Source organism: Lucilia sericata, unplaced genomic scaffold (assembly GCF_015586225.1).
Source record: "Lucilia sericata isolate MDLA Ls3-8-SP2 unplaced genomic scaffold, ASM1558622v1 Contig000461F_arrow, whole genome shotgun sequence".
NCBI classification, from domain to species: Eukaryota; Metazoa; Arthropoda; class Insecta; order Diptera; family Calliphoridae; genus Lucilia; species Lucilia sericata.
The window spans coordinates 200001-328735 of NW_023994476.1; the positions used below are offsets into that span (position 1 = coordinate 200001).

At 31.4% G+C, this 128735-nt stretch overlaps 7 protein-coding genes, 1 long non-coding RNA gene and 21 other non-coding genes across 32 annotated transcripts in view; 19 read left to right on the forward strand and 10 right to left on the reverse strand.

The window, feature by feature from the left end:
- The window catches only part of LOC119605148 (lambda-crystallin homolog), an 8234-nt gene extending 7126 nt beyond the window's left edge, over positions 1 to 1108 (reverse strand). Inside the window, exons 1-2 of the mRNA XM_037958123.1 lie at positions 885 to 1108; positions 333 to 711 (exon numbers count right to left, since the gene is read on the reverse strand). Of these exons, the coding sequence (XP_037814051.1) occupies positions 333 to 711; positions 885 to 931 (426 nt within the window). The 5' untranslated portion in view covers positions 932 to 1108. The remainder of the gene's footprint in view (positions 1 to 332; positions 712 to 884) is intronic.
- An 8556-nt stretch (positions 1109 to 9664) lies between these two features.
- Positions 9665 to 22918, reverse strand: LOC119605158 (synaptic vesicle glycoprotein 2A-like). 2 transcript variants are annotated; one of them, XM_037958131.1, is made up of 8 exons: positions 22614 to 22918; positions 11798 to 11899; positions 11337 to 11661; positions 10913 to 11273; positions 10540 to 10848; positions 10345 to 10474; positions 10119 to 10275; positions 9665 to 10045 (listed from the first exon to the last, which is right to left on the reverse strand). In XM_037958131.1, the coding sequence occupies exons 1-8, from the start codon at positions 22669 to 22671 to the stop codon at positions 9838 to 9840; spliced, it is 1650 nt and encodes a 549-aa protein (XP_037814059.1). In that variant the 5' UTR covers positions 22672 to 22918; the 3' UTR covers positions 9665 to 9837. The 2 variants fall into 2 exon arrangements, with proteins under 2 accessions (XP_037814059.1, XP_037814060.1); XM_037958132.1 differs by lacking the exon at positions 22614 to 22918 and adding an exon at positions 17220 to 17479.
- A 3186-nt stretch (positions 22919 to 26104) lies between these two features.
- Positions 26105 to 36253, reverse strand: LOC119605159 (synaptic vesicle glycoprotein 2A-like). Its single transcript, XM_037958133.1, has 7 exons — positions 35857 to 36253; positions 29692 to 29802; positions 29300 to 29624; positions 28870 to 29236; positions 26931 to 27408; positions 26700 to 26856; positions 26105 to 26631 (listed from the first exon to the last, which is right to left on the reverse strand). The coding sequence occupies exons 1-7, from the start codon at positions 35891 to 35893 to the stop codon at positions 26406 to 26408; spliced, it is 1701 nt and encodes a 566-aa protein (XP_037814061.1). The 5' UTR covers positions 35894 to 36253; the 3' UTR covers positions 26105 to 26405.
- Positions 36254 to 50560: 14307 nt separating this feature from the next.
- Positions 50561 to 51736, reverse strand: LOC119605161 (transmembrane protein 256 homolog). Of its 2 annotated transcripts, XM_037958137.1 has the most exons (4): positions 51613 to 51736; positions 51345 to 51513; positions 51018 to 51287; positions 50561 to 50959 (listed from the first exon to the last, which is right to left on the reverse strand). In XM_037958137.1, the coding sequence occupies exons 2-4, from the start codon at positions 51444 to 51446 to the stop codon at positions 50813 to 50815; spliced, it is 519 nt and encodes a 172-aa protein (XP_037814065.1). In that variant the 5' UTR covers positions 51447 to 51513; positions 51613 to 51736; the 3' UTR covers positions 50561 to 50812. The 2 variants fall into 2 exon arrangements, with proteins under 2 accessions (XP_037814065.1, XP_037814063.1); XM_037958135.1 differs by lacking the exon at positions 51613 to 51736 and having other exon boundaries at positions 51345 to 51588.
- Positions 51737 to 53222: 1486 nt separating this feature from the next.
- On the forward strand, positions 53223 to 54534 carry LOC119605154. The gene is made up of 5 exons (XR_005231564.1): positions 53223 to 53311; positions 53572 to 53679; positions 53843 to 53899; positions 54095 to 54179; positions 54413 to 54534. It is a non-coding gene; the product is annotated as an uncharacterized LOC119605154 (long non-coding RNA).
- An 880-nt stretch (positions 54535 to 55414) lies between these two features.
- On the reverse strand, positions 55415 to 56870 carry LOC119605149 (40S ribosomal protein S2). The gene is made up of 2 exons (XM_037958124.1): positions 56739 to 56870; positions 55415 to 56318 (listed from the first exon to the last, which is right to left on the reverse strand). The coding sequence occupies exon 2, from the start codon at positions 56315 to 56317 to the stop codon at positions 55505 to 55507; it is 813 nt and encodes a 270-aa protein (XP_037814052.1). The 5' UTR covers position 56318; positions 56739 to 56870; the 3' UTR covers positions 55415 to 55504.
- A 564-nt stretch (positions 56871 to 57434) lies between these two features.
- Positions 57435 to 62188, forward strand: LOC119605157 (TBC domain-containing protein kinase-like protein). Its single transcript, XM_037958130.1, has 7 exons — positions 57435 to 57802; positions 57891 to 58906; positions 58970 to 59125; positions 60794 to 61178; positions 61237 to 61508; positions 61581 to 61874; positions 61939 to 62188. The coding sequence occupies exons 1-7, from the start codon at positions 57610 to 57612 to the stop codon at positions 62041 to 62043; spliced, it is 2421 nt and encodes an 806-aa protein (XP_037814058.1). The 5' UTR covers positions 57435 to 57609; the 3' UTR covers positions 62044 to 62188.
- Positions 62189 to 62229: 41 nt separating this feature from the next.
- On the forward strand, positions 62230 to 62300 carry Trnag-gcc. The gene has a single exon. It is a non-coding gene; the product is annotated as a tRNA-Gly (tRNA).
- Positions 62301 to 62358: 58 nt separating this feature from the next.
- Positions 62359 to 62429, reverse strand: Trnag-gcc. Its single transcript has one exon. It is a non-coding gene; the product is annotated as a tRNA-Gly (tRNA).
- A 1109-nt stretch (positions 62430 to 63538) lies between these two features.
- Trnag-gcc lies at positions 63539 to 63609 on the forward strand. Its single transcript has one exon. It is a non-coding gene; the product is annotated as a tRNA-Gly (tRNA).
- A 165-nt stretch (positions 63610 to 63774) lies between these two features.
- Positions 63775 to 63846, reverse strand: Trnag-ucc. The gene has a single exon. It is a non-coding gene; the product is annotated as a tRNA-Gly (tRNA).
- Positions 63847 to 63986: 140 nt separating this feature from the next.
- On the forward strand, positions 63987 to 64057 carry Trnag-gcc. The gene has a single exon. It is a non-coding gene; the product is annotated as a tRNA-Gly (tRNA).
- Positions 64058 to 65496: 1439 nt separating this feature from the next.
- Trnag-gcc lies at positions 65497 to 65567 on the forward strand. The gene has a single exon. It is a non-coding gene; the product is annotated as a tRNA-Gly (tRNA).
- A 4934-nt stretch (positions 65568 to 70501) lies between these two features.
- Positions 70502 to 101800, reverse strand: LOC119605144 (tyrosine-protein phosphatase 10D). 2 transcript variants are annotated; one of them, XM_037958113.1, is made up of 10 exons: positions 101555 to 101800; positions 87222 to 87503; positions 81717 to 82814; positions 81222 to 81653; positions 79079 to 80169; positions 78707 to 79013; positions 77679 to 78361; positions 77354 to 77612; positions 77162 to 77290; positions 70502 to 70695 (listed from the first exon to the last, which is right to left on the reverse strand). In XM_037958113.1, exons 1-10 carry the CDS (start codon positions 101751 to 101753, stop codon positions 70664 to 70666), a joined length of 4512 nt encoding a protein of 1503 aa, XP_037814041.1. In that variant the 5' UTR covers positions 101754 to 101800; the 3' UTR covers positions 70502 to 70663. The 2 variants fall into 2 exon arrangements, with proteins under 2 accessions (XP_037814041.1, XP_037814042.1); XM_037958114.1 differs by lacking the exon at positions 70502 to 70695 and adding an exon at positions 73231 to 73472.
- LOC119605164 lies at positions 73825 to 74039 on the reverse strand. The gene has a single exon (XR_005231565.1). It is a non-coding gene; the product is annotated as a small nucleolar RNA U3 (small nucleolar RNA).
- Positions 84220 to 84290, forward strand: Trnag-gcc. Its single transcript has one exon. It is a non-coding gene; the product is annotated as a tRNA-Gly (tRNA).
- On the forward strand, positions 84528 to 84598 carry Trnag-gcc. The gene has a single exon. It is a non-coding gene; the product is annotated as a tRNA-Gly (tRNA).
- Trnag-gcc lies at positions 85026 to 85096 on the forward strand. The gene has a single exon. It is a non-coding gene; the product is annotated as a tRNA-Gly (tRNA).
- Positions 85288 to 85358, forward strand: Trnag-gcc. Its single transcript has one exon. It is a non-coding gene; the product is annotated as a tRNA-Gly (tRNA).
- Positions 85629 to 85699, forward strand: Trnag-gcc. Its single transcript has one exon. It is a non-coding gene; the product is annotated as a tRNA-Gly (tRNA).
- On the forward strand, positions 86080 to 86150 carry Trnag-gcc. The gene has a single exon. It is a non-coding gene; the product is annotated as a tRNA-Gly (tRNA).
- Trnag-gcc lies at positions 86422 to 86492 on the forward strand. The gene has a single exon. It is a non-coding gene; the product is annotated as a tRNA-Gly (tRNA).
- Trnag-gcc lies at positions 87589 to 87659 on the forward strand. Its single transcript has one exon. It is a non-coding gene; the product is annotated as a tRNA-Gly (tRNA).
- Positions 87884 to 87954, forward strand: Trnag-gcc. The gene has a single exon. It is a non-coding gene; the product is annotated as a tRNA-Gly (tRNA).
- Positions 90312 to 90382, forward strand: Trnag-gcc. The gene has a single exon. It is a non-coding gene; the product is annotated as a tRNA-Gly (tRNA).
- Trnag-gcc lies at positions 90655 to 90725 on the forward strand. The gene has a single exon. It is a non-coding gene; the product is annotated as a tRNA-Gly (tRNA).
- Trnag-gcc lies at positions 90937 to 91007 on the reverse strand. The gene has a single exon. It is a non-coding gene; the product is annotated as a tRNA-Gly (tRNA).
- Positions 91230 to 91300, forward strand: Trnag-gcc. The gene has a single exon. It is a non-coding gene; the product is annotated as a tRNA-Gly (tRNA).
- Positions 91720 to 91790, forward strand: Trnag-gcc. Its single transcript has one exon. It is a non-coding gene; the product is annotated as a tRNA-Gly (tRNA).
- Positions 101801 to 128735: the final 26935 nt, after the last annotated feature.

Below are 128735 nucleotides of genomic sequence, written 5' to 3' on the forward strand. Positions count from 1 at the left end.
ATTATCTTGAAAATTGCGACCTGTAGCTTGCGCACAAGGTTTACATGGACAGCTAGCCAGCCAGCCAGACGGACGGACTGACATAGCTTAATCGACTCAGAAAACGATTCTAAGCCGATTGGTCGAATAGGACGAATATTTTTATATGTTACAAACATCAGCACAAATCCAATATACCCTCCCCACTAAAGTGGTGTAGGGTATAAAAATCACGGGCAGATTTATTGAACCTATCGGAATTATCAACAGTTTTATTCGATCACACTATACTTCAACTAAAACAAATGTTCTAAAATTCTCCATAAAAACTTAATTTTTTTTGTAATACTCACATTTGCTTGATGTTTCATATCCTTACTAAACAACGAAGGTAAAAAGGTACTAGTCGAACTGGACATAATCGTATGAGGTTCAACTACTTGATCCAATTGTTTATACAAATTCTGTTTCATATCCAAACGTTCGGGTATACATTCCTGTATGAAAATAGCACCCTTAACTAATTCCTTTAAATCGGTGGTACCCGAGAGGCAAGCAAACTGTTGGGCAGCATTTAATTTACCACGTAAGAGACCTTTAGATTCCAAACTTTTCAATTCCTTTTCGGTTTCTTTTAAAGCAGTTTCAACTTGGGCGGGTAGAATATCAAAAAGGGTGACTTGATAGCCCACCGAGGCAAATAACATAGACCAGGAACGTCCAATAAGACCACTTAGGGAAATAAATAAAACAAATATTGATAAAATATTTATATTATATCACATAAACAAGTAATTGCAGCTGTAAACAAGTTAAACAGATGTTTTTTCTGTTATTAGTTTTAGCTTTAAGTAGGTCGCCTTTAGCTTTTTTATACAATTCTCAAGCACCTTCTTTACACTTACCTGCCCACTATACCAATTTTTTCTCTTTTACCGGTTACTGGTGCCATTGTTTTGCGTCTTTTTTGCTTGGGTGAACTAATGTTGTTTGTGTTACTTAATAAGGTTTTTGATTTAATTAATTTTAAATAAATTTATTATTTTTTCCGAACACTTTACTAGCCGGTGTTTTACCTCCAACTGCCAATAAACTTTTAAATAAAAATTTGTCATTCATCGAGTTAAGTAATTTTTACTCCGTCCACTTAACTAAAATTCTGCAAAGAAAGCTTTCGTTCGCTCTTTCTCAATTGAATTTTAAGTGGAGCGTTAAAGAGATTTAAAAACCCAGAGATAAGAAGAGCAGCAATTATTTAATTTTATTATTTTGTTTTGAAAATGTTTTATTTGTTATTGTTCTTGTATTTAAACAAGTTTATTTGTTGGGACAGTGATAAGAAAGAATTAAATCTTTGGAAATTTTTTAAAATATTATATCAGTTAAAATCTTGTAGGGTAATGCTAACGGAAGGTGAAGTATCCTTAATTCTTTTTACACAGAGGAATAGGGTTATAACTGCACCAATGAGGATAAGAAAAATCCAACGAATGAGGGGCATGTGATTAAAATGACAAGTATCGAAAATTTTGGGCGTGAAGCTATATAACAGGCATGGAAAATTCAGCAATTTGGTACTTTTTTCAGAACTTTTTGATATCGAGTACTTTCTAATTTATAAACTTTTGATAAGTAGTGCAATAGACCAATTTAGTCTAGTTTATAGTCCATTCTATTGACTTGTCTCTAGTCTAGTCTATAGAGCAGTCTATAGTCTAGTCTATAGAGCAGTCTATAGTCTAGTCTATAGAGCAGTCTAGTCTATAGAACAGTCTAGTCTATAGAACAGTCTAGTCTATAGAGCAGTCTAGTCTATAGAGCAGTCTATAGTCTAGTCTATAGAGCAGTCTATAATCTAGTCTTTAGAGCAGTCTGTAGTCTAGTCTATAGAGTAGTCTATAGTCTAGTCTATAGTCTAGTCTATAGTCTAGTCTATAGTCTAGTCTATAGTCTAGTCTATAGTCTAGTCTATAGTCTAGTCTATAGTCTAGTCTATAGTCTAGTCTATAGTCTAGTCTATAGTCTAGTCTATAGTCTAGTCTATAGTCTAGTCTAGTCTAAGAGTAGTCTATAGTCTAGTCATAGTCTAGTCTATAGTCTAGTCTATAGTCTAGTCTATAGTCTAGTCTATAGTCTAGTCTATAGTCTAGTCTATAGTCTAGTCTATAGTCTAGTCTATAGTCTAGTCTATAGTCTAGTCTATAGTCTAGTCTATAGTCTAGTCTATAGCTAGTCTATAGTCTAGTCTATAGTCTAGTCTATAGTCTAGTCTATAGTCTAGTCTATAGTCTAGTCTATAGTCTAGTCTATAGTCTAGTCTATAGTCTAGTCTATAGGTCTAGTCTATAGTCAGTCTATAGTCTAGTCTATAGTCTAGTCTATAGTCTAGTCTATAGTCAGTCTATAGTCTAGTCTATAGTCTAGTCTATAGTCTAGTCTATAGTCTAGTCTATAGTCTAGTCTATAGTCTAGTCTATAGTCTAGTCTATAGTCTAGTCTATAGTCTAGTCTATAGTCTAGTCTATAGTCTAGTCTATAGTCTAGTCTATAGTCTAGTCTAAGTTAGTCTATAGTCTAGTCTATAGTCTAGTCTATAGTCTAGTCTATAGTCTAGTCTATAGTCTAGTCTATAGTCTATAGTCTAGTCTATAGTCTAGTCTATAGTCTAGTCTATAGTCTAGTCTATAGTCTAGTCTATAGTCTAGTCTATAGTCTAGTCTATAGTCTAGTCTATAGTCTAGTCTATAGTCTAGTCTATAGTCTAGTCTATAGTCTAGTCTATAGTCTAGTCTATAGTCTAGTCTATAGTCTAGTCTATAGTCTAGTCTATAGTCTAGTCTATAGTCTAGTCTATAGTCTAGTCTATAGTCTAGTCCAACGGTTCCCAAATGGGGGTCCGCGGACCCCTAGTGGTCCGTAGTAAAATCCTAGGGGGTCCGCGAAGACGAACGAAAAAAAATGAATAAACAATATTCTTTTATATGTATGTACAAATATCTCCAATTTTTGTGCAATAATCCCAAATTTTTTGGTGACTTTTTGAATTTTATTTTTTCGGTTGTTTATCAGGAAGAAGCTAGGCCTACAAATTTATTGTATAACTTTTATAAAGTAAAGTATTGCGTGATTTGTAATTTTTATTTCCTGTATATGTACTGAAATAATGGTTTTTATTTCAGACAAATAATACTCTGCCTTACAATTAAATTAGGGATACTGGTATTCCGGAGTATGAAGTTCAATTCAAAGACAAGCTTATTACAGATTTAAGTTTATCAAATTGTAAGCAAAGGTGTTCTTGTTTGAAAGGACTAAAATTATATATTTTCAAAACAGAGGTGACTCTTTATGCATCTTTTTATAAATATTCCGATCCGACGTGATACACAGATTTTAACTTGATTTTGTCGACCAATACATATTATTAAATTAACATCAGAAAATCCATAGCGTTTCGCGTAAATATGTAGCCAAAAACCATGAAGTAAAATAATTCGTTGGTATTTTAAAATTCAAATTTAAGTTCCAAATTCACAGTACTTTAACAAAGAGTTCAAATCATATATTATGCGGATAACGCATTCCGCAACAACATAGAAGAAGTCCAACTTTCCTATATTATTTTCCCGAAAACTTAGCTCACTTACTTAGTTCACCCTTTGCAATCGCAACAAATTTTTGAAACGTGACTCCTTAAGCATATGTGACAATATTTGATAAAGAAACCTTTTCGCTACCTTGAAGAAAAATGAATATGAAAGATCTCACGATCATAAAATTAAACATCATATTAACATATCAACAATGAAGTCATTCTATCTTCAAAACATGCAATTGAAAACCTATCTGAAATATTATATATTCTCAATGTACGGGAATGTTTTATAGATATGACATCTCTACATTTATTAGACCTAGGGATTAATGAACTAGATCAATTTTCGGATGGACAATTATTTAGAACAATAAGATATCAAAATATGTATGGTGGTCCGGAAATAAAATAAGTTCTTCAAGGGGTCCGCGAAGTAAAAATCTGTGGGAACCGCTGGTCTAGTCTATAGTCTAGTCTATAGTCTAGTCTATAGTCTAGTCTATAGTCTAGTCTATAGTCTAGTCTATAGTCTAGTCTATAGTCTAGTCTATAGTCTAGTCTATAGTCTAGTCTATAGTCTAGTCTATAGTCTAGTCTATAGTCTAGTCTATAGTCTAGTCTATAGTCTAGTCTATAGTCTAGTCTAGTCTAGTCTAGTCTATAGTCTAGTCTATAGTCTAGTCTATAGTCTAGTCTATAGTCTAGTCTATAGTCTAGTCTATAGTCTAGTCTATAGTCTAGTCTATAGTCTAGTCTATAGTCTAGTCTATAGTCTAGTCTATAGTCTAGTCTATAGTCTAGTCTATAGTCTAGTCTATAGTCTAGTCTATAGTCTAGTCTATAGTCTAGTCTATAGTCTAGTCTATAGTCTAGTCTATAGTCTAGTCTATAGTCTAGTCTATAGTCTAGTCTATAGTCTAGTCTATAGTCTAGTCTATAGTCTAGTCTATAGTCTAGTCTATAGTCTAGTCTATAGTCTAGTCTATAGTCTAGTCTATAGTCTAGTCTATAGTCTAGTCTATAGTCTAGTCTATAGTCTAGTCTATAGTCTAGTCTATAGTCTAGTCTATAGTCTAGTCTATAGTCTAGTCTATAGTCTAGTCTATAGTCTAGTCTATAGTCTAGTCTATAGTCTAGTCTATAGTCTAGTCTATAGTCCTAGTCTATAGTCTAGTCTATAGTCTAGTCTATAGTCTAGTCTATAGTCTGTCTATAGTCTAGTCTAAGTTAGTCTATAGTCTAGCCTAAGTCTAGTCTATAGTCTAGTCTAAGTCTAGTCTATAGTCTAGTCTATAGTCTAGTCTATAGTCTAGTCTTAGTCTAGTCTTAGTAGTCTATCGTAGTCTATAGTCTAGGTCTATAGTCTAGTCTATAGTCTAGTCCTATAGTCTAGTCTATAGTCTAGTCTATAGTCTAGTCTATAGTCTAGTCTATAGTCTAGTCTATAGTCTAGTCTATAGTCTAGTCTATAGTCTAGTCTATAGTCTAGTCTGTAGTCTAGTCTATAGTTAGTCTATAGTCTAGTCTATAGTCTAGTCTATAGTCTAGTCTATAGTCTAGTCTATAGTCTAGTCTATAGTCTAGTCTATAGTCTAGTCTATAGTCTAGTCTATAGTCTAGTCTATAGTCTAGTCTATAGTCTAGTCTATAGTCTAGTCTATAGTCTAGTCTATAGTCTAGTCTATAGTCTATCTAGTCTATAGTCTAGTCTATAGTCTAGTCTATAGTCTAGTCTATAGTCTAGTCTATAGTCTAGTCTATAGTCTAGTCTATAGTCTAGTCTATAGTCTAGTCTATAGTCTAGTCTATAGTCTAGTCTATCTAGTCTATAGTCTAGTCTATAGTCTAGTCTATAGTCTAGTCTATAGTCTATAGTCTAGTCTATAGTCTAGTCTATAGTCTATTCTATAGTCTAGTCTATAGTCTAGTCTATAGTCTAGTCTATAGTCTAGTGTATAGTGTAGTCTATAGTCTAGTCTATAGTCTAGTCTATAGTCTAGTGTATAGTCTAGTCTATAGTCTAGTCTATAGTCTAGTCTATAGTCTAGTCTATAGTCTAGTCTATAGTCTAGTCTATAGTCTAGTCTATAGTCTAGTCTATAGTCTAGTCTATAGTCTAGTCTATAGTCTAGTCTATAGTCCTGTCTATAGTCTAGTCTAAAGTCTAGTCTATAGTCTAGTCTATAATCTAGTTTATAGTCCTGTCTATAGTCTAGTCTAAAGTCTAGTCTATAGTCTAGTCTAAAGTCTAGTCTATAGTCTAGTCTATAATCTAGTCTATAGTCCTGTCTATAGTCTAGTCTATAGTCTAGTCTATAGTCTAGTCTATAGTCTAGTCTATAGTCTAGTCTATAGTCTAGTCTATAGTCTAGTCTATAGTCTAGTCTATAGTCTAGTCTATAGTCTAGTCTTTAGTCTAGTCTTTAGTCTAGTCTATAGTCTAGTCTATAGTCTGGTCTATAGTCTAGTCTATAGTCTAGTCTATAGTCTAGTCTATAGTCTAGTCTATAGTCTATTCTATAGTCTAGTCTATAGTCTAGTCTATAGTCTAGTCTAGTCTATTCTATAGTCTAGTCTATAGTCTAGTCTATAGTCTAGTCTATAGTCTAGTCTATAGTCTAGTCTATAGTCTACACCATTTCAAGTTTAATTTGAGAAAATCCAAAGTTATATTGTGAAACACCAAAATGAATTTTAGAAATCCAATTTAATATTGAGACATACCAAATTAAATTTAGGAATCAAAATTGATATGAAGAAAAAACAAATTGAAATTTGAATTTTCAACTTAATATAAAGAAAAAACCAATTGATATTGAGAAGTCGAAATTAATATTGAGATAATACGAATTGAAATTGACAAAATACAAAATGATATTAAGAAAACCTAATTTTGTATTGAAATTTATATTATTTTAAATCCATATCCTATTTAAACATTTTATAAGAAAAATATTTTCATACAAATTTTAAATTTCTCATTTTCATTTATTAATTTCTCAATTTCAATTTGTAATTTCTTAATATAATGTTGGGATTCCGAATTTCAATTTGTTTTTTCTCGATATGAATTTGCATTTCTTAATTTAATTTTATTATTTCTCAATATTAGTTTGGATTTCTCAATTTCAAATGGGGTTTTCTCAATATTAATTTATATTTCTGAACTTTAATTTGAATTTTCTAAATTTTAAATTGAAATTCTCAATATGAGTTTGTATTTTCTCAATTTAAACTTGAAATGGTGTAGTCTATAGTCTAGTCTATAGTCTAGTCTATAGTCTAGTCTATAGTCTAGTCTATAGTCTAGTCTATAGTCTAGTCTATAGTCTAGTCTATAGTCTAGTCTATAGTCTAGTCTATAGTCTAGTCTATAGTCTAGTCTATAGTCTAGTCTATAGTCTAGTCTATAGTCTAGTCTATAGTCTAGTCTATAGTCTAGTCTATAGTCTAGTCTATAGTCTAGTCTATAGTCTAGTCTATAGTCTAGTCTATAGTCTAGTCTATAGTATATTCTATAGTCTAGTCTATAGTCTAGTCTATAGTCTAGTCTATAGTCTAGTCTATAGTCTAGTCTATAGTCTAGTCTATAGTCTAGTCTATAGTCTAGTCTATAGTCTAGTCTATAGTCTAGTCTATAGTCTAGTCTATAGTCTAGTCTATAGTCTAGTCTATAGTCTAGTCTATAGTCTAGTCTATAGTCTAGTCTATAGTCTAGTCTATAGTCTAGTCTATAGTCTAGTCTATAGTCTAGTCTATAGTCTAGTCTATAGTCTAGTCTATAGTCTAGTCTATAGTCTAGTCTATAGTCTAGTCTATAGTCTAGTCTATAGTCTAGTCTATAGTCTAGTCTATAGTCTAGTCTATAGTCTAGTCTATAGTCTAGTCTATAGTCTAGTCTATAGTCTAGTGTATAGTCTAGTCTATAGTCTAGTCTATAGTCTAGTCTATAGTCTAGTCTATAGTCTAGTCTATAGTCTAGTCTATAGTCTAGTCTATAGTCTAGTCTATAGTCTAGTCTATAGTCTAGTCTATAGTCTAGTCTATAGTCTAGTCTATAGTCTAGTCTATATAGTCTAGTCTATAGTCTAGTTTATAGTCTATTCTATAGTCTAGTGTATAGTCTAGTCTATAGTCTAGTCTATAGTCTAGTGTATAGTCTAGTCTATAGTCTAGTCTATAGTCTAGTCTATAGTCTAGTCTATAGTCTAGTCTATAGTCTAGTCTATAGTCTAGTCTATAGTCTAGTCTATAGTCTAGTCTATAGTCTAGTCTATAGTCCTGTCTATAGTCTAGTCTAAAGTCTAGTCTATAGTCTAGTCTAAAGTCTAGTCTATAGTCTAGTCTATAGTCTAGTCTATAATCTAGTCTATAGTCCTGTCTATAGTCTAGTCTAAAGTCTAGTCTATAGTCTAGTCTAAAGTCTAGTCTACAGTCTAGTCTATACTCTAGTCTATAGTCTAGTCTATAGTCTAGTCTATAGTCTAGTCTATAGTCTAGTCTATAGTCTAGTCTAGTCTAGTCTTAGTCTAGTCTTTAGTCTAGTCTATAGTCTAGTCTAGTCTGGTCTATAGTCTAGTCTATAGTCTAGTCTATAGTCTAGTCTATAGTCTAGTCTATAGTCTAGTCTATAGTCTAGTCTATAGTCTAGTCTATAGTCTAGTCTATAGTCTATTCTATAGTCTAGTCTATAGTCTAGTCTATAGTCTAGTCTATAGTCTAGTCTATAGTCTAGTCTATAGTCTAGTCTATAGTCTAGTCTATAGTCTAGTCTATAGTCTATTCTATAGTCTAGTCTATAGTCTAGTGTATAGTCTAGTCTATAGTCTAGTCTATAGTCTAGTGTATAGTCTAGTCTATAATCTAGTCTATAGTCTAGTATATAGTCTAGTCTATAGTCTAGTCTATAGTCCAGTCTATAGTCTAGTCTATAGTCTAGTTTATAGTCTAGTCTATAGTCTGGTCTATTGTCTAGTCTATAGTCTAGTCTACAGTCTAGTCTATAGTCTAGTCTATAGTCTAGTCTATAGTCTAGTCTATAGTCTATTGTTTTTTTCCTGCTTATAACTATGTTATTAGTGCTGCCAAGTTTATAAAAGGAAATAAAACAACTCTGCAATACAGTGTTTTCTCTAATAATTTAGTTTTTTGTTCAATACATATTAGCTCTTATTGCGTACCCGTTAGTATATTTAAATTTTAAAGGCAAATGTTGGTTAATAACTCTCACTAGATGAAAGCTTTTATTGTTAAAACATTGTGTAAGCAACTTTAATAACGATTAAAAGCTATTTAAATTATAATAAAATACTGAATAATTCTACAATTTAATAAAATTTACATCTTTTCACACAATTTATATACTTAAATATAATATGGATCAAATGACCCACTGTCCTCACTGAATGTAGATGATGTTCTATTGATGTTGAGAGACTCCTTTGTGTTTGATCCAAACCGATTGGAATTTTTACGTTCCTAGCAGTATATCTAAAGATTTACACAAATTTACTTCGCTAAAAGTGAGGAGGTTTTTGAAACCTTTTGGGGTCTCAAAATTATTTGGGAGGGTTTTATATCAGTCTGTTACACCTACATTGAAAAGGTCCGTTTGTACGACTTCTCCGGTTCTTAAATCAGGGAAACACACCGTTCATACAGACAGTATACATATATTTTGTATAATTCATCCATTAATGGAAATGCAGTTTTATTGTTCTAAATTGATTATTTCTAAAACTGCAGATTACGTTTCGAAACCAGTTGCGGGGCTTCTTAATCTTTGACCTTGTTATGTTAGGTGGGGACTTCTGGAGCAATCTTCCATCAAACCTCGTTCTGGTTTTTTTCAATGTCTGACATTCTCTCTAAATATGTGTAAAGTTGTCCTAAACCTTCAGATGGAAAACGGCACAGTTCAAAAAGAATTGTTCAACTATATATCAAATTTCGCTACCGCTAACAGAATAGCCATCGACCTTTATACTGAACTTTACAGTGATTCTTTGAAAAGGCCTTCTGCCAAACGAAGTGGTGCCGATCGCATCGCTGAAAGGTCGTAAGGATCGTAAGTGATAATAAATTATTCCCAAAAAGTACAACTTTCAGTTTCAATAAATTTTTTTTTAAAAAAATCTTAATATTTATTAACTATTTGCTAAAAATTTAATTTTTACTACTTAAAACTAAAAAACATATTTTCACAAAATATCACTAATTAAGTATCATAAGGTGTAAAAAAAGTGAACTCCCTAATATTATTATTAAGTGTCTTGAATGTTTGATTTCTTGGAATTTCTCGACATAACATGTCGTGGTAGGAACAATATCAAAATGGCACAAGACATTAAGGCAAAACAGGAGATATAAAAGGTTATCTCACAATAGGTGGCCAAAAAAGCACCCACAATATTGGTGCCCACCACACTGCCAATGCGGCCCATCATTAAAGAAACACACATGGCCATGGCTCTGTAAAGGAAAGGGATAAGTAATTTGATAAATAATATGTTAAAGAAATTTTAATTTTTTACGTTTATTATACCTTAATTGTGTGGGAAAGATTTCCACGGTGGCGCCACCCAAAACATTAACACATACGCCCACTAAAAATAATAAAACATAAAAAATGGCCGCCACGGAAGTATAGGGAAGCCAAACGGCTACTAAACCGCAAGAACTGAAGAATACTATGCAAACAACTGGAAATGGAAAGAGTGAGAAATGGAATTATCAAATAAATTCTTCAGTTTAAAAGATTTTTTACTCACATAATATAAGAGTTTTTCCTAAACGATTTATGATTACTCCTATCACAGCAAAAGATGTGGCATATAATATTTCCATTAATAAGGAATACATATATGTGGTGGGTTCCAATTTATCGGGACAATCCATAATCTGCAAAGAAAAAACAAAATTTAGTCCTTCTGTGTTTAAAAGGTTTGAATAATCTTGCAACTTACTCCCTCCGTCTGATTATCATGTTTGGCATAAACAATATTACATAGCTTCTCATTGCCATCAGGATTATTTCTCATATACTCTCCCATGGCATTAATGATATAGGGGAACCACATATATAGACCATTTGTTATGACATATAACCAAAATTGTGTGGTACACACTATCAAAGTGCTACGCAGATACTTAGGACGAAATAGGGGCACAGTTTGATTCCACATATTCAGCAAAAGTTTAAGGAAGAAATTCATGTTTTTATTTTGAATGGTCAAGACCTCATCACAATCCTCCTCGGGTATAATGTGGGGTATCTAAAGAGAAACAGGGATAGGTTGAAACTTTTTTGGAGATCAAATGTTTCTTAATATATTTTACCTTCAATTCCCCTTTGCCTCCATTCATTTTATACATTTTGTGTAATACCTTAATAGCCTTTTCCTCCTCGTGGATAGATAGTAAAAATTTTGGACTTTCCGGCAGGAAATACATAGAGACACCCGCTAAGAAACCGGGCAGACCACAAACAATAACAAATAAACGCCAGGGTTTATAGGTAATGCCCAAAAATTCCAATGGAAAACTCCAGTCTTGATTAATAACCATAAAGGAAATGAAGGGCATTAACATGGCACCCAAAGCAAATATAAACGAAGAGATCATCATGGCTCTGGAACGTGTACGATCAATATGAAATTCTCCCAAATAAGCGTAAATAGTGGCCGAAGAACCCGAGACACTGGAAGATAAATTTTCATTTAAAAATTAAATCTTTTTTAGGAAATTTCCCAAATATACTTACAATATACCATTAACAAATCGTAAAAATAGCATTATCCAAAAGTTAGTAGCAAAACTCGAAAACAACGTGACCACAAAGCCAATTATTAATGTCGGTCTTATAACACGTCTCCGGCCCTTAGTATCGGCCAGAAAACCCCATAAATGAGAACTTATAATCATACCCACATAACCAATACAACTGAGTAAACCTTTGCGATAATTGGTCAATTGTAAATCACAATGGGCCACCGGCATATAAAATGCCACCGCTGAAGTCTCCAACAAAACATTGGCCAACACCACACCCGAGGTAATTATAATAAAATAGTTAATTAAACCAAATTCTAAAAGATAAAATAAAAATTTTAATTTTTAACAATTATTGAATTCTGAATCTGTGATATGCCTTAAGTTTTTCTAATTTAAACGTGAGACAATGTCATTAAAATTAATATAATTTTTAAATTAATTTTCACTTACTTGTTTTTTCTAATGCCTCTGCGAACGGTATCGCCTCTTCGAAATCTTTTATTTTACCATTTGTTATGTGACTGGGATCTTGAGATTTATTATTTGAAAGTACTAAAATGAAAATAATAGTAAAATAATGTTATTGTTGCATGATAAGCGACAATATGGGAGATAATTAAAGTTATTATAAATTAAAAAATTATAAAAATTAAAATCCTGAGAAGTGTGTGCAAATTTTTCCCAAAACAATTCAAACGATTTCTGATGAAAACTCTCAAAATTGTCTTTACATTTAGAATATTTTCAACAGAAAGTTTTTCGAATTTTTCTATTTTTATATATTTTTTTTATATAGAAATTCGGAATTTTTCTTTTTCTATAGAAATTTTTCGGAATTTTTCTATTTTTATAGAAAAATTTCAGAATTTTTCTTTTTTATAAAAAATTTCCGGAATTTTTCTATTTTCATAGAAATTTTTCGGTGTTTTTCTATTTTTATAGAAAGTTTTCGGAATTTTTCTATTTTTATAGAAAGTTTACGGAATTTTTCTATTTTTATAGAAAATTTTCAGAATTTTTCTATTTTTATAGAAAATTTTCAGAATTTTTCTATTTTTCTAGAAAATTTTATATTTTTAAAGAAATTTTTCGGAATTTTACTGTCTTTATATACATTTTTCTATTTTTATATAAAGTTTTCTATTTTTATAGAAAATTTCCGGAACTTTTCCATTTTATAGAAATTTTTCTATTTTTATAAAAAGTTTTCGGAATTTTTTTTATTTTTATAGAACGTTTACGGAATTTTTCTATTTTTATAGATATTTTTCGTAGTTTTACTATTTTTATATGAGATTTTCGGAATTTTTCTATTTTTATAGAAAATTTTCGGAAGTTTTTAATTTTTATAGAACGTTTCTGGAACATTTCTATTTTTATTGAAATTTTTCGGAGTTTTACTATTTTTATATAAATGTTTCTTTTTTTTCTATTTTTATACCAAATTTTCTATTTTTATAGAAAATTTTCTGATTCGGAACTTTTTATAGAAAATTTTCGGAATTCGGAATATATTTATAGAAAATTTTCGGAATCCGGAATATATTTATAGAAAATTTTCGGGATTCGGAATATTTTTATAGAACATTTTGGGAATTTTCTATTTTTATAGAAAATTTTCGGAATTGGGAATATTTTTATAGAAAATTTTCGGAATTCGGAATATTTTTATAGAAAACTTTTCGGAATTCGGAATATTTTTATAGAAAACTTTTCGGAATTCAGTATATTTTTGTAGAAAACTTTTCAGAATTCTGAATATTTTTATAGAAAACTTTTCGGAATTCGGAATAATTTTATAGAAATTTTTTCGTAATTCGGAATATTTTTAAAGAAAACTTTTCGGAATTCGGAATATCTTTATAGAAAACTTTTCGGAATTCAGAATATTTTTATAGAAAACTTTTCGGAATTCGGAGTATTTTTATAGAAACTTTTCGGAATTCGGAATATTTTTATAGAAAACTCTTCGGTATATTTTTGTAGAAAACTTTACGGAATTCGGAATATTTTTATAGAAAACTTTTCAGAATTCTGAATATTTTTATAAAAAACTTTTCGGAATTCGAAATATTTTTATAGAAAACTTTCCGGAATTCCGAATATTTTTATAGAAAACTTTTCGAAATTTTCTATTTTTATAGAAAACTTTTCGAAATTTTCTATTTTTATAGAAAACTTTTCGAAATTTTCTAATTTTATAGAAAACATTTCAAAATTTTCTATTTTTATACAAAACTTTTCGAAATTTTCGATTTTTATATATAATTTTCAGAATTTTTATGCAAAATTTTCGAAGTTTCTTTACCTTTATAAAAAATTTCCGGATTTTATTTTTATAAAAAAATTTAAAATTTTCAGAACTTTTCTATTTTTATAGAGAATTTTTCGATTATTTATATTTTTATAGAAAATTTCTCGAGAAGTTTCAAAATTTTCTAATTTTATAGACATTTTTTTCAATATTTCTGATATTAAAATCTGTATTTTCATAGAAAGTTTTTCGAAAATCCCTATTTATAGAAAATTTTCGAAAATCTCTTTTTTTTTGGAAATTTTGGAAATTCTCTATTTTTACAGAAATTGTTAGAAAATTGTTCCAAAATTTCTATTTTTATAGAAAATTTTAAAGTTGTCTATTTTTATAGAAATTTTTTGAAAATTTCTATTTCTATAGAAATATTTTCGAAATTTTCACTATTTTTACAGAAAAATTTTCAAACTTAATTGTCCCACAATCTCAATTTTTATAGAAAATAGTTCGAAATTTTAAATTTTTAAGAATTTTGTTAGAAATATCTCCATTTTTTATAGAAAAATTCAAATTAAAAATTTGATTCATTTTTATAGAAAATCTTCAAAATGTCAATATTTTTCAAAAATCTCCTTTTTTATAGATTTTTTTTGCTCTATTTTTATTTCAATTTCCAAATATTTCAATTTTTTTATAAAAATTCTCGAAGTTTTCTGTTTTTTTATAGTTCTTCTTATAGAACAATTTTGAATTTATTTTAAATTTAATAAACTGATTTATACCATTTTCACTTTTAGCGGCTCTTTAACACATACATATGTACATTTCAACATAAAATTGTTTTATTTTGTAAATTATATACAAAATTGTTGCTATCGTTGACATTTTTTGTTGTAGTGTATCATTTTACCAAACAAATTTGTTAAACAAACACAAAATACTACAATTTGGGGGTATGTACAATATTTCTTTATTTCTTTACAAAATGTATGTAGTAAATATACTAAAAATAACCGAAAATAACCAGTTGTTGCTATGGTAAATTTCATGTTTTGTTTTCATTCTTGTCTTCTCTTCTTTTACGAATATTTTCTATTTATTTCTTTATTAGTATCAATTAACAATTTGTAGCGCCTTTGTTTTTGCAAAAGCAACAAAGAAAAAATAGTACAAAGTATCAATTAATGAAAAAAATCAAACAAGAAAATCTATTCAAATATTTATTGTTGAGAAGCACATTTTTTTGGTTGATTGTACGAATAATTTATCAATATCAAGGCAAAAATTCTTAGCAGCACGTGAGTCTTTAAAACCTAAGAGTATTTTGAGTATTAGAGAACATAATGGGTAAAATAGAGAATTTTGTCAATAGTAGGACACACTATTAAATTATGGGCGGTATTATGAGATAATTATAAGACTTGTATTGCTATTATATAGGCATTTAATGGATTAATATTAACCCTTCACAAAGGGTTAAACAACTTATTTATTATTAAATTTTTTTAATAAATTTTATTTTAAGAAGAGTATTTTGGGATTTACTTTCATTTTAACAGGTGTTATTACTTGTTATTAAATGACAAACTTTAAACCAAATTTTAGGATGTCTGATAAAAGGAAATTGTTCTTCGGAGAAAAACTGTTGCAGAATATAGACAAATGCAAACGGCTGTCCTCATATTATATTAGATAATCGATTAATTAATCGATAGACTAGACCATAGGGTTTTCAATAGATAAGTTCAATAATAGTCCAGCCCCTAGATTAGGCAATATACTAATTCATAGATTAGACAATAGATTAATACGTACAATAAGCTAATCCATAGACTAGACATTATAATATTCCATAGACTAAATAAAAGACTAGTCCATAGACTAGACAAAAGATTAGTCCATAGACTAGACATTCGACTAGTTCATGGACTAGACAATAGACTAGTCCTTGGTCTAGACAGTAGACTAGTCTATGATAAGAATAGATAAGATAAGAAACCAGTCCATAGACTTGTCTATGAATCTGATATTAGACTAGACAATAGACTAGTTCATAGAATAGACAATAGATTAGTCCATAGACTATACAATAGAATCGTTCAGAAACTAAGCAATACACTATAATTTAGACCAACAATAGACTAGAGAATATATCAATCCATAGGCTTTATAATAGACTGGCCCATGGACTATACAATAGATTAGACAATTTTCAATAGCGGGTCGTGATACATGAAGGATACGTGTAAATCATAACAACCCGCACGTCAAGATGCGTATTCTTGCAATAAATATTCTTATCTAGTATTTGGACTAGATAATAGTCTAATCCGTAGACTAGACAATAGACTAGTTCATAAACTGAACAATAGAATAGTGCATAGACTATATAATAGACTGGTTCATATACTATTAAATAGACTAAACCATAGCTTAGCCCATAGCCTAGTACATAGACTAAACAATAGATTAGTCCATAGACTATACAATAAACCATGTGTAGTCTCTTGACATAGACTAGACAATGGAATAGTCCATTGACTATAAAATTGAGTTATCCACTATATAATAGACCATAGATTATCCCATAGACTAGTCCATAGACTTGACAATATATTAGTCCATAGACTATACAGTAAACTATACGTAGGCTAGACAACAGACTAGTTCATAGACAAGAGCAATAGATAGACCATAGATTAGCCCATAGAGACTAGACCATAGATTAGCCCATAGAATAGAAAATAGAGAATAGACCGTAGCCTTTCAATAGATTAGTCCATATACCAGGCAATGGCTGAGTCCGTAGACTAGATAATAGAACAGTTCATAGACTATACAACAGATTAATCCATAGACTAGGAAATTACCTATTCCGTAGACAAGTTCATAGAGTAGACTAGACTATGGGCATGGGCAACCCTCACTTTGGAAATAAGTTTACATCTTTTAAAAACTTTTCTCAAGTCTAAGAGTCATTTTAGTCCGCGAATTTAGTCAGTACCTCGATACTCAATCAGTGTCAAAATAACATATGTTTTAAGAAACTACTTTTTGAACTACTCTTTTTTATTTTTACCGCTGCAAGGTATAACCAATTCGTTCATGTCCAGCATAACACTCTCTTTTAAAATTTCGTTGATAAGATATTCAAAAATTGTCTGCTCCATTAATGTTTTTTTTTTTTTGTTAAAATTTTGCAAATTGCCACAACACATTTATTTATTTTATAGTAAATTAATTTTCATATAAACAATTCAGTAGACAGATGTCTTTATATATTGAATGTTAGGTGATTTCAATTAAATGGCCATACTTTTGACGTGTGGATGGATTTTTTTTGTTAAAATTATTGTTTCTATTAATTTATTTTACTTTTTTTTTATTAAACAACAAACAATTTGTTTTATGGGGGATTTTTTTTTGAAAATTACTTATAATTATTGAATTGAACACTTAATTCTTTTTGTTGTAATAAAAACATTTTTTTAATTGTAGAGATTTATTTAATAGATTTTAAAACTTTTTTTTCTGGTAAACAATTAATATTTTATTCTATTACATATTTTTTTAAAATTTTAGATATTTTTAATAAATTTTCTGTTACAATAAACTTACAATTTTCACTAGCACCATCTTTAATTTCATTAAGTTTTAAATTGCTCATATTGTTTGCAGCTTATTAGTTAAACTTAATATAAGTTTTTTTTTTTAAATTAATAATATTTTTGTAAAATTTTTTCGTCTTTTTTACTTAAATTCTTTTTAATTTTATGTAACCGCAAAAAAATAATATAAATTTATTTCTAATTTTAAGTTTTCCGTCTGCTCTTGCTGCTTTTATGAGCGATTTTTATTAACTGAAATGCTTTTCGATACAAAATCCTATAAATTGTGTGTTCATATGTTTTGAAACATTTGAAAATGTTAACAGTGAAAAGCAAAAGTGTGTATTACTACTAAATTCTTTTATTGTAAGACAAATTATAGAAATGTTAAACTCATTTATAAAATTTTTAATTGATTTTGTTTACTTTTACAATTCCTTTGTAAGTGTAAACAAAGTGTTGTCACATTTGCCAGAGAAATGTTGTTATTTGTCATATTTCAAGAGTTGCTTTGTAGCGGTTGCATAAATTATTACATTTTTTGGTTGTTAATGTGACAAAACGTTTAGTATTTATTGTTATCAACCACTTGAAATAATTTTAATAGATTTTGTCTAAGTTTATACATATCAAGTTGCAAAAACTCTTGAATATAATTTCTTTTTTAGTTTAGCAAGAATGTTGCTATCAGCAGGGTGTGAAAAAAAATCGCTAAAGGGAGCGCTATCATATGGTTTGGCATACGTCATTCTGCTGTATCAATATATTGATCACAATTTTTAGTAATACACCCTTCATTTTACGTTTCCTAGAATTTATTAAAATAATAAATACTAACTTTTGCTTCACACTGTTTTAAAGAGCACCAAATACTCTAACATCTCATTCATTATTCATATACATATAGTAATTCTCTTATATGTATATTTAATAAATTTTCAAATATTTTTCTGTTTATAATTTCTAATTATTTCGGCATTTCAATTAAGATATTCGTGATTTTTTTTATAATATTTTAACTTAAACAAAAATAAAAAAATCGCGTGAATTGTTGCGTTTTGCGGGTTAGTATTTAATTTTTGACTTAAGTTAATGTTTTTACCCTACAACACTATAATGCGTTTGTGCTGAAATGTGTAACATCCGAAAATAATCGTTCCCCATCTGTTTACCAGTCAAATCAAATTAATTTTCGGATTAAACGTCTCCCCATTTAAATATTATAATCAAACTACAGGACAAATATTGAAAACAGTTCGGCCGTATATGGTTTATATAACATACATAAGGATTCATATAATATTTAACCGAAGATAGAATCCTATTAAAAAAGGAATATTCAACATAAATAATTCATTGATCCATTCGTTCATTGTTATACTATAATACCTGATAAATAGGAGTTACTAACAGCTCGTAGTGCCCGCCTAAAATTTAATACTCATTAAGTGTTTTTATTTAATAAATATCAAAAATCTTGAGCTATATTTTAATCAAATGTTTGTCATTTTATTAAATGATCGATTGATTGCAAAAATCTGCTGTATTTTATACAAAAAACACTAAATTTTTTTGTAAATAAATACTTTGTACGATTACTTTATCTACTCAGTGTATTAGCATACCCTTCACCTTTGTATCCTTCTCACAAAGATATATAAGTTTGTCATTCCGTTTGTAATTTCTAAAATATATTATCCCGAACCCATAAAGTGTACATATAGATAGCGGAGTCGATTAAGCCATGTCCGTCTATCTGTATGTTTGTTGAAATCAATTTCCTGAAGACCCTAGATATCTTCGGGACATGTATAGCCCGGAGTAAATAAGAACCTATAAAAAGGAACTTTTTAGTACTTTTTCGATCTTCAAAAGGTACTTTTTGAGTGTCTATAACATTCAACCTAGAAACATGAAATTAAGCATGTAGAGCTTGTAGTAAGTGAGAACCTGCAAAAAGGGACTTTTTGATACTTTCACGTTTTGCATGTAGAACTCGGAGTAAATGAAAGCTAATAAAAGGGGTATTTTTGATACTTTATCGTTCTGCAAAAGGTACTTTATGAATTTCTTATAACATTGAACCTAGAAATATAAAATTAAACATTAAGGGTCCAAAGTTAATGAAAATCTATAGGAAAGTATTTTTAGTACTTTTTCGTTCTATGACTTTTTTGGTTTTTATGTACATAACCATCATTGAATGAAAATCTATAAAGACAGACTTTCTAGTACTTAAACGTTTTAAAAACGTTTTTTCTAAGAAAAAATCGTTTAACAATCTATGTTTAAGGGTACATAAAATTCGGCACAGCTGAATATAGCATTCTTATTTGTTTTTTATTCAAATAATCTACAAATGTCAACGAAAAATCTGTACATGGTATTTCTACAATGCGACAATGCTCTTAGATCAAAATTCATTTTAAATCTTAAGTAGTTTTTGAAGGACCAAAAACCACAAAAACAAATACAATATTTACTTAGCTACGTATGTAATTAACAAATAATCAATAATTATTAAAAATGTTAATCATGATAAAAATATACGAAAAAAAAGTGAAAAAACTTAATGTTTGTTAAGTAAGTTAAGTAGTCGAACGCAAAATAGAAGTCAATTGGCTTTTAATGATTAAAATAAAAAAAACTCAAACTTACGAGTGATTTTTTGTAGTCTACTTTAGGGGTTTATGAAAAATGGTCCTACACAGCTATGGAAAAGACAGTAACTTAGTACTTTTTTATATCCGAAAATACCGCGGTACCCCACGACATCTTCGGTACTTTTTCTAGTTTATAAACATTTGATAAATAGTCCACATAGTAGTCTAGTCTATAGTCTAGTCTATAGCATAGTCTATAGTCTAGTCTATAGCATAGTCTATAGTCCAGTCTATAGCATAGTCTATAGTCTAGTCTAGTCTATAGTCTAGTCTATAGCATAGTCTATAGTCTAGTCTATAGTCTAGTCTATAGTTTAGTCTATAGTCTAGTCTATAGTCTAGTCTATAGTCTAGTCTATAGTCTAGTCTATAGTCTAGTCTATAGTCTAGTCTATAGTCTAGTCTATAGTCTAGTCTATAGTCTAGTCTATAGTCTAGTCTAGTCTATAGTCTAGTCTATAGTCTAGTCTATAGTCTAGTCTATAGTCTAGTCTAGTCTATAGTCTAGTCTATAGTCTAGTCTATAGTCTAGTCTAGTCTAGTCTATAGTCTAGTAGTCTAGTCTAGTCTAGTCTAGTCTAGTCTATAGTCTATAGTCTAGTCTAGTCTATAGTCTAGTCTATAGTCTAGTCTATAGTCTATAGTCTAGTCTAGTCTATAGTCTAGTCTATAGTCTAGTCTATAGTCTAGTCTATAGTCTAGTCTATAGTCTAGTCTATAGTCTAGTCTATAGTCTAGTCTATAGTCTAGTCTATAGTCTAGTCTATAGTTCTATAGTCTAGTCTATAGTCTAGTCTATAGTCTAGTCTATAGTCTAGTCTATAGTCTAGTCTATAGTCTAGTCTATAGTCTAGTCTATAGTCTAGTCTATAGTCTAGTCTATAGTCTAGTCTATAGTCTAGTCTATAGTCTAGTCTATAGTCTAGTCTATAGTCGTCTATAGTCTAGTCTATAGTCTAGTCTATAGTCTAGTCTATAGTCTAGTCTATAGTCTAGTCTATAGTCTAGTCTATAGTCTAGTCTATAGTCTAGTCTATAGTCTAGTCTATAGTCTAGTCTATAGTCTAGTCTATAGTCTAGTCTATAGTCTAGTCTATAGTCTAGTCTATAGTCTAGTCTATAGTCTAGTCTATAGTCTAGTCTATAGTCTAGTCTATAGTCTAGTCTATAGTCTAGTCTATAGTCTAGTCTATAGTCTAGTCTATAGTCTAGTCTATAGTCTAGTCTATGTCTAGTCTATAGTCTAGTCTATAGTCTAGTCTATAGTCTAGTCTATAGTCTAGTCTATAGTCTAGTCTATAGTCTAGTCTATAGTCTAGTCTATAGTCTAGTCTATAGTCTAGTCTATAGTCTAGTCTATAGTCTAGTCTATAGTCTAGTCTAGTATAGTCTATAGTCTATATAGTCTAGTCTATAGTCTAGTCTATAGTCTAGTCTATAGTCTAGTCTATAGTCTAGTCTATAGTCTAGTCTATAGTCTCTAGTATAGTCTATAGTCTAGCCTATAGTCTAGCCTATAGTCTAGTCTATAGTCTAGTCTACAGTCTACTCTACAGTCTAGTCTATAGTCTAGTCTATAGTCTAGTCTATAGTCTAGTCTATAGTCTAGTCTATAGTCTAGTCTATAGTATAGTATAGTATAGTATATAGTCTATAGTATAGTCTAGTCTAGTCTATAGTCTAGTCTATAGTCTAGTCTATAGTCTAGTCTATAGTCTAGTCTATAGTCTAGTCTATAGTCTAGTCTATAGTCTAGTCTATAGTCTAGTCTATAGTCTAGTCTATAGTCTAGTCTATAGTCTAGTCTATAGTCTAGTCTATAGTCTAGTCTATAGACTAGTCTAATAGTATAGTCTATAGTCTAGTCTATAGTCTAGTCTCTAGTCTAGTCTATAGTCTAGTCTATAGCTAGTCTATAGTCTAGTCTATAGTCTCGCTTCTATAGTCTAGTCTATAGTCTAGTCTATAGTTAGTCTATAGTCTAGTCTATAGTCTAGTCTATAGTCTAGTCTATAGTCTAGTCTATAGTCTAGTCTATAGTCTAGTCTATAGTCTAGTCTATAGTCTAGTCTATAGTCTAGTCTATAGTCTAGTCTATAGTCTAGTCTATAGTCTAGTCTATAGTCTAGTCTATAGTCTAGTCTATAGTCTAGTCTATAGTCTAGTCTATAGTCTAGTCTATAGTCTAGTCTATAGTCTAGTCTTATAGTCTAGTCTATAGTCTAGTCTATAGTCTAGTCTATAGTCTAGTCTATAGTCTAGTCTATAGTCTAGTCTATAGTCTAGTCTATAGTCTAGTCTATAGTCTAGTCTATAGTCTAGTCTATAGTCTAGTCTATAGTCTAGTCTATAGTCTAGTCTATAGTCTAGTCTATAATCTAGTCTATAGCCATATCTATAGTCAGTCTATAGAAAAATTAGTTTCGTACTTTAATACCTAAAAAAGTACTATTTTTGTTAGTTAGTTAGTATTTCTAAGAAGACCACTATTGAAATTGTAGTGCTTTCCTTTGCATGAAAATTCTGAGGAGCTTTCTCGTTTCTTTATGGTTTCAAGCATCATTTCATTATTCCAAGTGGCCTTATGTGATTATCTCGCCCATCCAACGGTTTTGCGTTCATCAGTTTAATTACCTCAAGAGAATCTAAGTTATCGTTTAAAATGTGATCACTTAAAGAGATTCTTAGTCCTATAAGTTCATGATCCTGATCCTGAAACCTTTTTCGTTTTAAATACTTACCATCAACATTATCCACTTTAGGCGTTTTACTCCAAAATTTAAAATTTTTTAAAAACATTTTCAAAAATTTCTTATAAAGAATATTATAATTCGAAGAAAAGGAAGATTTTTTAATAAAACTTATATATAAATGAGATTCGCGAAAAAAATCAGCCTCTTTAATAATGACAAAGCAAATTCGTAAATTGTTTTGCAGTTTTAGCACTTAACCGTTTGTTTTGTTTGTATTTTAGAAACACAATAACGATTTCAGTATTTCACGCTCAAGACGATCAGCTTAGTTCCGCACATTTTCACTAACTGTTCGCCAAAGTAACAAAGAATGCAGTTATATAGTTCATATTTAGAAAACGAATATTCTTTACTTTAGGGCTGTGAAAGTAAACAGACAAAATTTATCACATCTGGTAATAAAAATATAAAAATATTAGATAGGAATCTTTAGAGATAAAAATGTACCAAAACTGTTCTAAGCATTTCGAGGAAAAACAATTCGAGTCTATACTATTGCTCTTGTACACTCTAATTATGATCGGAGTTATACAAAGTAATTCTGGAAAATGTAGTCTAAATGATTTATAGTAGATTTATGGGGGTAATTCAGTCGAATTTCTTTAATATAATGCGGCATCTAAACGAGAAACAACTGCTGAAAAGAGAAGAAGAGAGAAGAGGCGAGATACATAACTGGTCCTAATAATATTTCTTTAGGAATAGATATCTGTTTAGTTTTAAATCTTTATCACTAACTAAAATCAACTGATGCCGATCAAATTAATCCCTTTTTTACAAAGTACTTTAAAATTTACTGAAAATTTGCATAATTTTTGTCAAATTTATCAAATGGTCTCTTTTTCCAAAAATCATGGAAATATAACATTTACACTCGATTATTAATATTTCTTGCCAATCTTCAAATGTAGGGTATGAAACGATCTGTTAAATTTTGTTTTTCAAAATTTCTAGATGTTGTTAACGGCAATTGACTGATAACTTGAAGAAGACGTATTTAATCCGTTTAAACTTGTTTTATGCAAATAATAATCTCATAAACCTAAAGATTATATTTTTAAGATAACAAATATAAAAGTTGTACCTATAAATAAATAATGGATACACTGTGAAAACCGATTTATAGTTATTCAGTTTGGAAAGTAAAAACTTTATAAACAACTTTTCCGACCTATGTCAACTGGTTAGAGGCTCACTTTTTAGCAAAGGTGGCGAAAGACCTCTTTAATTTTATTTTAATATCGCTGGATTTATATTGTGATTTGGGTCTTGGGGACTTCGTGCGGAAGGGTCCCCAAATTTTGTAAAATTTATTCAATTTCTATAAATGTATATAAAGTGAGACAGTTATTACAAGCTGTGTAACATTTTTGAATGCACAGGATCTATAAGGCACTAGTAATCTATTCCATTCCAGACTTACTTATGTGATACGACAAGTGGGCCTCCTCCAATCACTTTATAAAATTCCACAGGTCGTTAAAAAATTTGGGGTTTTATAGTAAGGAATCTTTGTATTACCTTTATGGGAACTACTTATTAACTACATATGTTAATATGATACGATTTTCATGATTCAACTATTTCTTAGTTTTCAGAGGATATAACGGGAATGTATGTATGTCTGAGGCAAATTTCAGAAGTGAATTTTATACAGTGTACATATTTAATTTTTTGTGTATTTTGCACAGATGTTTTCCACTGTTTATTGCTCTTTGTCAGGGTTGCAGAAATTATATATCATTTTTAAGCACCTATGTATTATTCATATATATGTATATGCACATCATCTATAAATACAAATATTAGAAAGTTATTAACCCAATGTGAACAAAAATTTAACTAGAAAAAAAGTATTGAGTTTCAAATTATATTAAAATCGAATTGATATTTATTTCTTTCGGTGTATCTTAAGATTTGTTTGTCATGAGGGTTAAAAAATAGTTTTCTAAAATATGTAGACCAAATAAGAACTTAACTTTTGTTTATAAAATTAAACTAATTTAAAGATATGTTTTATGATTGTATCATCTAAATTCTTCTAGAACTACAAAAACTAATCGAAATATTCTTGCAATAAAATGAATATACTCAAAGTTCAAAGAGTAAACTAGCTTTAACATTGTGATGTCCTAGGTGAGGACCACGTAATCCATCAATGCATTACATCGGAGTAATCCAAAACTATGGTCCTATGTAATGCAGGACCATGTTGTTTTCAAAAATAATAAACATAATCCATTACTGCATTACATAGGACTTCTAAACGGATCTTGAACTCCAATGATGTTTACAGCCGATAGTTTTTGGATTACCTAAATGAATTATGTACTCCAATAATTTTTGCAGGATTAATTATTAAAAAAAAACTTGTTTAACATAAAATAAACCCATTTAAAACAGAATAGGTTAGGTCAAAATGAGAAAAGGATCTAGACCACTATAATGCCTATTGTGTGCTCCTTTGCTTGAACATGTTAGTGGAAAACAAATCTTATATAATGTTTTATTAGTGTGTTATCGGTGTAAAGAAATTAAGTTTTCTGCTATAACATCCTTCCCCAGATATTTGTATATAATTTCGTCGAATGATAAAGAAATTGTTCCGCTTTCTTTACATTCATCTGAATCCGTTGGTTCAATTTTATATTCGTAATTATTATAAATCCTAGTTCGAAATACCCAATTTCGAAATTGAGACTTCAAATGCATAAAACTTTTTGTTCGAAATTGAAAATTTGTAATCAAAATTGATTTGAATTCTTATTCCATATTACTCTTCTGAAATATTCTATTAGAAAAAGATATTATTTTTTTTCGAAATTAAACATTTCTATGTAAAATCAATCCTTTAGAAAAAATCTAGGGGTTTCGACTATGGCCAGTATTATCATCCTATGTTCAGAATCTTCCCACCAGAGATCTTGAGGGATGTAATATCTGGAATAACACCCTAAATGTAATGAGCTAATATCGATAATTACTTTCTGGCTGTAGAAAAATATGCCCTAGAACCGGATGGATAGTAGTGTGTTTGGTGCACGAAATTTTAATGTAAATTTCTGTTTCCGGTATTCGATCGGACACGTCGGTTTATAGTTTGTTTTTATCTGAAAAATAGTTTCAACTATAGTTGGACTATTGCCCGAAGAATATTCTCTATAGTCTCAACTAAAGTCTTGAATATAGTTTGGTTAATAGTCTATAGTCTTGTCGAAACTAAAGTCTGGTTTGCAGTCTCAACCATAATCAAGAATATCCATAGTTCGGTATGTAATCCAAAGTCTAGCCTAAAATCTCTATAGTATTGAGAAGTATAGAAAAGTCTACCAGATATAATTGGTCTAATTACACATTTATAAAGTAATTTTCTCGTTGTTATGCCAAGATCCCAGTTGGAGGCTATGATTTTCACGGTATTACAAAACAAAAGACCCTTAAATTTGGAGCAATATAATAAATTTAAGAAGATATTGTTAATTTTTTAAACATTTATTTAGTTACTAATTTAATAATAATTGTTATTATTATAGTACATATTTATATCAAATAAATACATATTATGCAGACTTATAGATTACAGGAAGTGATCAGGTAATTATGATGAAATCAGACTTTACGATTAATTCTAATTTTACTAACTACTCTAATACTACTACAAACTAAACATGCAGTACCGTTTTTTTGAAAACTATTGATTCAATATTAATTAACTTATAGTTCTATTGAAAAAAAATATAAAAACATAAAGTACATGTTTTTGAATAAAATCGTTTTGAACTAGTTCCCCGTCATAGAGACTAAACTAGCGCGTCTTGAAGTATCGACGGCAACAATTTTGGGATTTTTGGCAATCAAAAAGCCCAATAAGCCAGCAACAATTAGGGAAATACCGGAGGTCAAAAAGGCCGCTTCACAGTGATCGGTAATAAGAGCGCCCACAACATTAGCACCCACCACACTACCCAAACGACCCATCATAAGGGAAATGCAAACAGCCATGGCTCTAAAAAAGGTAAAATTTAACATTATATTATATAACAATTTAAAATAACTTAATTTTAAATAGGTTACCTTAGGCGTGTAGGATACAGATCCACGGTGGCAGCACTTAAGACATTAATAACCAAACCGCAAAGTAAGAGAACAACATACAAATAAATAGCCAACATGGGTATATCAACATAGATGGTGGCAACACCACAAATACCACAAATGGCCAAGCAAACGACTGAAATTTTGATATAAAATTAATATTGCAAAATTTTGAGGTTTTAAGAGAACATCATCTAATTTAATACTTACAAAGTATAATACGTTTGCCGATCCTATTAATAATAGCACCAATAAAAGCAAAGCCCACAGCATATAAAACTTCCAAAACCAAGGAATGTTTATAAGTACCGATTTCCAATTTCTCATTACATTCTTGTGTAAAATCTATGGAGGCATCATTTTGTGCCAGTTCCAATTGCATCATTACCTTCTGCTTAGCATAGACTACATCACAAATATAGGTTGTATTGCCAGGATTTTCCGTCATAAATTCAGCAACACTGTTCAAAATATAAGGGAACCACATATACATGCCATTGGAGGTCACGAAGATTGAGAATTGTATGAAACAGATGAGCAGAGTATTGCGAATATATTCACGATTGAATAGGGGTTGTGTTTGAGTCCACATCGATCTGAGTAATATGCTGGCGGCATTTCTGTTATCATTATTGACGACAACACGGGGTTTACTATTGGGATCCAAATCTTCGGCGACACGAGTGACCTGGAAAAAGACATTAAAATGGTAAGTAGGTATTAATGATGATGTAATTTATTTTTTTAGTAACGGGTTTTATAATATCAGATAATATAATTCCAAAGAGATTTGAGATCTTGAGGCTGGTCCATATGTTTAATTGGAAAAGGTCATTCAGAGTAAATTTTACTAGATTTTAAAGTCTGTACTGTAGGCTGGACTAAAGTTTGTACTGTAGTCTGGACTATAGTCTTGTCTATAATTCTGGACTATAGTATTGTCTGTATAGTGTTGTCTATAGTCTTGTCTATAGTCTGGACTATAGTCTTGTCTATAGTCTGTACTATATTCTGTACTATAGTCTGTACTGTAGTCTGGATTGTAGTCTGTACTATAGTCTGGACTATAGTCTGGACTATAGTCTGGACTATAGTCTGTACTATAGTCTGAAATATAGTCTGGACTATAGTCTGTACTGTAGTCTGGACTATAGTCTGGACTATAGTATGTACTATAGTCTGTACTATAGTCTGGACTATAGTCTATATTTTAGTCTATACTATAGTCTATACTATAGTCTGTACTATAGTCTATACTATAGTCTGTACTATAGTCTATACTATAGTCTAGACCATAAAGTCTGGACTATAGTCTTGTCTGTAGTCTGTAACTAAAGTCTGTACTGTAGTCTGGACTAAAGTTTGTACTGTAGTCTGGACTATAGTCTGGTCTATAATTCTGGACTATAGTATTGTCTGTATAGTGTTGTCTATAGTCTTGTCTATAGTCTGGACTATAGTCTTGTCTATAGTCTGTACTATATTCTGTACTATAGTCTGTACTGTAGTCTGGACTGTAGTCTGTACTATAGTCTGGACTATAGTCTGTACTATAGTCTGGACTATAGTCTGTACTATAGTCTGGAATATAGTCTGGACTATAGTCTGGAATATAGTCTGGACTATAGTCTGGACTATAGACTATACTATAGTCTGGACTAAAGTCTATACTATAGTCTGGACTATAGTCTATATTTTAGTCTATACTATAGTCTATACTATAGTCTGTACTATAGTCTATACTATAGTCTGTACTATAGTCTATACTATAGTCTAGACCATAAAGTCTGGACTATAGTCTTGTCTGTAGTCTGTAACTAAAGTCTGTACTGTAGTCTGGACTATATTCTGTACTATAGTCTGGACTATGTTCTGTACTACTTGTAGGCTGGGTTATAGTCTGTATTATATTCCGGACTATAGTCTGGATTATTATCTGTACTATAAGTCTGTACTACATTCCGGACTATAGTCTATACTATAGTTTTATTTATATTCTGGACTACAATCTTGTCTATCTTGCCTGGACTATACTTGAGTTTGAGAAATGAGGCAAAGTTAAAAGTCAATTCCTCTTACAAAACAGTCAATCATGGAACTACCTCAGTTAATTAACTAGGATTTCAAAATTTCGCTTTTTTCCACTTACTGGATAAGAATCTCTGGGTTTTCCGGTATTCATATGATAAATATCTTTCAAAATCTCCAAAGCTTTCTCCTCTTTACCCTGGCCCAAATAGTACTTGGGACTTTCGGGAATTTTGAATAAACTTAAACCGCAAATAAGACCAGGAATACCACAAATGACCATAAATAAACGCCAGGGTTTGTAGGTAATGCCCAAAAAGGGTATAGCAAAACGCCATTCTTGATTAATGAACAGCCAAGCAATAGCAGGCATAAGCATGGCACCCAAACCGAATATAAAAGCAGCACCCATAATGGCACGAGCACGATTCTTTTGTGTATGGAACTCGCCCAAATAAGCATACACAGTAGCAGAACCGCCAGAAACGCTAAAAAGAGAATATAAAATAATTTAAACTTGGAAAAGTATAATGAAATGCATCCAAACTTACAAAAAACCATTTAGGAATCTTAAAATAACCAAGGTCCAAAAGTCATTGGAAAAACTGGACAAGAAAGTTATGCAAAAAGCCAATAACAAAGTAGGTCTTATGATTTTCCTTCGGCCTTGGGTATCAGCTAAAAATCCCCATAAGTGCGAACTGAAAATAATGCCAGCAAAACCAATGGCACTCATAATGCCACGTTCCTGAATCGATAAGTTAATATCACAGGTGGAGACGGGTAAAACAAAACTAATGGCCAAAGTTTCCAGCAAAACATTGGCAAGTATTAGACCGGATATGAAGATAATAATATAATTAAATTTGCCAAAAGCTGAAAAAAACAAACAATAATATTATAAAAATAACTTAATTAGAGGTCATTTAACTCCACAACTTACTTGTCAGTTCCAAGGCCTTTTCAAAATACTCCGTACCCTTACTAAGTTCCGGTTGTCCAGCCACTACATTGCCACCCTCTATGGTAGCCACTGTATGCTTTGCTTTTTCATCTGAAAAAAAAAAAATAAATAAACAAACAAAACGGTCAGTAAATAAATTAATTTAATATTATAAAACAACAAAAATTACACATACACTTAAGTTAATTTATAAATTAAATATTTGCAAATTTACTGCAATATTTTTTTATACTCTAATAGAAAGCATACAACTTTCCTGCATACGCTAGTAGTTAGCACACATGATATATTATGAATGAATGATTCATAGTATCTGAAAACCCAGATACTGTGATTTTCACAGCGTAAGATAACGCAATTCAAGAAGTTAACATTTTATAAACATAATAATAAAACAACAACAACATACATAAATATACAATTTTTTATTATAATTTTAATTTAATTATAAAATGTACCAACAAATGTAAACAACAAATTTTGATAACAATCTAAAAATATGACATTTTTCAAAACAGAATCCAAACGACAAACGATAAATGTAAAATGTCATTTTACTATTGCCTTGTCTGGATTTTAGTTGCGGCAATAATAATAAACTGAACTAGAACTGAACTGAACTAGAACTGAACTGAACTAGAACTGAACTGAACTGAACTAGAACTGAACTAGAACTGAACTAGAACTAGAACTGAACTAGAACTAGAACTGAACTAGAACTGAACTAGAACTGAACTAGAACTGAACTAGAACTGAACTAGAACTGAACTAGAACTGAACTAGAACTGAACTAGAACTGAACTAGAACTGAACTAGAACTGAAACTAGAACTGAACTAGAACTGAACTAGAACTGAACTAGAACTGAACTAGAACTGAACTAGAACTGAACTAGAACTGAACTAGAACTGAACTAGAACTGAACTAGAACTGAACTAGAACTGAACTAGAACTGAACTAGAACTGAAATAGAACTGAACTAGAACTGAACTAGAACTGAACTAGAACTGAACTAGAACTGAACTAGAACTGAAATAGAACTGAACTAGAACTGAACTAGAACTGAACTAGAACTGAACTAGAACTGAACTAGAACTGAACTAGAACTGAACCAGAACTGAACTAGAACTAAACTAGAACTGAACCAGAACTGAACTAGAACTAAACTAGAACTGAACTAGAACTGAACTAGAACTGAACTAGAACTGAACTAGAACTGAACTAGAACTGAACTAGAACTGAACTAGAACTGAACTAGAACTGAACTAGAACTGAACTAGAACTGAACTAAAACTGAACTAGAACTGAACTAGAACTGAACTAGAACTGAACTAGAACTGAACTAGAACTGAACTAGAACTGAACAAGAACTGAACAAGAACTGAACTAGAACTGAACTAGAACCGAACTAGAACTGAACTAGAACTGAAGTAGAACTGAACTAGAACTGAACTAGAACTGAACTGAACTTGAAGTGAACTGAAGTGAACTGAACTGAACTAGAACTGAACTAGAACTGAACTAGAACTGAACTAGAACTGAACTAGAACTGAACTAGAACTGAACTAGAACTGAACTAGAACTGAACTAGAACTGAACTAGAACTGAACTAGAACTGAACTAGAACTGAACTAGAACTGAACTAGAACTGAACTAGAACTGAACTAGAACTGAACTAGAACTGAACTAGAACTGAACTAGAACTGAACTAGAACTGAACTAGAACTGAACTAGAACTGAACTAGAACTGAACTAGAACTGAACTAGAACTGAACTAGAACTGAACTAGAACTGAACTAGAACTGAACTAGAACTGAACTAGAACTGAACTAGAACTGAACTAGAACTGAAATAGAACTGAACTAGAACTGAACTAGAACTGAACTAGAACTGAATTAGAACTGAACTAGAACTGAACTAAAACTGAACTGAACTAGAACTGAACTGAACTGAACTGAACTGAACTAGAACTGAACTAGAACTGAACTAGAACTGAACTAGAACTGAACTAGAACTGAACTAGAACTAGAACTAGAACTGAACTAGAACTGAACTAGAACTGAACTAGAACTGAACTAGAACTGAACTAGAACTGAACTAGAACTGAACTAAACTTAACTAGAACTGAACTAGAACTGAACTAGAACTGAACTAGAACAGAACTAGAACTGAACTAGAACTGAACTAGAACTGAACTAGAACTGAACTAGAACTGAACTAGAACTGAACTAGAACTGAACTAGAACTGAACTAGAACTGAACTAGAACTGAACTAGAACTGAACTAGAACTGAACTAGAACTGAACTAGAACTGAACTAGAACTGAACTAGAACTGAACTAGAACTGAACTAGAACTGAACTAGAACTGAACTAGAACTGAACTAGAACTGAACTAGAACTGAACTAGAACTGAACTAGAACTGAACTAGAACTGAACTAGAACTGAACTAGAACTGAACTAGAGCTGAACTAAAACTAACCTAGAACTGAACTAGAACAGATCCATTGTTGTTAAACATTTTTTTCTGATTTCTTATTTAAATTATTTTCATCATTTCTTTTCAATTTAAAATTGACCCCCAAAACTATGCTCAAGAGCAATTAAAATCTGTAGTGTTTGTTACAATTTATTTATCATAACAAATCGGATTATAAATATTAATTTATATATTTGTGGAAAAACAATAACAATATTGCAATAAATTTGTTGACTTTTTTAATTGATACAGCGAAAATTTCAAAAAAAAAAAAATACAAAAACAATACTCTTTTATTATAATAATTGAAGATGAAGACAGATATTTCTGGAAAAATATGAAAACAAATTAATTTGTGGAAGATTTTTTTAATATTTTCAACATTTGTTATTGTTTAAATGAACTTGGAGACAGGGTTTAAATAAATTTTTAAAAACGGGTATGTATAAGGAAATAGGAACAAAAATTATTTTGACACAAATTAATATAAACAATGGAATTTTATTAAACATTTTAAAAAGAGAACTTTTTTTATTTGTTTTAAATAAATAAGTAGTTAAATTATTAAAGTAAATAAACAATTAGAAAAGACGGTTTGTGGAAAAATATTATTTTATAGAAACTATTATTTAAATTTGTTAATAAATATTTAAAAAACATTTGTAGCAAATTATTTATTAAACACAATAAATAAATATTTACGATTTAATAATTTTTCTAAATCTTCCATTATTCACTGTTTTATATTGAAAATTTTGATAAAATATTTAATTTTGTTTAAAATTTGTTTTGTATTTTTTAATATTCAAGCACTTTTTAAGTTCCCTTTGCCTGATCTTATAATACTGAGACTTAATCGTGTGAGGTGTCAACAATTTATTCATGATATTTGATTTTCCGATTTTTTATAAAATCAATAAAATTGTATGCGTTTTTTCTTTTGTTATTTTTGTAAAATTGATAATTTAAATATGTATGTTGGAGAGTGGTTTAAAAATAATATATTTATTTGGAAATATGGTTTAACATTAATTTCAAGGAATGTTCTATTTTTGGTATGGAATTTTACTTAGCAATAGTAGTACTATGAACAACTGCCGTGTTGGCCTATTTCATCGTGGTCTTTTTCAACCTTTTGTGACGACTCACCATCGCCCCATTGAGTTTCTTACACATAGGTGGCAATTTACATATATGGAATTTCCGGCCCTGTATACGTGCACTTTGCTCAAGTACTTGAACTATTTAAACTCTGACCATTGCTGTCCCGTTGCTTAACTTCTGAGATGCAAAAACATCACTTCCGTTTACAACCACGCAGATGGGATGGCCTCTGTTGAGATGGCAACAGTACCTAGAGACGTAATACTGGCGGATGAGATCCGTAGACCCCCAAATTCATCATGTGTCATATACATTTAACACCTACTCATTTCCAACGCTTAGTCTTAGGGGTATCTGTTGTCATTTGGCAAGATTTCACGGTGCATCAGTCATTTAATCGCCACTTGCTCTTCCCGCGAATTTGGGTTTTAACCACAGCCACTATGTGGATCCCGAAGAAATCTCAACCAACTGACCAGCCAGGACAAGTTCTGCGGGCAACTGGCCACCCGTAGTACCAGCATGGTTTATAGTCTTTAGTATGGACTATATTCTCGTCTATAGTCTAAACAACTGTGCAAATATTAGTCTGGACTCTAGTTTAGCCTAACGTCTGGAATATATTATCAAATAAAGTCCAATTTGTGGTATGTAGTCTAGACTATAGCCTCGTTTAATTTCATGAATACAGTTTAATCTAAAGTCTGGATTGTATTTTCAAATAAGACTAGACTAGACTATAGTCCGGTTTGTAGTCTATAGTCCGGACTATATTTTCACCTAAACTCTGGTCCATAGTCTTAACGAAAGCCTGGAATATAGTCTGAATTGTAGTCTTATATATAGACTATAGTATAGTCTCAAATGAAGTCTGGACCCTAATCTAGTTTGTGGTCTATTGTCTGCCCTATAGACTTATCTAGTCTGGATAATAGACTGGTTTGTAGTAAACAGTTTCATCTATAGTCAATTTTGTAGTCTAATATTTATTCTGGACTAGAGTCCAATCTAAAGTCTGGACTGGATCTTAACTAAAGTCAGGAATATAGTCTGACATGTAGTGTGTAGTCTAGACTGTTGTTTAGACTATAGTATGGGATATTCTTGACCAAATTAAGGACAATTAAAGCTGGTCAATAGGCTGAATTATAGTTTAGACTATAGTCTTAAATGAAGTCTGAAACCTTGTCTAGTTTATAGTCTACAGTCTGGAATATAGTCTTATTTAAAATCGAAACTATAATCTAATCTAAAGTCTGACCTATAGTTTGAACCAAAGCCTGGTTTGTATTCTATAGTCTCATATAAAGTCTAGCACTATGGTATAATCTAAAGTCTGTGCTACATTCTCAGCAATAGTCTGGACTATACTCTAATCTAATCTAAAGTGTGGACTATATTCTTAACTAAAGTCGGGACTATAGTCTGATTTGTAGTCTGTAGTTGAGACTATAATGTGGAATATATTTTTAACTTGATTTTGGTCTATAGTCTCAACCAAAATCTAATTAAAAGCCCGGATTACAGGTTCATCTATAGTCTGACGTCTGGACCATACTCTTGTTTGATGGCTATAGTTTGAACAACTTTTAGTCTTATCTAGTGTCTGGACTATAGTCTAAGGTCTGGTTTAAAGTCTCATCTAAAGTCTCAACTAAAGTCCCAACTTTAGTTTCATCTAAAGTCTGGGCTATAGTCCGACTAATACTCCATAGTCTAGTATGGAATATATTCTCGACTATAGTCTCAACCAAACTCTGGACTATAGTCTCATCTAAAGTCTGTTATATGGCGTCGGAGTTCTGAATTTAAGTCAATGACGCCTATAACTCTAAAACGAAAACTTGAGTTGATCAACTTGGACCGCATTTAGGTTGTTTGGAACAAAGATTTAAAAACTTTGTTTATAAATTTCCAAAATTCATTGAATTTCCGTTTAAATGTTTAAAAATAATTAAACAAATGTTTTGTTTTTGTCAAAGGCCATTAAATAGATAATTGCTTTTATCAAATTTATTATTTAATATAGAGTTTTTGTAAAAAACAAAATTCTGTAGTAATATTTACACTTGTATTTCAAGCGGATGTTCATGTCAAAAAAAATTTTTAAAACATTTGGGTTCGCGCCTTTATTTGACAAAAACGAAAATTAAGCTATGAGAATAAGACATTTCTTAAAATAGAAAATATTTGTCATATTAGGATCAGTTGATATTTAAAAAAAAGGGAAGAATTTATGTTATTGATGATATTTTTTGATAAAATTTCCACACCCTTTCAAATGTTTCTATTTTTTAGTTAATATAAGTATTTTTCAATGGAAATCATCAAGTTTAATAAATAACTCGAGAATATTTTAATTGAGAAATATGTATATAGAAACACAAATTGGAACCAAGCCTTTTTAGATTCAACTCTCAAGTTTGTTAACACTTGTTTTGAAAATATTGTTTTTCTATTAATGTTTTTATTATTTGTTTTAAATAAATATTGATTAATTTAATTTATTATAATAAAATTTGAAAAAAAAAATATTCCATAATTTTTTTTCATATTTACTTACCAGCCACGCTGTCTAGTTTATCTTTAAATTCACACATTTTTTAACAAAAATTATAATTTCTTTTACACTTTTTCTTTTTAACAAAGAAATATTTTATAATAAATAGTTTTACTTAATTTTCTAAATTTAAAGTTAATTTAAAAAAAATACAAAAATCAGCCTCTTTAATATAGGGTAAATTTTTTGTTAAAATAATTATTATTATTTTTAAATTTAACAGCACATCCTTTTTGGTTTTGTTAAACAATTTCTTAAATTTTTTTTTTTTTTTGATTTCTTAATTTGGCGAAAAATTTCAATTAGCAATTAACTAATTTTCTCACTCGTTTGTGTGTTATTTAAGCCACACTTCTTGGTTCTTCACATCTAAACTAACTGATCTTCAAAGTGACAAATAATACAGTTTTATAGTCCAATTGTAGAAAGCAAAATTGTTTGTTGCTGTTTTTTTTTTTTTCATTCTTTCTTTTCGCAAATGAAATCAAAATCTCATCTACACACAGCTACAGATATTGAGCGCAAAATGCTAGCTACTTTACGTGTATGTATGTGTGAAATACAAAAAATTGTAAACAGACAATTTATCACAAAAATAGCAATAAAATTATTAAAATATTAGATATGAATGTATGTGGTATAAGTACATACATATGTATGCAAGTATGTGCTACTTGTTCTTAACATTTATCGTAAGAACAAAACGGGGGTCTGTACATAATTAAAAAGATGTTAAAATACCCTACTAAGATGAACTACAGACTATAGATCTGACTATACTAGACTATAGACTAGACTAGACTATAGACTAGACTATAGACTAGACTATAGACTAGACTATAGACTAGACTATAGACTAGACTATAGACTAGACTATAGACTATAGACTAGACTATAGACTAGACTATAGACTAGACTATAGACTAGACTTTAGACTAGACTATAGACTAGACTTTAGACTAGACTATAGACCGGACTATAGACTAGACTATAGACTAGACTATAGACTAGACTATAGACCAGACTATAGACTAGACTATAGACTAGACTATAGACTAGACTATAGACTAGACTATAGACTAGACTATAGACTAGACCATAGACTAGACTATAGACTAGACTATAGACTAGACTATAGACTAGACTATAGACTAGACTATAGACTAGACTATAGACTAGACTATAGACTAGACTATAGACTAGACTATAGACTAGACTATAGACTAGACTATAGACTAGAATATAGACTAGACTATAGACTAGACTATAGACTAGACTATGGACTAGACTATGGACTAGACTATAGACTAGACTATAGACTAGACTATAGACTAGACTATAGACTAGACTATAGACTAGACTATAGACTAGACTATAGACTAGACTATAGACTAGACTATAGACTAGACTATAGACTAGACTATAGACTAGACTATAGACTAGACTATAGACTAGACTATAGACTAGACTAGACTATAGACTATACTATAGACTAGACTATAGACTAGACTATAGACTAGACTATAGACTAGACTATAGACTAGACTATAGACTAGACTATAGACTAGACTATAGACTAGACTATAGACTAGACTATAGACTAGACTATAGACTAGACTATAGACTAGACTATAGACTAGACTATAGACTAGACTATAGACTAGACTATAGACTAGACTATAGACTAGACTATAGACTAGACTATAGACTAGACTATAGACTAGACTATAGACTAGACTATAGACTAGACTATAGACTATACTATAAACTAGACTATAGACTAGACTATAGACTAGACTAGACTATAGACTAGACTATAGACTAGACTATAGACTAGACTATAGACTAGACTATAGACTAGACTTTAGACTAGACTATAGACTAGACTATAGACTAGCCTATAAACTAGACTATAGACTAGACTATAGACTAGACTATAGACTAGACTATAGACTAGACTAGACTATAGACTAGACTATAGACTAGACTATAGACTAGACTATAGACTAGACTATAGACTAGACTAGACTATAGACTAGACTAGACTATAGACTAGACTAGACTATAGACTAGACTAGACTATAGACTAGACTAGACTATAGACTAGACTATAGACTAGACTATAGACTAGACTATAGACTAGACTATAGACTAGACTATAGACTAGACTATAGACTAGACTATAGACTAGACTATAGACTAGACTATAGACTAGACTAGACTATAGACTAGACTAGACTAGACTGTAGACTAGACTAGACTAGACTATAGACTAGACTATAGACTAGACTATAGACTAGACTATAGACTAGACTATAGACTAGACTATAGACTAGACTATAGACTAGACTATAGACTAGACTATAGACTAGACTATAGACTAGACTATAGACTAGACTATAGACTAGACTATAGACTAGACTATAGACTAGACTATAGACTAGACTATAGACTAGACTATAGACTAGACTATAGACTAGACTATAGACTAGACTATAGACTAGACTATAGACTAGACTATAGACTAGACTATAGACTAGACTATAGACTAGACTATAGACTAGACTATAGACTAGACTATAGACTAGACTATAGACTAGACTATAGACTAGACTATAGACTAGACTATAGACTAGACTATAGACTAGACTATAGACTAGACTATAGACTAGACTATAGACTAGACTATAGACTAGACTATAGACTAGACTATAGACTAGACTATAGACTAGACTATAGACTAGACTATAGACTAGACTATAGACTAGACTAGACTATAGACTAGACTATAGACTAGACTATAGACTAGACTATAGACTAGACTATAGACTAGACTATAGACTAGACTATAGACTAGACTAGACTATAGACTAGACTATAGACTAGACTATAGACTAGACTATAGACTAGACTATAGACTAGACTATAGACTAGACTATAGACTAGACTATAGACTAGACTATAGACTAGACTATAGACTAGACTATAGACTAGACTATAGACTAGACTATAGACTAGACTATAGACTAGACTAGACTATAGACTACTAGACTAGACTAGACTATAGACTAGACTATAGTCCAGAGTATAAGCTACCCTTTATCCTATGTTCTAATCTATATCATATTATAGATTAGAACATATGTATGTACTCCAGACTAATGGCTTTAATTCAAAATGTACATTAGATTATAGTAGATGTAGACCAGGTTGTATTCAAGGCTGTAGTCCAGTCTATAGGTCCAGACTTTTGAATGTAGACTAGACTATTGTCAATTCAGTATCAAAGAAAAAAAATATATAGCAACATCTCATCTAGGGTATCATTTAATCGACCTAAATTAAAAAAAAATATTATTTTTATTTAAAGATCTATACATCTACACCTAACAACACAACAATTCCCTAGATATTGTTTAACTAACAATTTAACAGTTTATTTTAAAGCCATTTTATGTGCGATATTATTTAATCCCATTTAAATCCTATTTTTGCTTGAATATTTATAACGGGTTATATTTTTCGTAACGTTTTTAAGAGAACACATAAATTTATAGATAAAAACAATTCTTCATACGTTTTTCTCGTAAATGTCACCAATTTTAAACTTCTCGTATTTCTTTGGCCATATCTTTAGGAGAGGATTGAAAGTATAAATCTTTTCACGAGGTTTTCTAGAAATAATTACGTAGTTTTGTTAAGAACAAAATTAACCAAATTTAAAAATAGGTCATTATATATAATTTTGTTTTAAAAAATACTAAAATAAACTATAACGATTTTTTTAATTTAGTTGAACTAACAAATTGAAGATGAACAGAAAACAGAAAAAAAAACAAAGCAACAATTTTTTTAATATGACGAAAATTTGTTTTAAATATGAATCCAAATATTTAAAGCAAAATTTTTGTAAAAATTGAAAAATATTTTAAATTTTGTTTACATAAATAGCCAGATGAAAAACAAAAAAAAACTGTCAATTCTATTTCAGTTCTAGTTCAGTTCTAGTTCAGTTCTAGTTCAGTTCTAGTTCAGTTCTAGTTCAGTTCTAGTTCAGTTCTAGTTCAGTTCTAGTTCAGTTCTAGTTCAGTTCTAGTTCAGTTCTAGTTCAGTTCTAGTTCAGTTCTAGTTCAGTTCTAGTTCAGTTCTAGTTCAGTTCTAGTTCAGTTCTAGTTCAGTTCTAGTTCACTTCTAGTTCAGTTCTATTTCAGTTCTATTTCAGTTCTAGTTCAGTTCTAGTTCAGTTCTAGTTCACTTCTAGTTCAGTTCTATTTCAGTTCTAGTTCAGTTCTAGTTCAGTTCTAGTTCAGTTCTAGTTCAGTTCTAGTTCAGTTCTAGTTCAGTTCTAGTTCAGTTCTAGTTCAGTTCTAGTTCAGTTCTAGTTCAGTTCTAGTTCAGTTCTAGTTCAGTTCTAGTTCAGTTCTAGTTCAGTTTCTAGTCAGTTCTAGTTCAGTTCTAGTTCAGTTCTAGTTCAGTTCTAGTTCATTCTAGTTCAGTTCTAGTTCAGTTCTAGTTCAGTTCTAGTTCAGTTCTAGTTTCAGTTCTAGTTCAGTTCTAGTTCAGTTCTAGTTCAGTTCTAGTTCAGTTCTAGTTCAGTTCTAGTTCAGTTCTAGTTCACGTTCTAGTTCAGTTCTAGTTCAGTTCTAGTTCAGTTCTAGTTCAGTTCTAGTTCAGTTCTAGTTCAGTTCTAGTTCAGTTCTAGTTCTAGTTCAGTTCTAGTTCAGTTCTAGTTCAGTTCTAGTTCAGTTCTAGTTCAGTTCTAGTTTCAGTTCTAGTTCAGTTCTAGTTCAGTTCTAGTTCAGTTCTAGTTCAGTTCTAGTTCAGTTCTAGTTCAGTTCTAGTTCAGTTCTAGTTCAGTTCTAGTTCAGTTCTAGTTCAGTTCTAGTTCAGTTCTAGTTCAGTTCTAGTTCAGTTCTAGTTCAGTTCTAGTTCAGTTCTAGTTCAGTTCTAGTTCAGTTCTAGTTCAGTTCTAGTTCAGTTCTAGTTCAGTTCTAGTTCAGTTCTAGTTCAGTTCTAGTTCAGTTCTAGTTCAGTTCTAGTTCAGTTCTAGTTCAGTTCTAGTTCAGTTCTAGTTCAGTTCTAGTTCAGTTCTAGTTCAGTTCTAGTTCAGTTCTAGTTCAGTTCTAGTTCAGTTCTAGTTCAGTTCTAGTTCAGTTCTAGTTCAGTTCTAGTTCAGTTCTAGTTCAGTTCTAGTTCAGTTCTAGTTCAGTTCTAGTTCAGTTCTAGTTCAGTTCTAGTTCACTTCTAGTTCAGTTCTATTTCAGTTCTATTTCAGTTCTAGTTCAGTTCTAGTTCAGTTCTAGTTCACTTCTAGTTCAGTTCTATTTCAGTTCTAGTTCAGTTCTATTTCAGTTCTAGTTCAGTTCTAGTTCAGTTCTAGTTCAGTTCTATTTCAGTTCTAGTTCAGTTCTAGTTCAGTTCTAGTTCACTTCTAGTTCAGTTCTAGTTCAGTTCTAGTTCACTTCTAGTTCAGTTCTAGTTCAGTTCTAGTTCAGTTCTAGTTCAGTTCTAGTTCAGTTCTAGTTCAGTTCTAGTTCAGTTCTAGTTCAGTTCTAGTTCAGTTCTAGTTCAGTTCTAGTTCAGTTCTAGTTCAGTTCTAGTTCAGTTCTAGTTCAGTTCTAGTTCAGTTCTAGTTTAGTTCTAGTTCAGTTCTAGTTCAGTTCTAGTTCAGTTCTAGTTCAGTTCTAGTTCACTTCTAGTTCAGTTCTAGTTCAGTTCTAGTTCAGTTCTAGTTCAGTTCTAGTTCAGTTCTAGTTCAGTTCTAGTTCAGTTCTAGTTCAGTTCTAGTTCAGTTCTAGTTCAGTTCTAGTTCAGTTCTAGTTCAGTTCTAGTTCAGTTCTAGTTCAGTTCTAGTTCAGTTCTAGTTCAGTTCTAGTTCAGTTCTAGTTCAGTTCTAGTTCAGTTTAGTCGTAGTTCAGTTCTAGTTCAGTTCTAGTTCAGTTCTAGTTCAGTTCTAGTTCAGTTCTAGTTCAGTTCTAGTTCAGTTCTAGTTCAGTTCTAGTTCAGTTCTAGTTCAGTTCTAGTTCAGTCTAGTCCAGTTCTAGTTCAGTTCTAGTTCAGTTCTAGTTCAGTTCTAGTTCAGTTCTAGTTCTAGTTCTAGTTCAGTTCTAGTTCAACTCAGTTCTAGTTCCACTTCTAGTTCAGTTCTAGTTCAAGTCAGTTCTAGTTCAACTCAGCTCTAGTTCACTTCTAGTTCAGTACAAGTTTTAGTCATAGTTGTACCGATACTTTTGTATATATCTATAAATTCCTATTCCTCTTAATTCCTATTCAGTGGGTTCGACTAATAGACTAATTTTGCACAGTTCAGTAGGCTTAGCCGTTTTAGATTTTAGATTATATGAATCCTTAAGCAAGATTGTGACTATATTGGCATTTATAATTATTGACTAAAAATTTCTAAAAACCATAAATCTTTCTTTAGAAATATCATGTCTGAGAAGTGTAGCTGGATTCATACATTCCATTAAATACTATAGAAAGCAAAAACAAATTGTTTGTTTCTTAAATGTTACCAAGCCAAAAATAGCTGAAAACAACAAAAACACGCTATGTAAACAAAAGGAAACAATATGCAAGTTTTTTTCAACGATTTTTATACTAGAAGTTTTCTAAATTTTTTTTATTGTTTAGTTTTCTTTAAATAAAATAAAACATTTACAACAGGTTGTACTAAGAGTGTCATAAATCATAAACTAAAGGAAAATAGATACTAAAATACAAACCTGTGATTCTTATCACCCACCCACCACCACTCACTGACAAAGCTAAGGGAAACAAAAACTTTTTTATGTCTGTCTGTTTACACACAAACCTACACACATATGTATATTACGAGGGATTAAATATTTTACACTCTCTTTACGCGGTATCCCCGCAAAAACTCTACCGTTAATTACACAAGTCCGTATGTGACTATATGTCAGTTTGTGTGTTCACGGCAGAGAGATAAGAAAACGCGATGTTATTTACCCTAAACGTACGTGTTTCATTCATTAGGAATTTGGGGAGACAACTCGGCTTTATCATTTTCTTTTATTTTGCTTTGCTATTGCTGCTGAAAGTCTCGAGACTTATTTTTTGCCGTAACAATAATATTATTCTTTTTATTTTATTTCCTCCACAATACGATGCGATATGATGATGTTGTAGTATATAGATGGCGCTCCCCCTTAAATAAATAAATATTTATACTAAGATTTTAGGTTAAAAAATTTACTTTACAGAAGTAATTTAGTTTTTCTTCAAATAAAATTAATTTATGATTCTATTCAAAATTCCCAGGGGAATAGCTTAAGGAGCGTCCAGATGTTTTAATGCAGAGTTCGATATAGTTTTGCAAAGTATTTTGAAAATCGTGAATTTTGAATGAATTTTTTCTAGAAATATTTTCTTTTCAATATAAAATGAAATTTTTAATTATTATTTGTATCCAGAATAACTGTTTGGAACCAAGAAACATACATTTTAAATTAATTAGACATTTTTTATAAAATTTGCTATTAATTAAAAAATCAGTAGTCCAGACTATAGACTGATCTATATTCCAGACTATAGACTGCTCTATTGTCAATACTGTCGACTGATCTCTAATACAAACTATAGACGGATCTACTGTTATACATATAGTCCACACAGTAGACTGAATAATAGTCCAGACTATAGAGTTATTTATAGCTCAGACTGACCTATGGTCAAGTCCATAGACTTATCCATAGTATAGATTAAGACTGATCTATAATCCAGACCATATACTGATATATAAATAGATCTATAGTCAAGACTTTAAACTAATTTATAGCCAATACTATAGACTTACCTATATTTCAGACCATAAACTGATCAATAGCCCAGACTATAGACTGATTTATAGTCCAGACTATAGACTGATCTATAGTCCAGACTACAGACTGATTTATAGTTCAGACTATAGACTGATCTATAGTCCAGACTATAGACTAATCTATTGTCCAGACTATAGACTGATCTATAATCTAGACTATAGACTGATCTATAGTCCATACTATAGACTGTTCTATAGTCCAGACTATAGACTGAACTATAGTCCAAACTATACACTGATCTATAGTCAAAACTACAGACTGATCCATAGCCCAGACTATAGTCCAGACTGTTGACTTATTTATAGTCCACACCATATATTCTATAGAAATTTCAGTAGATGAATTCACATGCCATATTATACTAATTAATAGTCTAGATTCTAGATTCTAGATTATAAAATTATGTATGGTCCAGATAATATATTAAACTATAAACTATAGTTCAGGCTACGAATTATTTAAAAGTGCTTGAAGAATTAAATTTAAATTTACCAGTCATTTATTTATTATTATTATTTTTTTCGTATTTACCTTTCCCATGCTCTTAATTCATTTATTATATATTCACAACTCAATTTCAATACAATTTTCTTTATTAACGATATTTATTTATTTAAATAATAATTATAATAAATAACAAATTTCAAATGACAAACCACAATTAAGCTGTCTACCCTCAAATACACACTTTAAACTCAAAATTTCAAATTATAAATCTAAAAATATGCAAAATTTAGCTATTTTTTCACAATATTATACAAAAGATTTTAATATTTAGTTTAGAAATTAACACATTCAACCCATGATATAGTAGTAATAAAAAAACTAAACCTCCACAGCGTATGAGTTTTTTTTAAGTGAAATAATAATGGGATGCGCATGAGTAATAATAATTGTATTGAATATTTGAGTGATATTTTACATACGCCTAAGTACAGATTTATGTTTGTGTATAAATGAGTTTCAAATACATACTTGCAAAATAAAGTTTTGATCCACAGCCCAAATTATAAACTGATCTTTAGTCCACACTATAAAATGATCAATAGTCTTGACTACAGATCTATATTTATAGTCCAGACTAAAGCTGATCTGTATTTCTTCGGATTTGATGTAGTATACATCCTCCTATCAACCTAACCTAACCTAAAGCTGATCTATAGTCCAGACAGTCTGCAGTCTGGATCTATAGTCAAGACCATAGACTGATCCATAGTCTAGATTATAGACTGATCTATGGTCCATATACTGATATATAGACAGATCCTTAGTCATGACTATAAACTGATCTATAGTCCAAACTGTAGACTGATCTAAAGACCAGACAATAGACTGATCTTTAGTCCAGACTATAGACTGATCTATAGTCCAGACTATAGACTGATCTGTAGTCCAGTCTATTGACTGATCTGTAGTCCAGACTATAGACTGATCTATAGTCCAGACTATAGACTAATCTATAGTATAGTATAGACTATAGACTGATCTATAGTATAGTATAGACTTTAGACTGATCTATAGTCCAGACTATAGACTGATCTATAGACCAGACTCTAAACTGATCTATAGTACGGACTATAGACTGATCTATAGTCCAGACTATAGACTGATATATAGTCCAGACTATAGACTGATCTATAGTCCAGACTATAGACAGATCTATAGTCCAGACTATAGACAGATCTATAGTCCAGACTATAGACAGATCTATAGTCCAGACTTTAGACAGATCTATAGTCCAGACTATAGACTGATCTATAGTCCGTACTATAGACTGTTCTATAGTCCGGACTATAGACTGATCTATAGTCCGGACTATAGACTGATCTATAGTCAAGACTATAGACTGATATATAGTACAGACAATAGACTGATCTATAGTCCAGGTTGTAATCTGATCTATAGTACAGACTATAAACTGATCTATAGTATAGTATAGTATAGACTATAGACTGATCTATAATATAGTATAGACTATAGACTGATATATAGTATAGTATAGACTATAGACTGATCTATAGTATAGTCCAGACTATAGACTGATCTATAGTCCAGACTATAGACTGATCTATAGTCCAGACTATAGACTGATCTACAGACCACACTATAGACTGATCTAAAGTACAGACTACAAACTGAGCCCAGACAATAGACTGCTCTACAGTCCAGACAATAGATTGATCCATAGTCCAGAACACAGACTGATCTATAGTCCAGACAATAGACTGATCTATGGTCCAGACTATAGACTGATCTAGAGCCAAGACTATAGACTTAAGACTGATCCATAGCCCAGACTACAGAATAATCTATAGTCCAGATTATAGGCTGATCTATAGTTGAGACTATATAGATTATAGACCATAGTTCAGACTATAGACTTATGTATCTATAGTCCAGACCATAGACTGATCTATAGTAAAGTATAGACTATATACTGATATTATAGACTATAGACTGATCTATAGTCCAACCTATAGACTGATCTATAGCCCAGACTATAGACTGATCTATAGTCCAGACTATAGACTGATCTATAGTGCAGACTATAGACTGATCTATAGTCCAGACTATAGATTGATCTACAGATCAGTATAGATTGATCTGTAGTCCAGCCTATTGACTGATGTGTAGTCTAGTCTATTGGCTGATCTATAGTATAGTATAGACTATAGACTGATCTATAATATAGTATAGACTATAGACTGATCTATAGTATAGTATAGACTATAGACTGATCTATAGTATAGTCCAGACTATAGACTGATCTATAGTCCAGACTATAGACTGATCTATAGTCCAGACTATAGACTGATCTACAGACCACACTATAGACTGATCTAAAGTACAGACTACAAACTGAGCCCAGACAATAGACTGCTCTACAGTCCAGACAATAGATTGATCCATAGTCCAGAACACAGACTGATCTATAGTCCAGACAATAGACTGATCTCTGGTCCAGACTATAGACTGATCTAGAGCCAAGACTATAGACTTAAGACTGATCCATAGCCCAGACTACAGAATAATCTATAGTCCAGATTATAGGCTGATCTATAGTTGAGACTATATAGATTATATACCATAGTTCAGACTATAGACTTATGTATCTATAGTCCAGACCATAGACTGATCTAAATTTCCAACAATGGACTGTAGATTGTTCTATATTTTAGACTATAGTTCAAACTGTAGACTGATTGCAGATTATAGTCTGTTTTATAATGCAGTCAATACACTGATCTATAGTTTAGACTATAGATTAAAATATAGTCCATACTATAGTTAAATCTACTGTCCAGACTATAGCTATATCTATATTACAAATTATGAACCGATGTTAGATCTATAGTTTAGACAAGAGATTGATACTAATCTATAGTTCACACTATAGATGTATTAACTGATTAGTACTATAGTCTAATTTATAGTATTTGGAGCAGTTTTGAAAACTTATTTTTGTTATTATAATTTAAAAAAATACCAAATTTGTAGTATTTTGTTTTTACAAAACAAAAATAAGATTAAACAATTGATGTAAATTAAAGAATTTGATAAAACTATAGTATTTTTCCATTTTAGAACAAATTCATGTAAATGTTTTTAGATATAAAGATAAAATCTAATCAGATGAATTTTTCATATAACTCAAAATAACAAAACAACGAAAATATTTAGTTATCAAACTTTTAGTTATCCAATATATAATTTGAAATCGGTTATAAGTTCAGAAAATATTGAATAAAATTATCAAATTAATATGTCTTCAAATTTGTTTGTAACTTATAGTAGTCTGCTGGCGATGATAAATATATTTATAGACGCCGAAAAACAATTACAGACATCATCCCTTTAACGACTGACTGACAGAATACATTTTACGTTTTGGCCTTAAAGTAAATCGCCAGTAATTTTCCATTCCATTATAATTTTTTCTCAAAAGCTATTTTAATAATAATTTTATTTTTTATTTTTGTGTAGGTAAATAAAGATAGAGCATGTTGTTTAGCTTCATTTTATTTAATTTTATTTTAATTTAAGAGAAGAGATTATTTTGGCATATAAAATACAAAGACGAGATGCGCAGTGTGGCACATTCGTATAGAATGGAAACAAAAAAAAAAAAAAAAAAACAATTCTAACAGCAGCCTACAACAATCCTTAAACAAATAACCGTTAATACATTTGAAATTGAAAATAATAAAAATAAGAAAAAGTGTTATTAACATTTTATGATTGAATTTATGAAGACCACAATAATATGTAATTTCTTTGTACTTAAACAATTTCTGTTTAAATGTCATTGCAATTTTTAGCTTGTTTTCGACTTCTTTATTTTTGGTATAAATGTAAATGTTTAGTTATCGTCTTATTTACCTTGAAATTCTCAAAGGGGGCGGAATTATTCCCACATATAGGCATTATTAGATTGGCTCCATCTTGGCACCAAAAAATAAGTAGTGATAAGTTATTCTCGTAAAAATTTAAATCTCTACTAAAAGTTCTGTTCTGTTTTTTTTTTTTTTTTTTTTGTTTTGTCTGACGCAATATTTTATGGCTTAATTAAAAAGTTTATATAGAATTTGTACTTGTTTGGCACAAGGTGTTTTCTGAAGAGTTGTTATTTGAAGTTAAATAAATATTCTGCTATATACACATGTAATATGTTTCCAACCGACAGTTACTTTTTTTCACAACCTCAAGTTCCCCAAAAACCTCAAATTAAGATAATATTGATAATCTACTATCACTTTTAAGTTTCTGTCACACATCGATTACAGAAAATAAGCTCCAGTTCATCAAGTAATGAAATAAATTTTAAAAATATAAAATACATCTATCTATTCACCCAAACCGACATGGTCATGCTTCTATCCTGGGGAATACGACATACATCCCCGAGAATATCGATTACTGCTCTCCCACGCTCCTTCCGGAGAAAAGATTCACAGTTAAGATGTCAAACGAACCATCCTTCTCGGAGGGTGCAACACTTGACATCTATACTGATGGATCTCTACAGGTGTGGGTGGTGGTTTCTTTATCCCCCGCTTAAATAAGGCGGTGTGTTTTAGGCTAGACAACTACAGTAGCGTCTTATAGGCTGAAATCTCAGCTATAAAAAGAGCGGTTAACTGGATGAAGTACTATAGGATATGCAATGAAAACATTCGAATTTGTACTGACAGTAAACCTGCTACAAAATCTTTATCTGGTGTCTACACGAGATCCAGAGTGGTTTGCGAATGTCGGGTGTCTCTTGACGAGATGGCAAACCATTCGTGGCTGGAACTATTCTGGGTACCGGGTCACTCTAATATTCCTGGAATTAGAAAAGCGGACGAACTAGCAAAAACTGGTTCCCGCCTTCACATAAGAGGATACTAACAAATTAGTTGGTGTCCCGCTTTCATGCTGTAAAGCCTTTATTCAGCATGAACTTTATGGGTCTGCTCAGACCAGATGGTCATCACTGACCCACTGCTCAACACCAAGAATGACCTGGCCTCTCTATGATGAGCGAAGATCTTTTTGTTTGATGGTTCTTTCCAGGATGAGACTTCGTATACTGGTAGCCATCCTAACAGGGCACTGTACTATAAGTGCGGATGCAAGAATACTAAATCATCCATACAATGACTATTGCAGTAGTTGTCAAAGTGAGGATAAGAGGAAACCGTAGAACACTTCCTTTGCCTCTGTCCTAACCTGACAAGTATCAGGACAGAGTCTAGACAGTCCAACATTGCAAGAACTTGCGGCTCTATCTAATATAGACATATATAAGATAGAATCGTTCTTTTGTGCATCTGGCTGTTTTAATACCATGTTAATCACGGACATGTAATGTCCCATAGGTTGGTTTTCTTTTTCGCAGGATCCGTTACAGGGTATCACTACGGGACCACTAGGACCCAAGTGAGTCGGCCAAATGGCCGACTGCCTCAATAACCTAACCTATCTATCTATCTATATATATCTATCTATCTATCTATCTATCTATCTATCTATCTATCTATCTATCTATCTATCTATCTATCTATCTATCTATCTATCTATCTATCTATCTATCTATCTATCTATCTATCTATCTATCTATCTATCTATCTATCTATCTATCTATCTATCTATCTATCTATCTATCTATCTATCTATCTACCTATCTATCTATCTATCTATCTATCTATCTATCTATCTATCTATCTATCTATCTATCTATCTATCTATCTATCTATCTATCTATCTATCTATCTATCTATCTATCTATCTATCTATCTATCTATCTATCTATCTATCTATCTATCTACCAAAACAGCATGAATGAATGAATAAATTGGACTTATTTTGATCGTATAAGTCTAATTTTTTGTGTGGACATTTGTTTTGATGCAATACATTATAATCAACAATAAAATCGATTTTGAATTTTTGGTTAGTTAGGGCCGTTTGCGTTTCAGGTGACGTAATGCTGAATATACAAAATCGTAAGACATTGAAACGCGGTTAGTTTCGTTCGGGCACTTTGGTTACCAAGAGAAATTATCGACTTTGAATCGATATAATTGGTTTTATAACATCAATGGCCAGATAGAAACAGACCTAGGATGTTGTGTTCAATTTATACGCTTTTATGCATTACCACAAGTTTTGCAATGTATATGTCGGTCTATTAATAAATGCCTCTCTATATAAGAATCTTCACTGTTTTTCAAATGTAAAATAGGTCCCAGTTCTTCTAGAAATATTTTTTTAAAATTTCCCTACTGGGAAGCAAACTTCTTACTTTTATTTATGATTTATTAATCCGATATATTAAAAAAATCGTTATCATAAATAATAAAGTTTAATAATAGAATTTATGAATCATTTGTAGGAATTTTTTATTAAACATACAAAAATAAGATAGTTTTCAACTGTTTGTTTACTGGCATGCTAATTTTACTATAAGTAAAATTAATATAAACCAAGAACAAAAAAATATTATTAAAAAATTAATTATAAAACGTTTTAAAAACATGGAATTAAAGATATTTTTTAATAAAATACATTACTTTTAATAAATCGCTCATTTTCACGCCATGCAAAATACAAAGCAAACTTTAAACAGCTGATCAAATCAATAAACTTAGCCAGGCTAGAATCAAACAGGTGCCACCCATAGGAGCCATACGGGCAAATGGAGGTTTATTACCAGTAAAGGCGCGATAATAAAGAGTACCACTGAAGAACAAAGTGCCCAAGACCATTAGAGAACCGGACTAGGGAAAACCACAAATTTATTTCTATTAAAAATTAAAAAGAATATTAAAAACTTACCACCAGGGGGTATTTAGCCATAGGCATGCCCAACAAGGCAATCGAGTGAAAGAAATGAAAGCGATTGGCAGTCTCGAAAACATTACGTAGTTCTGGCTTATCCTGGATATTCAAATGATGACTGCCTATAGCACCCAAGACAACCGCCGATGCACCACTTAGACCAGCTAAACGTACAAAATTATAATTATGTCCAGCCAATTGCCACAGCGATGGCATAACATTTTTCATCACTTTCTGGGACATATTGGAAGCTTTACCGGCCGCAGACTATAAAATGTTAATATTTTATTTCTTTGTTAGATAAATATTGTTATAAAACTTTACCTTTGAACTTTCTTTAGAAAATATGGAGGCAGTTGTACCAATTATTGTTTTGCTCACGGGATTTCCTAAAACCAAATAATGCAAAGTGTCAGTCACTGACATTTTGATGTTGTTGTGGTTTTTCTTCTTCTTGGAAAAAGCAAAACCAAAAAGCCGGTCGCTTTTTATTCTGTTGGTTAATTATTGTAAAATTTTGTTGTGTAGTAGCTTTAATTATTGAATTTATTTTGGAAATTTAATTTTTTTTTATTTTTCTATAAATTTTTACCTTTGTTTGCAAAAAAACTGAATTCTGTAAAAAAACTTTAAAAAGCTAATAAATATTCACAGTAGTAATTTTAAAAGTGTTGCCACTATATTAATGGTTTGTTAAGCAACAATGTATTTTGGAGCCCGGTGGTTAACGCTGCCGACGCGTCAAGCAAAGCTTGTTTGACGTTGTTGATGCTGCTAACTGTGAGTTAACAATTAAAAACATTCACAATAAATTATAAAACGAAATATTTACTATCAATTAAAAGAATTAAATATAATTGAAAAAAAGCAAAAGAATTCGTTATACAAAAACACGTTTCTAGATTTTACGAGTATAGGAACAATCCGAAACGAGGCGATTTCTAAAATGACGGACTTACCGGACTTACGGACGAACTTACGACGCTACCGACATACACTAATACGACTCCGGACTAGACGGACTTACTCCACTTACTACTACTACGGACGACGGACGGACGGACGGAGGACGGACGGACGGACGGACGGACGGACGGACGGACGGGACGGACGGACGGACGGACGGACGACGGAGGACGACGGACGGACGGACGGACGGACGGACGGACGGACGGACGGACGACGGACGGACGGACGGACGGACGGACGGACGGAGGGACGGACGGACGACGGACGGACGGACGGACGGACGGACGGACGGACGGACGGACGGACGGACGGACGGACGGACGGACGGACGGACGGACGGACGGACGGACGGACGGACGGACGGACGGACGGACGGGACGGACGGACGACGGACGGACGGACGGACGGACGGACGGACGACGGACGGACGGACGGACGACGACGGACGGACGGACGGACGGACGGACGGACGGACGGACGTACGGACGGACGGACGGACGGACGGACGGACGGACGGACGGACGACGGATTACGGACGGACGGACGGACGACGGACGGAGACGGAGGACGGACGACTTACTACTTACTTACTTACTTACTTACTTACTACTTACTTACTTACTTACTTACTTACTTCTATTACTTACTTACTTACTCTTACTTCCCTTACTTACTTACTTACTTACTTCACTTACTTACTTTACTTACTACTTACTTAATTACTTCTTACTTACTTACTGACTTACTTACTACTTTTTACTTACTTTACTTACTTACTTACTTACTTACTTACTTACTTACTTCTTTACTTACTTACTTACTTACTTACTTTACTTACTTACTTACTTACTTACTTACTTACTTCCTTATTTACTACTTACTTACTTACTTCTTACCTTACTTACTTACTTTACTTTACTTACTTATTACTTATTACTTACTTAATTACTTACTTACTTACTTACTACTTACTTACTTACTTAACTTACTTACTTACTTACTTACTTACTTACTTCTTCGATATGTATTTACATTAATATATTTTCTTTTCTTTCCAAAGTTCTAGAACCAATAATCATGTTTCAACGAAGCATTAATAAAGTTCCACATTTTTCTATCTAGGGTGTTACCCAATTTGTTTGCAGAACTAAATAACGAGTAGTTTGCAGCTATGTGGCATTCCCCTCTCTACTTTTAACAAAATACCCACCGAATTTTCAAAGCATATGTCACGGAGTAAATTCTACCATTTTTTCTTTATAAAAACAACTTCCAATCTAACACACGTGGAAAAAGAAAATTCAAAAATATATAGAAAAATGGTAAGTTCTAATTAAAAAGAATTAAATAAATTAAAAAAAAAATCAAAATAAATTTTTCTATAATGATGAGGACTGATGACGAGACTGAGTTTTATAATTTTGTTCGTAGATTTCCATGTATTTTTCATGGTAATTTACACTTTTGAAATTATTAAAACACAAGATGTTACGGCAGGCTGAATTTAGAAAAATTAATTTTAATTCTTTTAGAAAGTGCAAAGTTTAAACTTTATACTAATCTATACTTCAATTCATTACAGCGTTTAACAAAAGCCAGCTAAATTTCTTTAGAATAAAAAACACCACGTGTTTTTTGAGCTGAACAAATAATGAAAATGGCGTCCTATGGAGACTGAAAATCTTTCAAGGTAAATATTTTCTAAATAAATTGTAAATAAAATAATTTTAATGATGAAAAAAACAGACCTGTACTAAAAATCATTGAAAGACAACATATCAACTGAAATATATTAAAAGTACAATTTGAAATATTGTTGGGAATCTAAACTAACCTCACTTTTTTAATTGCAGGATAGATTTCTTATTTAAAAGGATATCCATTCTCCACAAGATGTCTGTTACAAAAAGGTTGGTATAATTGATTATTTTGTGCTTTTTTATTTTCTTAAATGATGATAACCCTAAACATTCCTTTTGCGGTTTCCACCGGAAGTTCTGCTAATGACGGTTTTGGATTGTCTGATATTTTTGAAGATTTTCATAAATATTAAAGATATTTTTAATAATTTCTGTGTATTAATAAAATGAAATTTTCTTTTCCAGTTAATACATTGAAACTCGCAGAGTTTTTGAACTGAATTGTTGCATTTTGTGGAGAAACATCCAGAAGCAAAATAGCCCCTCCAAGGTGTGTATTTATCAGTATTGAAATATTTGGAAAAACATTAGATAAGCATTTATAGTAAACCTTAGATTTATGTAGTATATGATGAGACTATTATTACTTTTCCTTTTGTGGTTTCCACCAGAAGTTTGCTAGTGATGGGTTATAGGACGTCTGATATTTTTTTTAATAAATTTAATTACTTTTTGATACTTTTAAACAAATCATTAATAATTAATTTTCTTTTATAATTTCAGATAATATTTTTAATGGGGAAGACAGTTGGCATGTCATTCCAAAGAAACCATGAGAATTATTGCGGCATAATAAAGATGTAAAAGTTTAAAGAAAATAAAATGTATTTATTACAAAAAAAAAACAAATTCAATTTATGATTTTTTCTTAATGTATAGAATATTTTAAGACTTTTTTAACTTCAGATGAAAAAGCTTTAACGCTTTATGTATCAGGTTGAGTTATGCAAAACAAGAGAAAAGTGTAATAAAACATTCTTGTAGTAAATTTGAGATATGATTCCATATTTTCTATAATAGTGATAACTAAAAAACGATCGTTGATATTTATACGAAATCAATTCCTTTTGAATCCTAACACGAGCCTTTTCGAAATCTAGTTTAACTGAAGCTTGCTTGAAGCAAAATTATTTTTTATAGAGAAAGATATGAGGTATGGAACTGTTCAGAAATGCATGACTATACTACATCTGATGCAAATCAGAGCGTTTCTACGTTATATTTCTGTGGTGCATTTCCGTGCGCACTATGCATCAGATGCATTTCGAAACAAGCCCACTCTGGCCTATCGTCATCTGAAACGCAAACGGCCCTAACTAAACCAAAATTAAAAATCAATATTATGTATTTCGCAAAAATGGAATACCTAATTCAAAAGGAATGATCCGATTTAAATAAAATATAACTGTTGAGTTTAGATTTGAACATACCATATAGATTGGTGGGCAAGATGTTCCAGAATTCTATAACAGACCTGTATAAAACAATTCCTTGATTCTGAATCGATTATGTTGTAACTCAAATTAACTCTTACGATACTGTAAAGCCATATCGGAACGTATGATAGAATAGCCCAAAGCGACTAAACTAATAGCCCAAAACGATGCAATTGTTCAAGCAACTAAATAACTTCTTTTTAGGTACTACAAAATGATCGCCAATTTAAACTAAATCTTTTGCAACTTAAACTTTCGCTTTCCCACAAGCCAATTAAAAAAATACAAATTTTATTTCCTTCTCTTTCAAAAGAGTTGTCAATTTATTTTCTTAAAAAGTTCTCGAGATTTATGCTCTTAAAACATCCAAACCGAATTCTTAAGCATCAATGTGACGGGAGCCAGGTTTGTCAGCCAAGAAATCAGCGAATTGTTGGTAGGGGGTAGCGCCCAAAGGCATTTCCTTCCACAAATCGGGTGTCAAGTAGGCGTAGGTCTTAGCGATGGCAGCATAAGTAGCCTTGGCGAAGTTACCCAAGGTACCAGTGGAGCCACGGGCAGAGGTATAACAATCTTGAATACCAGCCATAGTCAACAACTTCTTGGGGACGGGGGCAGATACAATACCGGTACCACGGGGAGCGGGGATCAAACGTACAGATACGGAACCACACTTGCCGGTAACCTTGCAGGGTACGGTATGGGGCTTACCGATCTTGTTACCCCAGTAGCCACGACGTACAGGGACGACAGACAATTTAGCCAAGATGATGGCACCGCGGATAGCGGTGGCAACTTCCTTGCTGCACTTAACACCCAAACCAATGTGACCGTTGTTGTCACCGATGGCAACGAAAGCCTTGAAACGGGTACGTTGACCGGCACGGGTTTGTTTCTGTACGGGCATGATCTTCAAGACTTCATCGCGCAAAGCGGAGCCCAAGAAGAAATCGATGATTTCGAACTCTTTGATGGGCAAAGAGTACAAGTAGATTTCTTCCAAAGAGTTGATTTTGCCATCACGTACCAAACGTCCCAATTTGGTGACTGGAACCCATTCCTTGGAATCTTCCTTGCCACCACGGCCACGACCACCGCGTCCACGGCCACGTCCGCGACCACGGCCGCCACGACCACCACGAGAACCAAATCCTCCACGGAAACCACCACGGGCTGGAGCTGCGTCCGCCATTCTATAAAAGAAAACAAAACATAAAATTAGTCATTTATTTCACATGTGGTAAGGAAAAGTGAGGTTAGTTTCAATTGCAAAATATCAGACACCTTTAACCATCCTTAGGTCAAAAACCATGCGATTGCAAATTGACCTTCTGGTGGAAACCGCAAAAGGAAAATTAATTGTCTCATCATTTAATTATAAACAAAAAACTATAAAAAATCTTAAGCTTTATCAAAAAAAAATATTTTAAGACGCCATTTTGAAACACGTGGCTTTAAATTTTTCCACTTGTTCGTCTTCCAAGTGCATATTTTCAAACAAATATTTAGTTTTTAAAGTTATTTTAATTATTTGCTTTAGATTTTTTTAAGTTTTTGTTTATTTTTATTAATATTTCTAAAATTTTTACACTTTAATTCCATATTTTACTTACTTGTAGTATAAATATTCAAGTTAAAACGGTGAAGGTATAAAACCGAATGAACGAGACAAAACTCGTCCACAGGCCATGAAGCTAAATTCGCTGATTTTTTTTACTCGTTTCTTTATTTTTGTTGAGTTGTATTTTGACTAGTTGTTGTAAAATGTGAAGTGGCCAGATTTATGAGTTTTTTGATCTAGGCAATTTTAAACTACCCTTCGTCTTTATATTGTGAACACATTCGGATATTTGCGAAAAGGCTTATTTGCTTTTAAAATAAAAAGTTGTGGGGAGATATTTTAAATAATTTATAAACCCATTGAGTGACAAAAGGAAAAAAAGAGTACTAGGGTCATATATATAGACTTTCCAACAATCGAACAAATGAAAAGTCTAAAAGTCGACATTTTTAATATTTAAAAATCAACTTATCCTAAATAGCGGAAAGTTAACTTTTAATAAATTGAAAAGTCTCCTTCTTTCAACTATAGCACGCCGGGCGTACTGATCATATGCTTGTTTCAAAGATAAATCAATTTTTTGCTTGTTTTGTATACCTTTTTAGCATCTACCTTTAAAAAAATCGTGTTTTAACGGTATTTATACATTTTAGTGCTTTTTACGCAATAAAGTTCAAGTCTGGTAGCCATTTCCTCTAGCTAAAACAGGGTTGTTGTTTTATTTATATTTTTTTCACTCATTAATAGATAAATTGCATTTTTTCATTCATATATTTACTTTCTATACAATTTTAGCTAAATACAAAGTAATATTAACAAACTGATTAAAAACTCATTAATAATATAAATCCTCTTGATGGCAACCATGAAATTATTATAAAATTAACAAAAATACATAAAAGTATAGTGAATTTAACATAAAAATGGTTAATAAACAAGAATCTGTTTTGGCTGCCATAACATTTTTTGCAAAAATTCATCCCGGTGAAGTTTGTGGTAGCAATGGTTTACCTTTGACACCCAACTCTATAGCCATTCTAGGTAGATCCCAAAAGCTAAAAGAGTTAAAACATCCAAATTTATGTCAATATCTGGATGTGGTTAGAGGAAAACATGGTAAGTTTTTGCTTTAAAGTACAAAATCTTAGCAACGCCCCTTTTTAAAACAAAAGTTTAATTAATGAAACCTTTTTTTATATTACAGAAAGAACTATTGTGGTGTCCGAATATCGCGGCTCTACTTTACAAGATAAAAGTAAAACTTCTCTTAATTTAGCTCTAATAGTAAGAATATTTTTTCAAATTGCCTCCGCTCTCAAAGAATTAAATGCCCATAAAATTGTGGCCCATAATTTGGAACCGAAAAATATACTTTTAGATCATTTAAATAACATAAAATTATTCAATTATGGTTTGTACTACATGACCAAGGGTGGCGAATATGTTGCCTTTCCCATAGGCAATATAAAATATATGCCGCCAGAACGTTTGCTGGGTTCCAGGAATAATATTAAAAGCGACATCTGGTCCTTGGGCATGATTATAGCTGAACTCCTGTTACAATCATCATTTTGGCCAAATTTAAAAATATCCTCTATATCTCGAAAAATCTTGTCATTTTGTCAATCTAATAATGTTTTTGAAAAAATCGCCAGGGAACATGATAAACTAGAAGTTTATCAACATTTGGACAGTGAAGTACGTGATTTAATAGAACAATGTTTGGCTGTTAAACCATCCGAAAGACCACTACCAGAGCAACTCATAAATAGCTCTATATTTAACAAGAATCTCAATTTGTATCAATGTACCCCAGTGGAAAAATCTCCCATACTTTTGTTACGCATGCCTTTAGAACAAATCTATTATTGGTGGCAGCTGGCCGGCGGAGATGTTCAATCGGAACTGAAAAAAGAGGGTCTCATACGTAGTGAGGCTCCCATATTATCTATACCACAAGTTGTTTGCCTTAATGGTTCTATCGTTGGTCCTAAACGCAGCCAATCGTATTTAATGGATGATCGTGTGGTCATATTAAAGTTACAAAATCTTATAGAACGTTTACGCAGAATACCCGCTATGGCTTATTATCCTTTAATACATTCCCCGAAATTTCCCTATAATTTTGGTTTGGGTATGGATCAATTGCCGTTGGTAATACGTGAAAAAGATATTGAATATCAATTTTATAGAGTTAGATTATTTTCGAGATTATTAAAGGTTTGTATTAAGGATTTGGAATTTAACATGATATATTCGAATTTATAGTATTTCTATGTTAAGGGGTATCCTTATACGGCGGATCTAATACGCAAAGAAGCCAGCATTGATATACCGCCTTTATTAAGGGGCCCTATATGGGCTTGTCTTTTGGATGTCATACCTAACGGAAGTTATGAAAAAATTGATAAATTTACACCCACCTCAACGGATCGTCAGGTGAGTTTCAATGAAAGCACTCTTCAGTTCTACTTCAATTCTTGTTCAGTTCTAGTTCAGTTCTAGTTCAGTTCTAGTTCAGTTCTAGTTCAGTTCTAGTTCAGTTCTAGTTCAGTTCTAGTTCAGTTCTAGTTCAGTTCTAGTTCAGTTCTAGTTCAGTTCTAGTTCAGTTCTAGTTCAGTTCTAGTTCAGTTCTAGTTCAGTTCTAGTTCAGTTCAGTTCTAGTTCAGTTCTAGTTCAGTTCTAGTTCAGTTCTAGTTCAGTTCTAGTTCAGTTCTAGTTCAGTTCTAGTTCAGTTGTAGTTCAGTTCTAGTTCAGTTGTAGTTCAGTTCTAGTTCAGTTCTAGTTCAGTTCTAGTTCAGTTCTAGTTCAGTTCTAGTTCAGTTCTAGTTCAGTTCTAGTTCAGTTCTAGTTCAGTTCTAGTTCAGTTCTAGTTCAGTTCTAGTTCAGTTCTAGTTCAGTTCTAGTTCAGTTCTAGTTCAGTTCTAGTTCAGTTCTAGTTCAGTTCTAGTTCAGTTCTAGTTCAGTTCTAGTTCAGTTCTAGTTCAGTTCTAGTTCAGTTCTAGTTCAGTTCTAGTTCAGTTCTAGTTCAGTTCTAGTTCAGTTCTAGTTCAGTTCTAGTTCAGTTCTAGTTCAGTTCTAGTTCAGTTCTAGTTCAGTTCTAGTTCAGTTCTAGTTCAGTTCTAGTTCAGTTCTAGTTCAGTTCTAGTTCAGTTCTAGTTCAGTTCTAGTTCAGTTCTAGTTCAGTTCTAGTTCAGTTCTAGTTCAGTTCTAGTTCAGTTCTAGTTCAGTTCTAGTTCAGTTCTAGTTCAGTTCTAGTTCAGTTCTAGTTCAGTTCTAGTTCAGTTCTAGTTCGGTTCTAGTTCATTTCTAGTTCATTCTAGTCAGTTTAGTCAGTTCTAGTTCAGTTCTAGTTCGTTAAGTCTGGTTCATTTCTAGTCAATTCTAGTTCCGTTCTAGTTCAGTTCTAGTTCAGTTCTAGTTCAGTTTTAGTTCAGTTCTAGTTCAGTTCTAGTTCAGTTCTAGTTCAGTTCTAGTTCAGTTCTAGTTCAGTTCTAGTTCAGTTCTAGTTCAGTTCTAGTTCAGTTCTAGTTCAGTTCTAGTTCAGTTCTAGTCAGTTCTAGTTCAGTTCTAGTTCAGTTCTAGTTCAGTTCTAGTTCAGTTCTAGTTCAGTTCTAGTTAAGTTCTAGTTCTGTACTAGTTCAGTTCTAGTTCAGTTTTAGTTCAGTTCTAGTTTAGTTCTAGTTCCACTTCTAGTTCAATTCTAGTTCAGTTCTAGTTCAGTTCTATTTCAGTTTTAGTTCTGTTCTAGTTCAGTTCTAGTTCAGTTTTAGTTCAGTTTTAGTTCAGTTCTACTTCAGTTCTACTTCAGTTCTAGTTCAGTTCTAGTTAAGTTCTAGTTCACTTCCAGTTCAATTCTAGTTAAGTTCTAGTTCATTTCTAGTTCAGTTCTATTTCAGTTCTAGTTCAGTTCTAGTTCTGTTATAGTTCAGTTTTAGTTCAGTTTTAGTTCAGTTCTAGATCACTTCTAGTTCAATTCTAGTTCAATTCTAGTTCAATTCTAGTTCAGTTCTAGTTCAGTACTTATATTTCAGTTATGTTTTATTTCAAATTTTTAGATCGTCTCAGTGATCCTAATAACAACTTGAATTCTTAAATTCATTTCAGATTGAAGTCGATATACCACGTTGTCATCAGTACGATGAATTGCTATCCTCACCAGAAGGTCACAACAAACTGAAAAGGCTTTTAAAAGCCTGGGTAACTGCCCATCCGCACTATGTCTACTGGCAAGGATTAGATTCTCTAACAGCACCGTTTCTCTACTTAAATTTCAATAATGAAGAATTAGCATTTCATAGTGTTTACAAATTTATACCGAAATATTTACAATGGTTTTTCCTCAAGGATAATTCAGCCATTATCAAAGAGTATTTAAGTAAATTTTCGCAATTAACAGCCTTTCATGAACCCATGTTGGCACAACATTTAGCAAATATTAACTTTATACCAGAACTATTTGCTATACCCTGGTTTTTAACTATGTTTTCACGTGAGTTTTGTTAAAAGTAATATAGGAAAGTTAAACATTAACTGAATTTCTCTTTTAGATGTTTTCCCTTTGCATAAAATCTTGCATTTATGGGATAAATTAATGCTGGGCGATAATTCGTATCCCCTATATATAGGCATTTCTATATTAAAACAATTGAAATCTACTTTACTGGCATCGGGTTTCAATGAGTGCATTTTATTGTTTTCCGATTTACCCGATATTGTTATGGAGAATTGTGTGGTCGAATCACAAAAAATGTACGAGTCTACACCGAAAAGTGTATCCCACCGATTTCATGTTTTAAGAGACCAAGAATTGGGACCATTTGTAAGTTATTTAAAAAAATAAATAAACTGTGAAGTATAAAGAATCAATATTATCTTATATATTATACCCAAGGATATTACCACTGATGTCACTTTGGCTCATTTACAAAAGGAAATGTGTCCACGTATTAGTGCTAACGATTTGACGGAACTATTAAGACATCAACCTTTGGAATTACTATGTTTGGATATACGAACAACGTCTGATTATAATCGTGTTCATTTACCGAATAGCATTAATATACCGTACAATAATTTACAATTGGAAGAGAAATCTCTGGATTGTCTAAATGTGCCACAATTGGAGGAGAAACTATTAAATCGTATTATTATTTGTATAAGCAATATACACGAAAATGCTGTAGAGGTAAGTTACCTTCATTCAATAACTATTACTCCAACATATTTTGATGTTCTTTTCTTTCTGTTAGTTTTCAAAATTTTTGGTTGAATGTGGCGTACCGCGTGTTTGTGTTTTGCATCAAGGTTTTAATATTTTACATTCTATAGAGCCCAATATCTTAGTATCTAATTGATTAATTAAATCCATTAAATAATAGTTTAATTAATATTACAAAAAAAAAAAGGAAATTTAATTTACCTTGTGTTAAAAAATAAGTAATTAAAATCTAAAGATTTTCTTTTGTATGTTTGTTAATTTATTAAAAATAATTGTATGGCGCTAAACAGCTTGGAGTTTTCTTTGTCCTGATGCTGTATAAGCATCGGTGGTTCAGTGGTAGAATGCTCGCCTGCCACGCGGGCGGCCCGGGTTCGATTCCCGGCCGATGCATTCCTGTTTTTTATTATTGCAACTAATAAATTAAAAATGAAAGAATAAAAAAATCAATTGCATCGGCCGGGAATCGAACCCGGGCCGCCCGCGTGGCAGGCGAGCATTCTACCACTGAACCACCGATGCTTGTGTTTGAAAGCCGTTAGAATAACATCTCTGTTCGTATGACAGTGTTGCCGCAACTTATTAAATTGATATTTTCACCACATACCCATCAGTTGTCCCTGATTAATTCTTACATCGTTATGCATTGCAATTGTACACGTGATTTCGACCTATTAGCTCAAAAGCTCTATTCGGGGAGTTCAGTTGTATGTACTCATAGAGGCCATATTTCCCGAGCCATTGCGTCTTCCAGTATATAACTTGCCTCAGGCATTGGTCACAGAAATGCCTTTATAAGAGAAAAGGTAAAATATTATATTTTTTTAAGTCAAATTTCATTCTTTCTTACCTTTTTTGTTCTTAGTTCTTTAAAGTCGGGTGAGGCTTTTGATGGTGAGGCAGCATTTATCAACATGGTGGGATTACCAGCAGGCTTTTTCAACATCGTATAAAACCAATACAAATACAAGATACATTTTTTATTTCTTTATTCAGTTCAAGATCTGAAACAATTCCACTTCAGTTTTATATCAATTCTCTTCAGTTCTAGTTCTGTTATGGTCCTGTCTTGCCCATCAAGATTTTTCTAAAATGTGAGGTTTTTCTAAAATGTCTTGGTTAGCAAATTGTTTCAAAAGTCAATATAAGAATAAATAGGAAATATTGAGATAACATAAAATTTTGTAGTAGAATCGGTCTGAAATTTTGTTCGGAAATTTAGATGAAATATTGGTTCGAAAACTATTGGGCGAAACTGGCTGGAAACTCACCTTTCTGGTAAATTCCCAGGCTGAATCTGAAAATGCACTCAGAATGGACCTAGGTCCATTGTTTCATCAAAATTCCCGAAATTTTTTGGTTTTAAACAATTTGTGTTGTTATTTCGGGATCTTATGGCCGAGGGCAACTGAAATTTGTTATGTTAGACTAAAATCTATGGTGAATCCGAAAAATTTTTCATAAAAATGTTAGAACAAAAATTTTGAACCAAATATCTCCCAAAATTTAATTTTACATGGATCAGAATCACATTCTGCTATGTCCAGCCTTGTCAATATAGCTTTAATTAGAGTGTTATTTAAACTCTTAAGTGAGTTTAGTAAAATGTTTGTGAACTCTGGGTCGTGCAAGCATCGGTGGTTCAGTGGTAGAATGCTCGCCTGCCACGCGGGCGGCCCGGGTTCGATTCCCGGCCGATGCAATCAAACTTTTTATCTATTCGATTAGATCACTTTTTATTCTTTCAAAATTTAGCTAGTTTCTTCAAAATTCTGAAATGTCTTTTGGAAATTTCTTGGTCGAAGATATTTTCTATGGATTAAATTAAAATTTAATTTGGATTTGAAAAATAATAAAAAAAGTAGTGTGCGTTGGCCGGGAATCGAACCCGGATCAACTGCTTGGAAGGCAACTATGCTGACCATTACACCACCAACGCCCTGAAGTTCGCAGCACATAATACCTATATAAAGAGTTTATAAATAACTTGTAAAGGAAAAAGCTTTAAGCTTACAAATTGTTTACTAGTTGTTTTCTACAAAAATAACAAATAAAAGCTTTGCCTTTTTGTATTTGCAAGCATCGGTGGTTCAGTGGTAGAATGCTCGCCTGCCACGCGGGCGGCCCGGGTTCGATTCCCGGCCGATGCAACTTAACTTTTTAATGTTTTTCTGTTATAAGAAAAATAAACAAATTTACTTTTTTAAAGAATAGACTATTATAGTCTATATTAAAGTCCATACTAAAAACTAGTATAGTGCAGGGAATAGTCCTGAATACGAACTATACTACAGTCGAGACCATAGAGTAGATAGTCTGAACTATAGTCTAGACTATGTCCAGAATACAGGCTAGACTTTAAGCTACAGCAAACTACACAACACTATAGTATAGTGGCTATATAGTATATACAGGCTATAATCCTTATTATAGAAAATATTTTGTACTGAACTAAAAATTTATCCAGCCCAAAGACTAGTTTTCAGCCTAAAGACTACACCATAGTACAGCCTAAAATCTATACTAAAGTCCATACTAAAGACTAGACTACAGTGCAGGAAATAGTCCTATATAAGAACTATTCTATAGTCGATACCATAGAGTAGATAGTCTGAACTATAGTCTAGAATAAGTCCAGAATACAGGCCAGACTTTAAACAAGAGAAAACTAAACAACACAATAGTATAGTCCATGTTATAGAAAATATTTTGTTCTGAACTAAAAATTTATTCAGCCCAAAGACTAGTTCAGCCTAAAGACATCCTAAAATCTAGACTAGATTTTAGTCAAGACTATACTTATAGTCTATAAACAAAATTTTTTATAGTCCAGACTATAGTTTAGAGCAAAAGATTAGACTATAGACTAAACTTTAGTTCAGGTTATAGAATAGACTTTAGTCCAGACTATAGACTATACTTTTTTAGTCCAGCCTATAGTTTAGACTATGGTCCATATTGTAGACTATACTTTTACGATTGAATACAGTGTATTCCAGACTATAGAATAGAATATGATCAAGAATATAGAATAGATTATAGTCCAGACTATATGCAGACTAGACTAGACCCTGGACAATAGTGAGGCTATATTTACTAAATAGACTTTAGACTAGACTATATTCCCTACTACAGAGCAAACTATAGGCAAGACTATAGAATGGACTATAGTCTATATATTATTGACAAGATTATGTACATGACTATAGATTATAAACTACGTATTCCAGATTAAAAACTAGAAGTAGGGTTTGGATTAGACTAGAATATGGAGACCATTTCACGATTGTGATTGTTTTGTTTAAGGATGAGTGTGGATTGTTATTTAGTCATTTTGGAGCGCGAACATTCGACAAACTATGTTCCTATGATGACTGGGCGAAACTAAAAATGTTGTTTTTTAATATTTGAGTGAAAGGGCGAAGAAAGAAAGTTTTTACTTGAGATTTGTAACCTAAATTTTAAATCTTAATTAGTTTTATAATAGTCTTAATAATCAAATAAATTAAATCAAATTAAAGTTTATTAAAGCTCCAGATCTCTTTCAACCTCAAGTGCGTGTTTAATTTTGGAAAAAATACCGTTATAAGCATCGGTGGTTCAGTGGTAGAATGCTCGCCTGCCACGCGGGCGGCCCGGGTTCGATTCCCGGCCGATGCAATTCTATTTTTTTAATATAGTTGTTTTTTATTTTTTCTCAGATACATTTTAGAATATGATTACAATAGTTTGGGGGAAAACTAACATACAATTATTTGTTTCTTGATTAAATACAATTAATTACTTTAATGTATAAAAAAAAGAAAATTTTAAATATTTTCTTTAAATTTAGTTATTATTTTGTTAAATATTAAAAAAAATTAAACAAATGTAAACACATTTAAAAAAAAACATGTGTGAACTTTTGTTTTTTTCAGTTTACTTTTTATTATTTTCTTTAAATTATAATTTTTAATACAAAATACAAAATTTTACTATTTTTTTTTTTATAAAAATCGTATTAATAAAACTAATTCAGTACAATGTGGAACCGATGAAACAAAGTTTTCCGGTATTATGTACTTTAAGTATTGATTAATAGTTTTTTCTGTTTATTTTTATAGAGAATAGGTTTAATAATAAAAAATTATACAAATATTTGGCACCTTGTGTTTGAAAGTAGTGAAAAAATATGAAATTATTGGAAATAATATGAACTAGTTCTTAGAGAATATGTAATTTACAATGTATAAGTTTCAAATTTTTATTTTTTAATATGCGATATGTTTCAGCTACTATTGTATACTATAAAATTCGATTAAATTCGAAAAATTTTGTTTTGAAGTTCAGCTAAGTATTTGTTCTTACATTTCTGGCAAATTTTCGAAACTTTGTTTAAATCCAAATTTAACTGCCAATGGCTTAATTTATTTGAAGTAAGTGGAGTCAATCATTGAAAATCCCTTTGTCTAAAAAAGCGATATGAATAATACTTACGTTTCTAATAGTTTTTATCAAAATCTAATATATAAGTTTTCGCGGCCATAGGTTTTAGTTCCAATAGTAATTACTAGACTTCAATTGGCATTTATGGCTTTATAAAGCAAGTCCATTTTTCTACGCAATAAGTAAATTGCTCTAAACACTAGGGAAATTATATGGAACTGGTACACTTGGCATCTAATGAGTTGTTAAACATGATGTATGTACTGGCTTATTGATACATATACCAGCAGATTCGGGGGACAATACCGAATTAGGCACATAGTTCTTTAAACTATTACTAGCCACCCGATCACCTATGTTAGATACTAGTTATTTTAATATCATGTTCTAGGAGGAAGACACTTGACTCTTTGGAGACATCAAACACAGATAACATAACACTACAAATGTTTAAGTGTGGCCCGAAATTTTTAACAAGATTCCTGCATAATCAATACATTTACGGCCGTTTTAATTGTATTCCGTGGATGAACTTGTTTAGGGGCTAGATGAAAACCAAACTGTGTCAATCAATCCTCTTGTTTATCGTGTCTTCCACATGCAGATGAACAGACAGACAGACGTAAGGGCAAGAATACATTAACTTAAAATCTAATAAGAAACCAGAATGACAAAATCCCCACCTTTTCAGGATGGTGGTTATAAAAATGCTAATTCTTGTTGAATTTCTCTAGTGACTCGGGATGTTCTTATAGAGCAATTTAACTAGTTGCAATAAAAGAATCCAAAATATCATAAAACCTATATAATCTTCTGAAATATTGGGGCTAAAGGCTACAAAATTTATGGAAATATATCAAGGAAAGTAAGCAAATGTTGCGAAATCAATGTCTATATCTGATAAATACCAGAATACACCAGCCGATTTGTTTGCAAAGGGTTGTTCAAAGTCTGAACATACTTCATCTTCAAATAAACTAATAGCTAAGGGGAATTCTAATAGGGGTTTGGCTGAAATATGGACCGAACGCATCAGAATGTGCCAATCCTCATTGTTAATCTTTGATTCTTATAAAACTGGATTATATTTAATCGCTATAACTAAGCTTTTAAGTCAGTTATGAACATAAATGTAATTTTCTGAAGGCGCCTTATATTGCTGCTTCAACATATGAATCTTTAATTGGTTAAACAGTATTACGGGCACATTTGCATGAGGTCGTGAAATTGTAGACCGATATAGAGTATTATCTATATCTAACAAGTTACATGAATAGTGAAATTGATTTAGCAATGTTCGTCTGTATGTTGAAATCAATTTTCTGCAGCTCCCCAGATATTTTTGGAATGAAAATTTTTAATTATATCAAAGATAAATAAAAGGAGGAATTTGGAACTAACATCTCTTATAGATGTAATGATATTTCTACCATCTACAAGTAAAATATAAGCAATAAAAAGGGCAATAAATTGGCTTAGGTACCATGGGATATCTGATATTAAAACCCAGATCGATGTGTATTCTACATCTAGACTAGAGCAGGAATGCCGGGCGTTTCTAAATGAAATGGCGAAACATTCAATAATCAACCTGGGTAGAGAGTACACTGCGATATAACTGGCTATGGCTATATTGGATAGTTTTGTGTTTCCTTTACGGCCATTAAATAGCATATATCCTATATATGATTCAGTTTAGTTTAGAACCGATGGTCTCAAGAGTACTCTTGATCGATTGCTAGGGCGATGTGGATTCACATAGAATATCCTTTCTCATATATCAGTTATTACTGATAAGAGAAAGCGCTATAATTTCCTTTATAGAAGTTGCCAAAATGAGGATGAGGATTCTGAGGATTCTGTGTAATTATCCAGCCCGAGAAACAATGCGTTATTAGACTCTAGGGTCGATTTATTTTTTTGGAATGGGAGTGAACTTGGTATTCTTAATGATACTCTTTTTCATAATACTCTTGATAATGAAGCCATTTATCAGGGTCCTTAGTTCTTTTCTCTTCCTTTTCAAACTGTTCCCATAATATTTGATCGTCCCTTTAGTAGTAGTAGTATGAGCTGTGTGAAACCTAACCTAAAGAGGGCGGCAGAGGTAGAAACTTTTTAAAACCGAAATTTGGGGCTTACAATTTCGTTTAATTACAAATTTCGGTAATAGAAGTCCTAATTTCTTCCCTCTACCTCTTCAAAATATTCCCTTAATCTTTGATCTTTCCCTTTTCTTCCTTTCTCTTCTACTACAGATATTACAGGGGCACCTATAGGTCCCAAGTATAGTCGTACTTGTAGCAGTATGAGGTGTGTGAAACCTAACCTAAATAGGACGGCAGAGGTAGAACTTTAAATACAAATTTCTATAAAAGAAGTTCTAATTTCTTTCCTTTCCCTCTTCAAACTATTTCCATAATCTTTGATCTTCCCTTTCCTTCCTTTTCTTCTTTTGCTACAGACACAACAAAGTCAACTATATTATCCCAGTGTAGCCGTACTCCTGGTAATATGAGGTGTATGGAACCTAACCTTAAGAGGGCGGTAGAAGGGGAAACTTTTTAAACCCGAAGTTTCCTTAATTACAAATCCCGATAAAAAAAATTTCTGAACTGTGGTGGAGAACTAACTTTGAATGTTTCTAATTTAATGCATCTAAAATTTAATCTAAATCATTGAACATGTCTTAGAGAGTTCCCTATGAAAAAAATTTCCCTAAATCTGGACTTTATAATAGTATCTAGATTTCAGCATTTGTGTTAATAACTTTTATAAAAATGAATACCATGAATAATGCTACAAATATTGTCTAGTCACAGTTAAAAAAAATTTCAGATTCAGAATGTATTTTTTTTATAAATGTGTGATGTTTTTATTATTTTATTTATATATATATATTTTTTTATATTTTTAAATTAAAACAAAAAAAATTAAAAATTATGTTCACAATAAAACTATACAATTGTTCGGGTACTTTTCTTTTTAAATATAAATGGACGTAAAACAAAAATACAAAACAGAAAAAAAAATTTAATAAATTTCTGATAAAAAAAATAAAACAATTTATACAATAATAATAAAAATAAATGTGTGGGATAAAACAAATACTCAATAATAATAATCATAACTATTTAAAGAAAAATTTATTAACAATTTACTTAGATTTAAACAAAATTATTAATATTGCAGTTATTCTTTTTTTTTTTTAATTTACAGACACAAGCTTATTTTCAAATGAAAATAATTAGATTTATTTTGTTATTATTATTAAGCAAATAAAACAATTAAAAATAATAATTTATGTTTAAAGTTTTTGTTGTTATTTATATAAAACAATTGCCGCTAAAAAAAAGTGTTGTATTTAGTTATAGTTGCCTGGCTAAAGGTTTTAAAACAGAGCTGCTAAGTAAACAATCAAGTAGACAGTTAGTTTTCTTTTGTAGTCATTTTTGAAAATTTGAAATTAAAATCTTTTTTAAATTTTGAAAATTCAGATTTTTTGAAAACTTTAAGAGAATTTTTCAGAACAAAACTAAATTACTTGTTAGCTCTGCTTTAAATTGTTAATATTTATTTATTTGCTATTATTTTTTCTTTAATATTTATTTAATAATATGTATATGTATGTTTTCTTTACTTTTTTCTTTTTTTTACTTTTACAACTTATGAAATAAAAATTTATTTTTAAATATTTATATATAATTTTTTTTAATGATTTTCTTTATATATATTTATAATTCTTTTGTATACATTTAATGTAAAATAGTTTAATTAAGTTGTCCTTGTTTATCTAAAATACATTTATTACATATATTGTTTTAATATTATTATTAAATATATATAATTTTTGTTTATATTTGTTCCTTATTGGCGAGAGTTTCCTTAAAAATGTTCATTTTTATATATAAAGATATTTCGAGTTGAGTTCGTTTATTATAATTATCATTTAAAAAAAAAACAAAACCAGCCTTTCAAAAAAAAATTTAAAATATTCATTATTTTAAAACTTTAATTTTTAAATAATTTCTTAAATTTTCAGATTTTTCCATAAATCTCTTAGATTTCTTTAAAACCTTTTTATTTATAAATCAGCTGGTTTGTTTTTAAAGTTTTGTTCATTTTATTTAAAGTATTCTTTCATTCTGGTAATGGCTTCTTTTTTTCTAAAAAAAAGTTATTTTTTATAAAATTTTATAATATCAGCTTTTTGTCAAGTTTTTGTTTTTCTTATTCCAATTTATCTTTTTTTTGTAGAATATCGTTAACAGAGTGAAAGTGTTAAAAGCGTTTCTTTTTTTTATAAGGTGTCCTTAGAACCATTCGTAGATTTACATGCCTGATTCTGCTATACCTTCATCATCTGTAAGAAAATTTTGGTAAAATTTATTTATTTTTTTTAACTATTGCATATAATAAAAAAACGAGCAAATTTTAAATTATCATGCTAAATATAAATTAGTAAAAACGTAGAAATGTTAGTATGAAATTAATAAAAATATTTTCAAGTTTCCTCAAGTTTCTCAGTTAATTTGCCCAACTTAAAAGTTTTCTTTAAGATTACTGATATTTTTAAAATTAATTATGAATTAAAAAAATTAAACGCATAATTTTACGAAATTAAATATTTTAATATAAATTAGAATTAAACTGGAACTGAATTAGGACTGAATTGAAACTGAGCTACACCGAAGTAGAACTGATTAGAACTGAACTAAAACTGAACTAGAACTGAACTAGAACTGAACTAGAACTGAACTAGAACAGAACTAGAACAGAACTAGAACAGAACTAGAACAGAACTAGAACTGAACTAGAACTGAATAAGAACTAAACTAGAACTGAACTACAACTGAACTAGAACTGAACTAGAACTGATCTAGAACTGAACTAGAACTAAACTAGAACTGAACTAGAACTGAACTAAAACTGAACTAGAACTGAACTAGAACTGAACTAGAACTGAACTAGAACTGAACTAGAACTGAACTAGAACTGAACTAGAACTGAACTAGAACAGAACTAGAACTGAACTAGAACTGAACTAGAACTGAACTAGAACTGAACTAGAACTGAACTAGAACTGAACTAGAACTGAACTAGAACTGAACTAGAACTGAACTAGAACTGAACTAGAACTGAACTAGAACTGAACTAGAACTGAACTAGAACTGAACTAGAACTGAACTAGAACTGAACTAGAACTGAACTAGAACTGAACTAGAACTGAACTAGAACTGAACTAGAACTGAACTAGAACTGAACTAGAACTGAACTAGAACTGAACTAGAACTGAAATAGAACTGAACTAGAACTAGAACTGAACTAGAACTGAACTAGAACTGAACTAGAACTGAACTAGAACTGAACTAGAACTGAACTAGAACTGAACTAGAACTAAACTTGAACTGTACTAGAACTGAACTAGAACTGAACTAGAACTGAACTAGAACTGAACTAGAATTGAACTAGAACTGAACTAGAACTGAACTAGAACTGAACTAGAACTGAACTAGAACTGAACTAGAACTGAACTAGAACTGAACTAGAACTGAACAAGAACTAGAACTGAACTAGAACTGGAGCAGAACAAATATTACAAATTCGGTTTAATTTTTATATTCGTAGTTGAGATAAATGTTTATTTGACGGTACTAAAGAAATTTCTTCTATGAAAATTGTTTTCACAAATTATTGAGAAATTGGTTTGACTGATCATATTATTAAAAAAAACAAAACCGAAAAAAATTAGCAAACTTTAAAATAATTTAAAAGAAATAAAACTAAAAACAATATAAGAACATTCACAGTGGATATATTGAAAAAAAATCGTTTACAAACCCATAAATGGATTGGCATATATGATGCCGCCACCATTTTCACCGAGACCACCACTACCATTAACCACACCATACGAACCACCACCAACACCACCATTAAGACTCGTTTTCAAAGCATGTTTCGATAATTTCGTATAATTTTCACCATCACCCACAATTGTGGCAATTTCATCATCATCATTGCGCGTATTACAACTGCTACCCAATAGCTGATCATAACAACTGACATCGGTGCTAATGACATCGACATCAATGTCATCATCATCTTTTTCCAAACTATTACGATTACTGCCACCTAGGGAACTGTGTAGAGCATGAGAATCTTCATAACTGCCACCGCCACTATCATCGTTCGCGTTATTCGATTTCGTTTCGATATGTGTGCCGTATTCTTCATTGTAAAGAGCCTCTTGGGCCTCCTCGTCTACTTCGAGGGAATGGCGACGAAAAACATCATCTTCTAGTTCATTATTATGACCGCCCACCGATTCACAACCACTACCGGATCCTGTACCGGAACCAGAAAGTGAACCATTTTGTTGTTGGTGCGTTGAGTGATGTTGCGATTGTTGTTGTTGCTGCTGCTGCAGCTGTTGATGCTGACCATTTTGTGGTATTATCATGATATCTTCTTCAGCAAAACTCAGCCGAGTATTGGCATGTATTTGCGAGTTACTGCCAATACTACCCACTATACTACCTCGATGATTATTGTGCGTGGCGCCATTTTGATTCGAATTGACATTCGAGTTATTATTAACCATTATGATTTCATGGCTAAGACTATTTTTAATATCACAGGATGATGCACTAAATGTTATTAATTGTGATTTACGTCTATGCTGTAAAGTTTGGTGACCATTCGTTATGGTTGTTCCGCCACCACCACCATGATGCATTTGTTGCGAATTGGCACTATTGTTACTGGTATTACCCCCACTACTATTACCGATGCTGATCACATCTATGGAACCTTCCTTACAGATCATCGAACTGGGCTTATTATCAACCAGAACGATAACCACGGAATTGTTGTTATCGTTCTGATTGGCCGTATGTCATCTGTCCATCGAATCGGTATTGTAGACTTGGGCAACATTACCGAATGATGTCATCGAAGTACTATGTACGGCTGCGCCTCCAAAACCCGTTAGAGGCTGTTGATCATCGTGTATAATGGCGGCATTTTCTTGATCGATGGCCTCAGCATCTTCGGGCTGTAGGGTATCATGCATTATTTCATTGTGTCCCTCGATGGTGGCTATTATTTCACCATTTTCATCGTATTGAGGTTGTTGGCCTAATTAGTATTTTTAGGAAAGTTTTGTTTGGATATTTTTCAAGTGCAGAGAGAGGATGATGATGAATCATTTTGTGATATTTTGAATTATTTTTTTTTTTTTTAATGGTAGCAAGTTTTTGATGGAAGAAAAAGAAAAAATAGTTTTTTGTGTTTTGTTAGTTACAAATTTAAACCCAACACCGAAAAAATAGGCTTTTTTTAAACCAGCAGCAGCTAAATATTAATAAATAATAAAATTTTTTTAAAATACATAAAAAAAGGTTTACAAATTTTGCTAAACACTTCAACGCTCCAGAATCATAATACGCATTTTATTTCCCCCAATTCATGAAATTAATTTATTAAAAAAGCCACTCAGAAGTCGTTTTATCCGTTAAAGCTAAGCGATCATCGAAGAAACATTATCCCAATTCCAACCCGAAAGTTGAAAATAAAAGACAAAGTTCAAAACCTCACGCTACAGATAAAACGATATACCTCGTCATCGCGGTTACGAAATTTTTCATTTTGCAATGAAAATAAATGAAGACTTACTACAGAAATGATCCTGTGAAGTATAGTCTTAAATTTTCAACCGCCTAACTACAATTATATCTACAGAAATTTCTATAAACTAAATAGGAATTCTAAAGAAAAATATCGACAAAAAGAAAACAAAAATGTATAAAATACTACAATGTATGTATAGCAGCTAAAATTTAGTGGATGACTAATGTCAGCTTAGTTAAGAGGGGTCTCACACACAAGTGATAAGAGGGTTCATATACAAGTGTGTGTATATTGTTGTTGTACAAATCTTAGGTACTTGGGCTAGCTATAGCAACAGTGTTGAAGTGTTTTTTGTTGTTTTTTTTTCAGTACATGTGGGTTTTTTAATAAAAAGAAACGAAATGTTTTTGACGTCATTCTGTTATAGCAAAGTGTCGACCTGGTAGTCACTCATTTAGTGTGAGATTAGTAGTAAGCAAATGTAAAGTCATTTTACAGATTTCTGTAAAATATATGAACAGAATTTTTCTGTAGAACTCTTAACAGTTATATAAATAGACTACCTTTACATTAAACTTTGATAACATAAAGCTTTAAGTTGAAGATTTTAAAATTGATCTAGTGTTGCCAGTTAATTTACTTAACAAAAAACGAACAAAAAGGGAATAACCTAATAGTCTATAGTCTGGACTATAGAATAGTCTATAGTCTGGACTATAGAATAGTCTATAGTCTAGACTATAGAATAGTCTATAGTCTGGACTATAGAATAGTCTATAGTCTGGACTATAGAATAGTCTATAGTCTGGACTATAGAATAGTCTATAGTCTGGACTATAGAATAGTCTATAGTCTGGACTATAGAATAGTCTATAGTCTGGACTATAGAATAGTCTATAGTCTGGACTATAGAATAGTCTATAGTCTGGACTATAGAATAGTCTATAGTCTGGACTATAGAATAGTCTATAGTCTGGACTATAGAATAGTCTATAGTCTGGACTATAGAATAGTCTATAGTCTGGACTATAGAATAGTCTATAGTCTGGACTATAGAATAGTCTATAGTCTGGACTATAGAATAGTCTATAGTCTGGACTATAGAATAGTCTATAGTCTGGACTATAGAATAGTCTATAGTCTGGACTATAGAATAGTCTATAGTCTGGACTATAGAATAGTCTATAGTCTGGACTATAGAATAGTCTATAGTCTGGACTATAGAATAGTCTATAGTCTGGACTATAGAATAGTCTATAGTCTGGACTATAGAATAGTCTATAGTCTGGACTATAGAATAGTCTATAGTCTGGACTATAGAATAGTCTATAGTCTGGACTATAGAATAGTCTATAGTCTGGACTATAAAATAGTCTATAGTCTGGACTATAAAATAGTCTATAGTCTGTACTATAAAATAGTCTATAGTCTGGACTATAGAATAGTCTATAGTCTGGACTATAGAATAGTCTATAGTCTGGACTATAGAATAGTCTATAGTCTGGACTATAGAATAGTCTATAGTCTAGGACTATAGAATAGTCTATAGTCTAGACTATAGAATAGTCTATAGTCTAGGACTATAGAATAGTCTATAGTCTGGACTATAGAATAGTCTATAGTCTGGACTATAGAATAGTCTATAGTCTGGACTATAGAATAGTCTATAGTCTGGACTATAGAATAGTCTATAGTCTGGACTATAGAATAGTCTATAGTCTGGACTATAGAATAGTCTATAGTCTGGACTATAAAATAGTCTATAGTCTGGACTATAAAATAGTCTATAGTCTGGACTATAAAATAGTCTATAGTCTGGACTATAGAATAGTCTATAGTCTGGACTATAGAATAGTCTATAGTCTGGACTATAGAATAGTCTATAGTCTGGACTATAGAATAGTCTATAGTCTGGACTATAGAATAGTCTATAGTCTAGACTATAGAATAGTCTATAGTCTGGACTATAGAATAGTCTATAGTCTGGACTATAGAATAGTCTATAGTCTGGACTATAGAATAGTCTATAGTCTGGACTATAGAATAGTCTATAGTCTGGACTATAGAATAGTCTATAGTCTGGACTATAGAATAGTCTATAGTCTGGACTATAGAATAGTCTATAGTCTGGACTATAGAATAGTCTATAGTCTGGACTATAGAAAAGTCTATAGTCTGGACTATAGAATAGTCTATAGTCTGTACCAAAGTATATTAATAAAGTAGCGACATCTCTTGTTGTACAACAACATCTACAACAACCACATATATTTTGTTTTTGGAATAATTTAAGATTGTGTCAAAATAAAATTTCCTTGAACAACAATGTGAACAAAACATAAATAAAAAATATTACTTTTAAGTTAAAAATATTAACAATTTAATTATATTATTATATATTATACAATTTATTACACTTTTAAACTACTTTAAAACCACTTTTAATTCACTTTTTCAACTTTTCACAAATTTTAACAAATAGCAAAACACAATTTAAAAATGGCGACGTAAACAATGTTAACAATTTTCAAAACAAACTTTGACAACTTGCTTCATTTATCTAGTTAAAAAAAAATAGTCAGCTGTTCAAGTGATGCTACTTTATTAATATACTTTGGTCTGTACTATAGAATAGTCTATAGTCTGGACTATAGAATAGTCTATAGTCTGGACTATAGAATAGTCTATAGTCTGGACTATAGAATAGTCTATAGTCTGGACTATAGAATAGTCTATAGTCTGGACTATAGAATAGTCTATAGTCTGGACTATAGAATAGTCTATAGTCTGGTCTATAGAATAGTCTATAGTCTGGTCTATAGAATAGCCTCTAGTCTGGGCTATAGAATAGCCTCTAGTCTGGACTATAGAATAGCGTATAGTCTGGACTATAGAATAGCCTATAGTCTGGACTATAGAATAGTCTATAATATGGACTATTCATTAGTCTATAGTATGGACTATTGATTAGTCTATAGTATGGACTATTATTCTATAGTCTGAATATATAGTCTGAACTATAGCTTAGTCATCACGCTGTTTGATAATCTAATTAATAGGTGTTAGAGATCTAGAGCACAAAACAGTAAACCATTTTTTACATATTTTCATTTTTTAATAAAAAAACCCAATAACCAAATTTAGCCAAAAGAAAAAAAAATCGAAAAAAAGATAAACCAAAAACTTTTTAAACTAACCTTCATAGCCTTCATTATCATGTATTTCTCGTGGAGGACCCACAATATTTTCTTTACCCTCTAACACAGCCAACAGACATTGATGTATGCAAATATACTGCTGTTCCGTTTGCACCATCCAAACACGTTCTAGGGAAATAAATTATTTTCAAGATTTTTAAAAAATTGGAATATAAAAAAATATTAAGTTACCTTTTCTCATGGCATAAACAATACCAAAGATATCGACAAAATCGGAGGTATTGATTTGCAGCAAAATACGATCTAATGTAATAAAAGTACCCGAGCGGCCAACACCAGCACTGCAATGTACAACAATAGGACGCTGTTCGGTGCCAATACGATCGCGGAAAGCTCTAACAAAACGGACTAAAGTTTGTGGAGGATTTGGTACACCAAAATCGGGCCAGGTGGTGAAATGGAAATGGCGTACAATTCTTTGTTCACTGCCCTATAAAATTAAAATAAATTTAATTATTTTTTCTTTAGATTTAATAAATTATTTGACCCCACTTACCCTGCACACCATAAACTCGGTCATAATCCAATCTGGATAATGACTATCATTTAATATTTGAACTTTAATATCACCATAAAATACTGGTACGGTATCATTTGGCCAATATTGATCACATTTCTCACGACCCTTTTCAAAACATCTCGTCAACATAACAATAGCGCGTGAATTACTCTCCCAACACATGCGCCAGAAATCATCACGTGTCGAATGTAGAGGACCCTGTGTCACTATAAATTCTCTAGGACTATTATGACCGGGCACATAATTAGCATTTATATAGTCCGAACCCTCATCATCGTCCACAGGTTGTAGTTTGAAACGTGAGTGATCGTATGGCAAAATATTGGTAAAACGATTTTTGGGACGATTACAGGGTAGATCAGCAAATGTACAGGGTTGATCGCGACCCACATGTTTGAGTTCATCAAACTCTTCGGAAAAGCGAAAATCTGAATCGGCCGACATCATGCGATAATGTTCGGCAAAGTTTTTAATTAATATTGGACGATTTTGTTCTATCACACTGTCCGGCAGAGACATATTGTCATTGGCTCGAGAATCTTTAGTTGTTTTGCGGCAATTATTACGTCGCCGTTTATAGAATACCAGGGTTACGAGTAGTATCAAAATAATTGTTAGGGGAACGGTTACAGCGACAATAAGAGAGGTGTTGTCTTGATCTGGGGGAGATTGAAATAAATATGTTATTATAAAGTCTAGAAATGATTTTATATAATTAGACGTTTTAAGAATTGGTTCCACATCTCAACTTACCGGGCGATGTTAACAAATCTTTAGGTTTTAATTAAGCAAGACATAAAATAATTTTGGAATAGAGTTTTTAAAATAAGATTTAAAAAATATATTGGAAACTAATTAAATTTCATTATTCTCTTTAAAAAGGTCTTTCGGAAAACATATTGTTATTGAAACTTTTCTAATTTCTCCCAAATATTTATAGAATTATGAACTTTAACTTTTTAAAATAACTTTAAAGTGTGTTTCTTCAATTTTGAAAAACTTACCGGTTTGTATTGGGAAACTGTAAGCGGTATCGGTGAACTTATCGGGAGCTGTAAAGGCACGAACTTTAACGCGATATGTAGTACCCGATTTCAAAGGACCATTACAATAGCCGCTCTTGCGATTATCACAATTCTCGGTACCAATGGTAAAATCTTCTACCGAACGATTTTCAAAGGGATAATAAGGTTCGACTGCTTGATAAGGCAACCAAACACTATACGACTGAACATCATGCCAACTGGGCATTTCCAAACCGGAAGCATTTTTGGTATCATCCTCGGCCACAATAATGGTATACATGCGCACCTAAGTAAAACATTTCAAAATTGTAAAACAAATATTTTTAATTAAAAAGTAAAGAGGGAACTTACCGGTCCATTTTGATCTGAGAAATAATTTTTTCTAAAACGTATTTGTATGGTTGAAGAACTGCGATAAACTTCGGTGGGTACCACTTGGGTGGCTGGTCGCGGTGGTGCTAATATAGGCATTGTTTGTTTATATTCCCTTTCAGGTCCATAACCTATAGATGTTTTAGCTTGTATTTTAAAAACATATGTCTCTCCCGGTTTAAGATTCTTTATAGAACCCGTTGATTCCGATGAATCGAAATCCAAAGTTTTTCTTTCCGTCATATTATTAATATTCATGTAAGTTATAGAGAATTGTCGTATAATACCATTTGCCTCACTTTGAGGCAACGACCATTCGAACAGCACCTCACTAGGTTCCACATTAAGAGGTAGGAAGCGTTCAACTTTGCCAGGGACAGCTTCATTAGTGCTAAAACTAGCCGATAAAGGAGAACTGCTGCGTAATACTGAAGATTCCGTGCCCGATCTCACTACCACCGTAAAAGTATAATTACGATGGGGCTTAAGATCAGTAATGGTTATTTCATTCTTGGTGGTAATATTTTGCGCCAAAATATTATCTGCCGTCAGATATTGTACATCGAAATCATTAAATTCACCCTTTGGTATATCCCATCTCAAAGAAATCTCAGTATCAGTAATATTTGTAGCATGTAAAAGGGTTATAGGTTCGGGGAATAATCTGTCTTGACGTTGGATGGGTAAACTGGAAACTCCACCACTAACAGTCCATACAGTGATATTATAAAGACGTCCTGGCACTAAACCTGTAAACGTTACCTTACGATCTGTATCATTAGCCAACTTTTCTTTATCTTTAATTTCTTGATCTCCCAGAGAGAAACGATAGATATCGAATTTCGATGAAGATTGAGGTGTTGGGGTGTAGGACAAGGTGATGGTATCACGTTCATCTTCTTGTTTATCATTGACTACGACAACTTCGGATTGTATAAGAGGCATTGTACGTGTAGATAGGTGGGTTGTACCCGAATAAATGCCATAAGAAGTGGTTTGTATATCGAATTTGTATTGCACGCCCGGCATGAGATCGCCAATGAGAACGCGAACGGTGGAAATATCGTCGGCTGTTGGAGAAAATATAAAAATAAATTAATTTTTATGCTGTTACTGATCCACAATTAAAGCTAGTTTTGAAATATATAGGGACTTCCGGTCAAAGATATAGTTATATATAGACTATAAACAAGTTTAGTCTATAGTGTAGTCTATAGACTAGTCTATAGTCTAGTCTGTAGTCTAGTCTATAGTCTAGTCTATAGTCTAGTCTATAGTCTAGTCTATAGTCTAGTCTATAGTCTAGTCTATAGTCTAGTCTATAGTCTAGTCTATAGTCTAGTCTATAGTCTAGTCTATAGTCTAGTCTATAGTCTAGTCTATAGTCTAGTCTATAGTCTAGTCTATAGTCTAGTCTATAGTCTAGTCTATAGTCTAGTCTATAGTCTAGTCTATAGTCTAGTCTATAGTCTAGTCTATAGTCTAGTCTATAGTCTAGTCTATAGTCTAGTCTATAGTCTAGTCTATAGTCTAGTCTATAGTAGTCTAGTCTATAGTCTAGTCTATAGTCTAGTCTAGTCTAGTCTAGTCTAGTCTATAGTCTAGTCTATAGTCCAGTCTAGTCTATAGTCTAGTCTATAGTCTAGTCTATAGTCCAGTCTAGTCTATAGTCTAGTCTATAGTCTAGTCTATAGTCTAGTCTATAGTCTAGTCTATAGTCTAGTCTATAGTCTAGTCTATAGTCTAGTCTATAGTCTAGTCTATAGTCTAGTCTATAGTCTAGTCTATAGTCTAGTCTATAGTCTAGTCTATAGTCTAGTCTATAGTCTAGTCTATAGTCTAGTCTATAGTCTAGTCTATAGTCTAGTCTATAGTCTAGTCTATAGTCTAGTGTTCTAGTCTATAGTCTAGTCTATTAGTCTAGTCTATAGTCTAGGCAATAGTCTAGCCTTATCTATAGTCGAGTTTAAAGTCTAGTCTATAGACTGTATATACTTTAGTCTGCAGTCTAATCTATAGTCTAGTCTATAGCCTTGTCTACAATCTAGAAAATTAATGGGGCCTACAATTCCCGGTAGTTTTAGAATATTTTAAAATTTTAGTAAACATTATTAATTCTTACCTGATTTATTTTCTGAGACATTTTTAGTTTGAGTCTTTGACGGATTATCGGTGGGCCACCATTTAAGTATATACGACTCTACTCTTCCTTCTGGTTTAGGCCATTCCAAAGTAATATTACGTGAATCTACTAGAGGTATAATATTCGATACGGGATTCGGAGGAACAGTAGTATTGACTTCTTGAGGTGTAGGACTTTCCACAGTAAAACTAACACTATTCACTTGTATTGTATATTTTTCACCTTTCGTCATATCGGTAATTTCGGCCTCAGTGGAGCGCACACTCGGTAAACGTACCCACTGCTGTTCCGATTCAGTGCGATAGCGTATGGTATATTCGGTGAAATCGCTATTTTCTGGTGGAGACCAATGAGCCAAAACGGAATTACTGCGCACTGTTTCTATAGTTAGATTTCTAGGTGGATTGGGATCTGGGGATTTAAAAGAATTTTAATTAAATGTTATGTTTTAAGGTAAAGTTTTTAAATACGTACACACAGCCTGGAAATAGGCATGAGGTTCACTTCTTAAATTATGACTAACAGCAAACACCTTGACCTCATAACCAGCTCCGGGATGTAGATTTTTAATAACCAAGCGCGACTCTTTGGTAAATACGGTACGCACTTCCGAGGTGCCATTGCGTGAATATAATACTTCATATTGTTCCTGTTTAGAATTAACATCACTCTTCCAGCTGATGTTTAGACCCATTTTAATAGATTTCAAATCTTCTATAATGGGCGAAGAAGGTCTAGTCACTACATATATGGTGGTTTCATTCGATTCCATTTTCTTTGATAGGGCCTGAACAGAAACGGAATAATTACGTCCTGGCAGGAGAGACTCTAAACTAAATCTAGTTCTTTCGGTGGATAGGGTACTGGTATCACCATTAAATGTCTCCAATTCATGATAAACAATACGATATTCATCTTGTGTTGAGGCTGGATCGGGTTCCCAGGTTATAATCATATTATTGCTTTTATCATCCGAAAATGAACGTAAGTTTCTAACGGGTAGAGGACGTAAGGTAACATCTCCGGTGGCGGGCCAGGAGGTAACTTTACCCGATACTGTTTTGACTATAACATTAAAAGTTTTACCCGGTTCGGGTATATCACGAAAATCAAAATATGCTATAGGATCATCAGATCTGGTGACAGTAGGTTGACGTCTCGATGCCGCATAGGATACCTGATATTTATCAAACTCCGATACACCCTTCGGGGCCTCCCACAGCACCCGAAATGAATTTGAGGTTATGTAGTCCTTATCAAACGTAACATTTAACGGTCGCAATGGCACTGTACGATATTGAGCGGTGGTGGGTAATGATATCTCATCTTCAGACATAGTTTGCACCGATATATTATAGGCACGACCAGGTACTAAACCTTTAAAAGCCGCCTGAGCCGGACCTGGTGGTTCACCCTCTTTCTCCACATATAAAACACTTTCCAAAGCATCTGGCGGTTCTATAGACACTTTATAATGTGTATAAATGCCAGCAGGATATGGTGGCTGCCAAAGGACGAGCAATGTGGTTTCATTACGAAACCAAACGATAAATTTACCCGGTGTATTGGGTTCTATATAGTTGAGATTGGTTTGGCGTTGGCGGGGCAAGTGTTTACATTATATGGATGGAAGTGTGTGTGTGTGTATATGGCGATGATGATGTTGAAAGATAGATGTGACAACAAACAAAGAACGGGAGTATAAACGAGCGAGATTTAAACGAATTTTTACACATGAGTTTGTAGGTTTCATGTTGCATGTTAGGGATGGCAAGCATACACACGATAAACAGTAACAAAACCAGAAGTTGTGGCGAACATTTTTCAATGATTTTACATGGAAAAAGAAAAAGGAGATAAAAAAAAAATTGTTCATATGAGTTTTTGTAATTCTGGCAATAATATTGTATATGAATATTACAAAACAAAAAAAAAAAATTATTGGAAAATATATTATTATATTTCCTTTATTGTGTTAAAATAAAAACAAGCTGAGGCAAATGCAGTTTTATAACGGTCTTGACGAAATTTTAAATATCCTCCACAGAGCTTTTAATCATATTTATTAAACATTTAATCAAATCGAAGTATAGTTTCATTAATGATTTTTACTCAAAAAATAAGTTTAATCGATTTTAAAAACCAATATAAAGATTTTTATTGGATGCCAATTAGATTGAGTCAAAGATTCTAAATCTTCAAAGTTTAAAACAGTTATTTTAATCAAATTAATTAATATGTTAATCAACACAGTTCGTTTCATCATTGTATATTAAAAGTTTAATTAAATGGAAGAAAGGTTTCTGTAAAGTTTTAACTTAGATCTTATAAAGATAGAATTAAAGTTTATGGATTATAGCAATACTTTTAATTAAATCAATTAATATGTTAATCAAAATAAGTTGTTGATACTTCAATGCTTTTATTGAAGGATACCAAAATCAGTTTTTCTAACGATTACCTAGAGGGTTGCTCAACTAAATATGAATTTTCCTCTTGACTTATGGAGGATATATAAATTGCTGCTTATTTTTTCCCAAAAAAATTCAGATCAATTGATGCAGTGAATTGGAAAAAAAATATCCTTAATATTTACAAAATACATACCAGGCAAATGTTTGCAAACATGCATAAAATTTTTATATATAATTTAACAACTATAAATTGAAAGTGTTAGTAACAAATCAATAAAACTACAAATTAAATAAAATTGTTTAAAAGAAATAATTACAAACGTTTTGCAATGAATTAAAATAAAATATTTAAATACTTACAGAAATAAAAAAAGAGCTAGAAATAGATTACAAACTTAAAAACTACTAAATAGTGAAACCAGCAGATTCTCAAAAGCGATTGGAAAGTTAATCAAATGAACCTATATGAAAATCATGCGAAAGAATCCGATATCGGGGAACTATCAATAAATATTACTAAAAAGGGTCAGATTCGGGAACATTTTTTAAACCTATCTCTATAAGCATCGGTGGTTCAGTGGTAGAATGCTCGCCTGCCACGCGGGCGGCCCGGGTTCGATTCCCGGCCGATGCAATTTTAATTATTTTGTCCACCATAACCCTTGATATGGTCCTTCAAAGAGGGTGACACTCATTAATCATAATTGTAAACCATTTTTGATTATTTATAATTTTCATTTAATCATCTAAAATCCCGATTATACCCATCATTGCCAGCTTCCATTTACAAAATGGTCCTTCGAGACTTTATATGTTAAGGAGTTAATAGAAGAGTTTAAACTTTTCAAACATATAAAATCATGATCTATAAGCATCGGTGGTTCAGTGGTAGAATGCTCGCCTGCCACGCGGGCGGCCCGGGTTCGATTCCCGGCCGATGCAATTCAATTATTTTGAATATAAACTGGTCAAAAGTTCGGGAGTTAGTAATAACTTATAAAACTTAGCATGACTTCTTATATATTATATATAATTTTTGCTTTCAATTATCAAAAATTTATATTATTCTTTTCAATCTCGTTTAAGATTCTAATGTCTAAAATATTGAACTCAATATGGTCCTTTGGAACTTTCTGGTTAGTTTGTTTTAGGTGTAAACTTTAAAGAACAATTTTTACATGATTTTCAATAATTTGTTGATTGTTTAAATTTACATTAGACCCTCGAAATTGTGATTATTATCATTTTCTGAAGTATACAATAATGAACTAAAATGGGTCCTTCGAACCTTGATAGAATGATGTATTAAGCCCGTTAGGATAACTTTGACCGATCAAACATTCAAAAAGTATAATATCAGATGGCACAAGCATCGGTGGTTCAGTGGTAGAATGCTCGCCTGCCACGCGGGCGGCCCGGGTTCGATTCCCGGCCGATGCAATTTAGATTTTTTATTAAAGTTTGCTACAGAGGCTTCATAAAGATTAATAGAATTAAGATGTGCAACTTATATTACAGTTTTTAAAAGTGATCCCTAAGATTCATAAATCGGCCAAAAGATATATCTCTTCTTAGTTTTTGTTACAAATTTGGGGAAAAAATCTTTGAAAGTCTTTGCCACTATTTCATAAGCATCGGTGGTTCAGTGGTAGAATGCTCGCCTGCCACGCGGGCGGCCCGGGTTCGATTCCCGGCCGATGCAATTTACGTTTTTTAGTGAAATTTGTTCGGATTAAAAACATGTAGCTTTCCTGCAGATGAAGGAATTAAAATTAAGAATAGATCTGATTCTAAAATCTGATGAGGAGTATATCAAAGGATTGTATGTACTATTTTGCTTTGAAGATTTATACTCAAATTTTATAACAAGAAACATACGATTTTGGAAAATCGGTCAAAAGATATATATTTTGTTAATTTTAGTTCTTTATTTGGAAGTTAATCCACTAAAGTCTATATCCGCATTCCACAAGCATCGGTGGTTCAGTGGTAGAATGCTCGCCTGCCACGCGGGCGGCCCGGGTTCGATTCCCGGCCGATGCAATCCACTTTTTATCAAAGATTACGTCTTGCTTAAAAGGGACATGATTGTAAGAAAGCATTCCGAAAGAATCGTAGATTTAAGAAGTCGAGTTATACAAAGCTGGTGTTCAAACTTCAACAGAGTTTAGATTTAGAATGATTGAAAAATTACATGTTTAAAAGGGACATGTTGTAAAAAAGCATTCCGAAAGAATCGTAGATTTAAGAAGTCGAGTTATACAAAGCTGGGTTTGAAACTTCAACAGAGTTTAGATTTAGAATGATTGAAAATAATTACGTTTTCGAATATTTTGGAGTATTATTTTGCGAATATTTTCCGATTCTTTATAAGCTTCAGATTTTTCACTTCTATTGACGTATGTCAAGCGGGGATTTTATAAGCATCGGTGGTTCAGTGGTAGAATGCTCGCCTGCCACGCGGGCGGCCCGGGTTCGATTCCCGGCCGATGCATGTTTCGACTTTTTAGAATTATTAAAGATGCTATTTAAAAATAGATCACTGTGTGATCGAATTTAATCCCTAGAAGATCCAAGAGATTCAAATAAAAGAGTTAATGTTGATTGATTTTGGGATTTATGAAGTGTTGTTGTGTCTTAAACGTCTCGGTTTTTAGTAAAGATCAAGATTTCTATGATATTGCAGAAGAAGATTTATTTTAACATTTTCATGTTTATATATCTAGCAATATTTGGAATATATTTTTAAAATCGGTAATTAATAAGCATCGGTGGTTCAGTGGTAGAATGCTCGCCTGCCACGCGGGCGGCCCGGGTTCGATTCCCGGCCGATGCAATCTGATTTTTTGTTGTAATTAGATAAAAAATTTTGAAAATAAACTGATAAATATATATTTTAACATAAAATAGTTACTATTATAAATCAATCTTAGAGAAAAAATTGCTATAATAAATCTTAGACTAGGAAATTTTGATAAAAGCAAAATAGATTTATTTCAGTTTAGATAGATGAGAAGTATAGTATAGTAAACCATAAATTAAGATAATAATTAAAATAAAGTGCTCACAAACTATAAATTTATAAAGTGTTTTAGTTAAGACTAATAAATAAATCATAGTTTATGTGTTAATATAATATTTAATATAATAAAACCCATTTTACCTCTTAGAATTTTAATATCCAGTAAATCTTTATGTCTGGTTCTCCGTACTTTTTGTGTATTGTAAGTGAGTAGTAAATTAAATTTTAGTATTAGTTACAAGTTATATTTAAAATATAAATAAATAATACAAAAATAAAACCATAATAAACCATTAATTAAACCCCAGAAAACCAATTTAAAAAAAATCAATAAGCCATAAAACTTAAAAACCCAGAAAATTAAATTCATAAATTAAAAAACATAAAACCAAAAGAAAATATTAATAAAAACACAAAAACATTATAAAACATTAACAAAATTTTAATAAAAAACACAAATAATAATAACAATAATTAAAAACAAAAAAAATCAAAAATAACATTTATTTGTTCGTTTTGTAGCATTTTGTTGACGTGACTTACTTGTGGTAAAATTTCGACTTGTATAGGCAACCGATTCTTTGCCATCGTAAATGGTATAGGCTTGCACCTGATATGTGGCACCGGGCGTTAATTCTTTAGCACTATGTTGGAATGTTGAATCATTAACATGGAATACTCTATTGTACGAGCTGGAAGCTTCAGATAAACCCAAAACTTTTATTTTAAATGCTGTATAGTTTCCCTGAGTCGGTGGTGACCATTGGATAATAGCATTTTTACTGCTACGCACCTGTACGGATAGATTTGAGGGTGGATCGGGTGCTGGAAATGAAAAAAAATTCAAATATATAGATTAGATTGGATTTCTGGATTAGCGCAGTAAATTAAATTAACATTTTTATTATAAGCATCGGTGGTTCAGTGGTAGAATGCTCGCCTGCCACGCGGGCGGCCCGGGTTCGATTCCCGGGCGATGCATCAGCGACTTTTTGCTTCATTTATATTAAGTTACTAAGCGGAAAGTATATCGGTAAAATGCGGTTAATTTATTTCTATAGATCTCCAACAAATTTAGTTAAAAGGATTTGATGTACGTACATTTTCTAGCTCAGGAGGTTAAGTCGAAATTTTGAAATATATCTTTAAGAAAAATTTTATTGAAATTATATTTAGATTATGATATTTATACAAAAGACGCATAAGCATCGGTGGTTCAGTGGTAGAATGCTCGCCTGCCACGCGGGCGGCCCGGGTTCGATTCCCGGCCGATGCAATTCTACTATTTTCTTGATTTTCACTGATTTTTTGAACATTTCTCAAGTCCTTTTTATATTCATTCAAAAACACAAAATGGAAAAAATTGAAATTTCTTCATTCTCGCATTGGACATATTCTGTCCAGTTCAAATCTAGTTAGCTCAATTCTAATTAAGTTCAAGTTCTGTTTAAGTTCAGTTTTAGTTCAGTTCTAGTTCAGTTCTAGTTCAGTTCTAGTTCAGTTCTAGTTCAGTTCTAGTTCAGTTCTAGTTCAGTTCTAGTTCAGTTCTAGTTCAGTTCTAGTTCAGTTCTAGTTCAGTTCTAGTTCAGTTCTAGTTCAGTTCTAGTTCAGTTCTAGTTCAGTTCTAGTTCAGTACTAGTTCAGTTCTAGTTTAGTTCTAGTTTAGTTCTAGTCCAGTTCTAGTTCAGTTCTAGTTCAGTTCCAGTTCAGTTCCAGTTCAGTTCCAGTTCAGTTCCAGTTCAGTTCAGTTCCAGTTCCAGTTCAGTTCAGTTCAGTTCCAGTTCAGTTCCAGTTCAGTTCCAGTTCAGTTGAAGTTCAGTTGTAGTTCAGTTTTACTTCAGTTCTAGTTCAGTACATTTCTTGTTCAGTTCTAATTTAGTTCTGTTTAAATTCAGTTCAAGTCTAATCCTAGCTCAGTTCTAGTTCAGTTTTAGATAAATTCCTGTTCAGTTATAGTTTAGGTATACAGTAGTTTTCCGATTTAACGACCATTCAATTCTACGAACATCGCTTTTAACGAACAAGCTAATTTTTCCTATTGACTACCTTAAATAACGAACAAAACTTGTTTTTTGTACTCTGTTTAACGAACTAATAAAAATATTATTATTTAAATGAAGATAAAATGACATTTATCAAAAATAACAAATAACCTAAGTTGTAGCGGTGCTTTTATACCCAAAACTGTAACACATTCTGGGTTCTTATTAAATTTTAGTTCGATGTAGCTATGTCCGTCCGTCCTTCAGATAATGACTTTAACGCTCATTACTCGCTTAACAATACTAGTACGCCGTTGAAATTCGATTCAAACATGTTCTATACTAACCGAAATCTCTAACAAATTTTATGGGAATCGGTCCATAATTGACCTTACCCTCTATATCAGTCCCCCTTAAGAAAATTACTTCAACGCTCATTACTCGCTTAAAAATACGAGTATAGCGATGAACTTCGAGAAATAACTTTAACGCTCATGACTGAATTAAAAATACAGCGATGAAATTCGACACAAATATGGTTTGAAGGTGGGTATATAAGATTCGGAATGTTTTGTGCTATTTTTATAAAAAAAAAGAATTGATTTTTATAAAATACATTTAAAAAATATTTTATGTACCTATTTTTAATTATTTTCTAGGGTGATCGACTCGATTTTTCAACCGGTTTTAAAACCGGTTTTTTCTGCTTTACCAGTGGCGGTTTTTTCTTAATGTTGATTTTTCGAATATCGAATAACCCGGTTTTTTCACTTTTTAAAAACCGGTTTCGAATACTTTTATTTGCTTTGTATTCAAAGATTATTTAAATGAAATTTTTAAGTGAATAATAATACAGCCCGTCTAAATTTTAAAAATATTCGAGTCGAGGAACTAGCGTATATTTTTCTACAGCTCCTTTGGTTAAACTTCTTTGATTTTCCTAATTAATTAAAAAAATTTATTTGTAAAATTGATAACTGTTTGATAAAATTTTATCAATCTTAAGATTATATTCCAATTACAATAATTAATTTACGGCTGAAATTTTATGGAAGTGTTGGAATGCCTATGCAAATTTCCTAAACAGGGCTTTTAAAATAAGCTAGGATTACATAGTACCTTATGTTTAACAGAAGTGTCCCACTTTTTTCCTAATTTTTTTTATATTAAAGAAATAATGTAAATCAGACGACTAGATCTAAAGTTATAATCTTTTAAACTGTTAAAAATCATTTCGGGCCATGTTTTATTAATCAAATTTAAACATAAACATTAAGTTTTTTAAATTAAAATATATTTTTTTATTTATAATGAAAAACCGGTTAACCGGTTTTTTCTGTATTTGAAAAATATCAACCGGTTTTTTTTTAAATGTCAACTATTCGAACTATTCGAAAACCGGTTTTTGGAAAATGTCGAATAATCGATCACCCTATTATTTTCCTACCAAAAACCCACGTTTTAGTTAGTACTGCATATAACGAACTTTTCAATTTTACGAACAGGCCTGACAACATATGGGTTCGTTAAATCGGAAAACTACTGTACTTTAGTAATCAGTTTATCATTAAATATTAATTGATTTCGATTAAAATACTTATCAAAATTTTCAATAGAATGAAATAGTTCCACTTACAGAAAAGACGCATAAGCATCGGTGGTTCAGTGGTAGAATGCTCGCCTGCCACGCGGGCGGCCCGGGTTCGATTCCCGGCCGATGCATTCAGATTTTTTTAATAGTTATATATACAATAATATGCTACTCTTTAGAAAAATATGATGTGGTAATCCATCATATTGATCTAATTTAAATAAAGTAGTACATATTACTGATTTGGTCCAAATTATTTGATTAAAAATCAGGTCAAATAAAGGTCAGGGTTAATATTACATACAAATTATTACGAATTTATAATGTATTTAAATATCAAGTTTTTGAACTTATTTTGAAAATTTAACAATTTTTTACTATATCTACAGATAGGATCACAGAAGCATCGGTGGTTCAGTGGTAGAATGCTCGCCTGCCACGCGGGCGGCCCGGGTTCGATTCCCGGCCGATGCAGTAATACTTTTTTTAATTTTAGTTAAGTTTTTAATATTTTGGTTATTGTGATACTATTTCGTTATACATTAAAATCCATCATTTGTTTTGTAATTTTGGAGTACTATCTGTCAAAAACTTCTTCGATGTTTGGTATTAATTTAGTATATTATACATATAATATTCTGACTTTGTTGTTATTATTAGAAATATGTTTAAAAAAAAGTATAATTGCATCGGCCGGGAATCGAACCCGGGCCGCCCGCGTGGCAGGCGAGCATTCTACCACTGAACCACCGATGCTTATAAAAAATTTATGTTTAAATAGAAAAATATAAATTTCCAACAATTAGACAAACTGAAAACTGACACTTAAATCTTATCTAAATACCAGTATTAGTTGAATTAAATTAAACAAAATTGATCACTGACCACTACTGATAATGAGAAAAGAAAACGAGAGAAATTATAGTGATAACTAGGGAATGAAAGAAGTGTTTGAAGTCTTCTTCCCCAACTCCACAAGCATCGGTGGTTCAGTGGTAGAATGCTCGCCTGCCACGCGGGCGGCCCGGGTTCGATTCCCGGCCGATGCATCTCTTTTTTGTGTTTATAAGTAATGGTTAGCAAAATATGAGCACTAAATCAGGTTTGTTGTGTGTGTTGAATAACTTTTGCAAAATTTATTGCTTGGCGGCTTTAAGTTATGCACATCTGAAGTTAAAGTATAGTTTTTGTTAAGCAAAGTGATGAAAAAGTGAAAGTTAAAAACATCTTTGAAAAAACTGGCAAAACTACTAATACAAAGTACAGTAAAATCTATAAAACTAAATGTCAAATCGCATAAACATGTTAAATATTTAATACATGTCTAAACTTTAAAAGTATACAGCTTCCAATAGAAGACAACAATTATTTATTATTTTGAATTTTATAAAGAGGTTTTACTGTATTTGTCTCGAAAGTTTAAAATCCATAATTAATATTCTGTTATTTAGCGCCAAGTTTTCTGTAAGCATCGGTGGTTCAGTGGTAGAATGCTCGCCTGCCACGCGGGCGGCCCGGGTTCGATTCCCGGCCGATGCAATTCAACTTTCTTTTTTGTTTACTATGTTAACAATCAATTAAATATATTTTACAGTTTGGTATAAATTATCCTAAAATCAAATGGTATGCTTTTAGTTTATGTAAATATTTTTAATTTATGTTCATGGCATAAAATTTATCTGTAAATATTTGCATTGCAAAAATATTTAAATGTTTACTTAACTAATGAATGCAACAAAAAAAAAACGTAAATAATTTATTATGTTTTGGAGCATAAATAAGGAAAAATGGTTAATTTTAACAAGTTTGGGGCAATTCATAATAAGACCAACGATGAATATAATAAAACAACAATACTTTTAGTTTAATAGTTTTATGTGACCTAAGATATTAAAGTCTCAAACATGTTGTGGTTATTTTTGTAGCTACAGTTGGTTCTTTGGCCACCGCCCGCCCTACCACAAATTTCATTAAATTCCCAAAATAGGGGCCAACATAAACACTATAACAGGCAAATATTATTACGTTTGTTAATCCAGAAATGACGAAATCATTTTGTACATATTCAAATACCTCATATTAAGCACACTTGCTACCTCGCTCTCCCTAACACCCACTCTCTTTAGGTCAGTTTTAGGGTGAGTTTATTTAGTTAGACTTATTACTTATGTTATATGTGTTCAAACATTCACATACAAACTCCCAACTCCCCAGCTAACGCCTTATAGGATTTTCTTCTTTAACAATACCTTAGAGTATAATAAACAGGGCTGAACCTTAAAGTTAAAGAAGACGCTATTATATATACCAGCCTATTTTGTATTCCCCCTCTATAGTAAACAAAATATTCCTTAAACCATTACATTGCAAACAATAATTAAAATGAGTAAGAGAATACTATGAATAGGGTTTCTGAAAACAACAATTTACCTGAAAATTTGTAATAGGTTGAGAAGTTTTGACTATAATCTAGTCTATAATCTTAGGCTATAAGCTGGATGGTCTATAATCTTGTTTTATGTCAGGACTAAAGTCTGGACTATATTCCACTCTATAATTTAGTCTATAATCGTGGCTATAGACTGGACAATAGTCTGGACTATAGTCCTACCATTAAACTAGATTATAGACCATCCAGCACACAGACTAAGATTATCGACTAGATTAAAGTCAGCACTACAGTATAGTCTGGACTGCAATATAGTTTTTAGTCTGTAGAATAGTCAAGTCTATAATTTGGACTTTCGTCTTGTTTAAATCCTGTTCTACCATTTAGACAATAGATAGTTTTTACTATGGTTTAGTCTATAGCTTTGACTATAGTTTAGTCTATAGCTTTGACTATAGTTTAGTCTATAGTTTTGACTATAGTCTAGTCTATAGACTAGCCTGTAGTGTAGCCTATCTTCTAGCCTAGAGTCTAGTCCGTAGACTAGTCTATAGTCTTGTATATAGTCTAGTCTATAGTCTAGTCTATAGTCTAGTCTATAGTCTAGTCTATAGTCTAGTCTATAGTCTAGTCTATAGTCTAGTCTATAGTCTAGTCTAGTCTAGTCTATAGTCTAGTCTATAGTCTAGTCTATAGTCTAGTCTATAGTCTAGTCTATAGTCTAGTCTATAGTCTAGTCTATAGTCTAGTCTATAGTCTAGTCTATAGTCTAGTCTATAGTCTAGTCTATAGTCTAGTCTATAGTCTAGTCTATAGTCTAGTCTATAGTCTAGTCTATAGTCTAGTCTATAGTCTAGTCTATAGTCTAGTCTATAGTCTAGTCTATAGTCTAGTCTATAGTCTAGTCTATAGTCTAGTCTATAGTCTAGTCTATAGTCTAGTCTATAGTCTAGTCTATAGTCTAGTCTATAATCTAGTCTATAGTCTAGTCTATAGTCTAGTCTATAGTCTAGTCTATAGTCTAGTCTATAGTCTAGTCTATAGTCTAGTCTATAGTCTAGTCTATAGTCTAGTCTATAGTCTAGTCTATAGTCTAGTCTATAGTCTAGTCTATAGTCTAGTCTATAGTCTAGTCTATAGTCTAGTCTATAGTCTAGTCTATAGTCTAGTCTATAGTCTAGTCTATAGTCTAGTCTATAGTCTAGTCTATAGTCTAGTCTATAGTCTAGTCTATAGTCTAGTCTATAGTCTAGTCTATAGTCTAGTCTATAGTCTAGTCTATAGTCTAGTCTATAGTCTAGTCTATAGTCTTCTAGTCTATAGTCTAGTCTATAGTCTAGTCTATAGTCTAGTCTATAGTCTAGTCTATAGTCTAGTCTATAGTCTAGTCTATAGTCTAGTCTATAGTCTATTCTATAGTCTAGTCTATAATTCTAGTTCTATAGTCTAGTCTATAATCTAGTCTATAGTCTAGTCTATAGTCTAGTCTATAGTCTAGTCTATAGTCTAGTCTATAGTCTAGTCTATAGTCTAGTCTATAGTCTAGTCTATAGTCTAGTCTATAGTCTAGTCTATAGTCTAGTCTATAGTCTAGTCTATAGTCTAGTCTATAGTCTAGTCTATAGTCTAGTCTAAGTCTATAGTCTAGTCTATAGTCTAGTCTATAGTCTAGTCTATAGCGTAGTCTATAGCGTAGTCTATAGTCTAGTCTATAGCGTAGTCTATAGTCTAGTCTATAGTCTAGTCTATAGTCGAGTCTATAGTCTAGTCTATAGTCTAGTCTATAGTCTATAGTTTAGTCCATAGTCTAGTCTATAGTCTAGTCTATGGTCTAGTCTATAGTCTAGTCTAGACTCTAGTCTATAGGCTAGTCTATAGTCCAGTCTATAGTCTAGTCTTTGGTTAAGTCTATAGTCCAGCCTATGGTGTACTCTATAGTCTACTTTATAGTCTCGGCTATAGTCTGGACTAAAGTCTACTCTATAGTCTAGTCTACTTTATAGTCTGGGCTATAATCTGGACTAAAGTCTAGTCTGTAGTATAAAATATAGTCTAGACTATACATAGTCTGGACTAAAGTCAAGTATACAGTCAATTCTATAGTCTGGACTATAGTATAGGATATAGTCTGATCTTTAGTCTGTGCTATAATCTAGTCTTTAGTTTTGTCAACAACCTCATCAGTAGTATAGTATATTCTGGACTGGAGTCTATTCTGTAGTAAAGTCTGCAGCCTATTCTATAATGTAGTCAATAGTATGAATTAGAGTCTAGTCTAGTCTGGACTATAGTTTAGTTTTTAATCTAAGATATGTAATCAAGTCTACAGTCTGTAGACTATTTTCGAAAATGACCTTATCTTAAAGTTAAGTTATGTCGGGAAATTGAAAACCCCTCTATTACAAATGTGTAGCTTAATTTAACATTATATAAAATTTCTTAAATTTTATTATTTTTTCTTTACAAAAAAAATTTATTTAGTTAAGCATGTGTGCATGAGTTGTTTGTGTGAGTTGGTGGGGGGAAACGGATATGTCAGTTGTAATTAATTAACGTTTGAAGCTTAAACGGAAGTTGTAAGTTTGTTTGTTTCTCGAGGTTTCTTTCATGAATTTTAATTTGGCAACAATATAAATGAGTTTTTTTTCGTGTTTTGGTAATTTTGGCAATAGTTTTGAATAGAAGTTGTTTTTTTATAAAATGTGTTTATAAAGTTCGTTGAACAATAACCTGTTAGCAGAAGTTTTGTAAATTTTGTTTCGAACAAAAACAAAATATATTTGATTGACTTTGAATTGCAAGCAATTGCATGTCTTGCGGTTGCTTTTGGTAAATGTTTATTTAATTTGTTATTTCCTAATTCTATAAACACAAAACAAAATTTATTTTTTTTTATGCAAAAATTTTCTTTTCTTTTAATGTTACATCATTTGCATTTTATATGACTGACTGCCTGCTAGTGGCTGTCAAATTATCTGCCTGACATTGGCCCACAAAGTAAATTTCATTTTATTTCATTTCATTTAAATCCCCAAATGATAATTACATATTAATTTTACTTTCTCTTTGTAATAGACTAAAATGCTTTTTGCAAAAATATTATTAACATTTTAAATGTTTGTGTTAATGGTGATGATGCGCTTTTTTAATGTTTTTGTGTGACGCAATGGCAATTTGTTAATTATTGTTTTTTATTTTTGCGAAATTAAAATTAATGTTGTTTTTACATTTATTTTAATGTAATCATTTTTTTATTAAATATTGTATAAATATGCTATGATATCAGTTTTGTAGAGAAAATTTTAAATAGTTATTCGTAGTTTTAGGGGGTTTTTAAATTGAAAAGTAACATTGTGTCTATAGTCTAGTCTAGTTTATAGTCTAGTTTAGAGTCTAGTTTATAGTCTAGTCTATAGTCTAGTCTATAGTCTAGTCTATAGTCTAGTCTATAGTCTAGTCTATAGTCTAGTCTATAGTCTAGTCTATAGTCTAGTCTATAGTCTAGTCTATAGTCTAGTCTATAGTCTAGTCTATAGTCTAGTCTATAGTCTACTCAGTAGTCTAGTATGCAGTTTAGTCTTGTCTATAGTCTAGTCTATAGTCTAGTCTATAGTCTAGTCTATAGTCTAGTCTATAGTCTAGTCTATAGTCTAGTCTATAGTCTAGTCTATAGTCTAGTCTAGTCTATAGTCTAGTCTATAGTCTAGTCTATAGTCTAGTCTATAGTCTAGTCCACAGTCTAGTCTATAGTCTAGTCTATAATCTAGTCTATAGTCTAGTCTATAGTCTAGTCTATAGTCTAGTCTATAGTCTAGTCTATAGTCTAGTCTATAGTCTAGTCTATAGTCTAGTCTATAGTCTATAGTCTAGTCTATAGTCTATAGTCTAGTCTATAGTCTAGTCTATAGTCTAGTCTATAGTCTAGGCTATAGTCTAGTCTATAGTCTAGTATATATTCTAGTATATAGTGTAGTCTATAGTCTAGAATATATTCTAGTATATAGCCTAGTCTATAGTCTAGTATAGTAGACTATAGGATAGTCTACTCTATAGTCTAGTCTATAGAGTAGTCTATAATCTAGTCCTTAGTTTAGTATTAGTTTAGTCAATAGTCTGGTCTATAGTCTAGTTGAACCTATGTATATTCCAGTCTAAAAAATAGTCCATAGTCTAGTATATACACCAAAACTTTTCGCATTATCACCAGTTTTCTGGAAATGTTTCTTATCTTCTTTGTTTAAAATGACAATTTGGAAAACAGATTTCAATTTGAACATTTTGTTGATTATCTTAACCAGTCTTTAATGTGCTTAGCCCAAACTTTGCTGGTGACAAACTGTAAAAGAACAGAGCAAAACCTACCCTTGTCCATATATGCATATTATTGCTTTTATGCAGAACTGCTAAACACCAAACCGGCATGATTATCTGCACAATTTCTGGCAAATGTATAAAGAATGATTTGAATTACTTAGCCCACACATTGATATGTAAATGCTGTCATTACAATTTAAATATATTAAATTAAATGCGTCTTAATACACTCTAAAACAAATTTGTAATTAATTTAATAATACATTTTCACGAATACACCACCTTAATTGTAAAACAATAAACATATAAACTAAAAGACAGACGATAACTGTAAAAAAGATTACAGTGGGAAATTTAAAGGAATAATTCTTATTAAGGGAAATTTACTTGTTTGAAAAGCCCTCCCAACTGTCAATCTACTTTAACCTTTTAGCAATTGCTTTCTTGTTAAGCTAGCTTTTACTGTTGTCACTATTTTCAAAATGATATCATTGCATTTTCAACATTTTAACCTGACATGTCATTTAATAATGTCCTTAATTGATATTTTTTTGCATTAATTCATTGTTATCTCTCATTTTAAAGTTTAAACTGTAAATGACAGCTACATATAAACGCCATAAAAAAGCGACTTTAAAAAAAATTGTAATAATAAAACCATTAACAGCCCACAATGTCAACTTCAAGCGACATTATGCACTTGACAAGGGCACAAAGCTGAGGTGTGAAAAGGAGAGAGAAGCAATAATAGCAATAGTGCTTTACACGGTTGTAACGAATTTTATTGTACCCTTCATCTAATTCAGTAAAATATTTCTGTCAAATTAAAATCAGGCAATAATTGTATTTCCAAGGTCCGAACACTTTCGTATATATTATATATTTTTCTAAGTGCTTACTACATCTCAGGGACTTATCTATTTATTACAAACAGAATGACAATTCTAAGACTCTTGTAAATGTTTTAACAACACCAGTTTAGTGTAAATGTCAATAACGAAATTTTAACATGAATATGAAATAATACATAGATTTTTTATTCTTACCAGGTAAAAGGATAAATAATGAAAAACACTCACAGAAATAATAATTACTAAAGTCTGATAGACTGTAGATTAGACTATAGACTGTACCCTCAAATATCGACTACAATACAAACTAGACTATAGGCCAGACTATAGACTAGGCAATAGACTAGACTACATTATAGATTAGACTATAGAATATATTATAGATTAGACTATAGAATAGACCATAAACAAGACTACAGACTAGACAATAGAATTGACTATATGATACACTACAGCCTAGACTATAGACTAGACTATATTCAAGACTATAGACTAGACTATAGACTAGACTATAGCCTAGACTATAGCCTAGACTGTACACTAGACTATAGACTAGACTAGACTAGACTATAGACTAGAATTTAGACAAGACTAAAGACTAGACTATATTCTAGACTGTAGACTAGACTATAGACTAGACTAGACTAGACTATAGACTAGACTATAGACTAGACTATAGACTAGACTATAGACTAGACTATAGACTAGACTATAGACTAGACTATAGACTAGACTATAGACTAGACTATAGACTAGACTATAGACTAGACTATAGACTAGACTATAGACTAGACTATAGACTAGACTATAGACTAGACTATAGACTAGACTATAGACTAGACTATAGACTAGACTATAGACTAGACTATAGACTAGACTATAGACTAGACTATAGACTAGACTATAGACTAGACTATAGACTAGACTATAGACTAGACTATAGACTAGACTATAGACTAGACTATAGACTAGACCATAAACTAGACTATAGACTAGACTCTATACTAGACTATAGACTAGACTATAGACTAGACTATAGATTAGACTATAGACTAGACCATAAACTAGACTATAGACTAGACTCTATACTAGACTATAGATTAGAATATAGACTAGACTAAAGACTAGACTATAGACTAGACTATATACTAGACTATAGACTAGACTATATACTAGACTATATACTAGACTATAGACTAGACTATATACTAGACTATAGACTAGACTATAGTCTAGACTATAGGCTAGACTATAGACTAGAGTATAAACTAGATTATAAACTAGACTATAGACTAGACTATAGACTAGATTATTAACTAGACTATTATAGACTAGATTATAAACTAGACTATAGACTAGACTATTGACTAGATTATTGACTGGACTATAGACTAAACTATAGAATTGACTATATGATAAACTATAGGCTAGACTATGGACTAGACTATAGACTAGACTATATACTAGACTATAGACTAGACTATAGACTAGAATATAGACTAGACTATAGACTAGACTATAGACTAGACTAGACTAGACTATAGACCAGACTATAGACTAGACTATAGACTAGACTATAGACTAGACTATAGACTAGACCATAAACTAGACTATAGACTAGACTCTATAATAGACTATAGACTAGAATATAGACTAGACTAAAGACTAGACTATATACTAAACTATATACTAGACTATAGACTAGACTATAGACTAGACTATAAACTAGATTATAAACTAGACTATAGACTAGACTATAGACTAGACTATTATAGACTAGACTATAAACTAGATTATAAACTAGACTATAGACTAGACTATTGACTAGATTATTGACTGGATTATAGACTAGACTATAGAATTGACTGTATGATAAACTACAGGCTAGACTATTGACTAGATTATTGACTGGACTATAGACTAGACTATAGAATTGCCTATATGATAAACTACAGGCTAGACTATGGACTAGACTATAGACTAGACTATATACTAGACTATAGACTAGACTATAGACTAGACTATAGACTAGACTATAGACTAGACTATAGACTAGACTATAGACTAGACTATAGACTAGACTATAGACTAGACTATAGACTAGACTATAGACTAGACTATAGACTAGACTAGACTAGACTAGACTAGACTATAGACCAGACTATAGACTAGACTATAGACTAGACTATAGACTAGACTATAGACTAGACCATAAACTAGACTATAGACTAGACTCTATAATAGACTATAGACTAGAATATAGACTAGACTAAAGACTAGACTATATACTAAACTATATACTAGACTATAGACTAGACTATAGACTAGACTATAAACTAGATTATAAACTAGACTATAGACTAGACTATAGACTAGACTATTATAGACTAGACTATAAACTAGATTATAAACTAGACTATAGACTAGACTATTGACTAGATTATTGACTGGATTATAGACTAGACTATAGAATTGACTGTATGATAAACTACAGGCTAGACTATTGACTAGATTATTGACTGGACTATAGACTAGACTATAGAATTGCCTATATGATAAACTACAGGCTAGACTATGGACTAGACTATAGACTAGACTATATAACTAGACTATAGACTAGACTAGACTAGACTATAGACTAGACTATAGACTAGACTATAGACTAGACTATAGACTAGACTATAGACTAGACTATAGACTAGACTATAGACTAGACTATAGACTAGACTATAGACTAGACTATAGACTAGACTAGACTATAGACCAGACTATAGACTAGACTATAGACTAGACTATAGACTAGACCATAAACTAGACTATAGACTAGACTCTATAATAGACTATAGACTAGAATATAGACTAGACTAAAGACTAGACTATATACTAGACTATATACTAGACTATAGACTAGACTATAGACTAGACTATAAACTAGATTATAAACTAGATTATAAACTAGACTATAGACTAGACTATAGACTAGACTATTATAGACTAGACTATAAACTAGATTATAAACTAGACTATAGACTAGACTATTGACTAGATTATTGACTGGACTATAGACTAGACTATAGAATTGACTATATGATAAACTACAGGCTAGACTATTGACTAGATTATTGACTGGACTATAGACTAGACTATAGAATTGACTATATGATAAACTACAGGCTAGACTATGGACTAGACTATAGACTAGACTATATACTAGACTATAGACTAGACTAGACTATAGACTAGACTATAGACTAGACTATAGACTAGACTATAGACTAGACTATAGACTAGACTATAGACTAGACTATAGACCAGACTATAGACCAGACTATAGACTAGACTTTAAACTAGACTATATACTAGACTATAGACTTGACTATAATCTAGACTATAGACTAGACTATAATCTAGACTATAGACTAGACTATAGTCTAGACTATAAACTAGACTATAGACTAGACTATAAACTAGACTATAGACTAGACTATAAACTAGACTATAGACTAGACTATAGACTATCGACTATACTATTGACTAGACTATAGAATAGACTACAGCATAGTCTAGTCATTTCCAATAAACAATAAATTGTTATTTTGGAAATAATTTTTGTAGATATCTATCATAAATTTTTTTATGTGTAGTATTTAAAAATTATAATAGTGCTGCCACTAACATACAGCTATTGTATGTAAAATCAATTAATTTTATAAAAATATAATAATAAATAATGATAATAATAAACTTACCCGTTGTTATGGACACTGTCCACGTCAGCCAATCGTGATGTGTAAAATTTGTATAATACAACCAAAAATTATATTTGGTACCGGGTAAAGCACGCGAAAATTGTATTTCATCGCCAATTTCATTTGAGGCAATGGTTGTATTTGGTTCTGGATAACCATATGGCGGACTATAGTCTAGACGATAATAGGCATCGTCCATACCTTGATTATTGGGTATGCTTATGGCTAAATCGGCACAATTGACATGCTATAAAAGGAGAGAGCAAAATAAAATTTATTACTAAAAGAGATATTTTAGTAAGTTTTAAAGTAAATTATTATTTATTAAATTTGTTTAACAAGCCATTGCATGTTGAGATTAATTGAAATAATTTGTTTATTTAAACATGTTTACTGTTTAACTACTAAACTTAATAGAAGTCGTTTTATTATTCTAGGAAATGTTTTATGATGAGAAAATGTTTTGTATAAAATCATTAGTTTAAAACATGAAATTATAGTTTGAAATTAAAAAGGAAGTAGTTTTGTGGGTTTGTGTGTATTTTGAACTGAAATGAACTTGAATCTTGGGGTCTAAGTTTTAAATTGTAGGAGTTTTCCTTAAGTTTTCATTAAACATTTCCTACAGCATACTCTCTGCAGCAGTAAACTATTGATTTTTATAGCATACTTTAAGGCATATATTTATTTATATCTTGATATAAATAAAAATTACCTATTTCAACATGTTGTCAAAATTCTATAAACAAATTCAATTTAAAACCTTTAATCTTTAACACTCTCTTATCAATACTTTCCGTTATAGGTTTGTAGCAGACAAACAGGAAAAGGACAGAAAAACAAACTTAAATTTCATATCTACAGCTAAAAGAACATTACTAGATAAGCTACAAAAATGTACCAGACTTGAAATATGCAAAAATAGCAAACAAAAAACTATATACAAGTTTTATACAAAAAATAACCCAAACATTTACATCACAGACACCCGATACAAAGAGAAAAATCAGCAACCAGCAGCATTTCTGTAGCCGTTAGAAGTGAGTGAAAAAAGCAATATCAACATTTAAGCAAACAATGGGCTGGTCCTTTTTATGGTCTGTCTGTGCTTTTGAAACAGGCTGCATGCATAACTGACTGTACGTCTGTTGGTTGGGTTGATTGCGGTAACATGCTATTTAGTATGGATAAGAGTATAACCTTCATTTATTGAAAATGATATTGTGTAGCATTATTTTTTTCCACCCAGAATAATGTTTCCGAGACAAACATTTATAGCGGACTCTCTGCAATAACTTCCTTATGAAAATGGCATCGTATTGGCATTAGGGTATTCTCTCTTGTTTCGGTTTGAATTATTCAAGTAGAAACAATAGACATTAAGCAAAATCTGTTGACATAACCCTTGTTCGGGAAGCTGACAACAATATAACCCGAAATTTCAATCCATATTATTCAAATAAATTTTTCCCGGCTATTATATGTTCCGAGTTTGAGGCAGAAAAGTGGCCTATGATTTCTATGTTGAATGCTGGTCTTTGATCCGAAATATAAAGATTAGAGCTTAAAATTTCCTTTAACAAATATATTATCGTAGTTTGTGTACAAACGTGTAATCCGAAGGGATCTCACTAATAACTACTACATGAATAGTTATGAGGGCTTCTGATTTCCTTAACAACTGGTAAGATTGCTATTCTAGTGAAAATTCGAATCAATTGACTCCGAGGGGTATATTAGAAGTCAGACTCCTCCAGAGAGTTCATTAATCAATATATTATCGTTTTTTGGATACGAACGTGTAATTCGAAGGAATCTCACCAATAACCCGTACAGGACAAGTCCTAATGTCTAATGATCAACACTTTGTAAAATTGTTATTCTGGTGAAATTTCGAATCAATTGACTACGAGGGGTAAATTAGAACTCAGACTCCTCCAGTGAGTCCATTAACCAATATATTATCATGGTTTGGGTCCGAGCGTGTAATCTGAAGGACGGCACAGATTCCCTTAACAACTTCGAATCAATTGACTCCTAGGGGTAAATTAGAACTTAGAGTCTAAGTCTTAGACCCCTCCATGGTTTGGGTCCGAACGAGTAATTCGAAGGGATCTAACCAATAACCAGTACAGGATAAGTCCTTATGGCAACAGATTCCCTTAGATTATAATAACACCAATGTGAGTGAAATTTACGCAATAATCGCGCTTTTTTATGTTGCAAATCACGTATTCAGCATGAGCTTTACGGGTCAATATCCAGACTAATGTGTTGTTTCTAGATAACGAGCGAGTAGTTTGAGCACAAATTTTACTTGTATTTTGTTATTGTAACAAAAACAAAATACAAGTAAAATTTTAACTCAAACTACTCACACGTTATCTAGAAACAACACATAACTTTTCCGTTTTATTTATATTATAATCGGAGTTTTCTTTTAAGCCGTAAATCATTTATTCAAAAAAATGCTATACGAGTAGATATCAAGATTGTCTTCGTCCTGTTATTTCTAATCTATACTGAAGATGGCACGTATGTTTACATCGAGCGGGTGGAGGTGAGGTCTAACTTGTTGCCAGTAACCCGTATAGGTGGATATTCGTCAAATTACTAGTGTAGGGTAAAGCTTGAATATAATGGGACAAGCTTGACTATAATTTCTTGTTTGTTTTTAATAATAATTATTATAATTGAAATAAAATGTAGAAAATCTTGAACTATTTTAACGATTGGTGCCACTGTGTGTCGGTACAATTATGTTAATTAAGAAAACAATTATTAAGTTTCTTTCTAAAATATTTATATAACACCTCTATCAATAAGTTAAGCTATTTGACATGTTTTACACCTTTTATAAATTCTCATGTTAAACACCCGTGTTCCTCTTCCATCTTTAAACGATTTAAAACTGTAGAACAAAATAACACTTTAGTATTTATTTAAATTTAAACGTTTAGTAGGCGTCAGTTGACCGTCCATTTTAAGTATGATGAATTTTTCATTAAGCCATTAAAAGTTGTTTGGTTCGTTAGGTTGAATTTACTAGGTTTATGGTAAAATTGCTATAGTTGTAATAAATCTATAACTAATACATATACTAGGTAGATAAATGTTTATACTTTTTTAAAAAAATAGCACAAAAAAATCTCTTATTTATTCACACTAAGTGAACGTGACTTTTTAAAAGTGCAAACTATTAAAAGATTCTTAGTAAATATTGCAATTGTTATTTTTTGTTTACAAAATTTTTAATAAACATAAAATTTAATACATTTCACGTAGTTTGTTGAAATTGTGGTCACAATTTCAATATTCATAAATAACAACATTGTATTTTTAAGTTTTAAAGACATAAAACTCAAAAATGATGATGATGATATTTCGAGTATTAAACCGGCAAAAAAACGTTGGGAAAATTGCCAAAAAAAACAGCCAGTAAGAGACTATTATCTTGTAGTTTAAGTATATTATTTTCAAAAAGTGGGAGGAAGTCATTTTTTCACTGTTTATTGACTGTGGCATATAGACATTTTCATTCCTGCTATTCGCTCTTAAATAAATTCATTCATTCATTTTTATTCGTTTAAATATTTAACAGTTTTGGCAATACACAGCAAGCAGTACTTATATGGATGCATTTATTCATACGAGTGTAAGTATATCTCTCGTAAAAATGACTACATTAGCTTAAGTGTTTACTAATGAAGTGGATGAATGGAATGGATGGTTGATGTTCAGTGTTTCTTTTTTTTACAAATAAAAGATAAAACTACGAAATTGTTTATAACAAGTAAATAATGTAAATGGACCACATACATGTGCAAATTGATTGAAATTTATAAAGGAAATGATCGGGAAGAAACTAACTAACTAAGTCTATAGTTTAATCTATATTATAGTTTACCAATCTGGTCTAAAATATAGTTTAGTCTATATATAGTCTTATATTCTAACCTATAGGTCCAGTCTATAGTCTGGTCAATAGGGTCTAGTCTATAGTCTAGTTCTATAGTCTGGGCCTATAGTCTAGCCTATAGTCTGGCCTATAGTCTAGCCTATAGTCTACCTCTATAGGTCACGCTATAGTCTAGTCTATAGTCTAGTCTCTATTCCTAGTCTATAGGTCTAGTCTATAGTTCTAGTCTATAGTTCTAGCTTATAGTCTAGTCTATTAGTCTAGTCTATAGTCTAGTCTATAGTCTCGTCTGATGTCTAGTCTATAGTCTAGTCTATAGTCTAGTCATAGTAGGTCTAGTCTAGTCTATAGTCTAGTTCTATAGTTCCTAGTCTATAGTCTAGTCTATAGTCTAGTCTATAGTCTAGTCTATAGTCTAGTGCTATGTCTAGTCTAGTCTAGTTCTATAGTCTCAGTCTATAGTCTAGTCTATAGTGGCTAGTCTATAGTCTAGTCCTATAGTCTAGTCATAGTTATAGTCTAGTCTATAGTCTAGTCTATAGTCTAGTCTTTAGTCTAGTGTATAGTCTAGTCTATAGTCTAGTCTATAGTCTAGTCTATAGTCTAGTCTATAGTCTAGTCTATAGTCTAGTCTATAGTCTAGTCTATAGTCTAGTCTATAGTCTAGTCTATAGTCTAGTCTATAGTCTAGTCTATAGTCTAGTCTTTAGTATAGTGTATAGTCTAGTCTATAGTCTAGTCTATAGTCTAGTCTATAGTCTAGTCTATAGTCTAGTATAGTCTAGTCTATAGTCTAGTCTATAGTCTAGTCTATAGTCTAGTCTATAGTCTAGTCTATAGTCTAGTCTATAGTCTAGTCTATAGTCTAGTCTATAGTCTAGTCTATAGTCTAGTCTATAGTCTAGTCTATAGTCTAGTCTATAGTCTAGTCTATAGTCTAGTCTATAGTCTAGTCTATAGTATATCGTCTATAGTCTAGTCTATAGTCTAGTCTATAGTCTAGTCTATAGTCTAGTCTATAGTCTAGTCTATAGTCTAGTCTATGTCTAGTCGTCTAGTCTATAGTCTAGTATAGTCTAGTCTAGTCAGTCTAGTCTAGTCTATAGTCTAGTCTAGTCTCTAGTCTAGTCTATAGTCTAGTCTATAGGCTAGTCTATAGTCTAGTCTATAGTCTAGTCTATAGTCTAGTCTATAGTCAAGTCTATAGTCTAGTCTATAGTCTAGTCTATAGTCTAGTCTATAGTCTAGTCTATAGTCTAGTCTATAGTCTAGTCTAGTATAGTCTAGTCTATAGTCTAGTCTATAGTCTAGTCTATAGTCTAGTCTATAGTCTAGTCTATAGTCTAGTCTATAGTCTAGTCTATAGTCTAGTCTATAGTCTAGTCTATAGTCTAGTCTATAGTCTAGTCTATAGTCTAGTCTATAGTCTAGTCTATAGTCTAGTCTATAGTCTAGTCTATAGTCTAGTCTATAGTCAAGTCTATAGTCTAGTCTATAGTCTAGTCTATAGTCAAGTCTATAGTATAGTCTATAGTCTAGTCTATCAGTCTAGTCTATAGTCTAGTCTATAGTCTAGTCTATAGTCTAGTCTATAGTCTAGTCTATAGTCTAGTCTATAGTCTAGTCTATAGTCTAGTCTATAGTCTAGTCTATAGTCTAGTCTATAGTCTAGTCTATAGTCTAGTCTATAGTCTAGTCTATAGTCTAGTCTATAGTCTAGTCTATAGTCTAGTCTATAGTCTAGTCTATAGTCTAGTCTATAGTCTAGTCTATAGTCTAGTCTATAGTCTAGTCTAGTCTAGTCTATAGTCTAGTCTATAGTCTAGTCTATAGTCTAGTCTATAGTCTAGTCTATAGTCTAGTCTATAGTCTAGTCTATAGTCTAGTCTATAGTCTAGTCTATAGTCTAGTCTATAGTCTAGTCTATAGTCTAGTCTATAGTCTAGTCTATAGTCTAGTCTATAGTCTAGTCTATAGTCTAGTCTATAGTCTAGTCTATAGTCTAGTCTATAGTCTAGTCCTATAGTCTAGTCTATAGTCTAGTCTATAGTCTAGTCTATAGTCAGTCTATAGTCTAGTCTTATAGTCTAGTCTATAGTCGAGTCTATAGTCTAGTCTAAGTCTAGTCTATAGTCTAGTCTATAGTCTAGTCTATAGTCTAGTCTATAGTCTAGTCTATAGTCTAGTCTATAGTCTAGTCTATAGTGTAGTCTATAGTCTAGTGAAGTCTATAGTCTAGTCTATAGTGTAGTTTATAGTTTAGTCTATAGTTTTAGTCTATAGTGTAGTTTACAGTCTAGTCTATAGTCTAGTCTATAGTCTAGTCCATAGTCTAGTCCTATAGTCTAGTCTAGTCTATAGTCTAGTCTAGTCTATAGTCTAGTCTATAGTCTAGTCTATAGTCTAGTCTATAGTCTAGTCTATAGTCTAGTCTATAGTCTAGTCTATAGTCTGGTCTATAGTCTAGTCTATAGTCTAGTCTATAGTCTAGTCTAGCCTATAGTCTAGTCTATAGTCTAGTCTATAGTCTAGTCTATAATCTAGTCTATAGTCTAGTCTATAGTCTAGTCTATAGTCTAGTCTATAGTCTAGTCTATAGTCTAGTCTATAGTCTAGTCTATAGTCTAGTCTATAGTCTAGTCTATAGTCTAGTCTATAGTCTAGTCTATAGTCTAGTCTATAGTCTAGTCTACAGTCTAGTCTATAGTCTAGTCTATTGTCTAATCTATAGTCTAGTCTATAGTCTAGTTTATAGTCTAGTCTATAGTCTAGTCTATAGTCTACTCTATAGTCTAGTCTATAGTCTACTCTATAGTCTAGTCTATAGTCTAGTCTGTAGTCTAGTCTATAGTCTAGTCTAAAGTCTAGTCTATAGTCTAGGCTATAGTCTAGTCTATAGTCTAGTGTAGTCGATAGTCTAGTCTATAGTCTAGTCCTGTATCTGGTCTACAGTTTAGTCTACAGTCTAGTCTATGGTCTAGTCTACAGTCTAGTCTATATTCTAGTATATAGTTTTGGCTATAGTTTGATATACAATCTTCAGACAATAGTCTGAATAATAGTCAAGTTAAAAGTCTGGTCTGTAGTCGGTTCAGTAGTCTTGACTATAGTACAGTTTTCATTATAATTAAAATTCAACAGAATTAATATAAATTTCCAGTTTTATACAAAAATACTTTGAAATTTCAGTACTTTTTGAGTGTGTCTCTCATTTCCCGATATTTTACATATTTATATTGCAATTGCGTGTTTTGAGTTTGTAATCTGCAGTTGCGAAAAAAGTTTACATTGTTGGCAATTAAGCAATGTTGTTTAAAAGTCTGTAAACAAGTGATAAATAATCACGAAATTAAATTAAAAAACACAACAAATTTATATAAACATTTTAGTAATTTATTTAATACCATTACGCGTATTAAACAAAATTATAGAGATACATACAAATTGTACCTACAAACATGCATAAGGAAACAATAATTAAAATGAAACACTTGAAGAAAGGGAAGGGGATATACCATAAAACTAGTCCAACAGAGGCAATAAAGTGATACTTTAGTAACTTTTCACCAGAAACCAATTACGTACCTAGTTATCAGTAGTTAGATATGTTTTAAAATTCGTAATCATTTTAAATATTTTTAGATTTAAACTCACGTTTGCTGGGTTATTTGTTTGCAAATTAAATACTATAATAATTAATAAAATTTATTGAATATTTAATTGACTAAATATTTATCTATAGGTATAGAAATATATCTAAATATGTGCATATATACTCATATATTTTAAAGTACTTTAGTAAATACTCTATATGTTTGTTTAGCTAGAGTATATGTATTTATGGCTAAACCACAAAAATACTTTAAAAATGTAAATAGGATTTATTTCTGAAATTTATTTAAAAAATTTTCAATTTAAATATTGATTTAAATCTCGACATGACAGAATTTATGTTTAATTACAAACTCTAAATATTATTGCTATATAAATGATTTTAATTATAAATGATATTTGAGCATCAAACAATGCTAAAGAGATGGAGAGAGGGAAGAAGCGATACTATATAGATATAGTTGTATTGTTTAGATATCATTGACTTTCAAAAAATTTAAAGTTGTTGGCAGAAATGTATCATTAGAATTTAAATACACAGACATAGTCGTAAATAATTTAATCGTTTCAAATTGCATTTGCGTCGTACAACAATTGCTAGACAATTGACAACAATATCATAAAAGGAAAATTAAAAACCGAGAATGGAATGGCAATTAAAAGAAAATTTTTAGAAATAATAGACTAGACTAAAGACTAGACTATAGACTAGACTATAGACTAGACTATAGACTAGACTATAGACTAGACTACAGACTAGACTATAGACTAGACTATAGACTAGACTATAGACTAGACTATAGACTAGACTATAGACTAGACTATAGACTAGACTATAGACTAGACTATAGACTAGACTAGACTAGACTATAGACTAGACTATAGACTAGACTATAGACTAGACTATGGACTAGACTATAGCCTAGACTATAGACTAGACTAGACTAGACTATAGACTAGACTATAGACCAGACTATAGACTAGACTATAGACTAGACTTTAGACTAGATTTTAGACTAGACTTTAGACTAGACTATAGACTAGACTATAGACTAGACTATAGACTAGACTATAGACTAGACTATAGACTAGACTAGACTATAGACTAGAATATAGACTAGACTATAGACTAGAATATAGACTAGACTATAGACTAGACTATAGACTAGACTATAGACTAGACTATAGACTAGACTATAGACTAGACTATAGACTAGACTATAGACTAGACTATAGACTAGACTATAGACTAGACTATAGACTAGACTATAGACTAGACTATAGACTAGACTATAGACTAGACTATAGACTAGACTATAGACTAGACTATAGACTAGACTATAGACTAGACTATAGGCTAGACTATAGACTAGACTATAGACTAGACTATAGACTAGACTATACACTAGACTATAGACTAGACTATAGACTAGACTATAGACCAGACTACAGACTAGACTATAGACTAGACTATAGACTAGACTATAGACTAGACTATAGACTAGACTATAGACTAGACTATAGACTAGACTATAGACCAGACTATAGACTAGACTATAGACTAGACTATAGACTAGACTATAGACTATAGACTAGACTATAGACTAGACTATAGACTAGACTATAGACTAGACTATAGACTAGACTATAGACTAGACTATAGACTAGACTATAGACTAGACTATAGACTAGACTATAGACTATAGACTAGACTATAGACTAGACTATAGACTAGACTATAGACTAGACTATAGACTAGACTATAGACTAGACTATAGACTAGACTATAGACTAGACTATAGACTAGACTATAGACTAGACTATAGACTAGACTATAGACTAGACTAGACTAGACTATAGACTAGACTATAGACTAGACTATAGACTAGACTATAGACTAGACTATAGACTAGACTATAGACTAGACTATAGACTAGACTATAGACTAGACTAGACTAGACTATAGACTAGACTATAGACTAGACTATAGAAGACTAGACTAGACTAGACTATAGACTAGACTATAGACTAGACTATAGAATAGACTAGACTACAGATTAGACTATGAAGTAGACTATAGACTTGAATGTAGACTGTAATTTAGACGAGACTTTAGGCTAGACTGTAGGCTAGACTATAGACTAGACTATAGACTACACTATGTACTATACTGTAGACTAGACTATATACTAGACTATAAACTACAAAATAGACTACACTATAGACTAGACTACAGGCTATACTACATATAGATTAGACTAGAATGAAACATAGGCTAGACTAAAAGGTATATTAAAATAGTTTCCAAAAGATTTTTCTCTCTATAGTACATTTTACCAAAACCGCCCTCGTTTTTTCTTAAAAGCCCTCAAAGGTTCAATTCTGTTAAAAAGTAACATCAAAACAATTACAAACATTCAATTTGTAATGACTAGACAATGTCTACTTATTGGTATAAGTTTCTACTTTTTCGTCTTCTTCTCTTTTCCCTTTTAATTTTCATGCAAATATCTATAATCCGACTTCTGAAACTATTGAATAAAATAAAATCCTTCCTTCTTCGTTGTCGTCTGTATTTGACTTGTATCCAAAAGCCTTTTCAATATAAAAAAAACACCTGGTATATTGGCAGTATTGTGTGTTTGTGTAAATGTCGGTGTAAGGATAATTGTGTGTGAGAGTATGTTTTTTGTTGTATCCCTTTTACAAACATTACGATTTGTTTTAATTGTTTTAAATATCTTTGTTTGAATACTTACATACTTATGACAGACAATAATACAGATACACAAATTGTCATACTCCTAAAACATATGCTGGAAAACAGGGATGGATAGATGAGAGTACAAATTACAATAAAGTGTTTCTATTTAAATCCTAAGAAATATTCCCAAAATAATTACTTCAAACAATAAAATCTTTCTTTTTGTATTTAATTAATGAGCATTAAGCTTCCACATTTCCATCTCTGCTTTCTCTTGTCTCTATGAATCATTGTATATGTCCTGTTATCCTTAGTCTAACTCTTTCTGTTTGTAAATTGTATTTGTAGGTATATTTTTAGGTGTTGTTTATAGTATTTGTTTTTGCAGTTGATGTTTTGTTTACATTGCTATTACAAACTTTCTTACGCACACAAACATACATAATCACCCCAAACATTTTTTTCTTAAGAATGAAAAAGAGAGATTTGTTTTTCATTGTGATATTCTCTTAGAATTTTCCTTATTGTTGTTATGTTAAATTCATTTAACCCATCATATGTTTGTCTACGATAAGAATTTGCTTATCATTCTGATATGTATTGCATATTTTACGGAGTATGTTTGTATATGTTTGTGTTATTTTTGTTATCGAAATAATTGCTTGGGGTTAAAGTTAAAATTATATTAAACAAATGTTTGCCTATTTGTTTTAATAAGGAAGTTGATAGGTATCTATATAAAAACTGTGTAAATTATTTTATGATCTTTATTAATATATTATGACATTATGAATGTATGTTTATTATTACGAAATTTGGTAAACAAAATTTAAATTTTTATGTTGTTTATTAATTAATTGTTAATTTATGCTTAGGTGTAGTTAATGACTGTTTATGATTTGAGTTTTGAAAAGAAAGCAATTATGTGGTAATTTAGAAAAATTTTAAAGAGGGACTCAATTTTAGTACAGATAATGTATTTGACTATAGAGTAGACTATAGACTAGACCATAGACTAGACTTAAGACTAGGCTATATACTAGATAATAGGCTAGACAATGGACTAGATTAAAGACTCGACTATAGACAATACTATAGAGTAGCCTATTGAAAAGCCTATAGACTAGATTACTGACAAGAGTACAGATTAGACCCTATACTCTAAACAAGTATAGATTATAAACTATAAGCTAGAACATACTTTCAACTTAAGACTACTCTATATTCTAGTCTAGTGTATAGTTTAGACACTTAAGTCTAGTGTATAGTCAAGTCTATAGTCTGGTCTACAGTCAAGTCTATAGTTTAGTCTATAGTCTAATCTATAGTCCAGTCTATAGTCTAGTCTATAGTCTAGTCTATAGTCTAGTCTATAGTCTAGTCTATAGTCTAGTCTATAGTCTAGTCTATAGTCTAGTCTATAGTCTAGTCTATAGTCTAGTCTATAGTCTAGTCTATAGTCTAGTCTATAGTCTAGTCTATAGTCTAGTCTATAGTCTAGTCTATAGTCTAGTCTATAGTCTAGTCTATAGTCTAGTCTATAGTCTAGTCTATAGTCTAGTCTATAGTCTAGTCTATAGTCTAGTCTATAGTCTAGTCTATAGTCTAGTCTATAGTCTAGTCTATAGTCTAGTCTATAGTCTAGTCTATAGTCTAGTCTATAGTCTAGTCTATAGTCTAGTCTATAGTCTAGTCTACTAGTCTAGTCTATAGTCTAGTCTATAGTCTAGTCTATAGTCTAGTCTATAGTCTAGTCTATAGTCTAGTCTATAGTCTAGTCTATAGTCTAGTCTATAGTCTAGTCTATAGTCTAGTCTATAGTCTAGTCTATAGTCTAGTCTATAGTCTAGTCTATAGTCTAGTCTATAGTCTAGTCTATAGTCTAGTCTATAGTCTAGTCTATAGTCTAGTCTATAGTCTAGTCTATAGTCTAGTCTATAGTCTAGTCTATCAGTCTAGTCTATAGTCTAGTCTATAGTCTAGTCTATAGTCTAGTCTATAGTCTAGTCTATAGTCTAGTCTATAGTCTAGTCTATAGTCTAGTCTATAGTCTAGTCTATAGTCTAGTCTATAGTCTAGTCTATAGTCTAGTCTATAGTCTAGTCTATAGTCTAGTCTATAGTCTAGTCTATTAGTCTAGTCTATAGTCTAGTCTATAGTCTAGTCTATAGTCTAGTCTATAGTCTAGTCTATAGTCTAGTCTATAGTCTAGTCTATAGTCTAGTCTATAGTCTAGTCTATAGTCTAGTCTATAGTCTAGTCTATAGTCTAGTCTATAGTCTAGTCTATAGTCTAGTCTATAGTCTAGTCTATAGTCTAGTCTATAGTCTAGTCTATAGTCTAGTCTATAGTCTAGTCTATAGTCTAGTCTATAGTCTAGTCTATAGTCTAGTCTATAGTCTAGTCTATAGTCTAGTCTATAGTCCAGTCTATAGTCTAGTCTATAGTCTAGTCTATAGTCTAGTCTATAGTCTTGTCTATAGTCTAGTCTATAGTCTAGTCTATAGTCTAGTCTATAGTCTAGTCTAAAGTCTTGTCTATAGTCTAGTCTATAGTCTAGTCTATAGTCTAGTCTATAGTCTAGTCTAAAGTCTAGTCTAAAGTCTAGTCTATAGTCTAGTCTATAGTCTAGTCTATAGTCTAGTCTATAGTCTAGGCTATAGTCTAGTCTATAGTCTAGTCTATAGTCTAGTCTATAGTCTAGTCTATAGTCTAGTCTATAGTCTAGTCTATAGTCTAGTCTATAGTCTAGTCTATAGTCTAGTCTATAGTCTAGTCTATAGTCTAGTCTATAGTCTAGTCTATAGTCTAGTCTATAGTCTAGTCTATAGTCTAGTCTATAGTCTAGTCTATAGTCTAGTCTATAGTCTAGTCTATAGTCTAGTCTATAGTCTAGTCTATAGTCTAGTCTATAGTCTAGTCTATAGTCTAGTCTATAGTCTAGTCTATAGTCTAGTCTATAGTCTAGTCTATAGTCTAGTCTATAGTCTAGTCTATAGTCTAGTCTAGTCTATATTCTTTTTTATGGTCTAGTCTATAGTCTAGTCTGTAGTCAAGTCTATAGTCTAGTCTATATTCTTTTTTATGGTCTAGTCTATAGTCTAGTCTGTAGTCAAGTCTATAGTCTAGTCTATAGTCTAGTCTATATTCTAGTCTATTGTGTAGTCTATATTCTTGTCTATGGTTTAGTCTATAGCCTAGTCTATAATGTAATCTATAATCTTGTCTATGGTCTTGTCTATAGTCTGGTCTACTCTATAGTATAGTCTATGGTATAGTCTATAGTATAGTCTATATTATAGTCAATAGTCTAGTCCATGGGTCTAAAATATAGTCTAGTTTATAGTATATAGACTGTACTATGTACTACACCGTATTGTCTATTTATAATGAATTTTATAATTTATTCAACCACTTTTTACAAAATTCATTTTTAATAATTTAAATAAACTAATTTTCCTTAAAACCCCCTAAAGGTATACTTTACTTTTGAAATTTATTGCAGATTTTAAAAATCTATTTTTAAGAGTTTTTCAACTAACAAAACCAAAAGTGTTATTAAAAACAAATATTTAAGCAAATAGCTCATTGAAAATTCATAACTTTACAGACAAATTACCCAGGGTTTTAGTATATAAATATGTATGAATGAAAAGCTGTAATGTTAAGAGAAACTTTTATGTTCTTATCAAGAACATAAACTGTCTTTAGCAGCCACTGAAAATGATTACATATTTCCAATGCTAGTAATGTGAGGATATGGAAAAAGGGAAAACTTTTAAGAAAAAAATAGTTTCAATAAAATTTTTGTCAAATGTGCCAACAATGATGATGACGATTGTTTTTAAACCACATAGTAGAAGATTTAAGTAAATGGTGTAATTTGCTGATAATTCGTATATGTATATGGAATTGTGGTAGATTTTAGGAAAATTAAAGGTAAAAGGGTAAAAAGTTTTTGGGAATTGTTTAAAGTGTTTTTGTTTAAAAAGTTTTTAAACAAAAAGTTTAAAAAATTTTTGAGAAGAAACTTTAATTTTAATTTAATAAAAAATTTAACCAAAATATATTTAAATTTTTTTGTTTAAGTTGTATTTTGTTTCACCAAATTATGCATAACTTTTTGCGTATATACATACATTTTTCATTCAGGCGGAAATTTATAAATATTTTTAATATATTCAACATTTGTTAACCTTTTTTGGGGGTTTTGTTTAACGCCGTAAAGTATGCTGCAAAATATTTTGTGTGTTTATGGTTAGTACAAGCCTTATTATATGCTCAAGTTTCTTTTTATTTAGTTTTGTTTTTGTACTTGTTGGTTTTTTACTTTTTTTTATTGAAAAACTATAAATATAATATAAAACAAAAAAAAAAAAAGTAAATATAATAAAAATTTGTGTTGTGACAACAATTTATTCTAGTCAGGAAAAATGTTAAGCAGTTAACTTTTCATATACATCTACACGTTTACGAATATATGAGCTATTATAAGTATAATGACAGCAATATACTGCAAATAATCATAAATGACATAAAAAAACAACAGGAAATTGTTTAGTGAGGAATGTAAACAACACACCCCTGTCAAAAAGCCTAAAAGTATGCCGCTAGAAGTATGAAGTCTAGAAAAATCTATTCACGATGTTATTGATTAAACATAAACTTAGGAAAAAGTTAGTTGGTAGACAAATTTCAACAAAAAACTAATGCCTGAAAATATACTATACTAAATGAATAGTAGAAGAAGTTAGTTCGTTTTAGTATCAAAAATAAACCATTCAGGTCTTGAGTAATCACTAAATGGAGAAAAAAATTTAAAAAATTTTAATAAATTCCCCTACTCATGTTACTTGCAGTGTTAAACACTTCTGCTTTTAAAAACCCCACATAGTACATATGTACATATATACACACAGATGTAGATACATTCTTACAAAAATAACAAAATTTAAAGAATATTTATACTTTTCATGTTTTTTTTTTATTTTTTGCAAAGAAAACGTGTGCAGCATAATTTTTCAATTCAATTCTAAGAAAAGATAGAGAACAAAATAATATTTAGCGAATTGCAAGAAGATACATAAAAAATTATGAATAAGTAGTATTATAAAATACAATACCACCATCTACACAAAAACCAACAAAGAAATTAAAAGTAAACATTGTAATACAAGACATTTCTTTGAACAAATAATATAAATGAAATTCTCTGTTGCTTTAAAATAAACATGAATGATAAATAGAAAATTAAGAAAAAACGGATCTTGTTTGCAATTAAACAAAAAACACTTAAATTACTTTATATTAAAAAAAAAAAACGACGGATTAGTTATTCAAGTAAAGTCTTTTTTAATTGGCAAAGGTAGTTCTTAAGATTAACAACATTTACAGACATAATTATAATTCCAGCGAGTTTTTTTTTTTTTTTGATATGAGAATGCTCTATTGCTAATTGGTAGTACTGTGAGGCGAACATAACAGATTTTGTACTTTAAAAGGGAAAGAAAAGGAATAGATTATGGACTAGACTAATATGGACTATGACTACACTTATAAGATAAGACTATTGACTCGACTATGGACTAAAGCATAAACTGGACTACGGACTAGACTATAGATAATAGATTAGACAATGGACTATACTGTGGACAGTACAATAGACTGGACTGCAGATGAGACTATATACTATACTATAGACTAGACTACAGACTTGACTATAGATTAGACTACTACTGTGGACAGGACAATAGACTAGAATACAGACTAGACTACAGATTAAACTATATACTAGATTAGACTATAGACTTGAGTAAAGACTTGACTATAGATTAGACTATAAACTTGGCTATATACTAGATTATAGACTAGGCTATAGACTAAACCAAATAACAGATTAGATAATATACTGGCCTATACAGTAAAGTAGAGACTAGATTATGGACTAGACTACAGACCAGATAAAAGATTAGACTGTAGACAAGGATATAGACTAGACTATAGACTAGGCTATAGACTAGACTATAGACTAGGCTATAGACTAGACTATAGATTAGACTATAGACTAGACTATAGACTAGACTATAGATTAGACTATAGACTAGACTATAGACTAGACTATAGACTAGACTATAGACTAGACTATAGACTAGACTATAGAATGGACTATAGACTAGACTATAGACTAGACTATAGACTAGACTATAGACTAGACTATAGACTAGACTATAGACTAGACTATAGACTAGACTATAGACTAGACTATAAACTAGACTATAGACTAGACATAAACTAGACTATAGACTAGACTATAGACTCGACTATAGCCTAGACTATAGAGTAGACTATAGACTAAACTATAGACTAGACTATAGACTAGACTAGACTAGACTATAGACTAGACTATAGACTAGACTATAGACTGGACTATAGACTAGACTATAGACTAGACTGTAGACTAGACTATAGACTAGACTATAGACTAGACTATATACTAGATTATAGACTAGACTATAGACTAGACTAAAGACTAGACTATAGACTAGACTATAGACTAGACTATAGACTAGACTAAAGACTAGACTATAGACTAGACTATAGACTAGAATATAGACTAGACTATAGACTAGACTATAGACTAGACTATAGACTCGACTATAGACTAGACTATAGACTAGACTATAGACTAGACTATGGACTAGACTATAGACTAAACTATAGACTAGACTATAGACTAGACTATAGACTAGACTATAGACCAAACTATAGACTAGACTATAGACTAGACTATAGACTAGATTATAGACTAGACTATAGACTAAACTATAGACTAAACTATAGACTAGACTATAGACTAGACTATAGACTAGACTATAGACTAGACTATAGACTAGACTATAGACTAGACTATAGACTAGACTATAGACTAGACTATAGACTAGACTATAGACTAGACTATAGACTAGACTATAGACTAGACTATAGACTAGACTATAGACTAGACTATAGACTAGGCTATAGATTAGACTATAGACTAGACTATAGACTAGACTATAGACTAGACTATAGACAAGACTATAGACTAGACTATAGACTAGACTATAGACTAGACTATAGACTAGACTATAGACTAGACTATAGACTAGACTATAGACTAGGACTATAGACTAGACTATAGACTAGACTATAGACTAGACTATAGACTAGACTATAGACTAGACTATAGACTAGACTATAGACTAGACTATAGACTAGACTATAGACTAGACTATAGACTAGACTATAGACTAGACTATAGACTAGACTATAGACTAGACTATAGACTAGACTATAGACTAGACTATAGACTAGACTATAGACTAGACTATAGACTAGACTATAGACTAGACTATAGACTAGACTATAGACTAGACTATAGACTAGACTATAGACTAGACTATAGACTAGACTATAGACTAGACTATAGACTAGACTATAGACTAGACTAGACTAGACTGTAGACTAGACTAGACTATAGACTAGACTAGACTAGACTAGACTAGACTATAGACTATAGACTAGACTAGACTAGACTAGACTATAGACTAGACTAGACTAGACTATAGACTAGACTATAGACTAGACTATAGACTAGACTATAGACTGGACTATAGACTAGACTATAGACTAGACTATACTAGACTATAGTCTAGACTAGAGTAGACTATAGTCTAGACTAGACTATAGACTACACTATAGACTACATTATAGACTACACTATAGACTACACTATAGACTACATTATAGACTACACTATAGACTAGACCATATACTAGATTATAGACTAGATAGACTAGACTATAGACTAGATATAGACTAAACTATAGATTATATTATATACTAGGCTATAAATAAAACAATGGACTGGACTATAGACTAAATTATATACTAGACTATATAGGAAGTTCTGAATTTTTGTGTTCAAATATTTGTTTAATGTATATCTCACACTGTGTCTTACGAGTTCCACATTTAAGAGTCCGTCGTACATAACATTCCAAAGGAATGGGCTTAATCCTGCACCATGTGGTACTTCAACCATTGTCTTATGTTTCTTTAGACTGTTTGTTGTTTCATAAATTATAGTGTTATTTGAAGTCTAAAAACTCTGCGTATGTACCAAAAAAGGTTATTTTAGTTTTAATTTTCAATACATTTTAAGTCTAGACATTAAAAATTTCTTCTTTCATTGGAAATCCTTAGCATAAATTGCACATGTATTTCCCAACAGGGAATAATGATTTAAGATATTCGACATTTTAATGAACTTTACTGGAGAAAAAAAAAAAAACTATGCAATAAATTTAAATTGTCTGACAGGCCCCAAAAGTATGCAAAACAAAAACAAATAATGTGGCAAAATAAATGAATAAATGGTAATTTTATTTAAATAATATGTATTTAAATTATCAGCTTGTGCAACAGTTTATAAATATTAAAGCACATTTTTAGGCTGGCAAAAAAATAAATAAATACAACTAATTGCCTACAATGGGGGGTTGTTAAATGAAAAGTAAATAGCATAATTTTAGGGTTATAAAAATAAGCTTGATTTAATATACAAAAAAGATTTAATGAAGTAGAAAATTAGATAAAAACATAAAATTTAGTAGATATTATTTTGTAAATGTTGTTATTACTCTGATGATATAAACTTTAAGGGTTCAAGAGTTGATTTTCAAAACAAGACACCCACTTAAAATGATTTATAAAGTATGTACATGTATATGGTTTTAATACTTGTTTATACATGAAGAGAGGAAATTTACATAAATTTGTAGGAATAACAGCTACAAACTTTTCCAACTCAAGTTGAATGACGTCCACTTGAACTATAAACTCTTAAATAACTGAACTACTGCTATAATCATATGTATTATACTTGTATGGAAAAAACTAAAACAAAAACAATTTTCTTTTCTGTAGGCCTTAAGGTTAGAGCTACTATTATGTTTGTCTTGTCTGCCCCAGCAAAATAAACCTGTTGAATTAGTTATTTAGGCATTTGAAAATTTTATAAAGAATTTCTTTTTTCTTAGGCAGTTTCTTTAGATATTTTTGATTTAAAAGTTTTTCCCATTTTCTTAGTTAAAACAGCAATGACGTTGAACTTTCCCACCTAGAGGAGCCCTTCTTCTTACATTAATTCTGTTGAGAGTTAAGTATATTGTCACTGTTTGACTGCTTGACAGTGTGTCTGAATGTCTAGCTGTCAAAGTTATATTTTCTTCATGTTTTTTTTTTTCACTACTTTTTAACTCGACTTCTTAAGTTTTATTATACGTATGAACTAGAGTGCTTGACAAATAAAACAAGTACCAGAAGTTGTAACAGAAAAAGAAGAAGTAAATAAGAAATTTCTTTAACAATGTTACCAAGTTTTTTTTTGGGGGGCTCTTTTTTTTGCTTTTCAACATTCCAAATTATGAAATGAGTAAATTTCTTTTCAAATGAAACCTATTTATTATACAAAGCCTCACTATTGTTTGGAAAAAACATTGAAAGTAGTAGTACCTACCTTTTCAATGATAAACACAAGTTTCTTTTTAACAATTTTGAGCTTAACTTCCCACTTGTAGGGCATAAAAAGTAGAAGAATATTGATGGTGTTTAGAAGCAAAGATAGCAAACTGCACTTTTAATGAATTAATCAAATATTACCAACACAAAACTAGTGTTATCTTTTAACTAATAATACTGATTACGCATCGATAACTTTAAAAGTTAGCTAACTCCAAGTTTAGGAACGTATTTGCCAGCCGTATATGAAAAGTATGAATTTTATTACAAATTGCTTTTAATTTTTTACATTATTTTGGGTTAAGTCTTATTTACCTCAAAAACTACAAAAGTGGAGTTTACTGCATTTGGTCCTAAATCTTTCAATTGCTTTAAATATAGCGAATACATTAAGTAGGATAGTTAATACATTACATTTTTCTTATTTATTTCAAAAACAACAAAACTGCAGTTTACTAACTTTGCTTCTAAAACTTTCTATGGTTGTAAATATACCTGAATTCTGGGAACTAACTAGAAAACAAAGAAGGTATCAATATGTTAATTTATAAGATCTTTTTTTTACCAGATCACGAGATGTTTAAGTGTAAACTGAAGTATTTAGTTTATAGAGAAAACTATTGTTTAGAAACCATTAAAAAATTGTGGGAATAGAAAAGTAGTGCATCATAACGTTTGGAATTTCAACAAATATCAATTACTTTTCCCTATAAATATTTCCAACACCATTTAAAGATATGATTTTGAATTCATTCTATATGAACCAGTTAGCAGACAACTTAAATTTAAGAACCTGGAATTCTTAGACTGTGGCCAACCCAAATTTTAAACATATAACTTTTGAGATTCTGGATTATTGGAGTCATGTGTGATGCTAAAGTCTGCAAATTGTTCAATTCTTGCGCTTGTCGGGAAATAACATGTCTATAGTTCTTCTGGTTCGATTTATCAAGAAAACAGCATTCTCTTTGATCTGTGAAAATCCAAGTTCTGCTTTATATATTCAGCCATAACTGTTCCCCCGTGGCATGTTATCAACTTGTTATTACAGTCCATGGAAAAAGATATGGTATCAGTACTATAGTCTGCCGAGATTAGAGATTCTGCGTGATCTGCGGAACACCAGTTTCAGAATTTGTCTTGGTGGTTGAACGCCAAATGCGGGATGTGAATGTTGGCTTAAGGTCGCATACACGGGAAATCTATGAATGAATGAAGCCGAAGCAAACTAGGCAATTGAAAATGCATGGTTGTAAACAGAACTGATGACTCTAAAGCATCTCAAAAGCTACACAGAGGGAAAAGTAAATATACACGCCTGGTACCAAATTGACACCAAAGAGTTTATAATTTTTCAATAACATCTGTTGTCAAAGTATATACATACGTGCGACAACACTGTGTAATGTTGACAACGCAACGATGTCAACATTGAAACAATTCGTTGTCAAAATCTAAATTTTATACATATCCGTTGTCTAAATGTTAACAAACGTGGTAAGCTCACTATTGGCAACGGATTGTGTCAATTTGGTACCAGGCGTGTACATTTCTTTTTCCCTCTGTGTACGCAAAAGGGGCAGAGATAAACAGAGATTAGATAGCTGAAAGCACTCGAGCAAAATGTTACCTGCGTGCTCTTTATGGATCACAAGGGGCGCTGTTGGGTTCCCCTAGCTCTCTCTGTACTTGAATAAGGAATAAGGCCGACATGGCCTAACTATAGATTCTGTTCTAAACACTTTGTAGCCAAGTTCTAGAACATTCCTCATAAACTACTGTCAATAACTTTTTTCGGCTCTTGTAGGGAGGCATGTCAAACATCCGAGACCTGAATCTGAGAACAACCGTTTTGCTATACAAGACCAGCAATCTATTGCTTCGGATTCTGCTGATGTATTTGCAGATAGAGAAGATGTTCCCCGTCTGGACATAATTGGGAAGCTTACGACCGTGTCAAATACAGATGTTTTCTCTTCTCATTTCTTGAACTAGCCCACTCTTCTCCATACAAAAGAAATGTTTTTCTGTTAAATAACAAAAACCATTGTCTATTTTTAGGCATAAACAATGCTGATTTTTTCAAAATAATGAGAAAAAAATATAAGAGTTTCTACACAACTCTTCATCGTCATCTGTGACAGACATTGAAAAATTATTTATAAGTAACAAATACAATTGCCTATTTTTAGGGCTTACTACAGTACATTCCAGTAATGCGACTTTTAGAAATAATTTTTCGAAAATGTTTTTAAATTTTAACAAACTAAGCATAATTAAAGGAAAAGTTCCTCCATTATTTGTAAATAATTGAAACTATTGTCTATTTTTAGGCATAAAAAAGCAAGGAAAAACTACTGCTTTCCCTAAAAATCTCAGTTTTTACACTACTCCTTATAGTATATTAGATCTATCTCTAATATTGAAAATAAATACTTCATCTTTAACTTATAAATGTCAAATCAAGAAAAAACAATTATCAACTATTCAAATTTTTTGTATGAATCTTCAAAAACAGAAATAAGTTTTCCCATCCCAAAGTACTAAACTATTCTATTTAAAAGACAAGTTTTTTCATTCACTTTAAAAGTATTGTCTATTTTAAGGCATTGTAAGTGGCAAATACTAATGTATATATGTTAAGACATTTGTATGGAAATTGTTCAGAAAAATTACTTCATTTCTACACAATTACTTTCTCCAAATTTAGCCATTTTCTTTTATTCCAATAAAATATTTCATCTTCAACTTATAAATATGAAAACTTAAAACATCAATTGTCTACTTTTCAAATATATTTATAAATTTTCAAAAACAACCATGATTTCTCATCCCTTATCCTAAAATACTATACCGTTCTATTCACAAGAAAACTTTTCTCTTTTATTTAATAAAGTATTGTCTATTTTAAGGAATTATTACTGACATAAACTATTGTCTATTTTTAGGCATTTGTAAAGAAATAGTGTTTGTGCGAAAAAAAATTGTTTATTTCTAGAGATGTTCATGAATTTTCTCAATCCAAATCCTTAAATTACCCAAGAAAATGTATTTCTATTGCTTGTAAATAACAAAAAACAATTGTCTATTTTTAGGCATTAACATTGAAAATGCTGCAAGGAAATCCCGCTGTTTCCAGGGAGTTAACGGGCAAAAAAAGAAATGCAGTTAAGTCTAGACGAATTTAATTTGAATAATGATGTTGTTTTTCTTTTTTTGACATTTTCCTTGTTAATGATAAATAATTATGTATGTATGTATGTATATTTTTCAATGATTTAAAATATTTAGTTCTGCAACTTATAATAATAAAAAGGACGACAAAATGTATTTTAATTAATTTTTAAAAAAATATTAATAAATGTGCTTTTATATATGAGAAGCACTGTTCCCAATTTGACAAATAGTCCACAGTCTATAATGTACCCTCTAGTTAGGTTCAGTATAGTCTAGTCCATAGTGTAATCTGTAGTCTAGTATATAGTATAATCTATAGTATAGTCTATAGTCTAGTCTATAGTCTAGTCTATAGTCTAGTCTATAGTCTAGTCTATAGTCTAGTCTATAGTCTAGTCTATAGTCTAGTCTATAATCTAGTCTATAGTCTAGTCTATAGTCTAGTCTATAGTCTAGTTTATAGTCTAGTCTATAGTCTAGTCTATAATCTAGTCTATAGTCTAGTCTATAATCTAGTCTATAGTCTAGTCTATAGTCTAGTCTATAATCTAGTCTATAGTCTAGTCTATATTCTAGTCTATAGTCTAGTCTATAGTCTAGTCTATAGTCTAGTCTATAGTCTAGTCTATAGTCTAGTCTATAGTCTAGTCTATAGTCTAGTCTATAGTCTTGTCTATAGTCTAGTCTATAGTCTAGTCTATAGTCTAGTCTATAGTCTAGTCTATAGTCTAGTCTATAGTCTAGTATATAGTCTAGTCTATAGTCTATTCTATAGTCTAGTCTGTCGTCTAGTCTATAGTCTAGTCTATAGTCTAGTCTATAGTCTAGTCTATAGTCTAGTCTATAGTCTAGTCTATAGTCTAGTCTACAGTCTAGTCTATAGTCTAGTCTATAGTCAAGTCTATAGTCTAGTCTATAGTCTAGTCTATAGTCTAGTCTATAGTCTAGTCTATAGTCTAGTCTATAATCTAGTCTATAGTCTAGTCTATATTCTAGTCTATAGTCTAGTCTATAGTCTAGTCTATAGTCTAGTCTATAGTCTAGTCTATAGTCTAGTCTATAGTCTAGTCTATAGTCTAGTCTATAGTCTTGTCTATAGTCTAGTCTATAGTCTAGTCTATAGTCTAGTCTATAGTCTAGTCTATAGTCTAGTCTATAGTCTAGTATATAGTCTAGTCTATAGTCTATTCTATAGTCTAGTCTGTCGTCTAGTCTAGTCTAGTCTAGTCTAGTCTATAGTCTAGTCTATAGTCTAGTCTATAGTCTAGTCTATAGTCTAGTCTATAGTCTAGTCTATAGTCTAGTCTATAGTCTAGTCTATAGTCTAGTCTATAGTCTAGTCTATAGTCTAGTCTATAGTCTAGTCTATAGTCTAGTCTATAGTCTAGTCTATAGTCTAGTCTATAGTCTAGTCTATAGTCTAGTCTATAGTCTAGTCTATAGTCTAGTCTATAGTCTAGTCTATAGTCTAGTCTATAGTCTAGTCTATAGTCTAGTCTATAGTCCAGCCTATAGTCTAGTCTATAGTCTAGCCTATAGTCTAGTCTATAGTCTAATCTATAGTCTAGTCTACAGTCTAGTCTATAGTCTAGTCTATAGTCTAGTCTATAGTCTAATCTATAGTCTAATCTATAGTATAGTCTATAGTGTAGTATAAAGTCTAGCCCATAGTCTAGTCCATAGTCTAGTCCATAGTCTAGTCTATAGTTTAGTCTATAGTCTAGTCTATAGTCTAGTCTATAGTCTAGTCTATAGTCTAGTCTATAGTCTAGTCTATAGTCTAGTCTATAGTCTAGTCTATAGTCTAGTCTATAGTCTAGTCTATAGTCCAGTCTATAGTCTAGTCTATAGTCTAGTCTATAGTCCAGTCTATAGTCTAGTCTATAGTCTAGTCTATAGTCCAGTCTATAGTCTAGTCTATAGTCTAGTCTATAGTCCTAGTCTATAGGTCTAGTCTATAGTCTAGTCTATAGTCTAGTCTATAGTCTAGTCTATAGTCTAGTCTATAGTTTAGTCTATAGTCTTAGTCTATAGTCTAGTCTATAGTGTAGTCTATAGTCTGATCTATAGTCTAGTCTATAGTCTAGTCTATAGTCTAGACTATAGTCTAGTCTATAGTCTAGTCTATAGTCTAGTCTATAGTCTAGTCTATAGTCTAGTCTATAGTCTAGTCTATAGTCTAGTCTATCAGTCTAGTCTATAGTCTAGTCTATAGTCTAGTCTATAGTCTAGTCTATAGTCTAGTCTATAGTCTAGTCTATAGTCTAGTCTATAGTCTAGTCTATAGTGTCTTAGTCTAGTCTATTAGTCTAGTCTATAGTCTAGTCTATAGTCTAGTCTATAGTCTAGTCTATAGTCTAGTCTATAGTCTAGTCTATAGTCTAGTCTATAGGTTCTAGTCTATCTATAGTCTAGTCTATAGTCTAGTCTATAGTCTAGTCTATAGTCTAGTCTATAGTCTAGTCTATAGTCTAGTCTATAGTCTAGTCTATAGTCTAGTCTATAGTCTAGTCTATAGTCTAGTCTATAGTCTAGTCTATAGTTTAGTCTATAGTCTAATCTATAGTCTAGTCTATAGTTTAGTCTATAATCTAGTCTATAGTCTAGTGTATAGTCTTGTCTATAGTCTAGTCTATAGTCTAGCCTATAGTCTAGTCTATAGTCTAGTCTATATTCTAGTCTGTCGTCTATAGTCTAGTCGATAGTCTAGTCTATAGTCTAGTCTATAGTCTAGTCTAGAGTCTAGTCTATAGTCTAGTCTAGAGTCTAGTCTATAGTCTAGTCTATAGTCTATAGTCTAGTCTATAGTCTATAGTCTAGTCTATAGTCTAGTCTATAGTCTAGTCTATAGTCTAGTCTATAGTCTAGTCTATAGTCTAGTCTATAGTCTAGTCTATAGTCTAGTCTATAGTCTAGTCTATAGTCTAGTCTACTCTAGTCTAGTCTATAATCTAGTCTATACTCTAGTCTATAGTCTAGTCTATAGTCTAGTCTATAGTCTAGTCTATAGTCTAGTCTATAGTCTAGTCTATAGTCTCGTCTATAGTCTAGTCTATAGTCTAGTCTATAGTCTAGTCTATAGTTTAGTCTATAGTCTAATCTATAGTCTAGTCTATAGTTTAGTCTATCGTCTAGTCTATAATCTAGTCTATAGTCTAGTCTATAGTCTTGTCTATAGTCTAGTCTATAGTCTAGCCTATAGTCTAGTCTATAGTCTAGTCTATATTCTAGTCTGTCGTCTAGTCTATATTCTAGTCGTCTAGTATATAGTCTAGTCTATAGTCTAGTCTATAGTCTAGTCTATAGTCTAGTCTATAGTCTAGTTTATAGTCTAGTCTATAATCTAGTCTATTGTTTAGTCTATAGTCTAGGCTATAGTCTAGTCTATAATCTACTCAATAATCTTGTCTATACTCTAGTCTATTGTCTAGTCTATAATTTAGTGTATTGTCTAGTCTATTATCTAGTATATAGTCTATAGTATAATCTATAGTATAATCTATATTCTAATCTATAGTATTGTTTATACATACATATGTCTTTAGTCCAGTTTATTGACTAGTACTGTAACTAGTGCTTTAGTCATGCCTGCAGTATTCACCATAATCCAACCTATAGTCTTAAATTTTCACATGGTCTTGACAATATTTATGCTGACCATCACTGCTTAAAGAAGCAAAGTAAATGTAATAATAGTGATAAAGTGAAAATGTTATGCTGTAACAAATTTTACATGACAAATATTAGGTAAATAAGCACAACTAAGTAGAATATTTGTGTAATAAAGGTTTTATGAAATACTTAGCGTAGCAAAGGTCAACATGTTTTGTGAAATGTTGCAAAATATTGTAAGTTTTTTTTAATGAGCTTTCTTTATATTAACAGATGAGTGAAAAAGTAATGTTTTCTACTGTTAGTAATGTTAGAAAACCAGGTTAGCTGAAACTGTTCATAGAAAGTTTTCAAAGACAAATGTAAATATTTGAATTCTTTTTATTTTTTTAATATCAGGCATAATAACGTCAAAGTTTAATATTTTCAGTATTCTTGTAATTCAATTTATGCCTTAAATTTTACGTGGTCTACCTTAACCACTTAATGTTGTAATGCCAACAGGAAGCAACTAACTAAATATTGAAATATTGAAATGCAAAAAAAAAAAAAAGGATATTGTGTAATCTAAACCAGCTATAATTACAATTATCATTTGC

Bases quoted from the DNA above. Each gene is read 5' to 3' on its own strand.
- LOC119605161 (XM_037958137.1), bottom strand. From the start codon at position 51,446: ATGTCAGTGACTGACACTTTGCATTATTTGGTTTTAGGAAATCCCGTG. The intron at 51,288-51,344 runs GTAAAGTTTTAT...AACATTTTATAG, and splicing joins TTTCTAAAGAAAGTTCAAAG to TCTGCGGCCGGTAAAGCTTC. The intron at 50,960-51,017 runs GTAAGTTTTTAA...GGTTTTCCCTAG, and splicing joins TGGCTAAATACCCCCTGGTG to TCCGGTTCTCTAATGGTCTT.
- LOC119605159 (XM_037958133.1), bottom strand. From the start codon at position 35,893: ATGTGTGAATTTAAAGATAAACTAGACAGCGTGGCTG. The intron at 29,625-29,691 runs GTAAGTTGTGGA...TGTTTTTTTCAG, and splicing joins AAAGGCCTTGGAACTGACAA to CTTTTGGCAAATTTAATTAT. The intron at 27,409-28,869 runs GTAAGTGGAAAA...GTCTTTTTCCAG, and splicing joins AACCCAGAGATTCTTATCCA to GTCACTCGTGTCGCCGAAGA.
- LOC119605157 (XM_037958130.1), top strand. From the start codon at position 57,610: ATGGTTAATAAACAAGAATCTGTTTTGGCTGCCATAACATTTTTTGCA. The intron at 58,907-58,969 runs GTTTGTATTAAG...TTCTATGTTAAG, and splicing joins TATTTTCGAGATTATTAAAG to GGGTATCCTTATACGGCGGA. The intron at 59,126-60,793 runs GTGAGTTTCAAT...AATTCATTTCAG, and splicing joins CCACCTCAACGGATCGTCAG to ATTGAAGTCGATATACCACG.
- LOC119605158 (XM_037958131.1), bottom strand. From the start codon at position 22,671: ATGTTTTTAAAAAATTTTAAATTTTGGAGTAAAACGCCTAAAGTGGAT. The intron at 10,849-10,912 runs GTAAAATATATT...GTTTCTCTTTAG, and splicing joins GAGGCAAAGGGGAATTGAAG to ATACCCCACATTATACCCGA. The intron at 10,046-10,118 runs GTATAATAAACG...TTTCCTTTACAG, and splicing joins ATCTTTCCCACACAATTAAG to AGCCATGGCCATGTGTGTTT.
- LOC119605144 (XM_037958114.1), bottom strand. From the start codon at position 101,753: ATGGACGATGCCTATTATCGTCTAGACTATAGTCCGCCATATGGTTAT. The intron at 87,504-101,554 runs GTAAGTTTATTA...TTTCATTTCCAG, and splicing joins GACAGTGTCCATAACAACGG to CACCCGATCCACCCTCAAAT. The intron at 82,815-87,221 runs GTAAGTCACGTC...TCAACTATATAG, and splicing joins AAGTCGAAATTTTACCACAA to AACCCAATACACCGGGTAAA.
- LOC119605149 (XM_037958124.1), bottom strand. From the start codon at position 56,317: ATGGCGGACGCAGCTCCAGCCCGTGGTGGTTTCCGTGGAGGATTTGGT.